We start from the raw sequence: 144,179 nt of genomic DNA on the forward strand, positions 1-144,179 counted from the left end.
TCAGAAAACAAATGTGTTGTCGAGTTCAGGGAATAAATCTATGGCTTTACAGTTAAAGACAGTTGGTAGGGCGTAGGAGATGGAAATTATGGAACGAATTTGTATCATATGGTTTATTTTCTGTGAATACCTAATTTCGAGTTGACCCTTGGTAAAATGCAAAATGTATATTTGTGCTGCTGGACATAAATGAACTGCCTCAAGAAAGAGCTGGATGGTCCAAGACAGAACCTCACATTATTAATGAACCTATTTCACATCATTCATGGACAGAGGTTACCCGCTCTGTCCATGAGTCTTCTCCTCATTACCCTTTGAGGAGTTGGTAGATCAGTAGCATACTATAAAACATTAAGAAATAACTTTATATTAACAGAAAATCACCATAGAAATGTTCAAAAAGGCCATAAAGAAACAATGTTTCTAACTTTTATATAAGTAGCCTACATTTTTGAATGCACAAGTTTTAATTAGCTATTTTCATATTGTAATCAGCTTATTGCATATACCTTTTATTTATATACTGACCAAAATATAGAAAATGATCCAATTGTTGTCTGAAATACAGAATATTACCTTTAAAGGTAAAACTCTGGGAGTGGGGACAGACAGAAAGGCAAGCACACAGCACACAGAGAAGAATTTTAATGAAACGAACACAGAGAAGGGAAGCTACAGTTACACCATTTCTACCACCTTATAACAAATGTGAGAGACAAGCAATTTCAGCAGCCAACTTAAATAGAACATGGAAAATAGGAAATCCAGAGGGCAAACAAAAAATATATTAATATTTTTAAACTAATCACAGTTTATTTGGGGGAGATTTTAAACCAAAATAAATTCTTAAAAGTGAGTCAATCTTTTTTCTTATATTTTGTCAAATATAAATACATTGGTTAACGCTCATAATTAATAAGGCTGAAGTTTAAAATAATGAAATCAATGTGGATACAAGTACACCCTGAAGCCACACTGCTTCACAAACAAGGGTAACCACTGCAAACAAAGCCTCCATATTTCACTGATAAAAGCTACTTTGGGCTTTCCCCTATTTATAAAGTGTCATCTGATATGTAAAGAGGAAAATTGCTCCAGGATGTTTAAAAGTCTGGGATTTTTTGTTGTTGTTGTTGTTGTTTCTAAAGTTCAACATTCCTTTGATCTCTCTTCTTTTTTCCCCCTTTTTTTGGCCTGTCCTGTTTGGCTCTTTTGCCATCAGAATTATTGTCTAAAGGCGAAGAAAGATGCCCAACGGATTTACTTTACCAAATCAACCAACCCAGCCTTGCCGTATTGGTCTATTTGATTCACCTTTTATTGTTTATTTTAACCTGCTAAATACGGGACAGACTTGACTGGGGAAAAGAAAGGGGAGGAAGAAAGAGGGAAAGAAAAACAGCGGGTAAGAGGAATGGTGATAAAGGGCAAAAAAACAAAAACCAACAAAATAAGCAGACAAAAAATACATATATCAATCACCTGGATCACCTGTTGAGAAAGAAAAAAGAGAAAAAAAACAAATGATCTCAGCTGTCAGGCAAGTCAGCGTCAAGTCAGTTTAAATTCCAATTACGTTAGTAGTTAGTTAGGCATAGTCTCTTCCTCTAGCACAGTGAAAACTCAGAGCAGCTCCTCGGGTAACAAGGTGACCAGGCTCCTGGGCTGGTTCGCCACCTGCTTCGTCATTAAGAATAGCAAAGCAATTTAGATAAGAAAATGAGCTTCAATGGAAATGCCACGACAAAGGAAGCCGCCTTTAAATCTGGTCACCTCCTTACTGTGAGGAGCTGCTCTGAGTTTTCATTGTGCTGGACAAGGAGACCCTCCCTGCTTTGTTCATTTCAGCTGAGTTTAATTCAGGAGCACTAAACCAGACTGAACACTGACTTGTTTCACTAAAGCCAGCTATAATAAGTCGTTATAAAACCTCCACTAACACACTCACAAAAAAAAGCTGATTTTGTAATCTGGATAGGTATAAATGTGCATCTAAAGACATTGTTGAACCATTAACAGCTCATAAATAAAAATGTGCAATTTATATAATATTTTATCAAGAAATTGTTAAATTATAAAAAATACTGACATTAAAATGTAATATAAAAAGCAATAACAAACTATGTTTATATCCATTTATATCCATGTTTCCATGTTTATAACTGACATACTGAGAAGGAGTCATGCTTTATAAATGATGAAGTATTACTAATACCTTATTAATGATTGTAGTTATCATAAAATGTTACCAACTTCTCCCATCGTGAAGTTTTCTGCCAAAGCATCTTCTGCTACGAGTCATCAACATTGTCCTGCTTTAGCAAATGTTTCTAAAAATACAGATTCTTGCAAACTGTGCATTTTCAGCCTGGATGGATCCACGGGGAGATGAACTCTGGCACAGTGAATCGCTTGCAAGTAAAGGCAGAGTAGAAAACAACATGCCAGAGCTGAGTATGATTTTAGAGATTTGTATTTATGACTGTTAAAGATGAAATGTTGTTGGATGTCACAAGCATTCTTAGCAGAACTTGTGATATAATCATAGCTGGACAGCACGTCCTCTCTGCCAGACTGAAAATGTAATCTAATCATTCCCTCTTAGTTCATTTGTCCTTCATAAGGGACACAGTGTACCTGGATCCGTTTACTTTTAAAAATGATTTATAACAAATACCCAATTCTGAAACAAACTGTTTGCTTCTGTGAATCTGAATATGCTGTGTGAGTGTCATTGTTCTTTACTGTGCACAGAGCAAAGTTTGGCTGAAATTCCAAAACTGTCTGGGAAGTTGCTCCTGTATGGGCACGTTTCTCAGTGAGCCTGAGCCCTTGTCATGCCAGCTTCACCAAAACATTGACCTGCTCGGGGATGTTCTTGGAAACTCAGGGGGTGTTGGAGTTTCCCACAAACTCCAACACCCCCTTGCTCTAAGAACTTACTTAATACTTTCCTGTTTTTATAGGCTCCGACACTAGTTTTTAGTGCTACGGGATGCAACATGATACCTATTTTTTAAATTGTGGTCCTTTTTAGGACAAACAATGATTGTAAAATTTACTTTGTGATTGAGAATCAATCAGAATTGAATTCAAAATCCTGCTCCTCACATACAAGGTCTTAAATAATCAGGCCCCATCTTATCTTAATGACCTTGTAGTACCATATCACCCTATTAGAGCACTTCGCTCTCGCTCTGCAGGCCTACTTGTTGTTCCTAGAGTATTTAAAAGTAGAATGGGAGGCAGAGCCTTCAGTTTTCAGGCCCCTCTTCTGTGGAACCAGCTTCCAGTTTGGATTCGGGAGACAGACACTATCTCTACTTTTAAGATTAGGCTTAAAACTTTCCTTTTTGCTAAAGCATATAGTTAGGGCTGGACCAGGTGACCCTGAATCCTCCCTTAGTTATGTTGCAATAGACATAGGCTGCCGGGGATTCCCATGATGCATTAAGTTTTTCCTTTCCAGTCACCTTTCTCACTCACTATGTATTAACAGACCTCTCTGCATTGAATCATATCTGTTATTAACCTCTGTCTCTCTTCCACAGCATGTCTTTATCCTGTCTTCCTTCTCTCACCCCAACCGGTCGCAGCAGATGGCCCCGCCCCTCCCTGAGCCTGGTTCTGCCGGAGGTTTCTTCCTGTTAAAAGGGAGTTTTTCCTTCCCACTGTCGCCAAAGTGCTTGCTCATAGGGGGTCATATGATTGTTGGGTTTTTCTCTGTATCTATGAAGCGCCTTGAGGCAACTTTTGTTGTGATTTGGCGCTATATAAATAAAATTGAATTGAATTGAATAGAAAAAATCAGTAAATGTGCTGTGACTTTCAGTTTAGATCCAAGCTTATCTTTTTACATCATTTAAAAACCTTTAAATGGTTTTCATGGCAGAGATGAAAACGCTCGGTTTAAGGATCACAATGGAACATTTCAGCAGGTTACATCACTGTGTCTACCTCCATCTTTTGGTATTGCTTACAGTGAGTGTATTTTTTCTCTTAACCCCTTACATACATTTAGACTTCTGGTTGTAGCTGTCATACTCAACTGCTGCCAATTATCAATTCAGGCCTACTGAATTCATAAATGACACTTGCCTCAGTTTTTTTTGACTTATTTTGTCTCCTATTGTTGTTTTCCTTGTGTTGTCATGTTCCTAGTGGTTGCTGTTTTCTTTCTGCCTGCCTCTAAGCCTGAATTTAGCGTAGCACGACTTTTCCTGCCTCCCGGCTGTGCATGCATTAGACCATACTTTCAGCTCTCAAAACATGACAGTTTTTAGCTTGATTTTATAATTGGGTTATAAAACACTGTTAGAGACTGCAAACATGCTCAGTAAAAATATTGGGTGTGTAACAGACTCTTATTACAGCACACGTTCTGACACGTCAGAGCAGAAAAAGGATAATCAACAAAATGAAACTAGAATTATGCAATTTAAGACTGCTGGTTACTTGTGGTTCCAAAGGCATTTAAAGATAGAATGGGAGGCAGAGCCTTCAGGCTAAAGGTTATTCAGCAAGAAACACACCCTTCCTGATTTTGTTTGTTTTTTGCATATTTGTCACATTTAAATCACCAGAAGTTGCATATTACACAAAGATAATCTGAATAAATACAAAATAAAGGGAATAATTTACAAAGGGAAAGACTATACAAACCATCCTGGCCCTATCTGAAAAAGTAATGGTAATGGACTGACTCTTATAGAACATGCCAAATTCACCCAGTCTAACTTTCTTAGTGCTTCCTAACTACCATTCATACTCCGATGAATGCATCGGAGAGCAATTTGGGGTTAGTATCTTGCCCAAGGATACTTGGCATGCAGAGGAGCCAGGGATTGAACCACTGCTCTACCTTCTAAACTACAGCCACCTCAATTGCCCACTCTTTCTAAATAATGAATTAACTCTGATTAACCTCTGTTTTTTTTTTAAAGTTGAGTTCATTTTAATTGCCACAGCAAGGCCTCATTATTCCCAGAACTGTTGAAGACATCGCTTAAATAAAGCGTGTCTGGAAAAATTCTGTAAAGGGTTAATCAAAGAATTTCAAAGGCTAAAACCTGGAACAGAAGTGAACCTTTCCAGGAACCTACCAAATTAGTTCAGTCCAGGAGGTCACAAAAAACCCTTGTAGATGACTGTAAAGAGCTGCAGGCCTCACGTTCCACAGTCAAGCTCAGAGTTTATGATTCAAGAATGAGAAAGTGACTGTGCAAACATGGGATCCATAGGAATCTATAGATGCCTGGATATAAAGTTCCAAACACTTCTAACCAAAAGGAACGCAAAGGCTCTTGACATCTTGATGATCCCCAAGGAAGGTTTTCACAAAGGCCAAGATAGAATTGAAAAGCTTTTTTCCCCTTTAATAAATGAAATGATAATTTAAAGAACTACATTTTGCATTTACATGAATATCTTGTCTAATATGAACATTTGTTTGATGATCTGAAAACATGTAAATGTGACAAATATCCAAATAAATAAATAAATCAGGAAGGGGGCAAATACTTTTCAAAATCACTTTGACTGCATTGGCACAGGGTCATAAAACTAACACCAATCCAAATTTTACAATCAGTTTTAAGAAATCCTTCTGACATCTCTTGTCTGATTATATTATTACAATTAAAATGATATTTTATAATAATAAGCTAATGTTCAGTGCTGCACAGACCCTAATGGCTCTACAGGCTCACTACATACAGAGGGAATTTTCATTTACCTTTATTTCTTACAGAAAGGCTTACGGTGTGTAATTATGTGCTTCCTGATAATTTAGAGGATGTTATCCATAACCAAACCAAAAAAAAGGAAACTTATGTCAGAAAAACCTGGAAAAAAACCCACAAAAAATACAGGGAAGTCCTGACGTTTTGGTAAGAGTAACAGTAATCCAATCATATGTGTTCACACATCTACAGTATGGATTCATTACATGTAACATTCATTACATTGGAGTTGCTAAAAATAAAATGTTGTACGTTTAACAGCAATATGACATCAGAAGGGCTCAAATATAGGGCTCAGAAAAAACAGCAGTACCTGCCTAAAGATACATGAACAGCATGTTAACATGGATTTATTGTCTTTCCAGGTTCATATATATGTTTTGTATATGTTTTTGTTAAAATGTCTGCATCTAACACATAAATGTACTGAATTTCACACTTTGCTGATAAAGTGCATGGAAAGAGAGGCAGAACCTTCACAGATGAAGATGAATAGGTCGATTTATTATTGTTGTTCAGGGGATTCAGAATCATTGAGCAGGGTTGGTAAACTTGAAATCACACCACTTAATCCCCTATAGCCAAATTTCTTGCATGAATGTGGTCTCGCTATTTTATTTAATTACATTTCTGTATCCACTGAATCTTTTACAAGTTAATATTAATTATATTTAGTTTCTTTGACCCTGTTGGTTGTATGCTACGACTCTTCCTCTCTCTGGAGTCACACATTTGCACTTCCCTTTTTGGCACAATGCCTCTTATGCAAAGCTCAACTTTAAAACTCTAGCCTTAACCTAAACCTGATCCTTAGACTCAATTTGAACTCTCACCCAGCTTTTTGATCCTCTGTCCGCAAGCGAGGACCGGGATGTTCTCGTTTTCCAAAAATATCCTCCGCCTCATGCTCAGAAACTCAAATCGGTCCTCACAAAGATGGACACACAAGTACACACACATACCATATGCCACAATTCTGGCATCATCCTTGGTAATAAACGGGACTAAATGGAGGCAAGGTTGAAGCGTAGGAGGGCTGGCTGAAGTGTGTCTTTGTGTATATATATGTGCATGTCTCCTAGCAACCGGTACCCTTCACTCTCAGTCTGCAGTGAGCCAACAGAACATTATCAAGCTGCAGATGCAACAGGTGCACTGTAAAACATGCTGCTGGAATGAGGTAGAGAAGACTTTATTTATTGTCATGATTAATTTCAAGTTAACACAAATTGAATCCTTTAGTTTTAAAATTAAAATGAGCATATCTTCCTATTTTCTCTGAACCAGTCAGTCTCTGTCATCTATTTTCAAAATGTCACAAAATAATTCCTACTGGATCAATTACTGAATGTCATTCGGTAATTGAGCTGTTAGGAGCATCATTACCTGGATTTGCTACAAATTCAAGTAAAATTCCCAACGATACCTGGCAAAGTTAAGATGTCATGCTGCGTCACATCCTCTGCCCACCAGTCCAACACAGTGCTTTACTGTAAAGTGACCCCAGTCCAACAAGCTCACCTGTTTGTTCTGCACTAATATGTTGAGAGCTTGAATAACACAAAGTTAGTATACTTATCTTTGTTTTGCAGTGAGCAGTACTGAGCTGAACATTATGCTCACTTCTCTTCTGTAATGCTAGCTAGATGCTGAAGCACCGCAACCACAGCCTATGGACATCTTCACCAAAAATACTTGGCTCATTCCAGCCCAGTTAAACCCCTGAGCATAGAGCTATGAATGATGTATAAATTATATGGTTTTGCCTCTTTCATCACTTTACATTTGATAAGCCACCATGATGGATATGCCATCCCATCATTTAGGCTCAGTTTGATGTTCAAAGACATGCAGCGCTCTGAAATAAAAATATCCTTCAAATGTATTAAACCTGAAATAAAGAGCCTGTTTGGGAAATGTAAGGAGTTGAAAGTACTGATATTTAAAAATAAAAATAAATACTGGAGTAAAGTGCAGATATCTGAAAATTTTATTTCAGTACAGTACTAAAGTATTTGTACTTCCTTAATTCCCACCTCTGTATTCCAGCATGTGCATATTTAGTAGATCAGCTACTACTCACCACCTGATCCTGTTGTAATTTACCTCGAACTGTAATGTTTGTTTAACCCTGAACAAGTGATTTTGATGCCTAAGTAAGACTCACACACCACTCTACAACTCCGACCTCTCTGTCATGGTTGAGGTAAGTAACTCCACAGTAGGACATTTACAATATTATTCATAGTCTAACAAGCATAGACACTACGGTGGTTCTGTCCCCAGTCTGTTCTCAGACCTATTGTTTATTCAACTACTGGAAGTCCCACTTTCTATAGCTCATAAAATAAAAACAGGGGAAAAAGGTGACTAAAATGATCAAATTCATTTTTCACCTCATTTTCTTAGGTTCTGTTAATATTTTACAAATTCCTATTAAATACCATGTTTTTATGTTAATATTTTAGGTTTTTAAGCAGGAGGGTATCTCGCATTTTTATTAAATAGAGAAGTAAGAGTCTGTCAAAATTCAATAAAAAAAAAATTATTTAGTCAGTCCATCCATCCATTCTTCCATTCTCTTCCACTTACTCTTTTTTTTTTTTTTTTTTTTTTTTGGGGGGGGGGGGGGGGGGTGTCTTAAGGCAAGAGGCAGGGTCCACCCTGGACAGGTCGCCAGTCTGTCACAGGGCTTTTAGTCATTTAAATTCAGTTTTCTTTATATGGCATGAAATCACACTAACCATCACACTTTATATTGTAAGCTAAAGACCCCACGATAACACAAAGAAAATGAATGCATCCTTACTTTGTTCTTCACCAAGTCTATTTTTTTATTGTATTCTATTTATTCCCTTCTGTCTGCGGAGACTGCAATCCATTAGATTTAGGTGGACAAAATTAAATTGTTTCCAGTGGCAATAATCTCTGTCTTGATTAAAGAAAATCACAGACAAAATTATGTTACATGAAAACAGATTAACTTTATTACAAATTCCTGGTACAGTCTGCCTATGCTTTTCTGCACTGCAAACCAAAAAAGAGGCTGCATACAAGAAGCAAAATTACCTTTAAATAAAGAATCTGCTCCTGAGTTCACTGCTTGACCCACGTTTGCAACCACATTAAACATCCTACATAATTAATCTAATCGTAAAAAGCCATCTCAACATTACTGGGAATTAATGGCTCTACGGCAAAAAGGCAAGCCCAGACAATAACCTGATTGCCCGACACTTACCCGAATCAAACCAAAGTGGGGAGAGTTTCAACCTGTGTTTCGCCTCCTCTGCACTTTACTAAAGTCACCCTAACCCCCCACCCCCACCCCATATATCCATATTAGGGTAACAAATGCCATGTCAGCAAAAGACAAACTCAAGAGGTAATATTTCACTAGTTTTAGATTAGTATATCCAAAAATCAATTTCTCAACCATAACTGCATATATCGTTAAGAAATTAGTAGTTGAACACAGTAATAATTACTGGGACAGTAGATGAAGAGAAGATAGACGGACTAGAGACAGAATTTGGGGTTTTGAAAATCTGCAAATATCTGGATTTACATATGTGAACAGAACGCACAGTCTCATCAGCTTCTGAAGTCTAAACCTCTCCATTCATCCATCATTCATCCACCATCCCTCAGTCCAGGACATTTCCCTCTCTCCTCTCCTTTCCTTTACTCCCCTCCTCCTCCTCTCCAGCCACTGTTGACGTCCATGGCTCTGTCACCCGCATCACCGGTTTCCACGCTGCTCTCTGGTCCAGTCATGTAGTCATTATGGCTCTTCTAATTGCCTCTGTGTTCACACCCGCGCTGTTTGTCTTCTCGCGGCTCCCTTTCTTTTTTTAGTTAGTTTTATTTTAGTTAATCAGTCGTCTTTTTTGTCGGAAACTCTTTTTATCCTCTTGCACTTTTCTGACGCTTTGGGGAGTTCCGTGCGTCCGAGCCTCTCGCACCTCTCCACGGTTTAAATCCCTCCTCTGGCTGCTCCACCTGGACGTGTCGCTAATTTCCCTATTAATTCACCCGTGCGGTCGTTTCACGTCGTCGTGACTCCTAATTGTTTCTTGGCAGAGTTAGAAACCGGTGGTGAAAAGGCTCATATGAGTGCGCCTCCGCTGATCCGTGCGCCCAGCCCTCTCCCGTTCTCAGGGGGCACAAACAACACCAACACCGGCACCGGGGGAGGGGGTGGTGGTGGTGTAGGAGGAGGAGGAGGAGGAGGTGGTGGTGTGATCTCCTTCCACATCCAGATCGGTCTGAGCCGGGAGCCCGTGCTGCTGGATGCCGCGGAGTTCAGCCTCAGTCAGGTCCGGGAGGTGGCGTGCTCCATCGTGGACCAAAAGGTAACTAAAGAGTTTAAACCAAGTTCTAAAGTCAAGTTCTAAAATCCTCTAAGTCCTGACAGAGTAATCATAATGTAAAGAAGTTACATTGGCGACATAAATCTTTCACCGGTTTAAAATTCATTATAGACCATAAACACAGATATTTTCATTTCACGCTTTTCGTCTCTCTGATCTACTTTAAACTTGCCAAGTGTTTTGTTGAGGACCAAAGGAAGTGCAATAAGGAGTTTGGATTTTTCAGTGGATTTCTTATTTGGGGGTTTCGTGACCTCACAGATGATGTCACAGTCCTCTCTGTCCCGGTATATATTTTAGTTTTTTTTTTTTTTTTTAAAAAAAGGGAAGTTGACACTGCACTACAGTATTTAAAACCAATGTGATCTACAGATCATAATTTTTTTCTTGAATTTTTAAACACTTTCTGGTTTGGTTTTCTTCCTTCAATAAAACAAACAAACAAAAACATTTGAAGGTTAATGTTGTAGGTTATTGTTTGTTTTAGTTTATTTTTTAATTGGGGGTGTCAGACATATATTAATCAAATTGACCCGCAACTGTATCATGCTGCTGAGTGACTGCTGCTCGTCAAACACATTTCATTGCAGTGTTGACCCTGTGCTAACTTGCATATGACAAATAAAACTGAAAACTGAAAACTGGGTACAAACCAGCCACTGGATTACTTTGAAAAATAGGAAGTCATCAATAGTGGGAAGACATCCATTTCTTAAATCAAATGCATTGCTATTCTTGGCACAGTGGTGCCAGCTTTCAGAACTACATAGAGGTCAGACTCAAAAGAGAGATTTATCTCACATGTGTCAGATTTAAAAGGATTATTGAACAAGTTGTTGAATAGTTCTGGGAACTGGAGAGTAGTTCAGAAAGGGATACTGGTTATCAGAACACAAGTGGAGAATCTGTACAAGAGGAAAGAGAGTGTTATTTCTGGCCAATCTTAATATCAGAAGAATCTTGTGAAGCAATGGAATTGCCTTACTTGTGGATTATCTGGACATGAATCATAGAGGAGGTTATAAGTTACAGGCAAGTATCCAGCAAGAAGAGACAAGTGGTGGTGGAGAGTGGGAAGGCAGGTCAGTGGGGTTGGAGGCTTGAGTGGAACTCACTGGGAATACAGGTAAGTCAGAAATCACATCCACAGAGTGAGACTGTGGGTGGTGTAACAATCTGTTGTCCTTCCTGGATGATGAGGAAATTCAGAACAGGTGTAGAAGGCAGAGAGAGTCATGGCCAAGGGTAGACCAAGGGAAACATTTACTCATCAATCCTGTATCAAGAAAAAGGATTAAAAAGTGAGTGAGATGAGCAGGGAAGGGCATTAATAAGAATTTACCAACTCCGATTCTGTTATAGATATCACTTACTGATTTAATTCTTTTACTGATTCTCATTAGGTTCTCTTTGGCTTTTAGACTCACCACCATCGCTAAGCAGCATGTCAAAGGCATTACAGTCATGCAGATTAATCGCGTGCTGTGTAGTCAAATGTTTGTGCATGTTGGAGGTATTTCTCGTCTTTGTTGTGGTCAGTGTTGGGCTCATTATTCAACAAAGTAATGTGTTACACATGACACAGACAGAGCATTCACATTCCCAACGCTTAACATACCGACGATTTGTCACGGCCCAAGGCGTGTCAGAGTAACGCGAAAGCTACCCCTCCGTGTCCTTATGAAACGCTCCAGATTCCTAATTGAAGTGAATAGAAAGCTGCTTCGTGGCTTTCTATTTGCTTCCTTTTTATTCTCTTGCCAGCTTTCTATTGCAACCCCAACCCTAACCATAATCTTAAATTTATAGATTTATTCCAACCTGCTCTCATGCCTCAGAACGCACAACATGCTGATGATTTGTCACATAGCGTCTGTATGTTACGTGTTGAGTGAAAACGTGTTGACACAGAACAGTTTTCCTAAAAGTAATTCAAAATATTAATTAATTCCAGGAGAACGTTGTTACACTACTGGTTACATTGAAATGAACTAAAACACATTGTCTCATAATTACAATTAAACATAGTCTACAGGACCACATATCAGCACAAATCTCTGTCCTAACAAGGACACACATACATGATTTTTCTCTTAGTATTTAGGTATGAAAACAAAACCAACAGCACAAAGCAAACATGAAAACCAGCACAAAGATACTTTAAAACAATCGCCATGGTGACTCTATATTAGAAACAAGAACAGGTAGAAATGGAGGCAGCAGTCTGACTGCTCATCACTTCTTGTTCTTTCTTTTTTTCCTGTAGAAGTTCAGGGTCTGGCTGCTGAGTTGCCTTTCACTCAGCTTCAACATAGCTCTTGGCTAGTTTAACAATACAGTAGCACGTTGTTTATGCTTGCAAAGAGCCAAAGTTATGTTAACGGCATAATGCAATTGTGTCTGTCCTCAATGTAAAAATAAAAGTAATGTTCATATGCAGGTGTTTCACCTCACTGTTTTTGCACTTTTTGTAAAATAACTTTTTGAAACTGAGAACTCAGTTTTACCCTTTGAAAATACCTTCAAAACTTATAGATGATGGTGCAACTGTGAAGGGCTTGAGAGAGTCAGAAAAAAATACAATGTCATCATAAAAAATCTTACTCTGTACCAGTTATTCAGCAGCATAGACCAGAACCTTAAATCTTACCTAATGAGACTGAATCAAGCAAATACCAAAAGACTGAATATTGAAAAGGCAATCTCTAAATGATGGAACAGGGATTTTAATTTGAGAATAGAAGTTGGAATTCTTGAACTGAGGATCAATTAGAAGAAATCCTCCAAGAGGTAACTTTATTCAATGCAATCCATCAGAGAGCTTCAAAGACTAGGTTGAAAATGACTTCTTTTACACCTGAACATTAAAGTAACAGCAAAGTAACATTTTGAATTCCAAAAGGATGCCACTGAGCCCAAGGAGCAAAACTGGCTGAGTGGAAGAGACCAAAGGTGAGTGTACGCAGTTTGGGTTCTCCATCACTTGAAGGTGAAAGTCGACGGCATTTAGAAAAGGCATAACTGTGTCACATTCGTGTTGCTGGTAGATGGCCAAGGATCCGAGCTTCACGGAATTTTATGCTTTTCCTGTGGAAGGGGAGGTGATGCAGCAGACTTCCTGGTTCTATTTTGCTTGCACGTAATTGTTTTAGAAGGAGCAGAAACAGCAGGAATGGGGGTTTGTTGAGGAGGTGGACTGACTTGCAGTCCAGACTGAGTCATGTCTAATGCAGCAGCAAGCTCTCATATTTTCTCATGCACTAAGATCGGGCAAGAAGATGCAGAGAAGAGTACTTCTGATGGGACACAATACAGGAGCTCCCTCTACTAGAATTTCACACAGACGAGGATTCAAATGGCTCTGGCTGATCTTGTTCAGGAATCGGTTCGAGGATGTCACTAACAGAGGGACACATGATTAAAAATGTGATAGCATGACAAAAGAAACATCATAAACACCACTGCATGTATGAAAGGCAGAATGACAGAAGTGGTTTGTGTGAGTCTGATTGGCTCAGTCGAGGAAGAAGATGATTGGACTGGAACAATGATGTCAGTGTTGAGTTTGACAGTGTGGGAGAGCGGTAGTGATGTAAAGAAGCTGAACACCTAGGGAAGTGGGCAGATGATTGCAGAGCTTAATACTGAACTAACACATAGGCTTAGAATAGTTGAAAGGGGAATACTGTTGCTATGTCACTTTCCACACCTTCACAAATCAGTTTTTATACACTATACAGGTTTGTTTCCAGTACAGCAACTTTACCTCAGGAATGCCGACTAGTTGTGACAAAGCTTATATTATGATATATGCCAACAATAATAAGGATGGTGCTTTCCATTTGATTTTTTTCACCAGCAGATGAAACAAAATTTGGCACAAAAGAATTTAGTATATCACCGAGGGTAATTTGTTTAAGTTAATTGCTGTTAAAAAAAAGATTTATTGTTGACAAACAGTTTCATGAATTGTTTGTTTTAAAATAACTGTATTTACAATGTATCAGATGCTCAAATAAGGCATTCAAATGTATCCATCCTCTCAAACATGGCTGCATTTTTAGGCTTTTGATACAGTGTTTTTTATTTATTACATGCAGCAGGAGATTTGAGGTGCAGCAGCAAGCCTTTGCTGCTGAACAGACTAACACATGAACACATAACATTTCTCTGATGGCATGCAGTGTGTTTAGCAGTTTTTCGCTCTATGTGTAAAGCCTACAGTATGTGAGTCTGGAAAGGAGTGTTAGTCAGTTGGTGACTCACTCTGAGGCTTGTTTCTCATTGGAAACATGATTAATTCTGCCTTTGTTCACTCGCTCTGCAGGGGTTTTTCTGTTTTCCTGGCTTTTGCTTTATGAACTGAATTGAACTGCAAAGCTGTTACCGAGCACTCATAATTAAACCACGCTGACACACACACAGACAGTGTCGATGTCCTTATGAATGTGATAGATGTCCTATTTCTCACATAGGCAAGCAGAGAGAAATCTCAGAGGAGTTTATGAATGCAGGCGTGTTTTTATTCTCTTATTTCCACAAATAATAATGTTGTTGTAAATTACTTTTTCTCTTTCTCCAACACCTAATCAAACCAACGTCCACTCCAAAAGCTACAATGTAAAACATCAAGCCCTTCAGTATCAATATAATTGCAATTAATGTCTATTATTTTATCTTAATTTTCATTTTATAAATGGGACTGGGTAATATATACCAGTGGCCCCTTAGCTGTTGTGCGTGTAGTGCTTTCCAAAGTGTCGTGTATTGTAATCACATCACATTTTTTCAGCAATGCAGCACAAAGTTAAGTAATTACATTACGGTTAATTGTAACTGTTGACAAAAAAATTGTAATTGTTGACAGAAAGTTACAAAGTTTTTTCTTCCTGTGCACTGGGTTGTATGAGCTGAGCTACAGTTTTTGGGGAGTAGAGATACAGAAAGTACTTTTATTTTTATTGCACAAAAGAACAAGAATGCAATGGTAAAGTGCAAACTGCCTCTAGGACAAAAACAATTGCATTGTGTTCCTAATACAATTCTTTGCAAACATCTGCACAGATAGCATGCTAACAAAAAGCTAGTGAAAAACCTACAGGGATGTTATAGCTGAATGTATGCTGGCCCCAGCACAGCAGCCAGGGCAAATCGAGTAATAAACACAGTGATGAACAGTCAGGCTTGCAGCTTTGTAGCCTCCATTTCTACCAGTAGAATCACTGTGGGATGATTTTTAACTGTGCATTTTGTTGTCAGTTTTGTGTTCATAGATAAGAAAAACTAATAGAAAGATCATAAATATGTCCTCATTATTAATTATGTGACAATGGGTTGCAGGTCATTTTATAGAGTACTGTGGAAGTAATGTAACAGTAATAGACTTACTTTCACCAGTGAGACCCCAACACTCTGATCATTAGTAATATACGTCCATAATATGACAGTAATATGCCATGCACAATGACATTCTGTTGTGATAAAAATATGACTTGTGATAGAAGAACTAGTTGAATTTTGTGTTTTATTTCTATAGTGCATTTCATCATTTCAGCAGCAGAGTCACTTTATCAATTCAGTATTTACCAGGAATAATGTTAAAGTGGGAATACAATAATGGTCATTTTATGTCTTAGCTTGATGTTAGAGTAAATAATATTTGTGGTGACTCAGGTCAAACGATTGCTTTTCTCTATTTTTAAGCTTGTTGAATGTGTGTTTTTAAGCACTCAGTTTATTTCAACTGATTAACAAAATGTTTAAGATGCTTAAGATGTGTAAGAAAAGTTAGGTTGCATTTTGCCATAGTTTTGGAGTGTAGTAGATGTTACCTTCCAGGTGTCTTAGAATGTACTTATGCCTTACAATTACATTACATTATATGTTCTGGCTATGTTAAATAGTAAAAATTCCGTAATAATTGACAGTGAAGATCTGATTTGTCTGCCAGCGCTTATTCAGATGAGTTCAGAAAGGGAAAGAGAATGTTGCTAGAACTAGGATCGGGATCAGAAAGGGAATAACACAGGTAGATCCTGACAGAATGATTAAAGAATCAACCAAGGAAAATTACAGAAACTGGGACACAATCTTGATGGAACTGGAATAGCGTCAGGATAGGTTTAGAAATTTTACCATTTCATGAAAAATATTAGCAGAAACCCCAATGGATTGAACAATTTAGAGCTTATTAGGTTAATTGGCAACTTCTGGTTTCTTAGAAGTAAACCTGGTCAGACATTCACAAATCTGCAAAAAAAAAATATAATAAAATAAAAAAATTGTGGGACAATAGATATGCAGAAATGTACGCAGAATGTTCCTCAATGTAAAACTGTAAAGACTTTGATAACCTCGTAATCAAAGTGTATAATATCATCAAAAGATTCCAAGAATCTGGAAAAATCTTTGTGTGCAAGCCTTAAAGAAAGAAAATCAAGATATAATGCCTGTGATCTTTGGGCCACTGCATTAAAAAACAGGCATAATTCTGTCATGGAAATCACTGCATGCACTCACAGTTCATTTTGCTAGCCACAAAAATCTACTTTAAAATGGACTAAGACAGACCTTTCACCAACTGAAAACATTTGGTTTATCATGAAATTAAAAATATGAGAAAACACCTAGGACTGTTGAGCAGCTCTCTCAAAAGTCCAGCAACTGGTGTCAGATCCCAGACATCTATGTCCCACATAGCAAGTAGGTCTGACCCGGATCTGGTAGCAAGCCGGCACTGCTGGCTGACGTCTGGCATGGTAAGACGTATGTCATCCAGATATGGGCCAGGCCTGGCATAGATGGCACTGTCTATGTGATGGCATGCCATATCTGGCTTGATTGTGGCTTGGGTTATGTGGCCCAGTCTCATAGAAAACAGGTCTGGCCCAGATCTGGCATTAAGCTGGAAGATCTGACTGACTCGTGTCATGGCATGGTGTATGTCAGCCAGATTTGGGCCAGGTCTGGCAATGATGCCACTGTTTATGCAATGGCATGCTATATCTGGCCCGATTATGGTTTAGTTTATGTGGCCCAGTATCATAGAAAACAGGTCTGGCCCGGATCTGGCATCAAGCTGGCACTTCTGACTGACTGGTGTCATGGCAGGGTGTATGTCAACCAGATGTGGGCCAGGTCTGGCAATGATCGCACTATTTATGTTCCTATTTTCCCTTTTTAGTTAGAAGACCCAAATTCCATGTTGCAATACTATACAGCAATTGTAGCCAACGTTTCAAATGCAGATTTAACAGGTTTGTGAGTGTACACTTTATCCAAAACGTAGTGACAGTTTACCCATCTCTGCCAGTGGGTGGCTGTAACTCAAGAGGTCACCTACTGATCGGAAGGTTAGTGGTTTGATCCCTGGCTCCTCCAGTCTGCATGTGTATGAATGTAGTTAGGAAGCACTCAGTTTAGAGAGATTGGGTGAATGTGGCATGTTGTATAGAGCACGTTGAGTAATCCAAGAGAGCAGAAAAGCGCTTTAAAAGAATCAGTCCATTCCCTGTCTGAACAGAGTTTTGTCATGTTACTTTTGCACTGTTATGTTCCGGCACATTGTTATTACATGGCTTGATTAAGGTACACATTAGGCTGATATCTGGGCCAGCACAGGGCCAGCAGTGTGTCTGCAACTGGCCCGTGGCTGCACACAACTTACACATGGCCCACATACCGCAAAGAATGACGGCCCTTTGGTGGCCCAAATCAGGTTTGCCAGAGGTAGTCCACACATGGGCCAGCACAGGATCACCCGTGTGTCTGCAACTGGCCTTGTGCTGGCCCATGTGTAGGCCACCTCTGGTAAACCAGTTCTGGGCCACCAAAGGGCCCTCATTCTTTGCGGTATGTGGGCCATGTATAAGCACATTGTGTGGGCCAGATCTGGGCCATACCAGTTTTGCTATGTGGGATTTTATACAGCATCCTAACTGGTTTGGAGTTATAGCTATAGTGATCAAAGCTGCCAGCATTTTATTTCTTGGCTGAAATGTGTGTAATTAATAAAAAGAAGTGGATTTGTTTTTTGTCACTTCTGCATCGGCTTTAATTTTCTGTCCCGGTTGTTGCTGCTTGGTTTGATGATATAAATCACTAACTAGCAACTACATTTTGCTCTATTCAGCGAGTAAGAAGAATGCTATTCTACATGTTCTAGACTCCGAAGGTTGATCAGAGCTACATTAATATTTTTTTTCGCATTCCTTGATACAAACACCCTTCCTTTTACATGATACAAATAAAAACACGCAATATATACACCTCATCATTCTGGCATTGAACATGTAGATGAAAGATGTGTTTTATTTGAACACATCCGTCCCAAATGTCTCACTAAGATATATAAATAATAATATAATAGATAATAATTATAGTATAAGGCATTTCTTTTAGTCATATGGGACATTCTTACCTTCTCAGCTTTATTATGTTATCATAATTTCTTCTTTTTTCACAATAATTGTCAAACTACTCCAAAATGGTATTTCAGTCTTTTCATCAGCTTTGGATTTCAGTAGGGATGCAGCTATGGATTTGCACATTTCTTTTTAGCCACATTTGACAATTGTAACAATGCTAATCCTTTTATGTGTATCAGCTATACTGTATAGTCTCAACTATACAAAATCTGTGTAGTTTGTGGCTTTTTGTTTCTGGCAAATTTCTTCACTATCCAAAGCACTGGTAGCAAAAGATGGACTAACCAGTAGTTGACTTCCACTAGATAAAAGCCAGATTTAAAGACAATCTGTCCCCTGCAAAAATGTGGCATATCATCCCAATATATTGGAAGGTACCAAATGAAATGTGACACCTGAGTGTGACGGCTAAGATGAAACATTCCTAAATTGGAAAGTCTGTTGATGACATAACCCACATAGCAACACTGGTATGGTCCAGATCTGGCCCACACAATGTGCTTACACATGGCCCACATACCGCAAAGAATGACGGCCCTTTGGGGGCCCAGATCTGGTTTGCGAAAGGTGGCCCACAGAAGGCCAGTTGCAGACACACTGGTGGCCCTGTGCTGGCCCATGTGTGGATTACCTCTGTCAAACCTGGTCATTCTTTGCGGTATGTGGGCCATGTGTAAGTTGTGTGCAACCACGGACCAGTTGCAGACACACTGGTGGTCCTGTGCTGGCCCAGAACAGTTTCAGCTCTGGCCCCAAATGTCAGCCTAATGTGTACCTTAATTAAGCCATGTAATAACAACGTGCGTAATAGTGCAAAAGTAACATGACGAAACTCTGTTCAGACAGTGAATGGACTGATTCTTATATAGCATTTTTCGAGTCTCCCAGATTACTCAAAGTGCTCTATACAACATACCACATTCACCCAACCACACACTTTCTCTTAACTGAGTGATTCCTATCTACATTTACACTCACGACATGCAGACTGGAGAAGCCAGGGATCGAACCACCAACCTTCCGATCAGTAGGTGACCTGCTCTACCTCCTGAGTTACAGCCACCCACTGGCAAAGATGAGTAAACCCTCACTAGGTTTTGGATAAAGTGTACACTCACAAACCTGTCAAACCTGCATTTGAAACGTTGGCTACCATAGCAGTATAGTATTGCAAAATGGCATTTGGGTCTTCTAACTAAAATAGGAAAATAGGAACATAAATAGTGCATCATTGCCAGACCTGGCCCACATCTGGGCATACACCCTGCCATGACACCAGTCGGTCAGAAGTGCCAGCTTGATGCCAGATCCGGGCCAGAGCTGTTTTCTATGAGCCTGGGCCACATAAACCAAACCATAATCGGGCCAGATATGGCATGCGATCGCATAAACAGTGGCATCATTGCCAGACCTGGCCCACATCTGGCTGACATACGTCTTACCATGCCAGACGTCAGCCAGCAGTGCCTGCTTGATACCAGATCCGGGCCAGACCTACTTGCTATGTGGGAAGTTGTTATATTAGCATCAGCATAGCACCACAGTCTTCACAGTTTAAAAGTGATGTTGGTGTGAACGTTTTTTTCAGTCTTGTTCAAAAACATACCATGCACTGTGGTCAATGGAAATGTAATGAACAGCTCTATGAACGTTATGATATAGCATGTCAGAAAGACTTTGGGTTTCACCAAGGATTGGTTTTCTTACTATATACCACAGACACACACACATGCACACACACACAATGCACACACACACACGCGCCTCTGCCACTCTGTAACAATAATAATGAAGCCGAGTGTGCTGTGTTTCTGTCGGTAGTGGTTTCTCCTTGTTGCCTGGCAACTGATGATGATTGCAGCTGTGAAGTGTCCTTCTGAGGGCCATTATGAGACACACACACCTTGAATGAGACAGAAGATGAACAGATGTATGTGTGTTTTCTGTCCATGTCATTGTCCTCGCTCTTGCTCTCTTTTCATCTCCTTACTTTTTATTTATCCATTCATGCCTCTTTATTCTTCCTTCTTCTCTTCATCTCATTTTCTCTTCCATTATTTTAAAAAATGTCTTTTTTTCACATTTGTAACCGATCGTTCTTGTGTTTTGTAAAATTTAATTTTCACTATCAAGTTGGAATTTTTTAAAAAGCTGTTGGCCAAAGTTTAACCTGATAATGTGCATATGCACACTGCCATGGGTCTGGTCTGATGCCCTTTTATAAAAAATAAATATTTTGTTTTTTGTTTTGTTTTTTTAAATGAAAATCATGCAGTGATGCATAATCTGATTAACATAGTCATATTATTTATAGGCACGTAAGCAACCAAATTACACGTTAGACTATTTAGATGTCTTATACTTATTTGCTATAAAGTTTCAACTTTAAATTGTTTACAAAATTTACAAATAGTAATGCATTTAGACTGAGACTTTAAATCATTTTTGATAGCAGTCCTGTTGTGTTGTTAAGGAGCTGATTGTAGATTTTACTCACCTTTGCAGGCACATTCATTTTTATAAATACCACACATGTAGTTTTCTGCATTGGGTCGACTTTGAAGTCGAGTTCTACATATTCAAGTTCAGGTTCCTACAAGTAAAACAAGTGCATGCACATTTGAAGATTATTTCATGTTCTGTTTTTATAGTGACAGCCTACTCTTGTCCTCATTATGTTATAAGGATGGATTGCTGTGTTTATGTTCAAATGTAACAGCATCCATGGGCTCTTTTAACACCCCTTGTTCCTTAGCAGCACCATCAAAAATAATATAACTAAATAATATCAGTGATGGCTCAGTGACAGCAGGTCCTTAGAATTAGCTAACAGGATTCAGTTGGTATTAATGTCAGGGTTAGGGGTTAATGCTGGACTAAAGGGTTTGCCCCTTTCTGGTACGGCTTTTTAAGCCCGTCTGCCTAATCATAAAATCTTTACAGCACAGAGGCAAGGTGGTTAGCACTGTTGCCTCACAGCAAGTAAATCCTGAGTTTGACTTCACCGTGTGACTGGGATCTTTCTCTGTGGAGTGTGCATGTTCTTCCCATACTCTGACTTCCTCCCACAGTCCAAAGAGCTGCAGTAAGTGGGGATAGGTAATTGTTGATTCTACATTGTCCATAGGTGTGATTGTGAGTGTGAATGGTGTCTGTGTTATCCCTGGGTCACACTGGCTACCTGTTTAGGATATACCCTGCCTCTTGCCTTATGGGCTTATGTCAATAACCCTGATGAGGATAAACTGAAGAGAATGGATGGGTTAACTGACCTCAGTTAAAATAAGTAGACATTATATATTGATATATTGATTAGACAAGATGCACACAGTTTCCATTAAAAAAAAAAAAGATCTATCCATGAGTCCATGGATCGGATCCATGAGTTATTGTTTTTTAACCACTTATCCAATTTAGTCATGAGGGTCCTGGGCCCTTTTTCTGCTGTCATAGGGAAAAAGGTGGGGTACATCCTGGGTCGGTAACCAGCTTATCATGGGGCATAGCTGAACCTAACTTACTAAAGTACTACATTCAGTATTTGTAGATTAATCTTTGACAACTCTAAAACCTGTGCTTGTTTCACAACAAACTGTAGATGATGAAGTAAGATGTTAAGAGGATCAGTGTTTAAGGTAAAGCAAATTAAAAATTAATGTTTGTGTTTCAAGGAAAGGTCTGGTGAGATTGGATCTCTCTAGTTAAAGAAATGTTATCAAGGTATATTAACAACATATATAAAGAATACAAAGAATAATGAAGTGCCAAGCAATTGAGCGCTTGGTGAGAAATGTTGGCCTATTGATTGATAAAACTTTTTGGTTTGGTTTAATTTTTCCTTTTTTGTTTAAACAGTTGAACCTACAACAGCTGTGAAAAACATGTCAGTTGCTGAAAAAGAACAGGTAGCACACTGCAGTGTTTGTTCCTCAAACACACCCAGCCTTTGTTTATAAAGTTATGAATGCAGTTGGGTTATTCAGGGTTACTGCTGCCAATGTGGACCAAGCCATGGGGTTGTATAGGGACTGAATGGATTGTAACAACAACCAAGACATCTGATTGTCCTGAAGTATCTCTCACAGGATCCCCTGAGAGATGCAGTCATATGTCCACAAAACACATGCGGATTGGTTGGGCAAACGCCCACAAATACTCGAGAGGACACAGAGCTGGATCAGCATTTGACAGCCAGGATAAAAGTTGTATTGCTCTTCCTGAGTTCAAGGTTCAGCTAAGAGATGGACTCTCCTTTCCGGTACTATGACATACACCTTCTTGAGGCTGAGTAGTGCGGTTTGGCAGAGCACACCCTCCAGTCCCTCTTCTTAAAAATGGGAACCATGACCTCAGTCTGCCAATCCAGAGGCACTGCCCCAGATCTCCATGTGATATCACAAAGGGGTATCAACCAAGAAAACCCTAAAACATCCAGGACCTTTATGAACTCTTTAGAGTGAGCCTTATCCACCCAAGGGGTTCTGCTACCAAGGAGTTAACGATTTCAGTGACCTCACCTCCAGTGATGGGCAAATCACCCACCTCATCTCCAGACTCCGCCTCTGCTACAGAAGAATTGAGGAGATCCTCAAAGTATCCCTTTGACCTTCCTGAGTTGAAGTTAACAGCACCCTGCACACATTATATACTGTGTGATTAGAGAACTGTATTCCCCTTCGGAATAACCTGATAATTTCCCTGAATTGCTTGGAGACCAGGGGAACACGCTGCTGTGGTGGTTAGCACTGTTGCCTCACACAAAGAAGGCCCTAGTTTTAAATCAATCATCTTGCTGGGCTTTTCTGTTTCCTCTTGGTACTCTGATCTCATCATATGGGCATAGGTTAATTGGTGATTCTAAATACCCCATAGGTGTGAATGTGAGTGAAAATGGTTGTCTGTCTCTCTGCGTTAGCCCTGTGACAGACTAGCGACCTGTCCAGGGTGTACCCTGCCTTTCACCCTATGGCATCTGCGATAGGCTCCAGCCCCCCACCAACTCTGAATTTGATAAGTAAAAGAGAATGGATGGATGGGTGCTTCAAGATTGACCGAAAGTCTTGTTCCACGGCCTCACTGAACCCCTACTATTTTTGAGCTTGTGATTCGGGTACTGTAAGAGCTGCACACTGCTTGGTTGAATATCTTTTCTTTGAGTACCACACCAAAGACACCAAATTTAGCTTGACGGCTACCTTCACTTCTGTTGTCTGCCTACTGGTTTGACAATTACTACGCGGGCGCCAGCAAGAATGTCTGCAGCCTTTCACTGACGGAAAATTCAGACTAGAACAAAGTCCAGCCCCTCCTCTAGGAGACTGGTTCTAAAACCCATGCTGTGTGTTGAGGTAAATCCAACTCTTAACCTCACACACTACCTAAGACTCCTTCCTTCTCAGCTGGGGATTGTATTGCCAAAGTTTGACCCTCAATGGCTGCAACCAAACACTGCACCCAACCCTCCTCCTGCAGGTGGTGAGCCCATATCATGTAAAACCAAAATATTGAATCATTTTTTCATTCATAAAAATATATATTTTTTGCTAAGTTTAATTCACTGTCAAATTAGCACTTTTCAGTATATACAAACACTAACTTCTACTTCAGAATCTGATAGTGAGGAGTACTTTAACCCCAATACATCAGTAGTCCTAAACATTGGAACAATGATTCAGGGAATGGTCTGGAGTAAAGAGATTAGAAAAATGAGAATACATGCCTTAAAAATTTGGGGAAATAAAATAAGCTCATGGGGAAAATTATAGAGGAAGTGACATCAGGACCTTTATCACATGTTCTTAATTTAAGAAATGTTATTTTGCTTTAGAAATATTTGTTGGGCAACAAGATGTTAAGAGAACGGTCAGTCAGGCTCCAGCATCCACGATGCTGTAGTTCAACATATTCAGCACAGGAAGTCTTGAACTGAGCTGAATTGGATAAAGAGAGCTGGAGGAGATGGAAAGGAATCGGCCCTGAATTCCTGTTGCCATGACAACAACGGCGACACCGCTGCTATGGTGACACCACACACACATAATGATGCAAGCGTGCTGATCGAAAGGAAGGTTCAGGGCAGTATGATAAAGCGTCTCCACTTTTTTGTTCTATTATGTTCTTGCTCTTATGTACCTCATTTTCAACTTCTTTCCTCTCTGTTTCCTCTCCTCACCCTTCTCTCTCCTACAGCTGTCCTTGAAATTCATCATTTAGGGCGACAGAAACTGCTAATTCTTGTATTTCAGCTTCAAGGAGTGATGCTAATGTGGGCAAAATATCTTGTTGATGGCAGAAGTCAAACAATAATGACTAGAATGTTAACAGTGATTCAGGTACAAGGGACACTAAAGATGGACTACTATAGAAGAAGAACACACTCGGCCAAGAAGAAGATACTGAGGGCAGTGGCTCATCAAAACTGGATAATTTGGTGTAAATGATATGAATGCAGGGAATCCTCCCCACCTTTATTCATTCTGACCGCTGCTGCTGCTGTAATGGTGCGCCGATATTGTTTTGACCCACTCTGAGTCACTCTATAGACTGAGGCTCATGTTAACAGCAGCGCCTGAGCGCATGACCAGGTCCATATCAGAGTGTTTTTCTGGGAATGACAGTAACTTCTCTGTACTCCCATAGCCTCCACCATAGGTGGAAATTTCAGAGTAAAATCAGGGGGACACCACTTTCCAGTATTTTTAGTAACTGTATTGGTCCCAAGCATAGAGCTTATTTAGAAAAAATAAAAACTAACATTGCTTACCAAGGTAATAGTGCCGCTGTGTGACTTTATTTTCACTCCCCAAATGTAAATATGGATAATGAGTTCATACCATTGCCAAATCCTTACTGTCACTGCTACTCAAAATCTAGTGCACAAAAAACACACAAATATTTGCTCACACACACAAGTTTCTGATCATGAAGGAGCCAGAAAGAAAAGGCAGAAAAATAGCTGTAGCTGCAGTGACCAACACGTTCTCACTCCCAAAGCGTAACATTTTACGCTAGGTGACAAATCGTCTACATATTACGTTTTCGGCTACCCACCACGTTCCTGAATGACGACCTCGGAAAAATGAGGAAATATGAGAACCCTATGGACTCAATCTATACATGTTCGCTCTTTTTCTTCAAATTGCTTACAAACACGCTATTTAACATAATTAAAGTCTTGGTTAAGGTCAGGAAAAAGGTTAGGTTTAGGGCTGGAATACAGGGCTGGAACGTCTATTACCGCGGGAGCGTCATTGCACTGGATTTCAGCCATAACCTGCCGCGTACCATAAGAACGCCGAAGGTCTCCTTTCGCGTTCCTCAGGAACGCCGCGGGACATGACAAAACGTCGGCATGTTACGCCTCGGGAGTGAGAACGGGCTCCAGTGACACACTAACTGTAGGTTACTCCAATAAAACTTCCATGTCGTACATCAAATATTCAGTTTTCTGACTACCAGACAGATCCAAGAGTAGAAGATAATGAATACTACAAGGTGTATGGCACTTGTGGGGAATTCTTATACATATGCTGAATTTATAATTTTATAATTTATAAGGAGAAAGAAAGAAAACAATGACTTCCTAACCACATAACTGGGAAAAATGGATGCTTTCAATCACATTTCAGTGCTGTGGTATCTTAAAAAAATGTGATTTGGTCTGGCCACATATAGCAATGGAAGTGACGTATGTAAAAAAAAATAGAAGTTTGATATAAATCTTTGTTTTCATGTATGTTATGGTGTGTGTGTCTTCTTCTACCGTGGAAGAGTGTTTGTGTGTTTTTGTGGTCGATAACAATCTCAGTGGTGTTCTACACTTGGTGTATGTGTTGCTCCTTTCAGCAGTGCCTCATCGATCTTCAACATAACAGCGAACTGCACCTTTAACTTCCTGTGGTTACACTCGGCTGCGTTTGTGCGTTTGCTCACATACACCTGTCTATGTGGGGACTAGTTTGAGCAATTAATCTTCTGTTTGTGTTTTTAAAGTGACAACTCCATGTAGAGTCGAGGCTTGAAGTCTTACTGATTTTAACACCTTTTAGCACTTTGGCAACTCCAACACTTTTAGCGATTTAAGTGAAACATCTGAAACTTCTCCTGCAGTGTTATCGTCTTCTGTATCCAGTGAGTATGAGACAGATAGTCCCTGGGCACAGACCTGTGAATTGCCCCCCACCCACCAGAGAGGAACCAAAGACTGAAATAGAAAGAACAGCTACAGATTCTAGAGTTGGGTTTCATATCTATTCCACTTTGTTGTGTGTTTCTCTGTGGTTACTTTGCATCTCTTACTCATACCTTTGTGCCCCTAGTCTCTCGTTGCTTTGGTTTTTCTTATTATTTTGTTTATTTGGTATTTCTTTGATTTGGTTTCCATCTCATAAACCTTTTTATTTATTTTATTATTAATTTTTTTTTTTTTTTTTTTTTTTTTTCAATTTCATGGCCTGCATGGTTTCCAGCAGAACTGGTAGCAGTACAGTTAGTGGGAATAGCACTTTAAGGCAGTACAGTTGGAATTTGATCTGACAATGGAAACAGCCAAATGCCATCCATCACTACCGCAACGTCACATGATATGTAAAAGATAGTTAGCAGAAACTAAACTTTCAAAATAAAAGTAACATCGTTGTCCAGTAATAGATGATGTTGATATAATATAATATATGCAGCTTTAATACAGTTTTTGTATTCCTGAAATGGAAGCATGTCAAAAATGTAGCAGTTTGAATTAAAAGTAGTAGATTTGAATCAAATTTACTGTCAGATAGTAGGAAGACTATCAGGCTGCTGTTTGTTATTATATCATCATAACACAATTAGGAACATGAATATCTTTGATAGAGTTCTGTCTCTGCAAATTTACAACATCATTGTATTTGTGTTAATTTATTTGGTGAGATCGGTCTGTCCATCTCCTTCTGATGATAATCTCAGTCTATTATTAATCTGTTGATAGAGATCAAAGCTCGTCTCTTTCTCTGCGTCACTACTCTTCATTTTTTTTGTCTCTTTTCATCAGCTCATCTCAAATTTGAATTTACTTTGACGTGATCACAGTAGAAAGGCAGGCTCATGTTATTTTAAAAGTCTGTGTGTAAAATGTTTTTATTTTCAGAGCAGTCAACTGATGACATTGTTCTGATTCACAGCTTTGTGCAGGAACTGGTTGTGCACAGATAAAAAGCTCGTACAGAGACATAAAATACCCACATGAAATGACCATAAGGAGAAAATAACAGAAAACTGTCATAAAGAGAAAAAGTGGACACACTAGACCAAATGCAGATATGCAATGACTACAAAGTTACTCAAAACGATGATAAAGAATGGTTATACAATCAACAAATCCCCATATTAGCAATTATAAAAAAGACGTAGTTACAACTAACATAACTTTTTTTGAAATACAGATTTTGCTGAGACAATATGCCTTTCTGTCTCTGTTAGTTACCAGAGTGCGGCTTCTATGGGATGTACGAGAAGATCCTCCTATTCCGTCATGATCCTACATCAGACAACGTGCTGCAGCTACTGCGCTCTGCTTCTCAGATCCAGGAGGGTGACTTGGTGGAAGCCATACTGTCAGGTAAAAGCAAGGAGGGGTACCCATGTCAGACCGTTGATGCTCTGTATTTGTTTCCTTCGTAGCTTTAGTTTTTCTCCAGCCCTAAAGTCTTCTCTTATTGTTCCAGAAAACATGTTTTTTATCATTATAAAATTATAAGTGTGAAGGAGCTTAAGAGTCATGTGAGCACGGTAACAATGAGCTTAGGACAGACAGATAAATGATTGTACCCCTGGGAATTTTGTCCCATGTAACCGTCACTCTGTATTATATGATGGCAATATTTAGGTCATGAGGTAAGGAACAAGACCACTGGCTGTTTTCTGAGCACATCCAACTAGAAGCTCATGGCCCAAACCTTGAAGGGTTACCACAAATCAACACAAATTTTAATCAGCTTTATGCTATAATGAAATGTTTCTAGAATTTATGTAACACAGTGCTTCTACCATCACACAAGAGTTGGAGAATCAAATCAAATTCAGCCAAGTCCACACTAGTCCGGATAAATTTGAAAACAGCGTTTTTGTCTCCACATTATCGTTTTAGTCAGTTTTACAGAGTTCACATTGAAACAGCCGAAAACGCTTACATTCCAGTACTGCGCATGCGTGAAGAGCAAGACGATTCGACCTGCCTCATTTCTGTCTGCTGTTTATTTACTTTCTGGCTCTTTGAAACGTCGCTGCAAAACTTTGAGGAAAAGCACAGAGTTTTTTAAATGGACTAAAAACGAAGTGGAGTTGTTGCTGCGAGTAACACAAAAGTACAAAGTTGCAAAAGCGAGTGAGATTAAATAATTTGAAGAAAAGCTATCTGCAGCATGTACAGACTAATATTAATCTTTAATAGAGCTGTCAAAATTGAGAGCAAACAAACCAACTGCTGTATAATGCCCTCCGCTATCTTAGTTTAATTGGTCACATGAGTGCATCACATGACTAAAATGCATCATTGTTTTCGAAAAGGCTCCGGGGGTTGCTGTCCACACTGCAACACGAAAACGGCGTTTTCAAATGTATCCGCTTCGGGGAGCGTTTTCAATGTGCTGCATTTTCCTTGACCGAAAACGCCGTCTGTGTGGACGGAAGGCCAAAACGTAGAGAAAAAGATGCGTTTTCAAACAAAAACATATTAGACATGCGTGGACATGCCTTCTTTACTTATATACTACAGAAGAAACTCCAACAATCAGACAATCAATTCTGAGCAAGCACTTGGTGACAGTGGGAAGGAAAAACTCCCCTTTAACAAGAAGAAACCTCTGACACAACCAGGGAGGGGCAGCCATCTACCGGCATGGTGGGGGTGAGGGGAGGAAGATGGGACAAAAGACACACGGTGGAAAAGAGCCAGAGATTCACAATAACTCATGTCATATTAAAGCTGCCTTCAATCATTCTCTTCTAACCTAGATGTCACCATGCTGTAACTGTAATCTTAACTGAAAGCTATTCTAACCTGCTCATAACCTAAAGCTACATGTGTCCTTAAGTTTTCCCAACTTCTTTTACTGTGTAACTTAGTCTCTCTTTGGGGAAATGTTTGTGTGCCCCACAGGGAAACTGACATCCCATAGTGTACCTGTGGAAACATATGTATTGTACTATGTCTCCAAAATAATGTATCACACACACACACACACACACACACACACACACACACACACACACACACACATATTTGCCTTATTAAAAACAACAACAGCAAAAAATAAAAAATAAAAACATCTTGTTTTTTAATCACAAAACAAATTAAAAAAATGCAAGCTCCATGTTCATTGGACAACAGCATGTACTGTTAGTGTAATCTGGTTGCCTGAAATGAATTAAAAAATGTCCAGATGTGTGTAATGATGATCTCATTTTGGAGAACTCTTTATTAGGCTTGTCTTTCTGGCTGCCATCCAGCTCAGGACTCAGGTGTTCACACGATGCTATGCTAATGGCCCGACAGATGCTTCTCCCTAATTTCCTGCCTTTCTTTCACTATCAACTGTATGTGTGAACATTTGCATATTGTTTGTCTACATTTGTGTGTGTTTGCTTTAATTAATGTGTTTACATTTTTCTCTTTGTCTACAATTTTAGCTTCTCTTTAACATTTGAATAAATTTTAATGGTGATAACAAATTATATATTGTGTACTATAACACTGTACTTAGCATACTATATGTGCACAAACTTTTGAAGATAAAAAACCCCCAAAAAGCCAAAGAAGTGCAAAACAGGTGTTAGCAACATTGTTAAAAGTAATAGAGGAAATGTATGCACTGAAAAAATGGCATCCAAAGTTAAACAAGACAAACATAGAGAAAGTAACAGAGAAAGAAAAGGAATCAAATCTACGCTGTAAAAAATGAATGCAAATCTATGACTGGCACCACAATCTGTTAACAGTTGGGAGCAGGTTCAAATAGTTTTTGGTTATCAAGGAAAGATTGGCGACCAGCTCCCTACTGGAAGTTAGGGCTGCACGATTAATCGTTAGAAAATTGCGATCTCAATTCATACTTATGTGTGATCTCATTTCCAAATGACAACGATTTAAAAAAAAAAAAAAAAAGACGACGATTGTACCGCATTTTGATCCGGGGCGTAATCTGCATGAAAACAAGTGCTCACTCTTCCTGCTCAACAAATGACAAGGGCGGAGCCTTATACCACGTGATACAGAAGCTGGCTGCTAAAATTAGCAGGGAAAAAACAACGGAGAGCACGTCAGGGATCCGTCCCGGTCAACCACCCAAACATCAATAACGGGAACCTTATACAGCGCTTCCCTATACCCGTCGAACTCCCGCAGGCAAAAAGAAATTACGGAGGCTGTTACTTATCACCTGACCAAAGATATGGCTCCATCAACACTGTGCAAAACGAGGGATTTAGGAAAATGATCAACACCCTAGACAAACGCTACACAGTGCCGTCCCGCAACTATTTTTCTATTGTTGCACTACCTGCTCTATACATGCCCGAACCACCTCAGCTGGCTCCTTTCGATGTGGAGCAGCAGCGGCTCTACTCTGAGCCCCTCCCGGATGGCCGAACTTCTCAACCTATCTCTAAGGGAGAGGCCAGCCACCCTTCGGAGGAAGCTCCTTTCTGCCGCTTGTATCCGCGATCTCGTCCTTTCGGTCACTACCCACAGCTCGTGGCTATAGGTGAGGGTAGGGACGTAGATCGACCGGTAAATTGAGAGCTTCGCTTTTACACTCAGCTCCCTCTTCACCACGACGGACCGGTGCAGCGTCTGCATCACTGCAGCTGCAGCACCAATCCGTCTGTTGATCTCCGGCTCCCTTCTCCCATCACTCGCGAACAAGACCCCGAGATACTTGAACTCCTCTCAATTCTAAGCAAAAAAATCGTGATTCTCATTTTATGCAAAATCGTGCAGCCCTACTGGAAGTGTTTTCCCCCTTTCCGATTTTTCATCCATGGTTGTGATTTATCTTGAAGGAACATCTATAAAAAAAATGTAATAAGTAAATAAATATGCTCTCCACTGTCACATAGGTTTTTTTTTTCTTATATTATCAATCAAAGTCGGAAAATGCTGGTTTTTAGGTGGGAGTCCGCATGTTATTCCTCCTGGGTACATTCTCGTTGAGGGTTTAGGTATCCTACCGGAAGGAAACCCTGAGGTAGACCCAGGATTCACTAGAGAGATTAGATCTCTTAGCTGGGAATGTGTCACCATTTCCCCAGATAACCTGGAGATGTGTAGGAGGAAGGAAGTCTCAGCTTCTCTGATTAGCCTGCTGTTGTCATGACTGGTAAGTGGGGGGAAAAAAGAAATGGATGGGATGGATGGGAATTTTTAAAAAAAAACTTATTCTGTGGAAAAGTATTCCCCATCAGTCTTAGTATCAGTATTCTGAGTATTTTAAGATTAGGTTTTAAGTTTCCTTTTTGATAAAGATACATTATTAAGTTACGTTGCAATAGGTGTAGGCTGCGGAGGCTTCCCAAGAGTGTTTCTCTCTTACCTTTTTCACTCAATATGTGTTTTTACACCACTCTACATTTAATCATTAATTCATCTCAAGCTCTCTTCCACACTGTCTTTGTTCTGTCTTCCTCCCATGAACCCCAACCTTTGGCAGCAGATTGCCCCAAATGGCCTGGTTCTGCCGGAGCTTCTTCCTGTTCCCCTGGAGTTCTTCCTTCCTACAGTCACCAAAGCTTGCTTATAGGGTGTCATATGATTGTTGACTGTTTTTGTCTGTATTATTGTAGGGCCTTTACCTTACAGCATAAATCACCTGCAGGCAACAGTCATGTCATTTAGGGTCAGTCTTTTTAAAGGGGCATGGACAAGAAGGAAATCAAACATGCTTCCAAGGATAATATCCTACCCTGGGAAATATATGGAAGCAGTTTAAAGGATGGATGCAAAGTGAGAAAATATATTTGTCCGAGAAGCGATCTCTATATATATATATAGTTAGTGGCCAGCTGATTGTGCCACTGGGATCTGTGGTCGGTCTGGTGAACTACAAATGCATCTGACTTAAACAGGCTCCTCTTCACACAGTACTTGTGGCTAACAGGTAGATTGTGCCATTTCAATGCTGCTAGCCAACAATGAAGAATCACTTACTGTTTAAGGGACAGCGTGAAGGTGGACAGTATGGCATTGTTTTTAATATAAAACTCATTGCAGCACGGGTAAGACAGTTTTTCAGAGTAGGGCTTGTGTAAATTAGCTTTAATACTTGTAGTGTAGTGTGATATCCATTTCAATGGTAAATTATTGTGTTATAATTGTACCAGATTGAAAGGACTGACACAAAGGAACTGCTTGCTGAAACAGAAGCAATGAAAGAACTTTAGGTGCTGAAAGTGTCAATTACAACAAAAGCTCTAAAGCTTGGTGACATGCAGTTCAGCTGAAAATAATAAATTGGAACTGGAAAAGGTCCTAAAGTGTAACAAATACATACACGCAACAGATGACTTTCAAGCATTTAAAGACACGGAAGCGCCGAAAGTTGTGCTCAGTGGCTAGAGGTGCCAGCTGAATTAAGCACTAATGATGTGAAATAATCATTTTCTTTTTGTATCTTTTAGCATTCACGCCTGGTATTTTCCATCTTGTTTACAACACCCTACATGTTTGACTAATCCTTCGTACCTTCCCCTTCTCTGACTCAGTCCTCTTTAACTTGTCTCTCTCTCCTCCTCCGTCAGGATGCTGCCACTCAGTTAAAAACACATTTGTTAACAGCTCCGTGCCAGTCTCAGCAACAGCTGAAAATGTGGTGGAAACAAACAGGAAATTAACACAAAACAGAGATGCAAACTCCAACAGAATGCATGTCCTGTCATATAGTAAGCAGGGGTGGACTAAAACAATAATAAAGGCTCGGGTGGTACACGAAGCGAAGCAAAAAACCTTAAATGACCTCACATCTAACCCAAAATTAGCCTCCAGTCGTGCCATAGTTCAAGCCTAAGGAACTGTGTTTCATACCAGGTCACAGAACAGGGAGTAACAGTTCTTTTAATGTAATGGTACCATTATGTTTAATGGTACCATTAATGGTTTATTAATCTACAGTAAACAAAAGCTCGGTGAGCAAGATCTCCATAGTTGTCCACCCAGACACTTAAGCTTATTGTCCAGCATTTAGCTGCATTTGTGGTAAAGCTGTTTCACATTTTTTAAATTATTTTCTTAACTTGCCAAGTCATGGTACATTCAAGGACCTATAATACTGTAAGTCATTACATTTTTTTCTGATTTCAATCTGGCTCATCTTTCATTCCACATCAGCTTCTCATGGACATCTGGACCATTTTCAGTATAGCTGCTATTAATAGATCACTTCATGGAAATCCTGTTATGTCCCCTTGTAATTGCGCATCTGTAATATGTGCTGGATTTTTTCCAGTGTGTGAAAACTGTAATCTTTCCACTTGATTAATTTTTGGTATGTTTACAAAGTGGCATGGAGCCAAGTGTGGAAAGAAAATGAATGAAAATGCTCACTGTGCTATCACATGCTGGCACGTATAACAGTTCAGACATTTCTGCTGACCTGTAGGAGCCGGCATTTCCAGTCTCTAATCCTTGAACAGTTGCAACAATCATGAGCCCGGTTTTCTGCCTTACCCGGAGCCTGCCGGCCTTTCAGGTTTTGAAACTGTGAAAAGCAGCTCTTATTGCTACACATAAGAGCAGTTTTTTAGCTACTTGCTAATTAATATCTTGTCATGTTGACTCTTAGCAGGCAAAACATTCCTGGGTCATTTTCATGACATATTTCTTCTGTGAGCAGTAACAGCATCAAAAGTAGAACACAGCACCAGCAAAAGTTATTGAATGAAATGTCTCTACATCTTTTTATTTATTTATTTGTTTTATTTGCTAAAATGTTTATTTTCCTGTACATACAGCCTATTTTGACATATGAAAGCAAACACATAAAAGTAAACTTAACACACCGCACCTGCTTATGCCACCGCCGCTGGTCTACACTTTCTTCCCCTGCAGTGTTTGTTTTCTAGTTGTAGGATAACAAGTTAGCAACGAGCACTCCTAATTCCACCACACAGCCATAAACATAGGCATTTATATCCAAACAAGGGCTACCTAGGAAACCTCACTCAAACACACAAACACATGCGCACACATGCACATAAGTCATTTTCTGAAGCATATAATAACAGTTTGGGAGCTTGTTCACACATCCAAACGTATGTTGGCCCTCCAAACAAAAGCCATAAACAATAATTTGAATAAATGGAGGTAATTTCCTACAGCAGAATGTCTAATCAGAGCTGTATTCTACTGGAGGACCGCGACACAGGCCGAGTGCGCGCGCGTGTGTGCGGGGTTGTGTGTGTTAATGTGTGTGTATGTAAACGAAAACGAAAAGGCGATAGAGAATCGGAAATACATGCAGAGAGAGAGAGAGAGAAAGAAAGAAAATGACCGAAAACTGTGTACCATAAACTACCCATCCTGCCTTGCCAAGCCTGCTGGCCAACTTAAAAGACATTCAGTCCATCTGTGCCCACTGAGAGCCTCTCCTACCTCCAAAACATTTACAAAATACCCACTAACAACCCATTCATTAGTCTTTGTCTCTGTTGTTCTGTTTATCTCCCTCCCTTCTTCTCTCTTCCTCTATCTCCGGCTAGTTGAATATATTCTGTAGTTTTCCTTTTTTTCCAACAAATCCCATGTGGCGCTCCAAGTATCTACTAACAAATGTGTGTGTGTATCAGAACCTGATACTGACTCTTCCTTTTAGCTCCACCGTTATCCCGAAAAATCTCAGTGAGCAACACAGTTCCTTTAACTACTCCTACTAGCAAAAGTTTGCATTACAGCAGTTATGATTTTCATCAAGGTGAAATAATTTGGGAGAAAAGAGTAAGCTCTGACATCCAAGTATTTTTGGCAATTACGCCAAGGAGAAGCAACATTATGGAGACACCATAGTAAGTGGGCCCCCTCCCCCGACACTAAACGTTGGTGGCAGTGTAGCAGAGTAAGCAGATGGTTCATCGAGAGTTTGGATGAGATGTTCTAGACAACATGGATGAGGAGGAGCTGGTGTAAAGGAGCGACAGATCACAATGAATTCGAAACAGCATGGAGTGGAAACCAACTGGCTCTGGGAACCCAGGAAGGTTGATTATTGGACAATTGTAGCGACGCTGAAATGTTGAACGATGTAAATTTAACAGCATGGGGGAAAGGAAGTGATCAGAGAACAGATCTTTGGTGAAATTGTTAATTGACAACTTACTTCTTGATCAGACTGCAGGCAAAGGTGGCTTAACTCAAAATGTGTTAGAAAACCGTGTGAAAACCACGAGTCACCTTTTCCATTTAGATTTGGTTCACTTCCATCCGTAGTCTTAGGTCTGACAGATCTGACTGTCTTGCAGTACAAACAGGTTGAACACTCACATCGGTAATAATGCTACTCCATCTATATCTGTATAATCAGCACCTGTCGCCAGCCATTACAAGCCAGTTCAGTTCCTACACACTTTCTCTGGGAGATGGATCACCTTGGCAGACTGTCTTTCCAGGAAAGTCCTTTGAAGAGGTGCTGACAGATGTATGTGGTTAAGTGTCCTGTCATATTTTGGAATTTTGAACAAAATCTGCTTCAGTCAGGCCATTCAAGTCAGGATCCCAACACCCTTGTCTCCAACTCTACATCCACCCACACCCCTATACAGGAGAAGCATCTAATGCTCTACAAAATGTGCCTTCTTCCTCTATGTATTCGTCATCATGTAATCAATTAGGTGTGTTTGATGCACTTCATCTTTACAAGCATCCTCCGTGTTTACTCCTTTCTCAAATTCACAACATTTTTAAAAAGAATTCAGGCAGAAAAAAAGCAAATCAATTAATAAACAATAAGTAAGGTTATTACATATAACATATATGTGGCACATTTCAACAATAATTTTCTTACAGAATTACATCTGACTGAATCAGTCTCAGCAGACAGAATACACGATATATCCAAACCCATGCACTGGCAGTATTGAAAATCTGTATGCAGTGTGTTAATAATGTAGAAAAAAAAGATAATTTCATAAGTGGTTCTTATTTGCTGCCAACTTACACTGATAGTATTAAAACTAATAGACAACAGATTAGAAAATAGATTATTGGAGTTTACTATGATAACACCATAATACCTATTATCTCATCAACTTAAAGTAGGAATTTGTTGAATTTGGTTTGTACAAACATTGAGAAAGTCAAGCAAGAAGACACAATTAAGTTGGCTACGTTTTTTCATCTTTTACCACAGCCCCCTATATATTTACTTATGGCTCCTGTTATATCATGTTTTGCTACACTATCAGGGGTGCATGTTAAACCCAGCATTTTACATGGATTTCTATCAGGGTCGCATTGACTGTCTCAGTGTTTCTAGGTTTAAATGTATTCTTTTTTTCCCCAGTCAGTGTGGCAAATGCAACGCTATTATTATCATATTAATTTGACACATCTAGAATAAATAAATATCTATTTTATCAACTATGTTGTTTACAGGAAAATTTTATTTTCTTAGTTGGGAATCTGACTTGTATAATAAGTTTCAAAAATATGTGTTAACTTTTTGTAAAATACAATCTAATACGAAAATGTCAAAGTTCCCATACTCTTTGAGCCAACAGGCGTTAATAATCTAAATAACAATAAACATATTTCCACCCTAACAGGTGTAATGGGAAATGTTAATCAAGCACAGGCTTTACACACCCACTCAATCCTTAAAAAAAGGTTTAATGTGAAGATATGTGAATAAGGAGCATGAAACAAGCTTTAGAAATTTGGCTTGTCTTGTTCTTAAATGTATAAGAACACTAAAAGTAAAACTTTGTACATGCTCCAAAATCAAAAAATATCAGCTGTCAAAAGAAATCAAAGAAACAAGAAATTTAATGGAGTCTAAACTATAAGTAACTATTAATCCCAGTTCATGGGTAATCTCAGTTACCCATGAAGCTTTGACAGAAGTACAAAAGTAAAATAAAATAAAATCTGAGTGGTAAATGTTTCTGGTTTATCTTTTTTCAGTATTTCTTTTTTCTTTATTTCTGACATTTTCCTTTCACATTTCTCACCCACATATTTAATCTAATAAATAGGCAAAAACAAGTTGTAAATATTACAATTACATTTTTCTAGTTCTTATGTTGAGCTGATTGGGCAAAGTTGGCTGTTTGTAGATTCAGCAGCTACTGACCAAAGTTTTCATTCCTTAAATTGCGCTCTGTTTTAAAATTTTTTTTTTGAATTACTACCAATCTTCTTTGGAGCTACACATGCCAGTTCTAAGTCTGAATCAGTAGTTTGGTGCCAATGACTGTAGTACAAAGTAAGCTTTAATGCTTTCTATTTAAAAACTTTAAATGTAAAGCTGCAGAGTCAGTAGCTGTTTCTACCAGAAATCCCATTCACTTTGCCCCGTTTTCATTGTCTTTATTTTGTTTTGTTTTTGCGATATTATAAAAACAGCAAAAACTGATTCTTTTTTGACATTACGAGTGTCACAGCAGGGGTTACCGGCACTGCCTGTACACCCAACTGGGTTTTTGTCAAAACAGCTGGAGGATATTTGGGCTCAGATGGCTGCTGTGGCCAAGAGCCCAGTCACCCCAGATAAGCAGCTGCTCATCTCTGAAATAAAATTAAAAGCATGGAGAAACACTGGAAAATGTGGAGGAAAATATGGTGCCACAGATTGGTTTGTCAGCAGTGATTAAAAGTCTAACATTCTGGATTGCTATTATGCTGGAATGTTCTTATTTTTCACTTTCAGTTTTCCTTGATTTGAATGTTGCTATCCTTTAAGTGGGAAAATTGCTCGTAACTTTATGGAGTGTTCTCAAGTCGGAAAAACAAATGTTTTGGTGACAGTTCAGATGCACTGCAACACCATCAAATAGAAATGCTGTAGAAGGACATTAAAGAAAAGGGAAGTTGAATAAAATCATTGGAAATAAGAAAAAAACACAAAAGACAACAGATATAGAAAAAAAACACCATAAAAAACCCTTAAAAAACACAACAGTGTTTTAGGTGAGACAATAACATGACGAAACAGTTGTGGAAATGACAAGCTAATACTAAACAGCTTCTTACAACACTGATGAAGCTTCTGCTTTTCTTAACCATGTATCAGTGCAATCCTTTCGTCACTTTCTTTAAGTTGTGTTTTGTGAGATTTTGCTTAAAGTTACTTTTATTGGTCCAACTTTTTGATTCAACTTTTGTTGTGATTTGTGTGCTTTTGCAGCATTTTTCTATTTGCTGGTGTTTTCCTAAGTTGCAGTGCATTTGAACTCTCAAGTACACCCTAGAGCAATGTGTATAAAAAGGGTTTCATCTGTTTATTGAAATGTGGAATGACTCATATGTATAATGTCAGAAATGGAGTTTCAAAATGTACTGTAACTGCTCCCAGTCCTTACACTAAACCACTGAACATAGTTACGGTACAATACAGTAGTAAGTTAATCGCTAAAATTCATCACTAAATACTGCAACATGTTTGTTAAAGAACAGTACACTTTTTCATTTCATGCAACACTTCAGCTGCTTTCACTGCTGATATGTCTAATGACACTTCAGCAGACAACATCACATTTAGTGTGTGTATAATGTATAATGTCCACTTACACTGACTCAGGTACATCTCAGGTCGTTATCGTAGAAATCCCTTTAAAAAATGATGCTTATCCTTCATTTGAAGTGACACTTTCTCTTCAACTGCAAACTTCATAGCTGACATATGAAAATGGATTTCAGGTGATGTAACAGCATACAGTTTCACATTTCAGCTTCTTATGATTAAACCTCATTAATTTCAGTGCATTCACACACCATTTGTCTTCACTTTTCCACATCTCCAAGTTTTACATTTTTTGTTGTGTTATATGTTTTCAAGTGACTCTTAACCCATGTTTTAATGAATCTCCAGGTTTATCTGCAGTTCTTTTTTTAACTGCCACTTTTACATCCTTAGTTAATACACAAAGAAGTAAACAATGTTTAAGAAAGAATATATTTATTCTTTCTTTTAACCTTTATTTTTAACTGAAACAGTTCAACACAAATATGAAAGTACAGTGTGTACTGACATTTCAGTTTCTTAAGCACTTACATTTCATGTAATTTTTTTGTTTTGCAAATATTTGAAAAACTTTTGTAATATGATTTCTGACGCATATGTACAGCCATTCATTAGTGTGTAATGTGTTACCCTCACAACAAGTGCAATTTGAGGTTCTACTTGCCTGAGGACAATTTGATGTGTGCACTGTAAGAGTCAGGGACTAAAACCACCGATCTTCTGAATAGTGAACAACTTTTGCCACCTCCTGAGCACCAGCTGCCGTAAAGTTTTTGTCTTTACACTTTACTAGTGATGTGCCAGTGGTGAACGAAACAGCTCTTAGAGCCGACACTTTGACGTGAACGACGCGAACCGACTCTTTATTGGGAGCCGTGGGTTTTTTTCTCTCACCCTCTCTCTCTCACACTTTTTTCCTGCTTCACTCCGCACGCCAGCCTTGTGCTTTGCGCTGGGCGGGCGGGCGGGCGGGGGGGGGGGGAGGGAGGGAGGAGGGAGGGGCGGTAGTTGCACTCGCAGTAGCACAGGAACAGAGCGGGAGGGAGAGAGAGAGAGAGAAAGAGAGCCAGGGACAACAACATCACATTAGAAAGGTAAAGTAATCATCCACAACTATTTTCAGTTGCAGATGATAAAGGATTCACAAAGTTTATTCATGCAGGCCCATATGACAGAGAATGTGCATCTTCTTTTTGTTTTCATATTTTTTCATATTTATATTTAATTGTGTTGTGGTTTGCAGTGTTTTGTGTTGTTTCACTTTAAATTTGTTTAAAAGGAAAAAGCTGAAAATTTAAATAGTTAAAGTTGAAATGTGAATAGTTCTTTTTGTTTTATATGATTTATTTATTACATTTTATGTGGAGTGAATAAATAAAAGTATATTTACGGTGGCCCCTAGAGACAAAGCACGTACAAACTTCAAAACACGTAAAAACTCCGAAGCACGTACAAACCCCAAAACACAACAGAAGTGCTCCAGGATGCTTCAGCTTTTGTTACCTAGTGGCTACACAAGCCAGCAAGTACCAACGACCGGATTTGGTGTGTGGTAGTAACAAAAATTAACTTTTTTTTTTTAATTATTTGAATATATATGAGTGCTTGTGTATAAATACACAAACAATACACACATGCTTTCAATTGTGTAATTTAAGTGATCTAGGTAGCTCTGTTTTGGAAGTTCAGTTAACGCTAGAAATGTGTTTTGGAGTTTGTAAGTGTTTTGTCTCTGGGGGCCACCGTATATATTCATATATAAACATATATAAATAAAACCACTTTATTTTATATTAGTAATTTCTTTTGTGCATAATTTTATATTGTTGTTAATAATAAATTAATTAAAGCAACAAAACAACCTGAAGAGCCGGTTGGGAGCCGAAAGAGCCGGCTCTCTAAAAAGAGCCGGAAATCTCAGGTGTGAAATGTATGGTTTACAGTGTTATTTTGTTATCGTTTTTATCGTTAAATCGGTTTTCCTGGGTCTTTTCACGTGTGTTATGAATAAATCTTCTTTTATTTGGTACCGGTACTAGTTTTATTTTGTTGTATTTATCCGCAACACCTTAACCCTTTAAAACCGGTCAGAGCGGGCACGCTCCGTTTTGCGCAACTACTTTTAAATCCCTATAAAACTGCAACCGCGTAAGCTAGCGCAATAATTTTTTTTGCATATGAAACCGGAGGAGTTGTACTTACATCTTATGCCATCAGCTTGTCCTAGGTCAGCGGTCCCCAACCTTTTTTGCGCCACAGACCGGTTTATGCCCGACAATATTTTCATGGACCAGCCTTTAAGGTGTCGCGGATAAATACAACAAAATAAAACTAGTACCGGTACCGAAAAAAAAGAAGATTTATTCATAACACACGTGAAAAGACCAAGGAAAAGCGAGTAAACAATAAAAACGATAACAAAATAACGCTGAAAACCGATAAAAAGCCTGAAAACTATACATTTCACACTTGAGCCTCAACTATCACGGCCCGGTACCAAACGACTCACGGACCGGTACCGGTCCGAGGCCCAGGGGTTGGGGACCGCTGTCCTAGGTCACAGTTTCCTTCCACATATAGCTTTGCAAAAACTGCATAAAAAGCGCTTGCAGCAACAAAAACATAATATTCCAGAAACAGCCGATCCGATCAGCTGTTTGTAACACTTCCTACGTTGGACTAGACGTCAGCGCGAACTATTGCATGTCCGCCATAACCTGCCCGAAACCGGAAGTGACGTCATTTTCGCGGAAATGTAGTTTTTTTTATCATCAGGGCCTCATGAGCCTATACTGGTGTTTTTAAAAGTTATCTTTGACTTTATGACTTTCTGTGTGGTTTCTGGGATGCTTAGGACTCATATTGCACTGCTAGAAATAGTTTATTTTGATGCATATGCTGCTTTTTTGCAAATTTGCATCATAATATTTATTTTCGTTTTTCCTGCAGTGTATAAAAATTGGTGTATTTCAAAAATAAAACTATGAAGACACTCAAAATAAATTTCCTGTGCTGGGAAACTATTTTGTGCAATTTTTTTATATTTACAGTTTTGAGGGATAAGCCTCTTAAATTTCTCTAACTAGAAATATATGTTAAAAAAACAAAAAGATTTTCAATTTTTTTGCAATTTATGTAATTACTATGCACTTAATGCATACATATTATTAAAATTTGGGCTATAATGGTTGTATTGATGTATAGCAACTTGAAATGCTCCCAAAAATGGCTCCACAGCATGTAAAAATATAATATAAGCTCTGGCGGACTTGTTCTATGGTAGGTCTTAAAGGGTTAAAGGCCGGTCCGTGAAAATATTATCGGGCATAAACCGGTCCGTGGCGCAAAAAAGGTTGGGGACCGCTGCCCTAGTACACATATAAGCTTACTTGACAGACACAAAAACTTGTAGTTGGAATTCATTTATATCTTATAATTTTCTACAGCTTCAGCCACAGTAGAGGACTTCCAGATTCGTCCACACTGCCTGTTTGTCCATTCGTACCGAGCTCCAGCCTTCTGCGACCACTGTGGGGAAATGCTGTGGGGACTTGTACGCCAAGGACTTAAATGTGAAGGTAAAATATCCTACTCCCATAAGATGAAATCATGAGAACATTATGGCTGAGGTAAAATTTTAAAAAGAGACACTATCCTTTTCTCCAGGTTGTGGTCTGAATTACCACAAGCGCTGTGCCTTTAAGATCCCCAACAACTGCAGCGGGGTGAGGAGGCGTCGTCCCTCCAATGTCTCATTGACAGGCGGGATAATCAACATCGGGCGTCCGCTCTCTGCTGAGCCTTCACCTCCCCACTACAGTGATGATGCTTTATTGGTCAGTACAAAAGCACAGACCTGTGGAACACAGCTTTTCAGAAATGTTGAAGTAACTTTTTTTGTTCTTTTTTTTGTTGTCCAGTCTCCAGTCAGTCCTAGCATGGAGGTAAGTCCTCCCATCTTTTTACATAGAAATACTTCTCTAGGGTCACTTTTACCTATTGCATAATAGTGAACAGGCAGCCAAGTTAAATTCTACTGTGCAATTCATTCTCCCATCTGTTAGTCTATTTATCATATAGTTCTTGCAGGCAACGGTAACCCCAGAGCTAAGAAACCAAACTCTAACTAAATCTGCTGCCATAAAAAATCATTTTTAAGTGTGACTTATCATGGAAAACAGGTCCACAGGCAAAAACTAGAAACTCATGAAAAACTTTGAAATGCTCTGCTTGTTTCTCCCAACAGCAGAAGAACCAGTTAGATTACTTTCCTGGTAGAGAGCGGCGATCCAGCTCACAATCATATGTTGGCCGTCCCATTGAGCTTGACAAGATCTTACTGTCAAAAGTCAAAGTTCCCCACACATTCCTGATTCACTCTTACACCCGGCCTACTGTCTGCCAGCACTGCAAGAAGCTGCTCAAAGGCCTCTTCAGGCAGGGCCTGCAGTGCAAAGGTGAGCTGTTGTTCTGAAAACCTGCTGTGGATGTTTTTCAAAGCTCTAGATGTCAAACTTAAAACTGTCTCTGCTTGTAGCACAGCTTGTCCAGTGTCCAAAACATTTTGCATTAAGATGCTTAAAGAAAACCTTGTCCTTTCAGAATCATTGAGACATTTCTTTAGCTCAACCATGTAAAAACTACCAGTATGTTTACTGTTTACTTGTTAATGTAACCAGTAGATACTGTAATACAGTATAATACAGAATAATGGGATCGATGATTCGCCATGGTGCTGCTACATGTAATGTTGCTGTAAAAAGACTAGTAGAGAGACTGAATACTGAATGTGTGAAAACATTACCTGGATAAATAAAGACTCTATTGATTGTACTATTAAAATATAGAGTTTAGATAATGTAGGTAGATTATTTTAAGTACCTGGGATAAATTCCAGGCAACAGAAGCAGTGTTGAGGAGAGGTGAAGAAGAGTGTGCAAATGGGGGGAGCTGTTAGAGACAAATGTCAGGGCTGATTTGTGACAGAAGGATAGTGAATGGGAAGTTTATGAGATGTTAGCGAGACTTGCTATGTATGGTTAAGACACGGTGACAAACAGATAGGAGGCCAAGCTGGTACTAGTAGAGTAATGAAGATGTTAAGATTTTCATTGGGACTGACCAGGACAGACAAAATTAGAAATTACTCAATTCTAGGGACAGCTCAGGTTGAGTGGTTTGTAGACAAAGTGACACAGTGCAAAGGAGAAATAGGAGATATATTCCACAATCAGTGATGGGAAGGTTACTTTTACAATGTATTCCATTACTGATTACAGAATACATGCCCCAAACTGTATTTTGTAACCTATTCCGTTACGTTACTCAATTAGAGTAGAGTAACGTATTCTGAATAATTTGGATTGCACTTTTTGCAGCAATCTCATATAGAAAACTATTCCGCGCATATATTTTCAGGTCCGCGGCTCCGAACTGTAGTAAAGGGACCTCTGGCTAATACGTCGGGTTCTGTGTCGGGCTCGTAACCGAAAAATAGCTTTACTTTGTCGTCTGGGTCAACTTTGCTAGCGAGAGACAGAGAGAGGCGTTAAAAGGCTGCTCCAACGGAACTTATTGTTTCGGAGGAAAACACGAACACGGTGTACAGTCGAGTCTTAACAGCTTACTTACAACTAGGCTACACTGCCCATGAGGCAACATTCTCCAGGGCTATGTGTCATGGTCCTGGGTCCTTTTGACCCAGCGTTTTGTGTTTTCTATTTGTGTGATTATTGGTTTTGTTCTTCCTGTTTAGTGTTTACTCTGTTCTGCCCGTGTGTTCCTGTATCTAGTCCGCGTTTCTTAATTTGTGTCCTTTCATGTGTAAGTTCCTGTTTTATTGTGAAAGTCTGTGTCTTATGTCAGTGTGTTCTGTTTACGTTTCCCCTGCCTCGTCAGCTGTGATGTCTTCCAGGTGTGTTCCCCTCCTGTTTCCCATCCCCTGATTCCTGCCGTGTGTATTTATAGGGTGTGTTACCTCGTCCTCGTGCTGGTTCGTCTGTGTTGTTTCCCCTCGGTCTCCCTGCGTCTCTCCGTATGTATTTCCCCGAACCTCCCTGCATCTACGTTTCTGGTTTGTTTTGTTAGTTTGCCCAGTTTAGGTTTTCTGTTACACCTTCACCCGCGCCATTGCTGTTGTATTTTCTCTTGTAAATAAATACTCATCTGCACCAGAGCTGCCGCCTTTTGGATCCTATCTCCTATTCCACACGTCTGCCACATCGGACGTGACACTGTGCCTGTAACACTCTGCTCATATTGCCTTCATAATAAATAATTTGTTGAAAAATAATTTTTAAAAATATTTCTTCACATCATTATGCGGGCGCAAGTACAGGTAACATGGGCCACGAGATTGAGACACATGCATTAGAGCCTCTTATTGTGTGTTTTGTTTGAGTTTCCACCGGCGAGGAATTACCAGAAATAGAGAGGGCATAGCCTAACATATGAAACAGGAAAAGACCGCCGTGTAATCCCTTTAATTCAACAAACTATTCTGAATACCACCTTTTTAAATGGTAACTATAACGGAATACAGTTACTCATATTTTGTATTTTAAATACGTAACGTCGGTACATGTATTCCGTTACTCCCCAACTTTGTGATGTTGACTGGCTCTTGCTGGGAGGTTACTTAGCATTGGTGTTGTGTGACACATCATTTTCCCAGATGTTCTTCCAATATTGCTCAGTTTCAGCTCTGGGTAGGTCTGCTCCTGTGCTATTTTTCTCTTGTAGCTTAGAGCAGCGGTCCCCAACCTTTTTTGCACCACGGACCGGTTTATGCTCGACAATATTTTCACGGACCGGCCTGTAAGGTGTCGCGGATAAATACAACAAAATAAAACTAGTACCGGTACCGAAAAAAAGAAGATTTTTCATAGAACACGTGAAAAGACCCAGGAAAACTGAGTTAATGATAAAAACGATAACAAAATAACGTTGAAAACCGATAAAAAGCCTGAAAACCATACATTTCACACCTGAGCCTCAACTCTCGCGGCCTGGTACCAAATGACTCACGGACTGGTACCGGTCCGAGGCCTGGGGGTTGGGGACCACTGGCTTAGAGTACACCCTGGATGGATCTTTGGAGAAAATCCATCCTAGTCACCAGAGCTTTGTTTAACAGTTTCTAGAACCTTGGTTATAGACATCATGTTGTACGTCCTTTCATTTAAGACGTATGATGATGCAGTTCTATATCTCCCTGTTCCAACATAATTGCACACCAGTGCACAAATCAAGTACCATAAAGACATGGACAGTCCTGACCTCAACATGATAGAACACCTTCAGTATAAATGAGTTGGGACTGTGAGCCAAGGTGTAAGGTTGCAAAGGTTGGGCCAACATTAAACCCTATGGATTAAGAATAGGATGTCCCTCAAGTTCATAAAGGCATACGAGGAAATGCTTTTAGCAATATAGTGTAACCTGGCCGTTTTGGAGTTTTAACTGCATCATGTCTTCATCTGTATTAAGATTTTGAACAGTTACTGTGGAGCTGATGTCAAAGCCTCTTCCTGAACCTTGTGTTCCTCTTTCTTGTTTCTCTCTCAGACTGTAAATTTAATTGTCATAAACGATGTGCGCAAAAAGTGCCAAACAACTGCCTGGGAGAAGTATCAAAAAATGGAGGTACCTACCAACACACAAACACATTTCTTTGTTTTTGTACTATATAAACACAGAGCGTTACTTTAGCCACCGCTACATCCATAAACCCCATCATAACTTAAAATTTTATTTTAAAATCAGGCTTGAGACTGAATAAAAATGATGCTTTAATTTTGAATGATTTAAAGTCATGTCAAAACATCTGATGAAAACTTGGAACAGTCGTGAACTTTCCCAAAAGTGGCTGGCCTACCAAAATTCTTCTAAGACTGCATCAATGATTCATGTAAGAGGTGCCAGAAGAACCCAAGATATCTAAAGAACTGCAGACATAGAAAGAATCTTCCACTGTTTTCAGCTGCTTCCTTCAGGGGTTCTCCCAGTGTTTCATCTGGCTCAGTCTCTTGCTATCCCTAGTATCCTTCTCACAACCAACCCTCTGTATATGCACTTTCACTACATTCATGTATCTTTTCTGTGCTTATCCTATTTCCCTCCTGCCTCCATGTTCAACACCCTTTGCGCAATGTAGTCACTATCCCACCACTGCACACGTCTAACATGTCTAAACCTTGCCTCTCTAGCTTTGTCTCCAAACAACTCAACCTAAGCTATCACTCTGTTGCATTATTAATTCTTATTCCTAATTTTGTCCATTCTGTCCATTCAACCCTGACACTCATCTCCACCAACACCTTTGTGCACTGACCAATGCTTTGGATGATTGATCCCTGGTAATGGACCAGTCATGTACTTCAACTCCCTTTGCCCCGGTTTCACTGTTACTCCTACCTGTCTCTCATTCACACATGTATTCAGTGTAAAGGGGCCAGAGCAAGAAGTGGCTCTAGACAAAATACTTTCTTGGCAGTTTCCCTAACCACTTCAGCTGTACTTTTCCCAGTCATCTGGCAGTTCTTCCCTACAACCCAGAGTCTGCCTTAACTCCTTCCTAAATGCTGCGTAACATTCTTCCTTCAACTTCCATAACTTGGTCCTTTCCTCATTCCCTTACTCTTTCTGAGTTCCAAAGTCATCCTGCAGACTACCATCCAATGCTGCCTAGCTAGTTTTCTGATACTACCTTGCAGTCTCCAATCTTTGTCATGGTCCTTCACCGGTCTGTTTGCTGTTTTGGGTTTATGCTGGGTTGAGCAGATCTTGGTATGACCAGATCCAGGGTTCACTCTCCACCAGATTTTATGACTCCTTTAACTGGTAATCTGGCTCCTCCGTGTCTCCTGTGGTGACACAAGCTTTCAAGTGTAACACCTTCATTGCCATGTGTCCCAGTGGTCCCCTGCTCCACCTCCAGTGTCCCCTAACTGTCTCTGTCAAACTGGTCTTCTCCTCCTGATTATCCAAGGCTAACTCTCTCAGTGACTCAGTGACAGGTCCTCCTACCTGCTTTGTTTTGTCAGGAATCCGTGTGTTTACCTCCCCTTTCAACTTCTCACTTACTTTAACTCAATAAACCTGTTGAACTTTAGACTTATCAGTGTTGGGTCCTCTTTTACAGCCTTGTTAGCTGTATTGCCAATTCAGCATATGACGCCTTCTACAAAAATCAACCTCTGTGCACCTTTCTCCACTCTTATACGTCACCTTTTGTTTTGTTTTTTCTTAAAGCATGTGTTCACCACTACTACCTGCTCTTCTGCAATCCCTTACATCATACTTTCCCAACACCTCATCAGCTCTCTACTCTTCACATACATTTCTACTGAGGTCTAATCACTACTGTCTCATCTCTGGGATACTCTCTACAGGTTGTTGAATATATTCTAAAATTTCAATGATAACATTCAACGTCAATCCTTCGATCTAGTTTCAAACTCATGATAGTGTCTGACACTCTTGACCTCCACAACACCACTTGTGGGCAGACAAGACAGCTGAACATTTTGGAAAGTTTGTGTCTCGTTACTTCTGGCATGAAAGTAAAACAGGAAGCCATAAAAAGACCAACAGTCAAAATTCTGAAGGAGAATTTCTGGCCATCATTTCCTGTCCTGAAGCTAAGCACACTCGGATTATGTATCAATACAAGGGTTTGAAACACATTAGCATAACACATAAGTCCACCTCTGAATGGTTTAGAAACACAAAATGAAGGTCCTGAATTCTATTGTTGAATAGAACTTCTGAGCCCAGGTGCAGAATCGGATGCCCTCATGGTGGAGGGTTGCCTTGATGACCATGATATTGACAGAAGGGGTAGCCTCTTGGATGACATGGATGAAGCGCTGGCCTCAGAGAGTGGCTTGCTGCTAGAGGCAGGACCCAGCGATCTCTGTGACATGCACGACCCTGACCTAGATGAGTCCAACCGAGCCATCAGGTACTCACATAACAATTACACACATAGAAAAATATATAGTACTGAGATGTTTCTGAGGCTGTTTTTTCGTGCCCCTTAAAGCCCCTCCACCAGCAACAACATTCCGTTGATGCGAGTCGTCCAGTCTGTCAAACACACAAAGAGGAAGAGCAGCAATGTGATGAAAGAGGGCTGGATGGTCCACTACACCAGCAAGGACACTCTGGTACATCTTTCTTTTTATGTTTAACAGTCTATTTACCTCACCACATTCGTGTTGTGGATGTTGTCTTACATGAAGCAAACAGCTAGCGCCCTCAGGGTTTTTTGTTTGTTTTGTTTTCGTTCTGTTCACTGGTTCGGAAGTTATCAGGCTTTGCCTCAGTCTTAGCTTTGTCATCTACTCCTTTAATTTCACCGATTCCTCTGTCTTTGTGACACAAACAGTGGCTTCTCAGTCTAATGATTAGTCAATCAGCACCCTGGGGAGCATTCGTGTAATTGTTAAATTTTTCCCAATTATTTAAACATGGTACACTTTAGAATTATAATTTAATTCATAATTAAATTATAAAAAAAGACCTGAACCATGTGGAAAAACACAGTTTATTCTCATTATCATTTCAAGAACAAGCAAAGAATCCAGTTGTGATGCTGTTTCTGAGTCTTTGAGTGAAGGATAAGAGGACTCAGAAACAGGACAGAACGCGTTGCAGATATTTCACTATTGTAATCAAAGTGCTGCTTCCAACTTTGTTTGACACATTATTATAAATATACACTTTGAATCGTACAAAGATTGTCTTAAGTGTTTGTGCTTCTTCCTATTCAAATAACGGAGATGGTAGGAAATATCGAAGAAACAAATAGTGAGAAATAATAAATGTTAAACTCATTCCTTTTTCTGAGAAAACTGCCACTTGTGGTTTGAGGATGTGTTGCTCTTCTGAAATTCTTCAGCTGCGTGAGTGTTAAAAACAAGTCGAGAGGAATTTACAGGTTGTCATTGTTTGTCTGCTTCATACTTATTTGCTCTCTTTTCTTTCCTCAGTTGTTTTGCTCTTTAATGTCACTCTTTTTTCTTGGTGGTATTCCCTTATTTTACTTCCTCTTCTCTCTTGCAATGTTTCAGAGGAAAAGACATTACTGGAGGCTAGACAGTAAATGCATTACGCTGTTTCAGAACGACACAGGAAGTAAATATTACAAGGTAAGACCACTACCTTCCAGCAGTTTATTTGTTGCTGCAAAGTCATCACTGCAGGTGTATCTGTCTTTTAAAGACTAACTGCTAAGTTTACAGTAGTAGTCTTTTTTGAACTCGAGTCTGCTGAGAGAGGCCTGATATTCCTGTTCTACTTTCTAAACTCAGCAGTCTGAGAGCAATGTGATCTACTGGTATGAGATATATGTTAATTCATATTTCCCTACCCAGCTCTAGTGTCTGAAAGTTTTTATTATCTTAAAAGACATAAAACAACAAAGTGACAGTCTTATGGGTTTGCACAATAGACAGAAAGCATCTGTCCAACCAGAGCCATGAATGTAAATTACTTGCAACACAGCACACCCCTCAACTACAGATTCAGGAGGTACATCATGTATGGTGTACTGGTGCTGATACTGTAAACTGTATTCCACCCAGACCCCTTTACTTCATCCTCTCTGCAGGAAATCCCTCTGTCTGAAATCTTGTCTCTGGAGCCTGCTCAGAATTTTTCTCTGCTTCCTGATGGAGCCAATCCTCATTGCTTTGAGATCGCCACGGCATCAGTGGTTTATTATGTTGGAGAGAACCTGCAGAGACCTGAATCATCTGTGACAGGCAGCAGCATTCTGGTGAGATGCAGATTTAATGTGATATGATGCAAGATAGGTTCTCTAAGATCATAATAATCATAACCATTCGATATTATTGATAGATTTGATATCATCCTTAATGTGCTTACATGATATCATGCAAACACTTTAAGGAGAAATATTTTTCAACAAAGTCTTAAATCAGATACGTCAGAGTTGGCAAAATAAAGACATTTGTCACATTTGTTTTTCAAAATTTTGAAAAACTCACATTTACATGAAAGATTTAAATTCACAGTTTAGCAAATGTCACTGAGTAGTCCTTACTAAAATCTCTCTTTCTCCAACCCTGTTCTTTCTTACATCTTTCTTCATTCAGTTCAGTTCAAATGTGATGATTATTTGCAGCTAGCAGGTTGTAGCCATCAGCAGTGTTGGGGAGTAACGGAATACATGTACCGCCGTTACGTATTTAAAATACAAAATATGAGTAACTGTATTCCGTTACAGTTACCGTTTAAAAAGGTGGTATTTAGAATACAGTTACTTTGTTGAAATAAATGGATTACACGGCGGTACTTCCCTGTTTCATATTGTGGCGGGTCAGGACTGTTTGGGTTTTGTTTGACAGCTACGTTCTGTTGTTCCAGGCGGCAGCGTTACGGTTGCCATGGTTACACGGTGACGCTCTCTCTCTGCGTGTTTCCTGGGTGAGAGAGCGCCTGTTGTTGTTGTTGTTGTGCTAAGCTAATAGGCAGAATGCTAGCGGTATAGCTCTAAAGAATGTAGCATCATGGGCAGTGTAGTCCGTGCTGCAGGGAGAATGGATGCCATACCCGTTACGTGTCTGTGAGCGAGGGAGGGAGAAAAAGGAAAAATAGGAGCTGTCATCGAGCAAAAACGGGAGCTGGAAGCATGTAAATATAATAATAACCACTGCAGCCAAGAAGAGAGCCTGACAGCCCAGCTGTAAGTAAGCTATTAAGACTCGACTGTACACCGTGTTCGAGTTTTCCTCAAAAAACAAGAAGTTCCGTTGGAGCAGCCTTTCAACGCCTCTCTCTGTCTCTCGCTGGCAAAGTTGACCCAGACAACAAAGTAAAGCTAGTTTTCGGCTACGAGCCCAACACAGAACCCAACTTATTAGCCAGAGGTCCCTTTACTACGGTTCGGAGCCGCGGACCTTCAGTAACAGTAATAAATCACAGCAATAGTACATTCATGTAGTTGTAAACAGCATGATAATATATTAAGTAATCCAAAGTATTCAGAATATGTTACTCTCATTGAGTAACGTAACGGAATACGTTACAGAATACATTTTGGGGCATGTAATCTGTATTCTGTAATGGAATACATTTTAAAAGTAACCTTCCCAACACTGGCCATCAGTAATAGTAATAAATCACACAGCAATAGTACATCGAAGATACTGAAGTGGGACATAACTACCATAGCTATGGTAGCTACCATAACTCAAACAAGGTAGTTGCAGTAGGCTAATGTTAGTTAAATAAAGAACTTACTTCCAGATGTTTCTTTCAGTTGGAGTCTTTTGATGCTGAGAGCAGCTTGGTTGCTGGCAAACAAAGTTTGCATTGCACGGTCAGATTTTGCCCATCCCATTCTTCTCATGAAGTGGTGTCAGAATTTCCAAGTAAGAAATGCATTCCTGCCCGTTCACTGCTGGCTCTGTTGTGCTGGCTCTGGGTTCATTGTGTAGCTGGCACCACCAACATTAACTGGACGCTCACATTAGAGCCTCTTATTGTGTGTTTTGTTTGGGTTTCCGGCGTGGAGACCAAAATTAGAGAGGGGATAGCGTAACATATGAAACAGGAAAAGATCGCCATGTAATCCATTTATTTCAACAAAGTAACTGTATTCTAATTATCACCTATGGGGTAACAGAATACAGTTGCTCATATTTTGTATTTTAAATACGTAACGCCGGTACATGTATTCGGTTACTCCCCAACACTGGTGACATGAAATAATAACACCCCTCAAATGCAATCATGTTAAGAAAGATATTTGAGAGATTTTTGTGTAAAAATTAAGGGGGTGAAAGTTTAAAAAATGTCAGCTATAAAAATATTAAACTAAAAGACAGAAATCGAAAAAGTGACGTTTCCCCTCTGTGGTACATGGATTACAGTCTTCTTCTACCGTTCATACTGAGTTATTTCTGCAATAAGAAATACTTTTAAGTTAAAATTTTACATAACTTACTTTAAAAAAAATCTAAAACTACTGATATTTTTAAAGTTTGTTTAAAGTGATGAATTGCGATTTTAAAAAATCTTTTCAGATAAAATTAGATCAAAGTACAGTACTAATAATTCCTATGTGTCTCATTCAGGATTCAGACTGCTCTAAAGACTTGTTTTTTAAACTCTTTGCATTTGTGAATTTATGTTTTTCTGATAGGAACTAAATAACTAAATATTTAAAATAATAATATTAATGGATTGGATTTATATAGTGCTTTTCAAGGCACCCAAAGTGCTTTACAATGCCACTATTCATTCACTCTCGCATTCAAACACTGGTGGAGGCAAGTTACGGTTGTAGCCACAGCTGCCCTGGGGCAGACTGACAGAAGCGAGGCAAGGTAAAGTGTCTTGCCCAAGGACACAACGACCAGGACAGAGAGCCCGGGGATTGAACCGGCAACCTTCCGGTTACAGATACGCTTCCCAACCCCCTGAGCCACGGTCGCCCCGAAAATAAATATATAAAAACAAAAGACAAAATAAAAGCACGAATTCTCCAATCAATTAGCCATGAGGGCTCCCCCGTCTTCCTCTGTGGCCGAGGACAAGCCCCTTAACCCCAGACCTGGGCCCACTGAAGGTTGCCAAGTCCACTTGCATCTGCAAGTGGACTTGGATCCCACAGAAATCGTAGCACCTACTCTGCGACCAGACCTCGTCCTTTGGTCTAACTCCCAAAAACTTGTGTATGTCATTGAGGAAGCATTTGAGCGTAAGAAGCTGTGGTATGCCAACTTGGCAGCTGAGGCAGAGGACAGAGGCTGGAAGATCAAGGTGCGCCCGGTGGAAGTGGGGTGCAGGGGCTTTGTTGCCAGAACAACAGCAAAACTGCTTAGAGAGATTGGGATCAGAGGACAGGCGCAATGGCAGGCTATAAGAGAATTGGCTAACACTGCTGAGAGGACCAGTCACTGGCTATGGCTAAAAAGGGCTGCCTTGGGCAGCTAAGGCAGTCAGCTAACCACGAGACACAAGCCCAGGACTGATCAACCTGTGGTGGGCCTACCTCAACAGGGGGCGTCAAAAGGGTAAAATATAACATTCGAAATTTTGCTGGTTGACTGATTCAGCTGTCTCAGGGCCTCCTGGGGACTGTGCAGTTAACCTCATGGTAGTGAAACCAAAAGGAGGAAGAAAAGAAAAGAAAAGAAAAGAAAAATATTCCACTCTTCTCCCCTCTGCTCTTTTTCCCAGTGGGGAGGTAAAGTTTCAGTGATGAGATAGAAGAAAATAAACTGTAGAAAACTAAACAGAAGAAAGAAGAAGAGAAATATCAATGTTAACATAAACCAGTGACACACTCCGGAGCCTGATCAACCCTGGCAGGGCCTCCTTAGATGAGGGTGTCTAGTGATAAGGGCCGAAACACCCGATGAATCTAAGGTCCACTATTGACGATGTGTCCCAGATTTTAATATGATAATTTAGATCAGATCCCTAATCCCCAAACCTAACCAAGGAAGAAAAAATGGCAGATCAGCCTGGGTAAAAGACTGAAAGCTCAGGCACACAACACTGTATGCCGCTGATGAAGTTTCTGGGCTGCCTTTCCTCATAACAGCCATCCTTCAAAATTTTCTCCATTTGAAGCAATGCATTATCAGGGATTGTAACATCTAGTCCTTTTACTGAATCAAATTGTGAGTACCAGAATTGTGATTTCAGGTCAGCGGTGTTGGGCAGGATGTGGCTCGAATGTGGGAAATGGCCATCCAGCATGCTCTGATGCCAGCGGTTTCTACAGGAATTTGCCACAGTTCCCACCGCAGTGGACACAGTACGTTGTTGTAATATTATTGGCCTGTTAATATTACATGTATAAGTTAGCATTTTTTGAAGATTTTTTCTTTCTATCTTTTTAACAAAAAGCTTAAAGGGAGTTCAAATAAAAATTTGCTTGCATAGCTGTTACAACCACTTGATTTCAACAAATTAAGTGATGAACTAGTAGCAGACAATCTCAGCCACTCATTGAAAAAATGAGTTGAAGTCTCAAAGCTGTATACATGTACAGGGTCACACCTATCTCAACCACATTAAAGTATTTCCAGCACAGTTTTCACTTTGTCTCCAGCCAGAGACTATTTGGAACAGATAAATCACAAATTCAATGTATGTTTTCTTTTAACTCAGGTATTTGTATTCATGTTGCTTCTGAATTCTCCCAGAAAGTCTCAGATCCATTCAGGGCCAACAACACCCACACAAAACCCATCAGAGATATTTCAGGCATTTCACTGACGTCAAACCATCATGACTAACACTTCAGTGTGGTCGTAGTACCTTTTATGACTAAAGAATGTGTCTCAACTAGCAGATTGCTAACTGGTTCACATTTATCACATATTTATTTCTAACGCACACCAAAAGTGTGGCTTAGAGTAAACAAGTTAATATCCTTTTACAGATGCCCTGTTTTTATTGTTTTTGCTTCACAGAGAGATGTGCATCCGCTGAAATCTGTCCTTCTGATGTTGATGAAAAAAAAATCTCATTACAACTGAAAGACTGTGTTTCACAATGTATATTATCTCAGATGCTTTTTTAATCATACAAAATCACAACAACAGTCAACTTCACATTGATAGGTAAAGACCCCAGAATAACAGGAGGATGCTAATTCACTGTTTTTTGTCATCCTGTTTTTTTTTATTCTAATCTTGCTTGTGTCTCTCATTAACAGAGGAGATTTCAATCAGTATTTCAGTTTCCAACTGCCAGATCCAGGAGAATGTGGTAAGAGAAAAAATACAAACACACACACACACACACACATTTTTGGATTGCTTTTGCATAAAGTCTGTGGCTCCATAATGTAGTGGATAACATATTTGCTTGTTAAGCCAAAGCTTTGTGGTTTGAGTCCAGCTGGAAAGCCAGATCAGGAAGTAAGGCCATCCATTGCAGTGGTGACCCCTTGTAACAAGGGTGTAACTTAAGGAAGCTTCTTCTTCGTGCACCATATTACAAGGTTTAATTCTCTTGTAAAGTGTTTTCTGGCATTTGAGGACAAAATGAAATCTCTATGCAAATAAAACTGTTCAGTGGAATTTCTTAAAATTTGGTTCAGACATTCATGCACCCATGACATCGACGACATCAGAATACCAAGAGCCTCTAAAACTACTGACATGGCCGTCTATCTCCATGTCACCCGCTGGTTAGTAAAGTCCTTATGTTATATCATGAAGCCTTGTGCTGAGCATTTTCACCTTTGCTGTCTTGGTGTTTTGAGACTTGAGGGTAATGACTTTTGTCTGACAATTTCTTAACCAATGAGGATTCCTTAACTAATCTCAAACTAGCCTATAAAACCATCAGGAAAGTGATGTCACAAAGTAAGGGAGCCAACCAATTTTTATTTGAGATCAAAGTAATAAAGCTGAGAAACACTGAATTGCAGAATGTCACTGGCAAATAAACCTCCTTGCAGATACCTGCTTTGTAAATAAGAGTTAAAGAAAGTGACAGTGTTCTTTCAAGATCTGCAAGTCACAATCTTCATCAGGCAAGAGTGCATATTGTGTTTTTCACTCATTTTAAATGAGACACTGACTTGCTTTGACTGAACATTTCAGATTTTCAGGTAGACATTTTTGCACCGAGGTTTCACCCGACCTTCCACTAACAGTCAGTCAGTTAAGTCATGTGGTAGGATGTGTCCCCCTAGACATGATGATATTGGACAGCTAATGTTTTACATGGATGACCCAAACCTGGATTAGATGTTACATCAGCACCATGCTTTCATTCATGCTTTGTTTCCTGGCACTCCAACTGACACTGCACTCAAACCAGCATCAGGACATGTTGTTTGTATACCCACACTTATAAACAGAGTCCCCATCTTCAACCTCTGACAGACAACACAACATCCTGTTCATACTCAAATCACCTCCATCCAGTTCTTTTTTTTTCCTGCTTTCTGTCACTTTCTTCTTAATTTGCATTTGAAGACTTCTGGGTCATGTTGCAGAGATTCCCAGAGCGTGTCACTATGCTTGAAACACTACATTTACATCAAAAAGATTTACATCAGGCTCCAATATCTGCAAATTCTATTCATTTTTCTATTCATTGCATTGCATGTAAATGCAACTGCAGAGAACATCAAGTCCCATTTCTATGCAGACGTGCACCTCGCCGTCTCCAAGGTGAGCACGTCTTCAAACACCTCAAATGGAGATTACTGTGATTACTCACTCAGCCAAACGGTTTCCATGGTGACGATGGTAATTACGCAGTGAGCTCGGGGAAGGGGGAGGAAGTTTATAATATTGTATTTCTGTTCTCTTTGCTTGAGGTGTGATATTAGGCTGTCAGCTAACAGGGGAGAAAAAGGAGACGTAATTACAGACAAATGAAGGAGAAAATATTTTGCAGCTTTGGTGTCAAAGCTGTGGAGGATCACTGACGTTGTGTAGTTACACTGAGAGAGGTGCACAGTAGGCTTTCTCTACCAAAAAAATAATTCCGGAAATCTTCTCTCCCAGGTGATGAATTGGTGCATTCACTTTTTTTTGTTGAACCCACTTTCTGTGAGCCTCCCTTTGCTTTCCTTCATTGCAGTTTTCCATTCAAGGAACTTAACCATGACCTGAAGCTTTAATTACAGAAACCTGCAGTTTCAGTCTATTTTAAACCTGAGAAAGGTATGTTTTATGGCCCAGAGTGCATAAGAATGTTTTACAACTTGTTGTCATAGACTTTATGTAAAAAAGGACCTACAGTGTCTCCTGTGTGTGAAAATGTGAGTCAAGTCAAGTTAATGTTTATTTCTGTAGCACATGTAAAACAAAAAACTTAATAGAGCAAAGTACTATACAAGCTATACAAATGATGACTAAATTAGCAACAAATATGTGCTAAAGTACACAGTCTCAGTAAGACATAATCAAAACAACAAACAGGGTTTACACAGTAAAAGCTATGATATACAGCTCAGCTAGAGCTGAAAGCCAGAGAGAATACGTAGGCTTTTAACTGCATTTTACAAATTACAGAGTGACTGGGTTAGCTCTTACGTGCAATGGTAGGTGGTTCCAAAGATTAGAGGCTGACACCAAAAACGCTCTGTCACCTCTATTTAAGCCTGGCTCAGAGAACATTCAACTTAGTTGGTCTGTAGACCTAAGTGCTGTGGTCGGAGTGTAGGGCTATAAATGTTTAGTTAAGTTGGGTGGGACCAGTTCATTGAGACTGAGACATTGTTTCTTTCCCAGCAGGTGGGGGGGAAACTTCTCGATTTTAAAATGAGTTGTATTGGCACTTAATTTGATCTATGACCTCAGGAAACAATGAGGAGAATGAGGTTATGGTCTCAATCAGTAGTTTCAAGATTTTTATTTTTTATTATCCTTTTTATTATTAGTCTTTTGTAGGTTGTTGTCCCCGTTATAGTCAAACAGAATCCCAAAGAAGGTCGTGCTTCAGGATGGACCTATTCTGTATTCCAAAAAGTCACTTGTGATGTTAACACCAGAGCACCTCAGTAAAAGCACCAATGGGTGACGTCATAGGGGACGGTGTTTGCTCTGCTAACTTGAGTAAAGGTTTTTTTTTAGTTCCTATCCTCTCATTTTGGATCTGCATATGTTATGCTTGGTTTCAAAACATCTGCCATCGCCCAACAAGCATTTCCTAATGCGTCCATTTGTAAAAAGAGTGAGGACAAAATATTAAACTTAAGTTGCATCCTCAGGGTGGCATGCCCCTGCAACCAGCTCTTTTATCTCCACGGGCTGATAGATTTGGACACCCTGAACTTCAGCCTCTCCCTGCATCCATTATCCTTTGGCAGGGGGTTTAGGCTTCGCTACACTGGTCTCACTCATTTATTTCACTTTCATTTGACCCTTTTCTTGGACCCCATCTGATGATTTATGAATTGCTACTCAGACTGTGTTTTGTGTTTTCCAGGACATCAACTCAGTGTATCAAATCTTCCCAGACGAGGTTCTTGGCTCAGGACAGTTTGGCATTGTGTACGGAGGTAAAACCTGAATTTGAGACACGCTGTCATTGCACCAAATGCATAATGTTTTCTTTTTCAGAAGAAGATTCATTTTTCAAAAAAATGAATCTTCTATTTCCAATACATGTAAATGTATTTTTTAAATTTCTGTGACTTTATTCTCCCGTGGAACACATTCTTCGTCTGTGAGACTCTGCACAGCTAAAAACACAAGAAATATTACTTGGTTTTAACTTAGAGAGAGATGGGCAACATGAAACTTAATCACACTTCGTTTCTGTTGTTTGTCATTAATAAGTAATAAAATAAATTACATCCCTATTTTCACGAAAGCGAGGAAATGTAAATAGAAATAATAATTTCAAAATCATGTATTTAATTCATTTTACGTAGTTGAAACAGTGAAAAATATCAGCACATTTTGAAATTGATGCCAGCAACACATTTCAGAAAAAGGTTTTGTAAAACGTGCCACAAAGAGCCCGATTCATTAAGATCAAATGTAACCTCTGTGAAACACAGTGCAGGAAAAAGTTCAGTGATTTTGTTTGTCGACATAAAACTGCAAAAGAAATTGGAAATTTCATCTGTGGTGCCCGATGTTTAAAAAGTTTAATAATCCTGAGAAATATCTTTAAGCATGGGATAAGATCAGGGAGTAATTGTGATCGCCAGGTCCACATGCAACAAAAAGACACGATTCTGTAGGAGAAATCACTGCAGCTTCATCTCAGGGCACCAGCTTCACTTACTACAGTTATTTAATTCTGCTCTCTTCTTCCAATCCAGTATCACAGAAAAATTATACGCACACACACAAGCACACAAGCTCAAAACTCCTTAGCTGAGGCTTGGCTGTTGTTGTGTTTGCCAACACCATACCCATATCACAGATATGTGGTTAGATTTTGAGGATACTAAAAGTAAGACCATAAGGATGTAGAACACAGTAGTGCTTAAACACATATGTTAATAATGATTATGTTGGTAAAGAAAAGCTCCCATTAAAAGGGGATCCTGGAGGACATAAGGTAAGATAAACTTTGGAAACATTCTTCAGATGTCAAAGTTTATCTAACCAACGCTTCAGAAATCGAGAATATTGAAGAATATTACATTTACAGTGTTTAAACCCATGAAAACCAATTCTCACATTCAGGTTCTTCAACTTGTTGCTTTGATTACATTCTGGAACAGCTGAGTGTGTTTGTGACTCAGATTGGGGTTTTATTCCACGCAGGTAAGCACAGGAAGTCCGGCCGAGACGTTGCCATCAAAATCATCGACAAACTCCGCTTCCCCACCAAACAGGAGAGTCAGCTGCGCAATGAGGTGGCCATCCTGCAGGTAAACACACACACACACACACACATCACACACATCCATGCTGCTCAGGATACTGTTGGCAGGGAGTAAAATTCCCTGTTGTGAACGACTTCATTACCGTGGCAACACTGTAGGGGTGTGACATCTGAAAATATTCCTGCTCTGCCGCCGCCGCTGCTACACACACCTGCACATAAAACACACTTGAGTTCACCTCAGCTGATATCTGTTCTGCTTGGCTGCTCAGCAGACTGGAGCTGTTTGGGAAATGGCTTCCTGCTACCTTTGGGGTCCATATCAGCTTTTTTGGCATTTTATTTGAATGATTGTTGTAGCCGTTAGGGAAATGGGTGAGGATGCTTTCAGATCTTTGAATCTTTAATCATTAATACCGTTTCTATAAGAGGCAAAGTACAGTGGATACAATTTTACATTCTTCATATTAGAGAGAGAGTTGTGGTCAGTGTACACTGGCACATTTACTTCAGCTTATTGTATAAAGTCATATCATGTTCACCCAAAACAGATTTATCCTCGCTGAAGTGACATAAAGTAATGTCTATGAGCTCTTCACAGATTGGCTGGATGGGATCGTTGAACCAAACAAGCACGCTCATTTATACAACTGCAGCGTCTACATAAACCACCCACACATATTACAGTATGACAGTGTTTTTTTCAAAATATAAGCCGTGGCATTCCTTTATATAAACACTCTCAGAACTGCGTGTTTCATGCCTTTCACTTAGCAAAGTCATGCCAGCACTGCTTAAGTTCAACATCCTGGCGCTATACCCATCCTGCTCTCTCTTCTTCATCTTATGAGCGTCATGTTTTTGCTTTGGTTTGCTAAATATAAATTATAATGTGAGCCAGGACAGGAAGTACAAGTAAAGAAGTAATATATTTGCCACCGTACCTCCAGGGAGAGAAGCAGGCGCACTTGTTCTTGATCAAATACATCTATGATAACTTAATATTATGCTCTCTGTTTCCCAAAAATGACAACATAAAAGCCATAATAATTTAAATATTAGTTTACTGAAAGTGAAAATAGCAAAAACAGCACTATCCATCCTCCGAGGCCATTAAAAATACTCACAAGTGCCATCGTGATTGTTAATATTCCATATCAGTGGCTTATTGCCATTCAAAGCAATGGTGGGAAACCTTGCATCCGTGGGATTAGGGACTTCGACGTGTATTTCCCACGTTTGAAGCACAATGTCCCTGTTTCGCAGTCATCTATTGCAGAGCAGAAGTTGCATCTCTTTCCCTTCTGTCTCCTTGTGTTGGCTTCTTGTGTGACGTGTTGATCGGGGCCAGGCTCAGATTGCTGTGCTGCCATTGCCACTGCTGCTAAAGCTCCCACGCAGGGAAGATGGTGTCATTTTTGCATGCAAAGAGTCATGAGGGCCTTTGACATAAATGTTTTCTTTGCTGCCTCAGAGCTATCTTCATCTTTCATCTTGTAAGATTAGGTGAAGCGTTTCTTGAACAGAAAATCTTGATGTTATAACTTTCCCACTCTTAAATTCACAGCTCAGATTAATTTATTTTATACTAATATTTACTTATATGTAAAACCCCTCATTAGATCTCTGTTTTAATCTCAGATTAGAATAAAAGACTGTAACGTGTTAGATTATTTTGTTACATATTGTGTTTGTGTCATGGCCGTCTCTGACGTCTGACTTCTGTTCCTCATGTGCATCATATGTGATCAGTCCTGTGCTGTTTTACTATTTCACTGTTTTGAGACTCACCCATAACACTTCAAAGACCTTTAGGTGCCTGTCATTGGAACCTAGACACATGCAGTGAGAACACAGACAGTTCTTGTGACAGTGTCAAGATAACTCTTGAACTCTGTTATCACTGTCCCTTAAAAATGTTACAAAGACATGGCATGTACAGTTTTCAGAGTTTCAAGAATCCTCAAACTCGTTGATTTTCGTTCAGTCAAACTGAAGCAGCCTCAGTGTACAAATATTTTTACCACCTTTAAAACTGTATAAAATTTTTTATTAATATCATATTTGAGTTTTAAGCCATCAAATTTCAGAATAAAAGAAGTACACCTAGTTCTTCTGGTGTCAAAAAACAAAACAGGTCCAATTTGTCCCAAAAAGCATGCAAAGGTTAAAATGAAGAAGGCGCTTGTGTTGTTAAATTTAGATGTGGTCATAACTCTATTCACAATTCATCTTAATCTGTATTCCAGTTTAATTAAACCATCACTGCATACAAATAACATAAATGCTAAAAAGTATGCAATTCATAGTAAATACTTAGGATTAAAGCATTTTTATTACCAAATATGGCAGGTTCACCTGAAGAAATCCAATTTAAAAAATCTTTAACTGAAAAAAACGAAAAAACTCCCACCCAGAAGATTGTAAACTGTTCTTAAACTGTCTAAACTGATCTATCTTGTCCTTTCAGAGCCTGCATCATCCAGGGGTGGTCAACCTGGACTGTATGTTTGAGACACCAGAGCGAGTGTTCGTGGTCATGGAGAAGCTTCATGGAGACATGTTGGAGATGATCCTGTCCAGTGAGAAAGGCCGACTTCCTGAGAGGATCACAAAGTTCCTGGTGACACAGGTGATACTTTGCCTCAATTATAACATAACATCACCCTGTCTGACCCTAACTGTAAAAACAAAGTCACAAAGGTTTGGGTCCATAAATTTAGCCTTTGTTAAGAAAAATCCAGTGACAAATGGTAAAAAGACTGATTCTTATATAGCACTTTTCTACTCTCCCGGAGTACTCAAAGCACTCTGTACAACGCCTTTGATGCTTGTTCCCTCCTGGGAACATGGCGGGTCTGAGCCCGCGCTGGAATGGTAGCGCTGGGCAGGATGGCTGCTGTGTTTGCTTCGGATTACTCCTCACCCCCCACCCGACCCTGTGACCCTCTTTTTTTCCTCTTGTACTTTCCCATTGTAGTGTATATTTCTGTAACGCTACCGATCTCCGACCTGTATCCCCATGTGACGTCTCTGTTGTGTGTGTAAGGTCGGGGGGGGGGGGGGGGGGCTTGATCGATTGATTGATTGATTGATTGATTGATTGATTGATTGATTGACCCAATCACACCCATTCTCACCAGCACTTTCTCTGAACTTTCTCAGTAAATTTACACACATTCATACTCCGATGGATGCATCGGAGAACAACTTGAGGTTAGTATCTTGCCCAAGGATACTTGACATGCAGATTGGAGGAGCCAAGGATCGAACCATCAACCTTCCCATCAGTAGGTGACCGGCTCTACTTCCTGAGCTACAGCCACCCCCAAATAGCACTAGTGTTTAATAATCATGTTACTGCTGCTAGGAATTACTGGAAAAATTCTGATTGTATAGGTCTATAATCTCTGCTCACATTCAGCCAAATGATGCAAAACTGATCAGACACTTCACTGTGCACATGAACAATGGGTAAGAAAATGAATAGAACATAACTGAAGGCAGAGACTCGCAACCCAGCAGTAACTAAAGATGGATTCAGTAAAGGCCTGGCAGAGCATCTCAAAGGGAGAGACACATCATTGGGTTGTAAAGTTCAGACAGTAAGTGAGTCTCATTTATGTTATGTTGCATTGTGCTTTTGTCAGTTATGTTTGTACTTTTGACTGGGGACTAAAATTGAAATTAAAACTGAATTGAATTGAATTGAATTATGGCCTGATCATAGTATTTTAGTGTTCCCCTTGCATAGATTTACCGCCTGACCGGTGTTTGACAAGAGGTCCAACATCATTATAGCAAATGCAATCTGTGTTTTTCTGTCTCACTGTCAGATCTTGGTGGCGTTGCGTCATCTCCACTTCAAGAACATTGTCCACTGTGATCTGAAACCTGAAAATGTCCTGCTGGCTTCTGCAGACTCTTTCCCCCAGGTAGTATGTTTATGTGTTTATTTGTTACGCTTGGACAGTACCTGTTTTTCAAATGGAGATGTGTATCCACCCTAAGTGGAGGAGTTTAAGTATCTCGGGGTCTTGTTCACGAGTGAGGGAAATGGGAGATCAGCAGACAGATTGGGGCTGCGGCTGCAGTGATGTGGGTGTTGTAACAGTGCATCGTGGTGAAGGGAGAGCTGAGAGTATAAACTCTGGATTTACCCGTTGATCTACGTTCTCACCCTCAACTATGCACACGAACTCTGGGTAATGACCAGAACAACAAGATCATGGATACAAGCTGCCTCTCCCTTAAGGAGCTTCGCAATCAGCGATTGGGGTTAGAGTAGACTCGCTACTCCTCTACATCGAAAGGAGCCAGTTGATTAAAGTGTTTGTGACGAAGTTTTCAGTGGAAAAATACAAGCGCTTGCAAAATAAGTCAGTTGATTGGATGGGCTATTTGTCAGTTATCCTAGGTAAACCTCAAACAATCAGATCAACAGAGCAAGCATGTTCTGAACCTGAACTTGCTGAAGCCAGTTGGGAAAGCAAGGCACAAAACTTATCTTTCAGGCATTGTATGGTGGACTGAAATGGAGTATTGCTATCTTAATGTTTTAAACATTAAACCGAATATCCTCATCAGTACTCACTGTTTTTCTCAATTCAGCTGCTGGTGTGTTGCTGCAGGTGCTCTATCATGATTCAGCCTTGGTTCTGCATATTATTCATGACAATATGTAATAGTAATAGAACTGCTCTGTCAAGTAGATGTTTTTGCTAAGGCTGAAGATGATATTTGTGAGACTGTTAAATAGATGTTGTGTTTCCACCCAGGTCCTGCACCGTTTAGATAATATTGACTACCTTTATTCAGTCTTATGCAAATAATCTGTTAAAGGTTTCAAATTCTCAGCTATTAATATCTTGTAACTTTTAGTATAGCTGTTTAAAAGTTATGTCAGAATTCTTTTAATTTCTAATTTTATCTGAATTATCTACAGAAAAATTTGCATGTCTTGACAACATTGGCAAACAACAGTAGTAAAAAAGATGATGTGTGTTGAGTTCTGAGCTGCAGAAAGAGTGAAGTTATGCAGTGATAGAAACAGAAAATACAAAACACGCACACGTATTAGTATTTGTGGATGCAAGCAATAAAAGTTGGACATAGACACTCCATTAGCTGTCAGTGTAACTATTAGCAGCTTCCTTCAGTGTTCGGTCTTTAGAAATAGCTGTTAGTGTCAGACAGACTAACTGTTAACTCTAGTGATGCATCATTTAGCTGTTTGGCTCATAATTCCTCACATGATACTTACTGTGTATCATCTGCACAGCCTGTTCCTCTGAAATATCATGAAACAAACAAAATGCAAATATCTAGCTCCGTTTGGAAGAGATGTGTTAACGTTCGCGTGTCAGCCGGTTGCCATAAACAAGTGAAATCAATAATTTTAAAGAATAATATGACATTTATCAAAATCCTCTTTTTTATCTTTCTCTGAATCAGTTGAGGTAATTGGCATCAGATCTCTGTCTGTGTCAGTAAACTAGTTTAATACGACTGGGAGAAAGAGAGATATTGTTGGCATAGCTGAATAAAACTGTTAGTTACAGTTCTGTTTAGTCTATATAACTAATGTACACAGTTAGTTTGTGCTGCAGGTAGCAAGAAAGCTAACAATATATTTAGCATATTTTAAGAAAGAAGGTTTGATATTTTGAAATCATATAGAGAGAAAACACATTCCTAGCCTGACAATGGAAAAATACTCACTCAGCTTTATTGTTATGACACAACATTTATGTGACAAATGAATACTATAGGAACTTCTCTGGTTCTACACTATAAAAGTGCAAGTCAGCAAATGTCAAAATGAAAGATTTACGTGTCTATGTAGCGCTTACCTTTATTTGAACGCTGAACAATTTCTTGTTCCACATGGCGGCATAATTTACTTATCCAGAAAAATACACAAAGAATATTTAAAAATACATGTAATTGTCTGTACTTTGAAATAAAGTCGCTTGGGGGGGTATGGATCACAAGTCTGCAAAATTCATAGTTTCTCTGTATATTATTGTTTTTCCTCCACGGATAGATGATCCAAGACCTCCCAAAACATTTTTGTCCAGTTTTGTCTGTCATAATGGAGTAAATTTTTGTCAGCTAGAGAATAATAGTCAATTCAGTCAATAATGTTACTGAAAACTATGAACATATGATATTTCTTATTTGGGGGGAAGTACTATAAGGTCATAAAACACGGTAAAATCACATTATTTATAGTTTGAAAAGCTCTAAAAATGAGGTAAACTACTACTAGAAGATCTGCTAGATCACTGTGGCTCTGTGACTACTGAGCTCTACTATGCTAAAAGTTATAAGTTAAGTTTTAATGTGTTATATTTAATATAGAAATAAATTAAAAACACAAGTATGACTGTAAACATACACGGCAGACCCAGTGGCATTTCGACACTTTATTGACTCACACGGTTGCTGTCCACAATACTCACAGAGCTGCAGCTCTCCCGCTGCCCGCTCAACATTATCACAACAACAACCACCACCACAGGACCCAGTACAATATTTAAGTCAGCGGGGCGTGATTGCGGATGCCGTACAGGTGCGCCCGCCTCCTCTGCACGGCACCGCAGGCCACGCCCTGCCACAATGACTTAGTTGATGCATCTGATGTATGCCTAAAAAGAATTTGTATCACTTGAGATAGTTTCAGGTGACTAGAGCACCTCAGATTTCCAGGCATCAAATTTAATTTTTAGAAACCAAAACCAAGCAATGCATATGTCAACATTTAGTATAACTATTCACTCATATAATGTGCCAGTTTCATCAGCCTACCATTTTTAGTTATGACCACAGGTGTGGGAATAGGTCAGGGTGAAAAACTGAATTTCCTGAATTCTGGAAGAACACTAAAGTTTGAAAATGCTCTGCCCAGATGCTGATTGATGAGATGCAACAATGTCATTACCTGACATTACCTGACATAACCTGATAAATCCATGTGGTTCTACAACCTTACAGAGAGACAATTTTGATATCTATTGAAACCACCTTGTGTGGTTCATTGCTCGATAAAGAGTTATTGATTTTTCCTACATTAAGACTCCAAAACTAAGTCTCCGTATTTGAGTATCAGGATGGAGAGACAGCCCGTGAAATAACTCGAAATACATTTAGACAACGATGTGAGATTGCATGTTTAGGTCTGCAAAAGAGAAATGATTCATCACAACCTTGAAAAGAGCCAACATATCCATAATAATTTCCATCTTCCTCCTGAGTGTGAGTGAATCATCCAGCAAGCTAACAGCCAACAGTTTTTTTTTCTTTTAGTAGCTTCATTACACTTAGAATCAATCCACATGTCCATTTAAATACTAACACCAGGTTCTGGCTACATGATATTTCTTTCTGGCTAGATGGTTACTATGTTAGATCAGGTGGTTAAAGAGTAATAAATCCCTGTCCAAGACACTGATAAGCCTCACATTATAAAGACAAATGAATGTCAAATGTGTCACACTACACATAAAAATTAACTGTTTTAGACATTTTTTGTGACAAACCCCATGTTTTTATTACATATCACTGCTATACTCTAGTATTACCAGTCTGACAGTTGTGTAGGTTAAGACCATAGATATAATGCTGTGAAATGACCAGCCAGCTTTTACATTGTTTTACTTTTACCTCCACTACTAACAGCTTTAGTAATTTATATTGCTCCTGCTGCAGGTGAAGCTGTGTGATTTTGGGTTTGCTCGAATCATTGGTGAGAAGTCATTCAGGCGTTCAGTGGTCGGAACACCAGCATATCTTGCTCCTGAAGTTCTGAGAAATAAAGGCTACAACCGCTCTCTGGACATGTGGTCAGTTGGAGTCATCATCTATGTCAGGTAGGCTGAGACCTTTACTGATAAACATGATAGTCTGAGTAGATTTTGGTTTAAAATCTTATTCTTTTTTCTGCTTGTTTTTCCTTTATCTCATCCTTCTCCTTTTTTAGTTGTGTTTCTGTAAACACACTGTAACATCTATAGGATACTATCTATACTTTAATGAATTTCTATTATTATGAAATGATTAGTGATAAATGTGCAAAAACTAAAAGTATTTATGTTTTTGCAGTCTCAGTGGGACGTTCCCTTTCAATGAAGATGAAGATATTAATGATCAGATCCAGAATGCAGCCTTCATGTACCCCCCTCATCCCTGGAAAAAAGTCTCCCAAGAAGGTGTGGCATGTTGCTGAGCCTCTCAACCAGAAGTCTACAAGACCTAAAACTAACCCACAGAAAACCTACCTCATTCAAAAAAGATCTGACATGATGAGTAACATCTATTTGTGACATAATTGGAATATATATCTCTCCACAAAAATGTCCAAACTATCCTGGACGAGCCCCCATTTATGTTTTACGGCCTGGCTCAAGCCCTGTTTTTTCTTCTGCTTGTTACTGGTCCATCTGTGTTACCTCTGCGTGTCTTCCCTATGTTGCCTCAGCGTTATCTCTGTCAGCTTTCCCTGTGTTTCCCAGTTCCTCATCCCCCAGTTCTGCTCCACCCTCAGGTTACATGTTATGCTTAGTTTTCCCAAGTTTAGGTGTTGTTAGTTTTCTCTGTTCCACCGGTTTGCAGTATTGTTCAGCCGAAGCCTCGCTGTCCGTTCAAAACATTCTCCTGCATCCATGTCTGCATTTGGGTCCTCATTCTTCTATCATTCCACATGTTTGTTGCCGCAGCCACACCTGACTAGGTGTGGTCAATTAGCAACAGCTGAACACTCCTTCACTGCCACTGCAAAGAGATTAGGGGCTGCAGAGGGGCGCAACAAGCTAGGTTAATACATGCATCACTAATAAAGAAGTAGAGCCTTCAACCTATTCTTTCAGCCAGCAGAGGATAGCTTCCCTGGTTTCAAAGATGAGCTGAACATTGCTAGTGTCAGTTTCTTCTAAAGCATTTTTACTGGAATTATCTGAGAAAAATAGTTGCAAGGTCAAAGAAATCAGTGGTCTAGTTTTGGTATTTTATTAGCCTGTCATTAGCTTGTATGTTATGGACACTAGTTGCTAACAGAGCTTGCTAGCCTTAGCTTATGACATGGCACTCTGGAATCTTATCCAAATATAGTCACTTCTGACAGTAAAACTAACAAAACAGCAGCCAAAGCATTAATACCAAAGCTTCAAAATTTAGAGACCAATACCTGTTTATTTCTATGTCTGGATTTTTAAATTAGAATATATTAAACAGGCAGATTCATGTCTGCGAGACTGACTGAAATGTTGAATGTGTGATCAAAGATGAATTGCTTGTTTCATCTTTCTGTATGACACCATGTATGGCAGCATACAAGCACAGGTAATTATGTTTTATGTTGCAGTATAATAACTCCAACATTTCCTTGAAATCAGTTCTCTGCTGCTGTATGACTCATGTTGTTGCCGTCATTGTCTCTAAATGTGTCTGCCGTGTGTGTTGGCTGGAATTGTCCTGTTGACTATGAGACAGATTTAAATTCGCCTGACTCACTCACTCCTAAACCGGATCCCCGAAGTGCTCTTAACCTTCCCTCCACCTCCTCATGCTGCCAGAATGACTTGAGCTGTGCTTCAAAATAAATACAAGCCATTTCTGTTGGCCACAGGAGGATTAAATGTCAGAGAATAAACTCTAAGTGCGCCAAGAAATGTGCGTTTGCAAAGATCAGTTTTAAATAAGACCCTTTTGCCTACAAGCATACACAACTCAAGTTTTTAAATGGAGGTGAAATAAAGTTTTGAAAGTCTACCACATTTATGATCATGCAGAGGTAGTCTTCCTCCCCCAGGAAAAAAGTATTTTGTTTTACCTTTAAAGGTAAAATGGCACATCACTATGCCATTATATACCAGGCAGTACCTTAGTGGTACCCTCTAAGGCAGGGGTGTCAAACTCAAACACACAGTGGGCCAAAATTCAAAACTGGAACAAAGTCGCGGGCTAACATTAATATTTATTGAAAAAAGAATCTTCCACCAGATATGAGAATGAATCTTTTCTTATGGACTCAAACAAGTTTTGCTGAAAAACTGAATATGGAACAAGCAAAGCTTAATACTAAACAATATATATATTAGCTGTATAATACCAGTAGGCCAGCTCTAACAGTAATTTGGTATGGCTCTGCGGGCCAAATGTAATTAAGCTGCGGGCCAAATTTGGCCCGCGGGCCAGAGTTTGACACCTATACTCTAAGGTATTGCCATTGAGCCCTTTATGGGGAAAAACCTTTGTATGCTTCTTTTTTGTAGCTGGTGGCGCAGTCATGAAACTCTGACTACAATTCTGCATCTTAATAAATGGGACACATGGTACCCATTCATTGATGAAGGTGCTACTCTTTAACTGCCATGACCTGAGACTCAATAAGATTGCATTAGCCAACCTTCTTGCACATCCCAAATAATACAAGTTGTTTTTAAAGCAGGCTTCAGATGATATTATACTAGTACATTTATAAAATATAATTGATATAAAAATTTTATACAGCATTGTGACAAAGAAGCAGCCAAAATTAACAGAAGTATACACTAATAACCTTTTTAATATCTGCAGCTTTTAATGATGATGCGATCCTCATTTCTAAATTGTAAATTGCAAAGAGAAAAGTAGCAGGTCTATTTGTGATAAATGGAAAAGAAAGACCAAAGACAGAGCACTGTGTTCACACATTAGTGCAAGGATATTTTGTACACTGCTCAAAAAAAGTTAAGGGAACACTTGACAATTACAATATAGCACAAAGTCTGGTAACTTCAGGTATATCCATCTACCCAGTTAGAAGGCATAATCTATTGTGAACCTAGTTCACTTCCTTTGATCCAAATAAAAGTGATAATGGATTCCTTGGAGAGGCAACAACAGGGAAAATATTAATTAAAGTGGATTTAATTATTGACAATGATTTAAATTGTTTGCATTTTACAATTCATTCATTTGTTTTTAAAAAAAAGTTTAATTCCTACATATGCATATCACACTACATGTTGTATAATTTATCATTTACAGTTATATACAGTTCATATCCTCTCTTTCACTGGGATTGCACTACTTCATATTTAGGTTTATTTAGGACCATAAATATTTGACACAGATTTTGTTATTCTCTGCACATCACCATAGAGTGCAGCTTTTAAATATTTAATTTAAGGAATTTAACAAAATGTTGCAAATATTATTTCAGGGATTATAGTTATTTTTATTTTAGCTATTTTATAGGGCTCAAAATGACAATCTAAGATAGATTTAAACATGAGAATTGTTTTTGATACTGTGATGAAAAGCCTTTGCGGTCAGTCAACAAATGTTGTTGCTTTTCCAGAGTATCGGCCTTAACACTTCAGAAGTCATTCTGCTACTTTTATCAGCAGTAATAGGATTAACAAATACTAATGACCTAGTTTCAATGGCAGTCATACATGACCATGACATAGCATTGGCTCCATCATGTTTGTTTTGCTTTGTTTGTTTTGGGGGTGTTTTTTCAGTTAATAATGCCCTTCTGACTTCTTTACGTTTTGTGGAAAAAAGTCCAGTTGCTTTCTTTCCAACCTCCTTAGATATAACCATAACCTGGATGACTGAGAACTTTATAGATGTTTTTCCAAATGTCACCAAGAAATTCACACATCCATGCTCTTCTCTTCCCCACTGCCCTCTCCACTCTTCTCTGAACCCCTTGTCAACACAGGAATCAAATATTCTATATCTACATGACAGAATTTTCTGAAATCTACACTTTAGGTGGATTTGGCTTAAAAGTAAGGAAACAACTACATTTCAAAATAGGGTATGACTAGGGTATAAAAGGCGTCCATCAACAAAATTTTACTTTTATACCCCTGGGATGTCGATCTGGTCAAGTAATAACAATAAACTATTTCTCATTATTTATTCACAGTTGTGTGTATGTCTTTAAATCAGGTTTCTTGTGAGACTAAACACTGCAGTTCAATAACTGTTTAGAATGACTGTAAACTAACATTGTCATTCTTTGGCCTTTGGTTTGGATTATCCAAAGTATGAGGTCATGAGGCAGGTCTGGGAAACAGGAGAGAGCCAGTGCTGCTGAGGAGTTAAGGAGAGGTGAATGTATGTGGTAAAGAAACTTGAAGAACTAGGAGAGTCCATCAGTTTGTGGAATGAGGATCTTAGGTTTGTAGGGGGGGTGGGTTCATACGGTAGTCCATTCATGTGCATAATACCAAGTGATGGAGGCCTCTGTAGACCTGAGGGGCCTTGGGGTCCCAGAGCTGTTCAGACCACTGACCCCTAAAGAGAGGTTAACATCATGTTAGCTTTGCTCATTAGCCCTGACTGGCCCCTGACCATGGGTGGGCCTCAACCCCAAATTCTCCTCCTACTAATACTCTGCTCTTCCATTCTCCCCCTGTGTTCCCTATGTTCTTTCTTTCTTACATTCTTGTATTCCTCCATGCAGCGATTGACCTGATCAACAACTTGCTGCAAGTGAAGATGAGAAAGAGATATAGCGTTGACAAGACACTAAGCCATCCCTGGTTGCAGGTAGGAAATCAGTCATTTGAATAACTCCATTAAAATCAATTTGGAGCATTTTTCCAGTTCAATACAAATCTGTAACATAACAATCAAGAATCAGTCAATAATACATTTCAGATTAATATAGCATCATCCAAATCATATAAAGGGTTCACTTTATATGATTACTGTTTCAGTTAACATTTAGAGCTTTCATTAACCCCATATGTGTAGCATGTAAAACATTTTGGAGTTTTGGGAATTTTTTTCTTTTTGTTTATTTAACATTAGCAACATTAATCCATCTTGTTTAAATAAACTTTAGCAAAGTAAGTGGGGCCACATTAACGTCACAGCTTCTGCAGTAATCAGGAAATGCTGTATTGTGTAACACTGCTAGCAGGCTGAACTGAAAAGGATTTCATTCTGGTATAGCACCCGACTAGACTTCTGACACACATCAAGTTCCAAACTGAATTAACTGAATGAGTTGAGAACATGTAATCTCACATTCTTTGAATGACATGTAGTGAATAAGAATTAAACATCTAGTTGTTGAATCACAATGCATTTCACTTTGGTATGGGATAAAAACCAGAGGCACAATTCCACAATAATGCTAATGTTGCATTCTATTTGCTATCTGTTAGATTTATATCTTATGTTGATGATAATCAGAAAATATACAGCCATATGTTTACAGACAGTTTTGCCCCCCCACTGAGCCAGAAAATCTGTTCATGTAGTTATGGACCAGTTTAGGCGTGAAGTTGTAGTGCTACAACCTCAGAAGCGTGGTCACCTCGGAGACCTAGGAGATCCTGATCTGAAGATTGGAGAGGTATGATGATTGGAGAAGATTGGAGAAGTATGATAAAAACTATTTTAAAGGAGTGCCGGATATACCAAACTAATTCCACAATCTGTCAGTGAAAATGGTATGATTAGTGGTGTTGAAGACCGCAGATAAGTCAAGTAGTACTAAATTCAAAGACATCTAATGATATTCATATGCGCGTCATCGAAGTGCATAAGAATCCATCTATCCGTCTTCTTCCACTTATCTGAGGTCAAGTTGTGGGGGCAGCAGCCTAAGCAGAGAAGCCCAGATCTCCCTCTCCCTGGCCACCTACTCCAGCTTGTCTGGGGGAACACCAAGGAGAGATATAATCTCCTAATAAACCTAATAAAACCTAATAAAACAATTTTGCAGTATTAACATATCTGGTGGCATGCAAAGCGATTTGAATACTCCGTAAGGAATTCAGTATGGGATTTAGGAGGTCACTAGATAACAATATATCCATCCATTCATTCTCTTCCAACTATCACAGGATCACAGGACCCTGAACAGGTCGCCAGGCTGTTGCAGGGCTAACACAGAGAAACAGACAACTTTTCACATGCAAATCCAAATACAGGCATTTTGGAACAAACAGTTAACCTGACCTTACTAACTGCCTATGGCCTGTTTGAGGAAACTGAAGTACCTGGAGCAAACCTGGGCAACCATTAGGAGAACATGGAAGCTCTATAGAGGAAGTCCCTGGTTAGATGGTGGATTTGAACCCAAAACCTTGCTGCAAGGCAAAAGTGCTAACCACTGTCCCAACTGAAAGTACACTTGCTTTGTACACTTATAAATGATAGTACTTTGAATAACACTAATCAGAAGTAAATGGAACACAATTATCTATATATTATGTCTTTGTCACCACAACCAAAGTTTGTGGTTTTTCAGACTTTCACCACAAAGTTTTCAGACAATGAGAAAATACGACGAGCCACCCATTATCTGATTTCAAAAATGTTTGCTATTTGTGTTTTTTGTAAAAGACAAAAGACAAGATAGTGGTGTTATTAAATTATTTAGGCTATGGGTGTGTTCATTTTCTCCGCCAGGACTACCAGATGTGGCTGGATCTAAGAAACCTTGAGTCTCGGATAAACGAGCGCTATATCACCCATGAGAGTGATGACCTACGATGGCATCATCACGCCCAGCTCAGTGGCCTAGACTACCCCATGCACCTAACCAACAGCCCCTGTGGTGAAGTTGGACAGGGGATGAAGCGTTACAAGGAAGAGGAAGAGCTGGAGACCCTCAGTGAGAGGGTGAGTGAACTATGAGGAAGTAAGAAGACTTATTTTCCAAACAACATGAGAAACAATGACTATCACAAAATGAAAAAAGCACAAAATGAAAACTTACAAAAAATTAGATCCTTATTTTACTTCCATAAATCATAACGAATCTTATTCTAATTAATCTAATGTTTCGTATTTGCAAGATAAGGCTCTTAGAACTGCTTACATCTGTAATGCTAGAGTCACTGCATAATTAGGAGCTAACAATTTTGTATTTAATTATAAGGTCCTTGTGTTATTTGTCCCATAGTCTTTTTCAATAGGGTTGTAAAGCTCAAACTATTTATTACCTTTACAAGGCACAGAACTATTATTGTTATATGTAAGGATCTTGTAATTATTTTTATGTAATTATGAGTCTTTTGTTTCCTAATTTCAAAGAATTATTCTCACAATTTACAAATGCAACATTTGCTCATTTTAAATGTCCTAGATGAATAAGCACCTTGATAAACTCACCCTATCCCAGAATACTAAAACAAACATCCTATGTTAAGGCAATATTGATTATTGATTAAGAGGTGGGAATTTTTCAAATGACTTCTTAATTTTGACTTTAAAAAAGTTAACGTCATGCAAGATAGTATAATTACGAAATATACAGTGGAGACATATATGATCCACTGTTGTAATTACTGGATCATTATTTCATGCAATTTTTTTTCCTTTTTTAATCTTTATCCTTATTAAATGTAGTAAAATAAATTTAAAACAACATAATCGTTCCATCCTTACTTTGTTGCTATGAAACAAAAATGTCATTTCTCCATGAAGAGCTACAAATTACAGTACTGGGCAGAAATCTTGAGACATCTCTCGTTTCTTTATGTTTTGCTTGGCAGATCCGTGCAGTGATTTATAGAACAGAATTCTGTTCCCATTGTAAACAGAATGTAAGGTAAAAACACCTGTGCGCACACTGCTTCAGTAATGTTGAGGTCTGGGTTGTGGCTAGGCCAATTCATGGCAGGTGGGGCTTTTTCTACCAAAGTATGCTTCACTATACTGACCATGTGTTTAGGATCATTGTCGTCCTGGATGATGACGCCACTGGCAAGTATAATGCATGGTGCATCGAAATCTGATGCAACCATATTTTCATAAATGTTGGTAAGATCCCAAAAACCACAGGATGGACAGCAGCCCAAAATCAGCTTGTTTCACAGATGACCTCTCTCTTGACTACGTTTTGAAGCAAAACATTTAAATTGGGATTTTGCTTCCCACTGTTGCCAACTGCTTGCTCATAGAGGGTCATCTGACTGACTGATCTTTTACTATTTCTTAATGACATGACTTTCATATACTGTTGATCTGCTGTAGATAGTTTTTAGGTCTGCCACTTCTTCTTTTGTACACTACACGTCCTGTTTCCTCCAATTTCTTAAGGGAACACTGAACACTGTATGCCAAGATTTTCCAAGTTTTCTGTGAATTTTTCTTCCCGAATCGCCTCGTTGGTGCACAAGTACTGTTTTATGCCTGCAAGCCTGTGCGATCTTTGCCATTTTCATAGAACAAACTAATGACATAGGGAAAATGACTACAAAGTGCTCAGGATAAAGTGTAAAATTGGTTCTGTACTAAGTTGTGTTTAATGAGAAGATACAACACCGGTTCATGTGTTACGGTCTATGCCTTTTCTGTGATTTGTGGGTCATTGTTAAATGGCTCATCAAACAAAAGAATGAAAATGATCTGGACTGGACTGAAAATGAGTGAACAAGCAGCCATTGTCCAAAGAAAAACTTTGAAAGGCCTTCAGAAATCCTGGAGAAATACAAAAGACCAATTACAATCAAGTTTGGGTCCTTGGAAGCAATATATAAAGAAATGAGGGGTGGCTCAGGAAATTTGCACAGTAGCGTATACGAGTTATACTTAGAAAATAAAAAGATGAATGTGAATTGTTAGGAACCACTACATTTTTTTCACCATAAATCATAGTAAATCACTGAAAATGACACATCAGAAAGTGTGTCAGGCAATCATAAACTTATATTTAATTTATACTGTACAAACATGAAACTTGCTATTTAGGGCTTGTCACATATTCACGAGTTTCCTGCAGCTTGCACAAGATTTTGCAGATGTGGAAATAAGCCATGGCTTCCTTCACAACAAATCCAAAACAAAACACAGAGCTCATTCACTATCAAAACTTACCAAGTGCTTACACTCATATCGTCAGATTAAAGTAAAGCAGTATTCACTTTGGATCTTGTGTAGATTAAATCCTTACAATTCTTTAAAACTGTATATACATTATTCATTATAAAAAAAAAAAAAGGAAACCGCATTTTTCTTCAACCTTGACAAAAGTCTTTTCTTTTGCTCGTCATGTAAAATTATTTAAGGTAACGTGTGTCTTCTGTTTGATAAACACAAAGTAGAAGGACAGTTGATCTTCACAACTGAAACATAATTCCTAATTTTCCTTTGTAGCAATGAAAAGTCACGAGTTCGGGTTTCATTCCAAAAAGAGATATCCAAGGTACTGTCATTAAGTCATTTACAGATAAAGTGACTGCTCAGTGAAAAGTAATTTACTATGATTTGAGACGTTTTTACTTTCCCCATGTTTTCCAAAAATGGATATGTAGCATTTTGGAATGAAAATCCTCAGTTGCTAAAAACACATTGCCAGTGACATACCAAAAACAACAAGATAAATGTTTTAATGTGTCAGTATTTTTTAAACAGTGGAGCCACAAATATCTAATTCAAATGGGAATATATGATTACTTTGATACATTTGCATTGCTGTGGTTTGTGATGTGTCTGGTTTACTTTGACAGGAAGTTCACTTGAATGCTATGTTTTGCCTTCTGTAAACAGTATAAATGTTAGTGTCTCAGCACAATCTAGGACCCAAATACATGCTCTTTTGATTTTGTAAGGGACAACATCAAGGCCATGTTTTCACCTAAGCTTTTCAGGAAATGCTCCATCTTTAGCTCAACATTTACTTAACCTTCTGAATCTTTTTGAAACATTCATAGAAAATAACACACAAACTAGTTTTCATCTCCCTGTTTATGGTCTTGACTGTCCACCTCTGCCTTGCTTACTAGTAAACATATGAAAATAAAATAATATTTAAAATTTTGGAATTTGAATAAAGCTTTGATCAGCAGGTTTCATGTCTTCTTTCTATACAGTTGAGAGACTGGAGCTGATGCATTCCTGGTGATATGCTGTATGTTAATACTTAGCAAATACCAATTTATCCAAAAATACTTGTATGTGGAAACTTTTTTAAGACTGAGGATTAAAGGCTTATACCATCTTTTGGACAAAAGATAAGCCAGTCCCAGTGTCAAGATTCCATTTCCTGTCTCTGTTTATTAACTAAATTACTAGCAGAGGATAAGACATGTGCGGAGCATACTTTGAATCAGGTGCGAAAGATATTGTGTATCTTCCAGAGGCCAAGGACAAGATTTTGTTGACAATGTGTCAGAGATCCTGTTCATACGATGACCTTTTTGAAGTACCAGTGTGTTGTACTTCTCATTCAAAATTTCTCTCAATGGACCCCCCACAGTCATTAAAGCAGTTTTGTCACCAGTTTGCTTAACTCAGGCATCCAGTTCGACCTCAATCCTCGTATCTCCTCTCCTAGCCACCTCCACTTCCCATTTCAGTTCTTCCTAGTAGAAAGTCAAGCCAAAGGAATCAAAAAGCTACCTTTGTGCACTAGCACAAACAACTAACCTCTTCTCAATTGATTAACCATTAATTTGGGGACTTTGAATGAGTAAAATAATCAAATCAAGAAAAGTTATTAATTTATCAGACCCACAAAATATACTAAATTTTTGAAACTGGCTAATAATAAAATTTAAAATTACATTTAAAGTTATATCTGAATAGTCAGTAACGATAAGGGATTTGAGAATTGTGTATACCAGCCGTGGTCAACATCCTCCTATACAACATTAATTACACCAGGATATGTATTAATGAGAATTTATTTACAAAAGTAATGACTGCAAACATGCAAAGATCTACCTAAGGACTAAGACTAAGAGAACAAAGTATATGTGTGTTTGGGGGACACAGACAGAGGGTTTGTTGACTATGTCCCTGCAGTTCTGTAAGGTGGTTGAACATGTGGTCAAAGCCAAATAAAAGGTGTGATCCTGCCTACATGTGTTGCTGTTGTTGCCCGTGGTAAAATTAGCTGCTGTGGCTAACTTGAACCTTTTTTTTAACTTGGTTATGGTGGATACCAGCTAACCTTCTGGAGGACATGCATCGCTGCAGTCAGAAGACTGTTTGCAGAGCATATGATAGAGAGGTTGTGGGAGTGAAGCAAAGCTCTCAGGTCCACACATACACCCATGGCAATCTTTTCCATAATCGATAATTAATGATGACAATTCCTTTTTTTAAGCTTGGTTTTGTTTTGCTTTGCTTTGTTGTTTTCTTTGTTTTTCTCCCCCGCAGAAAAAATAGTGGCCAGCAATTACTGCAAGTTGATTTTAGAAGGTTATAGTTTATCGGCCTGAGTTCTGCCCAGACAATAAATAATAGTTTAGGAGAGGGCTCCTACCAGGCTCTGCAAGATACTTTTTACTGATAAGCAAGGCAAAGTTGAACACCGGTTATTTTAACCTGTCCCATACAGAAACATAGGAGAACAGTATGCATTGTTTTTTTTTTTATATCATGATACTGCCATTGATCTTAAACATAAGGGCTGTTTCTCTCAAGACTCTATGGCATCATCTTCTTTGTGCCTCTTTCATACAGATCAAACTTCTGTACACTCCAAAATTGGCATTCCAGCTTTAACTGGAATTGAAATGTTAAGTGTCTTGTCTCTGTAAAGGGTTGACTTATAAAGCATTCAATTAAGTATTTTGTTTATAACATGCTTAAACCATTGTACATGTTTTATTGTGAAGAATCTGTAGATGACTGCAAGCAGACGTAGAGCTCTAGGTTATGTACACTTTTTAACTAAGCGAAAGTTTGATACAGAAAGCAAAGACTGTTAAACCTGATGATTTTCTTACAGGTATTAAGCCTTTCTCAGAAATTAGATATTAGATATTTGTACTTGTGTCTCTGGGAATTTCAGAAGTTTAACTTGGTTTAAAAAATAAAACTGTTAGTTTTCATGTTACAGAATCCAAAAATCTTTTATTGCTAGTGTTTTCAGTGCTTGAACAAATTAAAGAAACACTTAAATCAGTGATCACATGGATCTTAATTACTGATTCTTACTATCAGTAAGATAGATTGAGAACAACGGGAAAATCATAGGAAACCAAAATCATCAACGCATTTAGGGCTGGATTTAAAATAACACCAAAAATCCAAGTTTAAAATTGAAATCATTTACTGATCCGACTTGCATTGTAATATGGCTTAATAGTGTTTATGGCCCCTGTGGCCCTTTCCAGCTCTAGTGTTGCAGTAGATGTGTCATTTCACAAACTTAAGACTGTGCTGGGAGACACAGAAATACCTGTATGGGCTGCAGGTACTGTCTCATGGTACCGGCAGTGACAAGGACACTAGAAAAAAGCAAAACAGGAGAAAAATCAGTCAGGAGGGATAAGAAGATGTGAATGGTGTACGGCCGCCATCTGCAAAACAATTCCCCTTTTGGGGGTTGTCTTGTTGTTGGCTCTGCAGAGCACCTGTTAACACTTTTATTTGCACCAGATCAGGTGAAACCAGTTTATGCTTCCTAATTGGACAGACTGATATATCTGTAGTTAATATTACCACATATAATGCTTGAAAAAAACAAAGACAAATTCATGTTTTTACACTGTAGTATTTTTGTGGATTTAAAAAAATGTATATGATGTGAGAATTCATTGTTTTGTTTTTTCAACCATTCCACAAAGATATGCTAGCTGTTTGCTCCTGCGTTCTGCTAAGCTAAGTTAGTCATTGCTGTGCTTCAGCTTTGTATTACAGACCGAAATAAGATCCCTATCCATTATTATCTAACTCAGTGAGAACAAACACGAGTATATACTTTACCTGACTTTACATAAACTGTCTACTTTTAGTACAATCTACTTAACTAGCTTATTTTCATTTTATGAACAATCACTGAAGATTTTGATATTCACCAGCAGTGGATATTGGATGAAGTGTAGTTATATTAAAATATAATGACGAACTATTGCCTGGCCTGTTGGTCAGAAAACATGAAATGTATTAGTAGAAGAAGAATAAGGTTTTCTCTGAATGTGTTTCGCTTTGAGCTGTTGAAGTGTCTGTCAATGTGCAGAGCGTCCAGCTGTTTCCTGATGCTGTATGGCTTCATCCCTTTGCTGTCTGCGCTCTGAACAGCCTGCCTGAAGTGCTCACAAAGCATTTGCTATCTACAGAAACTTTAAAGATGTATTTTTTCGGACCATGTTCAAATAAAGATATTTTAAAATCTTCTTGGTAGTGTGTTGAGTTTTTTTTTTTTCATTAACTCAAATCCAAATATATTCAGCTTCAGATACCCAACTAACATTTCTACAAGTCAATCATTGGATGAGATTTTTATGACCAGTACGTAAGGATGGCAAATGCCATAATGTATGAGTTTGTACAAATGGAAATTTAAGGTTAAATACAAAGGCAATTGGATTTTATGTGTATATTAGGTTCCATTTAGTTTCTAGGATTACCTAAATCTCACATTTCATCATCATTAGTGGTTTCTACTACGTTATGCAATGAACCCAAGGTCCGGCACATGGCAGCAGGATCTCAGTTGCAAGCTGTAAAAGCATAAACTGAGAGTTACAACCAAGTGGTTAGGATCCTGTATGAGAACATCTTTGCCGCATATGAGTTAGAAGTCCCCAGTTCTTGATGGGAGATACAGCCAAATATGGCTGGAACAACAGGGCTATGGCCTTGAGGGATTCACCAACCAACCAGACATAGTGGTTGTCATCAAGCAGAAAACCACAGTTATGGGAGATGTGATGTTGCCAGAAAACTTGCGTAGCTCAGGAGGTGGAGCAGGTCATCTACTGATCAGCAGATTAGTGGTTTGATCCCTGGCTCCCCCAGTCTGCATGCCAAATATCCCAAGTTGTTCTTTGATGCATCCATGGGAGTAGGAATGGTAAGCAGTTAAAAGCATAGAAGTTCAATTTAATTCAATTCAATTCAATTTTATTGATAAAGCGCCAAATCACAACAAAAGTTGCCTCAAGGCAAATTAATGCTTGTGTGAATGTGGCCTGTTGTATAGAGCGCTGCTACTAGGTTTAAGGAAGTGATTCATGTGCTGTTTAATCACAGTGGAGGGCAGCTACCTAAACTCTTCTCACACAGAGGCAGATGTTAAAAAAGATGTTGTGGCTCCTCTGAAAGTATTTGATAAAACACATTGATAAAAATCTAAATTCTATTTTCCAGACTGACTGGAAAACAATCAGTCATAGTTGTGTAGCAACAAACTTGTAGAGTTGCAGAAATAATTTCCAAAGCTAGGAGCTTCCTCCTACTTCCAGCTGTTCTGCTGAGCATATAGATGCTAAGTACTAACTACTCTTTATATAACTTTTCACAACATTGTTTTTATTTTTGATTATGATTAGACAATGCTCAAATATTCCTTATTTTGCCTTTTCCACACTTATGCTGGACGAAGCACAAGAGGCTGCCGAACTAGAGCGCCCTGTCAGCAGACGTTTTGAAGCCTCCTGGTTTTTTTCCCTGTTTTCTGAGTTTGATGGTAATGGCTGGTGGCAGAAATGAGGCCTCGGGGAGGCATAAGGGGTACGAGGAGGAAACAGCTTTTTAGAGAGACAAGTTGAGAGGGTCAACAACACTGACACCAAGTAATCCCTCTGTCTGACACAGAGAGGAGAAACCAGAAGTCAAGAGTACTGACAGGATTGTGGCATGAAAATCCATTTTAATTTGTAACGTACATTTTCAAATAGAAATAAAAAACATTAAATCTATTTTATTCTGCCTGAAGTAGAAACACAGTGTAAATGTAGAATAGAGCAGCAGCAAGAGTAGTCCTGCTGCTGCCACTGCTGCTGTTGGGAACTGTTTTACTTGCTGATGGTGCCAAACCAGTCAAACGATGCTATTGCTAAATATGCCAGAGACAAATAATAACATAACAAGGTAACCCAGTACCTACAGTAGTACTGTTGTAGAGTACTTTAAAAGTGATTTGAAAGCGTCCTGTTAATATTGTCCCATTACAGCTATTGTAACTACCATGGTGCAAATACACTGTACTGTACGTGCTGTTGACACCCTTACTGCAACATCTATTAGTAGTAACAGGCACTAATAAAATACTCTAAATGCTAGTATTAGTACGATATGTACTTCTACAAATGCCAGTAATTTATTACATTAAAACACAGTATTACTTATTTTTGTGGATGCTATTGCTGAATGCAGTAAGACAATCATCTGATGTGAAGGTCAAGGGGCAGAAGATCTCATTTGGTGCCCAGACAGTGAAGCACCGATTGGATTTGTGGTTGGACCTGACTTTGTGAAGCCTTTTTTCTTCTGATGCTCTATGTCTTTGTGTAAGTTCTCAGACAGATACATAAGAAAAACATTCCTTAGATGAATTCACACGCTTCACAATTAAAGCTGATTTTAATATGACAATTTGAATGCCTCAAATGCATGTATGCAACATACATGCAAAGAACCAAGAAAATACGCTTAGACATACTTTAAAGATGCTTAGACACAACAGTCCAGCAGCACAGAAGCACACAATAGTTTCATAGTGGGAACATATTCAGTGTCTGAGCATGTAAGAAGGATATTCACAGAGATGTGAAAGTGATATAAAATGTGAAGTGCATGCTCTTTATGATACAAAATGTGTGATCTTTGAACTTTTGGAAATAATAGGTCGTTATAATTTAATCCTATTACACATTTGCATGGCTTTTTGTCACAATTTATACATGAATTATTGAGTTATCTGCAATGAAATTACTGTCCCTTGTGAACACCAAATTATGACTGGTTTATCCACAAGTCCATGGGAGCATTTTTGCTGTTTGGAGAAAATTTGCTAATGATGCTACTGAGTTAGTGTCTTTAGAGGAATGGGACAGTGAAAAACCCACAAACATAAAGCCTTATCTACATACATGTTACATGTTAAACACTGGTTTAACACTGATTAATGGATATATTTCTATTTGTAACTGACTTTCAATCCTTTGTCTACCAGCTGAATGTATATATATGAGAAGTAGTGTGTCTATCTTTATGTACACAAAGTTTGTACATGTTTTACAATGAAAACGTGTAAAATATGTTATTTTACATATCACTGTTACAAATGAAACTTTAATCTTACTCAGTTTAAAACTGTCTTACAAACAGACAAAGCACACAACTCCCTGTCTTACTTTAGCTATGCTGCAATACTCTGAAAGAAGCAATACATAAATGCAAAAACACATAACAAAACTAACTAGTAACACATGTCATAAATAATGATATTTTTCTGAGACAATGTTTACAGCAATAACATCATGAATTAATTTAGTTTGCAGCTTCAAAAATATGAAATTGTATTTTTCTTTGTCAAATATCTGCATAAAGTGTTTAATTTGAGGATTTTTAAATGTCAAATGTTTTTCAAAAAAAATTAAAACAATTCTCATATATAAAGATTTATCCAATAGTGTGTTGTATTCAATAATCTTTATGTGTTACAAAATGTATCAGAATCCTTCTAACGATTAAAGTTTGAATTTCTTCTCCTTTTTGTATTTTCAAAGTGGCACATTTGCATTTTCACAAAAAGCCTTTCTACAAGTGTCTGTTGGTTCTTCCATCGCCACAAGATGGCGCCCCATGAGAGGCAACAGAAGTGTGTGCGTTTGTGTGTGTGTGTGTGCGTGTCACTGTCTCCATTTACTGTTTATGTGTTTTTCAGTGTTTCTGTGAGGATGTGCACATTTGTGTGTGTTTGTGTGTTTTATGCTTTCGTGTGTTTTAACAGGTTTTTGTGTCTGAGCGGTGTGTGTCTGTCTATGTCTGTGTGTTTGTTATGTATTTTTGCTGTGTGTATTCCTGCGTGTGTTTTCTGTGTTGTTTTGTTGTTGCCGCCGAAAGCGCCTCCCAACACCTACCGCGGTGCTTGTTGGGACACTGGGGGCCACATGAACACGAACACACACATTTAAGAAACAGCAGACAACAAAAACAAACAAGCCTCCCTATATGCCAATTAAAAAAACACAGGGACAGAGAGAGAGAGTGGGAGAGAGGGAGGCGTGTTTAAGACAAAAAACTGAATTATTTTTGAGAGTCTGTGAGCAATTAAAGAAAAACGACCGTCATCAGGCTGAAATCCGCCAACTCTGAAAGTTTACTTGAAAATGACCAACAAGCAAACCTTGAGACGTGTGGATTTTAGCTTGAGAGTGAAGCCCAAACAGCCCACATGTGGTTCCGTTTGGTTTCTGTTTTTTAGGGTTTTGTGACTTTGTTTTTTATTTTTAATGCAGCAAAACACCCGTTGATAGCTAGGCTTCATGTTTCTACTCTCTCGCTCTCTCTCCCTGCACGCACACACACATACACACACACACACACACTGAAAGCTGTCACATGTGTGTCAATGAGGCGAGTAAAAGCAGCTGCAGAAAAACAGAACTGAATTCCTTACTTGATGTCTGAATCCTCTTTGTCTTCAGACAGAGTGTGTGTGTGCGCGCGTGTGTGTCTGTGTTTGGATTTCATTCTCAAAATCTCAAAGTAAAGTCCAGTAGTAGTTAGTATTAATTTCCAACACTGAACCATATTAAATCACATCTTGTGTAACAAACATAGATTTTCTAAGCCAAACAAGTCAATCAGGTTGAACTTCAGTTCACTTTGTTTATAAAAATATATATGTGTGTGTGTGTGTGTGTGTGTGTGTGTAAACTTTTTTTTTATTGATTGTGTGGTTTGAGATGATTCGAACTGCCTTGCATTAGTGAATTTACTTAAAACTCTTTTTTCCTGATTATGTTTGTCATGTTGTCTGCTTCTAGGTTTATATCTATTAAGTGTTTTTTATTTAAAAGATTCATATTATATATATTTATAAGCTACTAAATTTATATAAATATATCTCACTATATATGTAAACTGTTTAACAACGAAAATGTTTTTTTATTCTAAAAGAAATGTCAAAAAAATAAGTGTGATCGCATAATGATGTTAAAAGAAGTGGTTTGTATCATTCTATTTTCACATGTTGTTTTTTAGGGACTAATTTGATTTTTTTTAAGCTTTTTTAGTTTGTTTATTTAATTTAAATAAAAAAGAAATCAAGGTATCAGACTCTATATCCACCATAGTCACACAGTGTTGTAGGATTGGTTGTTCTTAAATCTCAAAGTAAATAAATAAAAACTGGATGATGAAAAACTATGAAAAACATCAGACAGTTGAAAAAATAATTACATCCAACCCGTTAATATTGTGATCAGCAAGACCAATTATATTAGGAAATCAAATGGACCTGTATGATCACACGGTGTGTTATAAGTGTTACTAAATTCACTGAAATCGTCTTTACACTGAACTGAATTTCTCTGTCCTTCTCTTGCTCGTTCAGTCCCTTCTGCTTCTGTTTTCTGTCTGCCGATTTATTTCTTGCAGCAGAACGAACCTTCAGTCCGTTCTCCACATTCTTTGTGCTGTGGCTCTCTGTGTTAAATATTTGCCTGCTGAGATGGCAACCAAATCAGAAACAAAGCTACATGTAGCTTGTCATCGATGATTCTATATGTACAGTCCATTACAGGGAATTCAAAAACTCAGGAAGATTTAAACAAGGAATAAAATTTTGTTAATCAAAAGAAAAATGCATGTTTATTATTTATTATTGTTTTATTATGAAAGAAAGGTTTAAATTATTTACAATGGTGAAATAGAAAATATATTTTAGGAATAATTATTATTTGTGTGAAAGTTTATTTGTGTGTGTTTTCTTAAATCTTATTTTATTAATATTGTATTTAATTTAGCAGAGACTGGTACACACCACATTTATAATTAATTTGCAAAATATATATGTATATAAATATATAAAAATGATAAAATATTTGCTTCTTTTTAAGAAATCGTATAGATAAAAACCATATATCTGTATTTATTTGCAACATGTTTTAATAGATAATTATTTCTTAGATTATTATTTAACAGATTATGCTTTTTTAGGTTCTTTTTCTTTTTGTCTTTATTTTAAGATTTTGTTACAAAGCTGCTTACAAGGATAAACTTACATTTTGGAAGAAATGCAGCACATTATTTAATGATGATGATAATAATAAATATTTAATAAATTATTACTTTAAGTATTTAAAGTGATAATATTGTAACCCACTGAATTGAACTGAACTGTATTTATTTGACTTCTCTACAGTTTGAGCTTTAAAAATGTCCTGTAAATTCTTTTTTTCCTGTAAATTATTCAAAGTTCATATTTCAGAGTACATTTCTGAATAAAAATAACCTTGCTTTCTGTACAAGTGTTTTTTACATTTTTATTTTATTCTAGCCTTTATTTATAATTGAATCTAATTCGTATGTTTTCTTTTATATTCCTTTCCTTCTTCATTTAACTGACATTACATTCTGCACACACAGCCTTGCACGTACATTCGCTTTCTGCTCTTTCATCTCCATTTGCTGCTGCTGCTGCTTTTAGTTTGGCGCTCCTGCCTCGTTCTATTGTCTCTACCTTTTCTTTCTATTTTTACATGTTGTGTTCTCATGTTATTCGGAGCGGTGAGGCGAGCTGTCAGCTCAACGCCGCCAGGCAGAAAAGTCTGCAAACCACAAGCCACCATATGTCTCTTCCTCGCTCTCTGTCGTTTTCTCGCTTCATTACTCTCTTTTCGTTCCCTTCAATCGTTCATGCTCTTACCTCTTTATTATTTTAGATCTCTCTTCATAGAAAACAGAACAAGACAAACACTTTGCTGTACATTTAAATGCACTAATAATAAAACAATACATGGATATTATTATTCTGCTGTGGTTTAATTTTTTTTGTCAGCTAATCAGCGATATAAACCCGACTGACTGTCAGCATGACGGTATCTGCTGTTTCTGCATACACCTCACTAAAACAACAACTGTGGATCGGTCCGCTGCTCAAAATAGTCCCCTTTAATCTAGTACTATTCAGTCATTACTTTATGATAATTTGCACTCCACATATTTATTAAGTAAAATATAAACTAAACTAATAAAGCTCTTCAAATCTGATTCTGATGGAAGATCACTAGGTGAACTAATAATGCAGGACCCCCCTTGTTAATATAATACTTAAGAGATGCAAATTCCCCAGTAAGTTTGCAATTAATCAAATTACCAAAACTAACTGACAAGCAGTGAACCCGGAGCTTCTAGGACCCCAGGGAGTCTCACACAGTTGCCCACTTTGTTTAATATCAGGCTCTGTATACACAACCATGCTGTGGTGTGACTTTAAATTTTTAAAAAAAAAATTAAATAAATAAATAAATGACAACCTCCTATTAAACATCTTGAGTTGAGCACTTTGATGTTGTAAACACATCTAATGTGATGAAAAAGTGCACACACAACATGAGACAATTTGTCCACATTTTCATTTTTTAAAACATAAGGTGACTGTTGACTGCAGATTATTTGTGGTTAAATGTCAGCCATATTGTGGATAATTTACAGTCATGTTTCATTATATAATAGCTCGATTTTGTTTTAAAAAAGAAACATTTGAATATTTAATGGGAAGAAAAAGATGCACACTTCCCAAATCTCAACAATGCCTAGTGCACACTTACAAGTGTCAAACACAGAGGAACAGCTAGGTGGCTATGGTCACCTGTACAGTATACTTTTAATTTATGTGTATGTTTGACAACCACACACTCATGTCCTGAGACTTACTACACCAGTTGTCTGAGCAAATTCCACCTCACACCAACCCCCCCCCCCCCAAAAAAAAAAAATGCAACGTGTCCAAAAAGAAACTGTGCAATGAAATGGTGCATAATGTTTTCAATCACTTACACATATACAGAAAATCACTCCTACTAAAGTAATTCCCACAAATACCAAACTGTAGAAAAATGCATTTACATTTACAATTCTGCATTATTGATTATTCCCTTTTTTAGATTTACAGATATCAAGTTGTGAATTGTGCTTCCAAATACTTCAGATGCTTCAGGGTGGCCTCATATACTATAGCTAAATACTGAAATAGTTTTGATGTTTCATTCGTTTCAGTTAGATCTGCAATATTAACTCAAGGCTTGAATGTTTATTGTCAGAGTTTACCTGGCTGGTCACCCTGACTCGAAGCTTTGTGGAGGTCACTAAATTATGCTACTTAAATCCAAGACATCTTATTTTTTTTAAATTAGAATTGTAAAATTTCAGTATCTTCAATAGATCTGTGTGTTTTTGTAAAGCATGAATAATCCATGAATTAAAACACTTTTTAAATGTAGCTGCAATAGCACTTTTATTGTTTTCTTGCCTCTTTTTTCCTTGCAAAATATGTAACAAACATTTGCAATACAAAGGAAGAGAGAAACAGGAGAGAACTGTTCTCTCTCTGGCTCTTTATCTCAGTTTTCAGCACCTTTCAGCCTCTTCATTTCTCTGTTTTTTATTCTGCTACTGTCTCGCACAATTTTTCTCTTCCACTATCTCTTTGTCTTCATCTTTCACTCTTTTATTCACTCCCTCCTCTTCATCTGATCACCGTCTTTCACTTTTCTTTCTCTCGCTCTCTGACTCTCCAGCTCCTTGCATTTGTCTATTCTCTCTTCATCTCTCTCTCTCTCGATCTGGCAGACAGAGGGATGATGGGTTTGTTGCCGTAGTAACTCCTTCATTCAGCCTCTCTCTGTTGGCACCAGCAGCATCACCCAGTGACGACATACAAATACAACAGTTTTCCCACGTCAAATTGATTTAGTTGTGTCTGTTAGGAAACAAAATGAGACTAGACAACATGAACACCCCTCCCTCACTCTATCCATCCCTCCATCTTTCCCTCATCCATCCATCTGTCCGCTATACTCGCTCACATGTTGATTACACACAGCACAAGCAAAGACAACAGAAGAATAAAAACAAATGAACTGAGCCTCACAATTATCACCCCACCATCGACTCATTTTTCCTCTCAGAGTGCCTGCTTCTCCTCTCAGATGTTTATTGTTTCATCGAGATGAGATGAGATGAGACATTATTGACTGATACGCAGAGACAAAGAAAATTACCTGATGCACATACAGAAAATAAACAGGAACAAGGCATGATACGACACGCTGAAAGGCAAACTCTTCCCCCAACACATGGACACATAATAAAGTGAGACAGTGCTTATTTTTTTTCCATATATGTTTTTATTTCTGGTTAATGATTCCAGACAATCTTCAGCACAAGTACACAACAGATAATATTTTGAGATGACAGATGCATGATAATCTTTGCTATTTATTTCATCTATGTATCCATCCAGCCGTTTTCTTCATGCATTTTAACAACATTCAAATTTCAAACAATAAAAAAAAAAAATACAGAAACATGAGAAATCCAACACCCTGTTAAGGCAGTGGCAACATGTCACAATTTTGACCTTAGTTTATGATATTTTCCTGAAACTATCGAGATTATATGCCCCATTTTATAAACATTAACATATGTGATATATTAAAGATTTCTTCACAAATGTCTTGGATCCAGATGTGGCAACAGAAAGACTCCCACCAACATCCCACCATTTTCTTCTACATTTGAAACTTAGGGTGCGTGTAGGATGCAAACTCAGGACCTTCTTGCTATAAGGCAACAATGCATCACCACCATGTTATCCATCCATGCATCCATTCTTTTCCGCTTATCCTTGTCAGGGGCGCGGTGGAGCTGGAGCCTATCCCAGCTGCCATAGGGTGAAAGGTGGGGTACACTCTAAACAGATCGCCATCTTGACGCAGGGCTAACACACACAGACAACCATTCACACTCACATTCAGACCTATGAGCAATTCAGATTCACCAGTTAAACTAACCCAGCCAGCTGTCTGTCTTTGGACTGTAGGAGGAACCTATGGAATCTCCTTGGTTTAGATTCGTTGGGGTTAAGCATACTGGGACAGTTCTAGAAGAAGGCAAGCTGGGACTGAAGAGACGATTACTCTGACTGTCCAGTGCACTGCCATTAGCTTCTCAGTTCAACTGTCTAATTGATGGGGAATGTGGATTAATTAAATTAAGTCTATTTTACACAGTCTTTTCATTTCTAGATAGTTTAGTTATGGATCTCGTCACTACCAAAGATCGTCCAACTGTTGGTCAAAGCATTTACATAAATGCCCATAGAAAAGCCTAAGATTTCAAACTTAGTTTCCAGATCTCCTTGACACCAACTATGTGAAATAAAAAAAAAACAATTAAGATATTAGAAAAACACAATATATGCACTAAAAACCAAATGTGTCAAAAAAATACCTACTGAAGACAAAAAACGGAGAATAGACACCCCTATTACGTCAGTTTAATCAAACTACAGGATATACAACCATGATTTCAATCTATCAATGTCAGGAACATCCTGATCATGCCTAGAATATCTTCCACCAAATAAATACCCCAAGATAGATGTTATGGAAGGAGATGTCCTCCACTGAAAACAGGAATCATGAGTCAGTGAAAAAACACCACACATGAGGAGCATAGATTTCCAGTCCTGAATAGACAAAGTCTTCTTAAAAGCATGAGGAAAGTTTTGATATAAATTACAGAGTAGTTATGCATTTCACTACCTTGAAGAAATACACAAAAGAAATATAAAAATACTTCTGTGACTGAGCCAAGAACCTCTGAATAAAACACCCCAGGGAAACACGGGATCTGCAAAATAACTTGTTGGAATAAAGTTAATAATAAATACTTTAAATATATTTCTAAATCCTAACAAAAACTAAAAAGCAACCACCTCTCATTCCATGACCAAATAATGGGCCCCACTCTACAATTAGCTACATGCAGCATTAAATATAGGAGCAACACTAGACCGAGACCAGTATGCACTGCAGCTGTTTGTTTATGACTGTGGCTAAAAATGAAGCCTAAAGTGGCCTTAACTTCCTCTCTGTGCGATCCAGTGGATGTTAGAACACTTCTTTTTCGCTTCACGTTTTTTCTTCAGTACAAGCTATCCCTCAGCACATTATTTGTGCTTTCTAGAAAAAATTCCTGAGTCAGACTGACATGTGGCCTCTCACTCTCAGCCAGACTCTTTCATGTTCTGTCAGCCGGATCGATTTTGTGTCAGTGCTGTTGTTATGCTCCCAGGGGAGGTTTAGAAAGGAGTTTGCTAGTTTTGAATACACACCAGCTGACCGTTTACAGTGTTTGCTGGCCACAACAACTGAAAACCTAAAGATCTGTGTTTGTAAGAATATGTGTGTGTGTGTGTGTGTGTGTGTGTGTGTGTGTGTGTGTGTGTGTGTGTGAGAGAGAGAGAGAGGGAAGACAGCGAAACACAACAATGATGGCAAAACAACAGCCTGATAAAGTAATAAAATGAGCAAAATCATTAGTGGTTAAGGATGAATGTGACTCAACTCAATCACAACAACCTCGAGTGTTTCTGGATAAAAAATTACAGCGACTGACATGAATTATTGTTGCACTCTATCTAAGAAGCTGGGTTACTGTTGCCATTGTTATGCTTTGTTTATAGTTTGAGTTCACAGTGAAACTTTTCATTGTTCTACATTGGATTTGCAGACATTAACTAACTCTTTACTCTCTCAGATTCACTGCTTGTAATGGCAATGTAAGTAGATTCTGACCAACTCTATTTTAATTGCATTATCACAAACAAGTTTGGCTGGAAAAAAACAAATGTCACATCCATAACTATCATCTGTCAACTTAACTTGTGAACTCATCACAAAATGCGTTGTTTGTTTGGCATCATCAGTATTAAACTAGTTAAATGAAGATGTCTAAATATAATCAAACAATGGATAAAAATGAAATGATAGACAGAGACACAAACTCATGACCACCTTAAAGACCAAACCAAACAAATACTTTTAGGAGTTATATTAAACTGCGCCTCACAAACCTTGTTAACCTTGTAAATTAATGTTTTAAATATGCAGCATTTTGTGTAATGTTTTCATGCTTGGCTAACCTTAGCTAGCAACAGTTGACTTGGTTACTTCAGTGTTAGCATTCACATTTTCCAATTATTTTTATGACACAGCTGACATACAGCCACTCATCTTTTTTTAGTAACGTGTGTAAGACCTATGCTAGTTAGCATGGATATCATCTGTTTATTTTTTTCCACTTACAACTCATCACAGAACGGGTCAGCTCCAAAATAACAGACTGTATATCAACGATGCACTACCTTTTGTTATCTATTTATAATTCCTGATTAAAAGGCTAGCAGGTAGATTTTGCGCTACACAGTTAGTTTATCTAGGCATAACCCATAACCAATGAATAGCTTGAAAGGTAAGTACACATTTCAGTCATCCAAAATTATCTTAGATGAAAAAGGATAAAACACATATTGAACTCAACAAATTTTCCATAGAGATCACAAAAAGTATCATTATTATTAAGTGTATAAAGTACACATTTGATGCAGAATTGGCTGATATATTAATGCAGCAACATCTCTATCTGTCTATTATGTGTTGTTGAAAGGTAACTCCACATACTTGTTCACTGAACACTTTAAACTTCATTTAAACCTTACAATATAAAGCATTTTGAGGGGATTTGGTCTTGTATAAATAAATATTGAATTGAACTGAACCAGAAATAGTGATTTATAAAAACCAATGGGAACTGCATCTGAGACTGATTTGGGGAGATGACCAGCAGGAAAAGCAGAATGCAAAATTGTGCTTTATGAATTAAAATGTCACTTTTGTTTATTCTTAAGAAAGTATCCATATAGGGAGAAATCAAATAGAAAAAGTCTTGTTCAGTGGGAGAATAATATTTCCGACCTTGGCCTTTTCTCTCCTCTCTCGCTCAGTTTAAAACAAAGCATTGGCTGCTGTCAATCACATGGTAATAGCCAGCGTGGAGAGGCAGCAAGGTCGTTATGACTTCATGAGGCGTCTGCTCACGAGCTGATTGGTGAATTAGTGACCGTAATCGTTAGCGGCCATGCTTCAGACAGACTCTTAATGTCTTTGTATTAGCACTAATGGAATGCAATTTCAGTTCTCCCTCTGCTCTCTATCACCCTGCCCGGCCATGATCCCAGGAGCACTGCTGGACTGTCGTCTAGGTAACTGTAATCACCGTGCCGACGCCCGGTCCCCATTCCTCCTCCTCTTCCTCCTCCTCCTCACATGAACCCCTCAGTGAGACAGAGAGAAAATTAGAGATGGCTCTTAATAAGGATCCTGGTGCTAAAAGAAAATGACCAATACTCTTCGTCAGGCAGGGAAATGATTTGAGCTGCAGCCAGTTTTGTGAAAGAGCAGCAGGGGAGATTAGCTCGATTAAGGCCAAATCAGACCTGCTTCCAATTTGATGAGAGAAGGGAAGATAATAGCTCTCAGATTGGTTTCTCATGCAGCTCCGGCGTTCACTAAGGGAATTAAACCAGTCTTTGTCTCTCTGGCTCTCAGGGTGACTCCGCTCCCCCTACCAATCAGATGTGAATTAGAAGGCTAATGTAACCTTTTCTCCCGAGAATTACCTTCATATGCAACTAGTTTTCATTGGCTAAATAATTTTTGTGGATTATTTTTTTCGACTTGTACTTATGGCTGCAGAAAATAGTTATTTCCGACTTTGGTTGACAGGCTTCTATTATCTTCAGAACTCCTGAAGTACAGTTCTGTTGAATTTACATCACTCTAGACGAGTAATATATACAGTGTCACCAGGGCTGGACTGGGACAAAAAATCGGCCCGGGCATTTTGACTAGAGACCGGCCCACCAAAAATGTGACGTCATTCAGGGGTAAAACCGCAAAGGATTCTGGGAACTTGTGGCAAGCGGTACTAGCGCATGCAGGCTTTCAATTGAACTCAGTTACACAGCGATAAAAAGAAACACAAAAAATGGCAAGAAACTGTTGTATTATTAACTGCAATAGTCGGTGTTGTGCCAAAAACTGATTTCCGGTATTTGCCAAAAACTGATTGCTCGTATTTAAATTGCTATAAGTAACTTGTTGGGCTATAATATGTGAAACATATGTCAAATGCATCCCTCATGGATGACATAAAGTCATATTGAGCTACAAACAACATTAGTGTAACAAGGTAGAAGCCGCAATCAGTCTTTGGCAGTGACTTTTATATAACCTTTATTTATACCGTTAAAAAAAAAGTCTAATTAACATTAAAAATGTCTTTTGTAAGAAGTAGTTGGACAGCAGAAATGGCTCAAATATTACAATAGTTCTGTAAAAATATTTAAAGTGGGGATAAAGGACCGGATTGGTTATAATGTAAGTACAATAACACAGAGTTGTAAATATACTTGAAAAAACAGATAATTTTTTAATTCCATATATAGCCCCTTTGTAAACGCTGTTCACCGAAGTCTATTTACCAACATAGATATTACACATAAAAAATACACGCAAACATTGGAAATCAGTTTTTGGCAGGCAATCACTTTTTGGCACAACAACTGTTGCACGACAGCCACGGGAAGCCGACGGGTAAAGAGATCGGTTGTTATCGGATTACGTCGTGGAAATTGTTTAAGCCATGTTTCCGAAGTAACAAAGAGCCGATGGATGGCCTATAAGATTGCTAAACAAGGGGGAGGGTGCATCCGACCTTCCGGCTGTAATTGGTCCAGCCCAGAGTTGATCATGGCCAATTGGCCAATCCAACACCTTTCATTATTTATACCCTTCCAAAAATAAAAAAAAATAAAAAATCGATCGGCCCAAAAAAACAAAAAATCGCCAGCGGCCCACCGGGCAAATGCCCGGTATGCCCGATGGCCAGTCCAGCTATGAGTGTCACCCTGCAGGTACATAATACAACAGTACTAATGCTTCACTTTCTGTTATCCCTGCCACACATAGATTGTAGGTTTGTATATGCTGACTTTGTATTCTGTCACTTTGGTTGAAAAATAATTTCCACTGTTGTGCCTATAAGGTTACTGTTGCTGTCTGCTCACCTTAAATGGCAGATGGATAGCCTTCATGGACTTTCTAGCAAGGTGATGTTTGTGTACAGCTCTCATCCTCATATCAATTAGAAATGACACTGAAGGATAAAAACTTGCTGTGACAGAGACACAAACTGATGACCACTTGGTCTGCAGATACTGACCTCTACTGAGTTAACAGATCAACAGTGTGATCACTGATAATACTCATAATTAATAACTGTCATGAATGTTTGTGTTTTTAAAGCATATGGTGATGGTAGTTTTATATATTATGTGGCTGATAACTTATATCATTTGCTAATGAAAAATCTAATTATGTATCATTTGCTTACTTTATTTTAAGGTCTATTCACTGACTGGACCACTGTGGTACGTGGAAAGAGTGTTACCAGTTTTTGCCATTGTACTGTAACCAGATTTCACTGGCATTAAAATGTTACTTTTTCAACTTTGTTGGCTGGGACATGTTCACTTTGAATCATTCTATTAAAAACTTATGTTGAAAAAAAAAATCACACATTGATTTAACTCTCAGTTCTATATCATAAAAGTACTTGAAGGTGATATGAAATCATCTATCAAAAAGGTAAAGCAAAACTGAAAATCAACCTTTCAACACCACAATACTCCTTAACATAATAACAAATAAAAAATGCACTAGGAAACGAGGGACTATTAAAACACGGTCAAACACCATATACAGTGGCTTGCAAAAGTATTCGGCCCCCTTGAACTTTCCCACATTTTGTCACATTACAGCCACAAACATGAATCAATTTTATTGGAATTCCACGTGAAAGACCAACACAAAGTGGTGCACAAGTGAGAAGTGGGACGACAATCATACATGATTCCAAACATTTTTTACAAATAAATAACTGAAAAGTGGGGTGTGCGTAATTATTCAGCCCCCTGAGTCAATACTTTGTCGAACCACCTTTTGCTGCAATTACAGCTGCCAGTCTTTTAGGGTTCGTCTCTACCAGCTTTGCACATCTAGAGACTGAAATCTTTGCCCATTCTTCTTTGCAAAACAGCTCCAGCTCAGTCAGATTAGATGGACAGCGTTTGTGAACAGCAGTTTTCAGATCTTGCCACAGATTCTCGATTGGATTTAGATCTGGACTTTGACTGGGCCATTCTAACACATGGATATGTTTTGTTTTAAACCATCCCATTGTTGCCCTGGCTTTATGTTCAGGGTCGTTGTCCTGCTGGAAGGTGAACCTCCGCCCCAGTCTCAAGTCTTTTGCAGACTCCAAGAGGTTTTCTTCCAAGATTGTCCTGTATTTGGCTCCATCCATCTTCCCATCAACTCTGACCAGCTTCCCTGTCCCTGCTGAAGAGAAGCCCCCCCAGAGCATGATGCTGCCACCACCATATTTGACAGTGGGGATGGTGTGTTCAGAGTGATGTGCAGTGTTAGTTTTCCGCCACACACAGCATTTTGCATTTTGGCCAAAAAGTTCCATGTTGGTCTCATCTGACCAGAGCACCTTCTTCCACATGTTTGCTGTGTCCCCCACATGGCTTGTGGCAAACTGCAAACAGGACTTCTTATGGTTTTCTGTTAACAATGGCTTTCTTCTTGCCACTCTTCCATAAAGGCCAACTTTGTGCAGTGCACGACTAATACCTGAGCTGTAGATCTCTGCAGCTTGTCCAGAGTCACCTTGGCTGCATTTCTGATCAGCGCTCTCCTTGTTCGGCCTGTGAGTTTAGGTGGACGGCCTTGTCTTGGTAGGTTTACAGTTGTGCCACACTCCTTCCATTCCTGAATGATCGCTTGAACAGTGCTCCGTGGGATGTTCAAGGCTTGGGAAATCTTTGTGTAGCCTAATCCTGCTTTAAATTTCTTTAACTTTATCCCTGACCTGTCTGGTGTTCTTTGGACTTCATGGTGTTGTTGCTCCCAATATTCTCTTAGACAACCTCTGAGGCCGTCACAGAGCAGCTGTACTTGTACTGACATTAGATTACAGACAGGTGCACTCTATTTAGTCATTAGCACTCATCAGGCATGTCTATGGGCAACTGACTGCACTCAGACCAAAGGGGGCTGAATAATTACGCACACCCCACTTTGCAGTTATTTATTTGTAAAAAATGTTTGGAATCATGTATGATTTTCGTTCCACTTCTCACGTGTACACCACTTTGTGTTGGTCTTTCACCTGGAATTCAAATAAAATTGATTCATGTTTGTGGCTGTAATGTGACAAAATGTGGGAAAGTTCAAGGGGGACGAATACTTTTGCAAACCACTGTATGAATCCATGACATGTGATTAGAGGCTTTGAAAGAAAACCTTCAAGCATCTTCCTGCTGAAGAAAATTGACATTGAACAGTGGTCAAAAATCTCAGCTAAGTCGATGATGAGGAAAAGTCAATATGTTCTCCATAGAGCAATATCACCTTTGTGTTGATTTTTGTTTCACTTGTGCAAAATTGTATGTATAGATTTATTCATTATACAGGTGGAATGTATTTATTATTTGGATAGAAAAGGAGTAAAATATGGACATTGTTTAAAGCACGCATGTACTTCTTAGGGAGCTTGTGTAAAAAAAATAATAATAATTTAGGAGAGGGTGAAACTTCTAGATGTGACCTTTGCAGAGATAATCAGAAAATGGAGATGAGGATGTGATCTGAGAGAACTGCCAACCGAGTGGAGGAGAATAAACAAGATCATCTGTCTACAGCCACGACGCACTTGGCTGCTCTTTTGTATACATCATAGTGTGTGTGTTGAAAATGACTGCAGAGTATTTGATCCCAGCTGTATATAGAGCAGTGATTTTTGTTGCCAGTAAGAAATCGTGCAGGGTCAGCTCATATCTTTGTTTCTATAGCGATCTGGAATGTATGTAATCTGTGGAGGGAAAGAATCTTATAAACCATCTTAACACTAAATGTTGACATTTAAATACCACTGCGTTTGTGACATTGAAATATTAAGATTCATATAAATGGTTTCTGAAGAATGCACTTTAGATCCTCATCTTCTGACTCAACTCATGGAGAGATTGTGGGACGATAAACACCTGAACTTTCTGGTGACTTTTCTGAGATGAGTTAGTAAGATCTCCTACCTCAATACATACACACATCACATACACATCAATATCCTGTAAGACTATAGGCCCTGGATATGTTATATATAGCAATGATGAGAAAAGGGACCACAAATAAGTGTGTGGTACGTATCCCGTGTCTTATATTGGACACTTTGTTTTTTGTTTGTTTGTTTGTTTTTGTTTTTTGAGCTACCACGCAAATTAATTGTATTATTAACGATCAAGCTGCTGAGCAATATATACGGTGGAGGAAATAATTATTTGATCCTTTACAAAGAAATGAACAGTCTCTATTTTTATGGTAAATTCATTTTAATGGAGACTATCAACAAAAGAAATTACATAAAAGTTTTAAATTGATATGCATGTCATAAAGTGACATAAGTATTTGTTCCATAAGCAAAGCACGACTTAGTCATCGTGCAGAAACCCAGTTTGGCAAGCACAGCGGTAAAATGCTTTTTGTAGTTAGTCACCAGGTTTCCACACGTCTCAGGAGTGATTTTACCCTCTTCTCTTTACAGAAACTCTAAATCCTTTAGGTTTCTTGCTGCTGCTTGGCAACTAATAGCTTCATCTCACTCCACATATTTTCTATATGCTTTAGGTCTGCAGACTGGCTTGGCCGCTCCATAACCGTAATGTATTTTTCTTTAGCTACTCCTTAGTTGTCTTGGCAGTATGTTTTGGGTTATTGTCATCCAAGAAGACCCATCCATCCATATTTAGCGTTCTGGCTAAGGGGAGGAACGTCTCAATCAAGATTTTAGGGTACTTGGCCCCATCCATTGGCCCTTCAATGCAGTAAAGTCCTCCTGCATTATTAGGAAAAACAGCTCCAAAACACAATGTTTCCACCTCCGTGCTCGGCTATATATACCTTTGGGTTATACTCACCATTTCTCTTCCTCCAGACTCAGCAGAGGAATACAAGTTGACGCAGGTGAACTCTGTTTTGGTGTGTCTGACCACATTTTCACTTTCTCCTTCTCATCAAGCTTCTTGCATATGTCGTGATGCATGCTCAATTGTGCAGGTAAGTAAATCCCAAAAAGGGTGAACAGAATCAACCTTTTGGGGCTTCTTGCTCACAGACTTGAAGCCCATTCCAGCCTTGTCCCTGACCCCCTTTGACAGCTCCTTGGTCTTGCCCATGGTGGTGGAAAGGTTGGAATGAAAGAAATTAATTTTATATACAGGTGTGCTTCATATAGGAGTTGAGATCAGAAGTATCTATAATTAAGATTGTAATCTGTTTGCCATATCTGTGGGAGCTAGGATTATTGCTGAGTTTTAGGGGATCGAATGTGTGTGTGTGTGTGTGTGTGTGTGTGTGTGTGTGTGTGTGTGTGTGTGTGTGTGTGTGTGTGTGTGTGTGTGTGTGTGTGTTTAGTTGATACTTGATTGACCCTCTGTGACAAAATGGCTTCCCTTGCAGATAATAGTTCTGCTATTCTCTTACATGCTGTAGATACATCTTGGATTGATTATTGTAACTCTGTCTTTTCTGGATTACCACACAAACTTCTCCATAGACTTCAACTGGTTCAAAATGCAGCTGATTGTGTCATTACCAGAACTCCTTACACAGAACATGTTACTCCTGTTCTTCAACAACTTCTTTGGCACCCAGTAAAAAAGTGCATTAATTAAAGGGACCTGCTTCTTCCTTGTTATACTTCTTAATTCAAGTCTCTCCGTAGTCTCAGACTTCCGTATCCCTTTAATCTTCCCATACCCAGAGATCCTCCTTCTCTGTCTCATAGGTTTTAGAGCTTGCAGCCTAAAACCTGAGCTGAACCCTCAACTTTGGGACTCTATCTTTAAAGCTGTTCATAAAGCACATCTTTTTAATTGTACAAATTTTCAAACTGTTATTTATTTTCAGAATACAGCAGTTTTGGTATTTAATGACTTGTAAATGTCTTTGAGTGTCCTAAAAGACGCATGGAAATTAAATGTATTTTTATTATTTTTTGGTCAACTTCATTAACTAACTAACTACAATAAAAATTTGCAACATTTTCATTTCATTTCATCATTTCTTTGTAATTTAGAAAACTTTGAATTTCAGCAGGGGATCAAATTATTATTTTCCCAACAGAAATACAATGATATATATATATATATATATATATATATATATATATATATATATATGAAGGTAAAACATAAGCTGGGCGAAAAGCATCAGATGTGTTGCATCAAAAGCCCAGGAAGAAAGGTGGCAAAAGAAAAGATAATCATTTTATTAACATCACTGCTCCATCACTAAAGTGTGAGTAGATCTGATATAAATGTAAGTTCATAGTCCTCAAAATTAAAACCACATTACGATGTGCTTTACACATGGCAACAACTTCCTGGCAAGAATAGGCATAATGTTTTGAATTTGATGAATGTTTATAACATGTTTTTCTTTGTTTTTTGTTTTTTTTAATCAATTTATGGCATAAGATGGACCACTTTTAAATTCTTTTAAATATTATATATGATGGTTTAGTGTATCCTCTACTGCAGGAGATAAAAAAGGAAACACTAAAGCCCATTGTCTTAGTTCTTAGAGAATGTGACCAGCTTCTTGTGCCTTCCATGCCGATACTTCACTCAGGAAACTGCACATCGTGTATGCTATATTGTGGTACTTTGTTTTTGTTTTCACATTACAAATAACAGTAAACTTTACAGCCATGTGACAGCAGGGTAAAATCTGAACAAATTCTAAAGTCTGAACAAAGCAAACAGATTCAGAACAAACAAAATAAGGGCATATAATGTGTCAATATTGTTACACGTAGCCAATATATCTGCTTTTATTTAGTTTGGTTCCTGCAGTTGTAATTAGAAAAACACACTGTTGTACCATTGCAACAGTATAAAAAAAACACAGAGGTTTAAAGTGCCAAATCTCTTCCCTCTTAGAATAATTTAAATGCATATGCACTGAGTTCAGTGAAAATGTGTTGTCAAGATGTTTTTCAAGTTTTTGTTCTATTTTAGGGACAAGCTGATGAGACAATGATCTCTGGGGGAGCTGGAATCAAAGCTGATGTCAGGGTGTTTCAGTGTTTCTCGGTTTAATTGAAAGTTATGTTAGAAAAAGTAATTTCAGCAGCAAATTTAGACTTTGAAAAGTGTTTGAAGAAAAACAAGTCATTAAAACTGTACCAGCCTCCTATTCTCACTCAATTATAATGTGTTTGGTGGAAATAAGAATGTAATTACACCAAGAATCTGCTGCCATCAATATTTTCTAAATCCCAGAAGCAATAGTATACATTTATTTGTTACCATTTGTATGTACTACGGAGTATCAGTCATTCTGAAAATAATTAAACGTGAAGTTGGTAATGCGTTTTACAGGAGCTTGGAAAGAAAAGCGTCTGGACTTCTTTAGGTTGCTTGAAGACGTTTCACCTCTCCTCCGAGAAGCTTCTTCAGTTCTAAAGTCAAATGGTGGAGAGTCCCAGATTTAAACCCACGGGAGTATCCCCCCAAAGAGGGACAAAAGGACCCCTGATGATCCTCTACCTAATCACATGAGCCAAGGTGTGAAAATGGGTGTGGTTCACAATCAGCCAGGGTTTCGGGTGAGCTCATTGTGCAACCTAGCCCCACCCTATCATGTGATTTCTTGAGGTCAAAGCAAATTGCTTCCCTGAGCAAAGACCATAACATCACTATATTACCAGCTGACAAGGGAAGGTGCACCGTGGTCGTAAACACTACGGATTACCACACAAAGATCACTACTCTCCTCAGTGACAACAATACCTACGAAGCCTTAAAGCGAGACCCCACAAGCAGCTACAAAAAGAAAGTTATAGTTTGCCTTCAAGACCTTGAAAAGGACAAAATCACTGACCGCCTTACATATCATCGCCTTTACCCACGGAATACCATACCCTGCATTTACGGACTTCCTAAGATCCACAAAGAAGCTGTCCCACTCAGACCCATTGTCAGTAGCATAAACTCAGCTACCTACAACATTTTGAAACACCTTGCTACCATCCTTGCACCACTTGTGGGGAACACCCCACACCACATCAAGAACTCCACCGACTTCACTGACAAGGTCCAGAAATTTCCCCTGGATCCAGATGAAACCATGGTGTCCTTTGATGTAGTCTTTCTCTTCACTTGCATACCCACCACGGAGGCAGTGGAGACTGTCAGAAAACGACTACAAGAAGACAACTCCTTGGAGGACAGGACCAACTTCACACCCGATCAGATTTGCACACTGTTAGACCTCTGCCTCACCACTACATATTTCAAATACAACGAAGGCTATTACAGACAAAAACATGGCTGTGCCATGGGCTCCCCCGTGTCACCTATTGTAGCCAACCTTTACATGGAGGAAGTGGAAAGGAAGGCTCTTGGCTCTTTCAAAGGAAGAGTACCCAGCCACTGGTACAGATATGTAGATGACACCCGGGTCAAAATCAAAACACAAGAAGGGGAATCCTTCACTGCGCACATTAATGCTGTGGATAAAAACATCAAGTTCACCAGGGAAGACACAAAGGACGACTGTTTGCCTTTCCTGGACTGCGCTGTGCACATTGAAGAGAATGGCAACCTCAACATTGAAGTTTAGACTCCCATCACCCTCTGGAACACAAACTTGGAGTAATTAGGACCCTACACCACCGGGCAGAACATGTTCCCTCTAAGCTCGGGAAAAAGAAGGGACACACACATGTAAAGGAAGCACTTGAAACATGCGGTTATCCTAATTGGGCGTTACTAAAGTCAGCAAAGATGCACAGAAAAGAAGATCAGACACCAGCGAGGGAGGATAAGAAAGACAGATGCAACAACATTGTCATCCCCTATGTAGCCGGTGTATCAGAAAAACTCAGAAGAGTTTTCTCCAAGCACGACATCCCAAACACTCAGACAAAAACTGGTTCACCCGAAGGACAAAGCTCCAAAACACAAATTTAACAATGTGGTGTATGCTGTACAGTGTAGCGAGGAATGCCCAGACCTCTACATCAGATAGACCAAACAGCCACTTCACAAGCGCATGGCACAACACAGAAGAGCCACCTCCACGGGACAAGACTCAGCAGTTCATCTGCATCTAAAGGACAAAGGACACTCTTTCAAGGATGCCAACGTTCACATTTTGGACAGAGAGGACAGATGGTTTGAAAGAGGAGTGAAAGAAGCCATTTACGTCCACTGTGGGCGACCATCTTTGAACAGAGGCGGTGGTTTACGACACCAACTGTCTGCCATCTATAATCCAGTTTTGAGATCTCTTCCCAGACGCCTTAATGCCATCTGACCTCAGGAAATCACATGATAGGGTGGGGCTAGGTTGCACAATGAGCTCACCCGAAACTGGCTGATTGTGACCCACACCCACTTTCACACCTTGGCTCTGGTGATTAGGTAGAGGATCATCAGGGGGTCATTTTGTCCCTCTTTGGGGGGAAACTCCCACAGGGTTTAAATCTGGGACTCTCCACCATTTGACCTTAGAACTGAAGAGGCTTCTCGGATGAGAGGTGAAACGTCTTCAAGCAACCAAAAGAAGTCCAGACGCTTTTCTTTCCAAGCTCCTTAGACTACTATGACCTGGATGACTGAGAACCTTCACAGACACAATGCGTTTTACGTTATTTGGCTGTATCTATCTCTATATAAATAAACAAATCATAGACAAAGCATACATGAAAATGAATGCAAATGAGCTTAAATGCCATTTATGCTTAAAATCAATGGTTGTTTAGTGTCTGGCTCCTGTCAGTAAAGATGAAGCATCAACACAGAACAACAAATTACGTTAATTTATTCATATTTTGACTGGCAGTTTAACAGTTAGCCAGTAGCTTAAAGAATACACACACACACACACACACACACACACACACACATTTTCTGTATTTGGTACAAAAGAACCAATAAAGGTCTAAAGCTAAATATAGTAGTGTTCCAGCCACATTTGAGTATTAGTATTCACATTATTAGTAATAGTATTAGTAGTAGTATTTTTTTGTCATTTAGTGGCAAATGAGGTGTGGCGTGGTGGTGCAGTTGTTTAAACTATTGCTCTGAGTTTGAACCTTTTGGTCAGCTGCAGTCTTTCTGTGTGGAATTTTCATGTGGGTACTCCCACAGTCCAGAGGCATGAGTGCTGCATTAGTTGGTGAATCTCAGTTATCTGAGTCTGAAGGATTTTCTGTCTCTCTGTGTTAAGCCTGTGATGTACTGGTGACTCGTCTAGGGTGTACCCACTTCTCCCCAAGAGTCTGCTGGGATGCCTATACAGACAAACAGAAACTAAACCTTGACCATGAGCTTGAAGCTTGTTTTGTTCCAGCCTGAGCCTCAGTTTTTTGCTGTATTTATTTCTTTTAAACCATTTTCACTCCTGTGGAAACAGTTTTCTAAAGGCTTTTAAGCTTCCTCTTTGAACACCTTGAGCAATTGTTTCAGTTTCTTGGATTTGGATTTTGTGGTTTAGTGATGCAGGCTTCTCAGTCAGCTTCACCAGTTTTTTACAACACCTCAAGACAATTGTGTTTTCTTATATGGAGGTCTGCAGACTGCCAAGAGTGAGTTGAGACATGTAATTTAGAATTATTAAGATTCACTAGCTTCTTCTGTAAGGTAAGAACGTCTTTGGACCAGGGAAGGGGGAAGGAAGGAAATATAAACAAAATGAAAACAGAACTCTGGGAGTAGACCTGACCTCTACTTTTTCTCCGCCCTGTTCACATGAAACATTCCTTTTCCCGTCTCATGCTGTCTGCTTCTTTCCAGTCTTTTTCTCTCTCTTTTTTTTTTCCCCTCTTGGTCAGATTAAACAGTCTTGTGACACTTAGATAGGCCTCTGGTTGCAGCAGGTGGAGCTATAAGCGCTGTCACATGTCAGTGGTGGGAGCAGCAGCTGATTGGTCAGTGCAGTAAGCCAAGGCAGCTTTACTGTCATGTTTCCCCACTTCAAACACCTTTTGAACCAGCTGCTTTGACAACCATCAGGCAGCAGCTGATTGGAGCTGACTGAGGCAGGTTCAGACTGGGCCTCCACTCGTCCTCACACTGGACTGCTTTGGTCTAAACAGTAAACATGCTGATGAGGTGACTTTCTCCCTCTCTAAAAATACTAACTGTAGAAAATGTTTTATGTTGAGTTCACTGGAATTAAAACAAATCAAATAAAAGCAACTTTAATATGGAAGTGGCTCTCACATCTTGAGCCTAAACCCTCTCACCATTAGTTACTGTAACTAAATGCCCATTCAGATGGTCTTAATATTACAGGGAAGTGCTAGATGGAATGTTCCCTGGGGTCCTTTGAAATTCAGTGGAACAAGTCAAAGTAACATCAATAAACATGATGTTTTCACTGTTTAAAAAGTTCAGAAGTTCACTGACAATAATTATATTTTATTTTTACTTTTTGCAACATCAAATTAATCTGGCAAAATGTATTTGTGCTTTCACAGATAGAATTAAAACAGGACCTAATACTAGCCTTTTCGACTGCTCTCAGAATGACATATACACGGGGAGAAATATGAGGCTAAAGAACTGATTCTTCTGGTTGAGAAATTAACAACACGAGTGACTAAAATTCATATATTTAGATTAAGATACAAAGATTCATTTTAAAGGGAACTTAAACCTGTTTTTCCCCAAAAGTGGGGAAAAAAAATATTACATTCATATTGTGATGGATTTGAAATTTGAAATGTTTAATCATTCCTTGCAGATCTCTTTAAAAAGACTTTAAAACACTAAAGTACGGTAGGTAGTAGGTACAATATATTTAGTTAGTTATTATATGCATCATAATAAAGTGGTCACAGAGCAGATGTAGCAGATATCCATTTTGGCCTACATTTGTAAGGTATCTCTGGAAGGAAATGGATCAATAAAATGCATACACTACATGTACAGTTCTTTCATCATAATGTAAATTAATTTTAGTATGTAGGCTAAACCCACTTGTTTGGATGTTGTTCTGACATCCAAACAATTGTACAAATGTGAAATTACCATGTAGGGATCCACATTATCCACAGCAAGTTTCTGACAAAAACATTGGTTTCCTGGAACAATGTGATTTTAAATTGTTTAATATAATTTGTATCTGCTTATTGATAGCAGGTGACTGCTTCGACAAGGAGTAAGGTTGCTGTAGCACAACTAGAACTAAAACAGCACTTGATTTTTATTCTCAGTTGTGTTTGGGTATCCATACCATTTGTTTCCCTCGGCACCTGTGGGCCAACCAGCAAGTTTGATTTCATAGTTTATTTTTTTATTGGTTTTATTTTTTATGACATTCTTTAGAACCAGTTTGTCAACATTTGCTTGTTTACATTTTTTTCAGTGATAGCAAACTAAAATAATAATAATAATAATAATGATAATAATAATAATAATAATAATAATAATAATAATAATAATAATAATAATAATAATAATAATAATTAAAAAAAATAAAAAATAAAGTACAACTTTACTTTATAATCAATTTTGACCTTTTGGCTAATGCATTTTGCCATCATTCTGACTCATGCTCATGGAGTTTGATGCAAGCACACATAAAGAAGTGTAATTAAATTAGTTTTTCATGTAAATTATTAAAATAATTTATTATATTATTATTTATTTTTAACTGATCAGTAAGTTTAGTAAATGAGAAGATAGGGATTTGTAATGATATCCGTTTCTAGGTTAAATACTTATGCTATGTGATTACAGTAATTGCATAAAATCAGTAAATTACTTAAAATAGACAAAACAGTCTAAGGAATTTAAAAAGGAAAACAGAAAATCTGTATAAAAACAGTGATGAAAAATATATTTTCTTAACGTTAAAAATTTTAACGTTAAAAATTTTAACGTTAAAAATATTTTGATTTTTTGTGCCAAACAAAAGTAACACTGTGTCTGTATTGCAAGTATTGCTTGTCAGTGACAATAAGAAAAAACATCTGACACATTTCTGGCTCCTTTCAAACACTTTTGTTAGACTGAAAAAAAGCAAAAAGACTAGTTGCTAATTAAAATGAAAACTTACCATTTCATATTCCTCCACCACAACCACCCTTAACAGTAACCTCACCTCCACCTCCTTGGTCTTCTTCATGAATAAAAAAGATCATTAATCAGTATCTACGGGAGTCAAAATAATGGCAAGATAAATGTTTTAATTTATTTTTCATTTTGTTGTTAAAGTTGCTGAAATAATCTCAACGAGCACTACATCAACGAGAACTACACGAGGGACAAGAAGAAGTGCCCATTTTTTAGAAGGTATTTAAAATCAATTGCATGTCTGTCATGTAACACTGATGGAGGCTTTCTGCCAAAACATGCAGATTATTCTGCACCAAAAAAGTATTTTTAGATCATCATCATCAGGCTACAGGAGCCAGGATAAATTGATTCTCCCCCTCCTGAGAGGTGAGGCAGCCACACTTTGATTTTTCTTGATCAGATGTCTTTTCCATCATCTCCATCACCGACCTGCAGCCAGCTCTCGGTGTCCCTGATTTGCACTTTGATTCAAGCACCACTGGGTAAAGCAAATTTCATCAAAGTTGTTTCCTGAATAAAAAATGAAGGCATTTATTTCGCTCTGCAGAGCGTGGCGCCCACAGCTGATGGAGAGGCTCAGGCTGAACCCATGTGAGCAGAAAATGTCACAAACACCAACAAAACCAGCACTGGTTTCATCCAACCATCCAACCAGCAGGTTTATGGGAATCTGAAATTTGAGAAGAGGATGAAGATCAGCAAATGAATCAACATACAGTACCTAAGAGTGCAGCAGATTCATCCTTTTTTTTTGGATATTTGTGCTTGATTCCATCTCTTTTCACCATGCTGTTTAAGACCGAAGAGGAACAGACATCAGCAAAGACAAAATATGAATCTTATAGGAACATGTCCCTGTACGTGTATAAATAGTTTTGTTAAAGTGAAGACTTATAGTCCTCACTTTAGAGTCACACTCTCAGAAACAAGGTTTCAGGTACAGGTAAAATCCTTATAAATGTACAAACTCAGGCTAATTACTGGTTGTCAGACTGTGTGGACAACTGTGTGCCAACACAGTTGACAAATATTAAATGGTGATTCTACATTAGTCATACAGTAGGTGTAGATATTAGTGGTAAATGACAACGTTACACAAGTACTAGTCCATTCCCAAGTAACAAATCCATATTTATTCCTAGAAAGATGCATTTTGCTACCTTCAGATTCCTCCACTGGTGTAGTGGTTAACACATTTGTTTGGAAAGTGAGCAGGCTCTTTTAGGATTGTGTCAGGAAGGACCTGCTGTAAAATCAAACATGTGGAGCTACCTGCTGTGGCAAGTAAAAGCGGCTTTATTGTCACCAGAAGGCCATTAAGTTACAAAACAGAAGAGTTCAAATAAGTAATCCCAGTAAAGGGTACAATGGAGGTACCTTACAGGGTTTCAACATTCCAAGCTCTTAATTTGTCAGTTTTTTAGTGATGATGATGATGTTCTGGAAAAACATTACTGTTGCTGAAAAGTGAACATGTTGTTTCGAAACTGAATGTTTTGGTTCTCATTTTGACTCCAGGAGATTGATATTTAATCTGGCTCTCACTTATCTCAGGTTAAGATTAAGGTCGTGGTTTATAAAGTGTATGAATGTGTGTCTGTTCTATCTTTGTATTGGCAGGTTCAAATCTGCTTGTTTTTGCCTTTAATATGAAAAAAGTGCACAAATCAAAAATATGTTGCCACAAAACATACTCAGCACAAATATACCTGTGATTCGCTTTCTTCTTCTGTGGTGTCCGGGCCGTCTGCAGTATTTACACTACATTGGAAATGAAATTATCCCTTCTGAAACAGAGCTTGATTAAAAGAAGGTGAGATTTAAAAAAAAAAAAGAAAAGAAAAAGAAAAGAAAAAGAAAAGAAAAGAAAAGGGGCAAAAACAGAATGATGAGTATTTTCAGGTTGGGCTGATCTTTGCCGATCTAAATACTCTCAGCTTCGTGTTTGCGATGTGCAGATTTAAGGCGTGTATTCCCTCAGAAGCATGCATTGCCTTTATTCCCCGTCTGTCAGTCTTCGTCACTTTTATTAACAGATTAGTTAAGAAAAGAAAAACACAGTGATTTTACAGCAGGATCTCCAGGAAGCGAGCAGCGGGCTGATTGCGGTGCTGCCCCTCACCGCTGACGGCCCTCGTCGCCTGAATGCCAGTAATCATTTGTCTGATTTGATATGAAGAAGAATGAACCAAGCCGTGTTGATTAATGCTGATTTGGATGGATGGAGGGATAGCTGGACCCCCTTCTCCCCACCACACCATACCCACCACACCAACACCAGTATCTCCAGCGCTGACGACGACTTGCTGGAATATTATTACACACTGACGCCCTCCAATCAGCTAATGGCTGGTTAGCAGAAAGGAAGGAGGAGGATTGTCAGATATCTGAACTCTGCTGCAGGAACAAAGGCTGTAACCTGAGCACACAGCCAGCCCTGTTTAGATCCAAACAGCCAGAAAACGACAGGAACCAAGAGAAAACTCAGCTGCTGCTCTCTGACAGCCTGCACAGAGCAGTGGTTACAGTCATACAATCTGTGAGTGTACACATTTATTTTAACTCCTGCATGCGTACGCTACAGTCCTGGAAAAGGGGGTCATGACTTTTGTAGTCAGCTGCAACACAGATGCCTGATTTGGTTAGAAAAAAAATGTATGACCAGTAGAGGGTATTTAGGGTTGGTCCCAGAGTCTGCACGTCAAACCATTATCATTTATTTAGTGTTCAAGACACATTTCTAGAAAGTGATAAAATGTCATATTTTAAAGTTAAGTCATCTCCAGCTGCTGTGAGAATAATGCATGAAATTTGCGCTACAGTGTCACTAACTGGTAAAGTAAATAATAGAGCTTTCTACTGTGTATTTAATGTTGTAAAATGTTCTATTTTAACCGAAACCAGAACACTTTCCTTTGCATAAGCAATGAAACTGTTTCATTTACAGTAAGTGGTTATTACAGTTACAGTTATTATATGTGTTTGATCTGACTGCAGAAACCAGACTCACTTTTTTCCCTATCACTTTAAAATCTCTCCAAGCAGTAGCATTGTGAAGGTGAAAGCTAACACCAGGTAGCTCACCTGAGTAAACACAAGATGGTGAAGATGAATGTCTGAAGGCTTTCTGTTAAAGGAACTATGAAGATGAAAGAGGGAAAAGAGTATATAAGAATACAATTGAGTAACAGAGTAACTAAATTCTTGTATGTATATGTTTATGTATGTATATATGTATACATACATAAACATAATGTATGTACTGAAAAAAAATCTATGTTCTGAGGTTAATGATTAGTGATATTAACGACACAAAATTAAGATTGCATCTTTAAGAGAAGTTGTGTTTTTTGTCTTTCTATTAAAGTAGTCTAATCTTTTTAGGAACACCAACACAGAGAAGTTCCCAGTTTGTAGTAGCATTGCTTGTGAACATTACCTAAAATATTCAACATGTTCCATAAACAGGTTGGTTATTTGTAACCACAACTTCATTCTCTAATCTTTGGATGACAGAGTGGTAATCAACTACTCATGCGAGCAAAGTTGTTCAGCAAAGGACACTGCTCATTACTGCTAAACAATGAACAAAGAAAAATACACAAAAATAATCAACAGTGAGGTACAAACTTCTTGGACACGCTGTACCTCACAGCAGGTCATATTATTTGTCAGGTAATTCTGTTGAAATTGCTCTACAAAGCACCAACAGATGCCACTTTGCCCAGGTGAGGTGTAGTATACGACTTTGGTTATAGCTGTCTATCCGACATGTGACAATTAACTCCAATGTCAGGATGGATGAAATATAAAGAAAATCTTTAGCACTTGCTTTAAATGTCGGACCTAATCATAGAGGCCAAAAGCATTTTGTATAACAGGCTTTAAAAATGCTTTTTAAAACTATAATTTTAGAGATTTTGATACAAGTCTATGCAAACTGACTCACTTTGGGTTGGACTCAAATATGAAGGCAAATATGTTGCAAAACACGAGCATCGTGTGAGAATTTATAAAGTGCAAAAATATTTCAAATAAAATCCCACAGTGCATGTCATATTTACACACAGACTGAATGTGTAGCCACAGAATACAAAACAAGAGCTTGTAGAAAAAAATCTAACTTTTGAAACGTTTACTTTACTTTTCTTCTGAATATGTTCACAAATGTGTAGACTGATTTACCCAAAACAAAAAAACCCACACATCCTAATGAGCCCTGCAAACCTGTAATTCAAATTTTCTTTCTTTCGTTTTTTTTTTTTAACTATTTGCACAACTCTTTGATTTCAACCTCTCAAATCAGTGACTCCAAATACCAGTGAGAGATGTGTTGCAAAACTCATACTTATAGTTGAAATGTGAGTGATTATTGAGAGGAGAGTGGCCAGGGGCACATGTCAGCCAATCAGAATGCTAAGGTAGGCTTATTTTAAAGCTGATAGGAAAATGGGAATTAGGTGCAGAGAGTAATTGAAGCAGATGCAAGCATATGTGGAAATTAAGTATGTACAACCAAAACAGTTTTTCCAGTTCTGATGAACTTGAAAGTCAGTATTTGGTATGACCACAATTACTCTTTACCACAGCCTGAATTGTCTTAGAGCTTTTTGGCAGCCTTTTTAATCTATAAAGTTCAAATTTAGATTAATTATTCCATAAGACCTGTTGCCACTGACATTCAGTCTTATGTAATTTTGGGCCAATTTTGGGCTAGCCTATATGGAGCCCACTTGGGTTTTCTGTAGGCAAGCCAACTATGGGTTTGCCCATTAAAAAAAATGAAAGTCCCTGATGCATCACCTGTTTCTCCAGGTTTCACTCCTATTGTTTTGCTGTTTTCCCCAAGGATGTGCTTTGGTTTTTTTTCCTCATGCTACCGCAACAGTCACCGGTTCTATAATCCCTGCAGGACTCGGAGCTCTGAGAAAACCAGTGACAGGATTCTCCCAGACAGACCAAGCTGTTATTAAATAACTGATCTGATCATTAGCGCCAGGAAACTTCTGCAAAAGTGCATCTGAGCTTCAAACAGGCACAAGGTGATTGGCCTAACCACATTTGTTAAATCTAAGGATTGCTGGGGTGTGCCGGAGGATGAGAATGGAGGAGGGGGAACGATGTCTACGGGGAGTTCCGCGTGGCTCGGCCTGGCATTGGGAATGTTTGCCTTTACATGGCCAAGGAGGCACAAGCCCAGGTGAGAACAGATTGTGTTACAAGATAATTGAAGGGTCAGTGGATTAAATGTGTGTTAGAGCATCAACAAACAGCCCCAAGTGTTCAGCCACAGCACTTTCACACAGGCACTGGATCCGTTCATCAGCTGTTTGGGTGCAGCTGTGTTGTAACACATGAGAATCAGGTAAACGGTTGGTCATTTGTACAGTTTTACTTTCCTCAAAGGTATTTTTGTAAGCAAAAAGAGTAACACAAGCGCTTCTTATATGACAGAGATGATTATTTGCAGAGACAGAAAATTCGGCAAACACTTCAGGGCATGTTGTGTGTTCAGTGTTTATGTTGTGTTATCATCCTACAAGATATTTATTTATTTCTAAATAAAATATTATATTAAGTACAAACAAGTTATTTAGGAGCTGTTTATGGTCCATGGTCTGATGAACCATTAATAATAGTGACTAAATACACCATTAAATGTGTGTACATAGAATGAACTGTTTGTTTGTGAGTACGTTAATAGGGGTTTTACTTTCATTTCATCACTCATGGCTAATTCAGGCAGTTCTGAGTTATCAGTTAAGTATTTTGTGTGAGAACCATCTATACCTCACAAAGCAATTATAAATGAAATTAAAAGGTCAAGTTTCATCTTCAATACAGAAAAAGCACAAAGTGACACAAAACATGCAAATATTTATTAGAAGATGCAAACACAACTCACTGACATTTTGCAAAAAACTGAAATGTTTGTTGACTAGAGTCTGAGAATGTTGGAGGGGTCTAAGAGAGAAAGAGAAACACTTTGCAGCTGGAGTCACACAGTACTGTAGCCTAAATGTACTAAAGCTTCTTGAAATAAATAAAATAAAATATTTTTTTCACAAAGCAATGAGGAATATTCCACAGAATTTCACAAACAAGTGCAAACATCCCAAAAAACGATATTAATCTGGCATTCCAAGAAAAAAATGTCCAGAAAATGGATATTTAGAATTTCTTTAAGAATTCCTCAAGTTTAGTTTGCTGTGGTTTTGGAGAATCCCAAAGCAAATAGCAGTTCCATAAATTTCAAAACTCCAGCCTGTATAGAACAGGGATGATATTCCATAAAAGAAATATCAATATTGGCCACAATAAATATACAATTTCTCAAAATACTACTCTTACACAGTAGGAAATCCATAACTGCTATTTTTATTTTTTTGAGCTGTTATGTAATCATTAATCAAGATCATAAAGCCTGAGCAATATATTATTTAAAGATTAAATGTGTGTTTAGCATATCCCTGTATGCTTTGTGTGTTTTTTTTAGATGTTTGAGTTCAAAATGTAAATGCTTTGTAAGATATAAGTATTCCTCACTTTGCCTAAAAAAACATGAATTACATTTAAATATATATAAAACCCAGATTAACATACAAATAGCTTATTTTGCAGTTTGCATATGTAGAAATGTACATCTAAATATTTCATTAATCATTTACTTGGGCTTTGTGAATGATACCATAAACCGTTCACAGCTCCTAAGTAACATCTCAGTACTTAATACTTTATTTAGAAATTGTTCATCCATCATTTATAAATCACATTAATTCATTAATTCATTGTTTACTTATCTTTATTAGTGTATAGTTGTTATAAAGTGTTACCCAATTGTTCAAATACTGAAATGCTGAGCCAAAACGAGGCCTTTGAAAGCATCTACTTGAACTCCAGGTGACTGCACATGTGTTATAGAGCAGAGGCAGCCGATGTGTAACACCGGTTGAGTTATCAGAGGAGCGGGGCATCTTCAGGTCAGTGAAACTTGATTAAACTCTCTGTGCTCATCTGTATCATTTGGGGTCGAGCCACAGAGGCACAACGTAAACAATCCCACGACCTCATTTGGACCCTGAGTTGTATTTCTAGAAGGTTTTGGCCCTTGGGGGACAGCGGTGGCCGCATCAGGGGCCAGCGATACCTGTTGGCCCCTCCCCTCTCTTCCTGATTGACAGATGGCCGCTCCGTTAGATGAGAATGATAACTGGCTCTCTGTCCACAGAAGGGATTTCCTCTTGACCCCTGACTCCCAACCCTGACTCTTGACCCCTCTCAGGGGTTGACCAGCCCTTCCCTCCCCTCCTCTCTCTCTCCTTCTCTTCAGCTCTCAGCCCTCCACAGGTGCAGGTCAAGGATACGTGATGAGGAGAGAAGCTTTTTTTATCTAAAGGAGAAAAGGCGAGAGGTGTAGAGATATAGATAGTTTGTTTCTTGTTGTTTCTGATGTCATAGAGAGGAGGAGAAGGAGAGGGAGGAAAAAATAACCGAAATCTTTGTGTTTTTTAACTCTACAGTCACATTGTAATCCCACCTCCAGGAAATTATGTTTCCATATAGCAATCATAGGACCTTACCATCCATCCACCCAACCATTTTCTTCTGTTTTTTATATTCGGGGTTGTGAGGGGGTCTTGTGCCTGTCCCAGCTGCTACCCCTGGACAGAGTGGTGGCCTGTACAGGGCTAACCCAGCTACACAGAAAATCTTTCACACTCACATTCACACTCACAGCCAATTTAACCAGTTAACCTAATTACCTGATTAGGTTAATTGGTGATTACCAGTTAACCTAATCCTACTAAGTGCAGGTTTTGGACTGTGGAAAGAAGCTGAGATACCCAGAGAGAACCCATACAGATGGGGTAGAACAGCGGTCCCCAACCTTTTTTGCGCCACGGACCGGTTTATGCCCGACAATATTTTCATGGACCGGCCTTTAAGGTGTCGCGGATAAATACAACAAAATAAAACTAGTACCGGTACTGAAAAAAAGAGAATTTATTCATAACACACGTGAAAAGACCAAGTAAGCAATAAAAGCGATAACAAAATAACGCTGAAAACCGATAAAAAGCCTGAAAACTATACATTTCACACCTGAGTCTCAACTCTCGCGGCCCGGTACCAAACGACTCACGGACCGGTACCGGTCCGAGGCCCGGGGGTTGGGGACCACTGGGGTAGAACATTCAAACTACGCAGAAAAGCCCCAACCCTAAATAGGATTTACTTTTGTTTTTTGTTAATGTATTTGATATTATTATTAGTGTTGCATCTCATTTTTAGATGATTATTGATGTTAAGGTCACCTGTAAATTGTTTACACATATGGTTGATTAGTTGGGGAATTGCTCGAAGATGTACATTTGCTTTTGCCAGTTGTGTTTTGGCCAAATCACAGGTGTAAAATCTTATTGTTACCTATTTTACATATGACCCAGATATTTTTTTCTTTGTTCCACATGGAGGCTCCCTCTCAGGGTGAATGTGTCCATATATTGCTTATTTTTGATTTTTCTCTGTTTTGTTTTGTTTTTCTGCCTCTGCAACTGAGGCAGGCTTGTGGCCAGCCTCTCTAAACCTGGTCCTGTTATGCTGTTTGATTTTTCCTGTTGCTTCTATCCCACCTCTCTCTGCTCTCCAGAGGGGGCAAAAGTACAGACTTTCTTAACTTAAGTAGAAGTACAGATATCTGGGTTAAAAATAATCCAGGAGAATTTGAAGTACTGAAAGTGAAAAGGTACAGTCTCTAAAAATGTTTTGAAGGACAATTCTACTTACAGTTTTTTTTCACAAAAGTAATTGAACCTTGTGCTATGTTAATTATATATTATTAAAATAATATTAGTACACGAGAATAGAAAAATTATTCAAATTTTAATTCTATTTCTAATAAATGGATAACTAATAAATTATAACTATTTTTTGTTGCATGCATTGTAGAGGGTGACTTCGCCTCCCCTAAACAGTGAAATATGTACATAAAGTTGGAATTCAGTGAATGAATCTAAGGACCATCAGCTTAAATACAAATTAATCTCTGATAGACTTGATGTAGTTTAAATCTGAGCACCACAGCCACCACATTAATGCAAGCTAACCTGTTTATCCTGCCCACTATTTTCATGTAACATTTGAATAACGCAAAGTTAGTATACTTAGTTTGTTTTGCTGGATGTTTCACAAAATGAAAATACATTATTTATCTGCATGTATCATATATATATATTAGGGGTGCAACGATACACAAAATTCACGGTTCGGTTCGGTTCGATACTCTGGTGTCACGGTTCGATATTTTTTCGAAACAAAAAAATGTTCATGCTTTTTTTAATTTGTCATTTATTAAAATTATAAATATATATTTTAACTCAAAAGTACAGTTTTTAAATTTAATGTTGCTGAAACAACAAAGTAATAAAAAAATAAATCTATCTGATGGAGAAATCACTCATCTTTGGAAAAGAGAGTTTATTACAGAGAAATGTCTCTTTCCAAAATAAAAGCTATACTATACGCTTCTTCTGGGCTATATTCTCAGCAGCATATTAAACATATCAGGTCCCCATAAGGAGAATCATGTGCTAACGGCTGTCTAAATGACTCGGCTAAAGTTTGTAGCATGCGTGCTTGTTGTTTTTGTCTGCTTCCACTTGTCTTCGCACGAGGATGATGTCGGTGTAAATGTGCAGTCATATTCGTTGTGTTCCCACTAGTGCTGTCAGCGTTAATCTGAAATTACGTTAACGCCACAACACGGCAAATCTCCGTTAACGAGTAACCGCGGATCGCCCCGTGCGTGGGGCTGGACGGTCAACACGTTAACGAGCTAACTGCGCTAACGCACTAGTTCCCACCCATGTAATTGAGCATTGCGTGGCACATCCGACACACTGTTTTACTTTTGTCCATGCTTACCCTGCTTACCTTCAGGGTCATACGTCACATGAAAACCAAAATAGTTCCAAACGCCAGATCTGAATGAGGGTGCGGGAGGTTCAATTTGCCATGTTGCAACGAGCTTAGCTTCTGTCTCGCTAGCTTGTGCTGCGATCAGTGGATCTGCGCTCGACAGTGCAGCCTAGGCGGAGTAGTCGAGCGCAGATCCACTGAGCGCTCAACACAGACAGCATCGTCAGAAGAAAAGTTGATAAAATAAATTAAAAATTGTGTATTGTTCGATACATATGCGTACCGAACCGAAAGCACTGTATCAAACGGTTCAATATTGATACGAGTATCGTTGCACCCCTAATAAATACAACATGTGATTAAAATTATGACATCACATGTAAAATTTGGATCTGCTGATTATCAAGTTTTACTGAGCAGTCCTTACCTTTAAATCTAACCTCCCTTCTTGTCCTGTCTTTATTATTTTTCTCCATCTCTGAGTGAAGTTAGCTCTTTCTTGTTTTTTGTCCCACTGTGAAATTCAGCTGCTGGACCTTTAGCTGTCAACAAACTGTGACACAGTTTGTGTGTTTGCTGATGTTTGCTGGGATGACAGATATGTTGAATTTGAAATGACTGGCCACTTAAACCACTGCCTTTTTAAGACATGGTGTAAGCTTTAGGTTCAGATCCACTTCTTTATATGTAATTTGTCCAATTTTTCACATCTCCAAATAAAAACTTCATACCTCGTAGCTTTTAGGGTGAAATTACACTAATTTGAATTTGAAATTCAAAATCTTCTCCTTTTTGAAGCTAGATTTGTTTAGCCTGTGGCTTAGACTGTGATCTAGTAGATGTTAAGAGGTGGCTCACCACGTGCCACTAAAACAGTTTCAAGACCTTATCATTTGTTCTCCAAGTCTCTGAACCTCTTCTGGACACATGAGTACCATCCAGCCAATTCAACCAGTCTGAGCTGTCTAGAATGCCAGCTCAACATCTCCAGTGGGTGTTTAATTGGATTGACATTTTAGACCGTTCCTGAAGGGGACAAGTGGACCCAAATCATTATGCTGTTATGCTGTGGTGGCAAATGCCGCCCACAGCATAACAGAGCCGCCACAACGTCTCATAACTAATGGGTTTTTTATGTTGCAGCATGTATGTATAAATGACTCACTTGAAATATTGGTATTGAAATGGTGACCTGACATCTATAGAGTCAATAGCACCAAGTCATAAACCAATGAAACAGGAAACTATACAGTTCGGGTTCGTTTAATGGTACATTTGAAAGTAGATTGTCACTATTATTTTGTTTTTACAATATGCTGCTTCTCTGAAAAGTCTTTGAGATTTTGGCAAGTATTGTTTTACCTGCATTGACCTAGTAGATCTTACTGAGCGTAAGCCAGTGGCATACTTAGTTTTGGGTGACTTGATTTGTTAAACGAAGTGGTTGTTATAGAGCATGTTTCTACTCTTTCTGAGCAGTCTAGTATTCACACACTCGTTAAAGCATTTTATGCTCTATGCTTAAGCACTAGCTAACATTCACACTTCAATGGATTCGTCAGAGAGAAACTTGGGATGAGTATCTTGCCCAAGGATCTTTGGAACGCAGACTGGAGCAGCCAGGGATCGAACTCCCTTCAAATTAGTAGATGACCGGCTCTACCTCCTGATCATCTTCATTGTGAATTTCAGGTGTCATTGTACACAGTATTATACTTTATATACTATATCACAGTGTCGCTCAGTTTCTCAGCTGCATTCACCTTCACCTCTGGTTTCCAAACACTAAGGTGTGAATGGCTAAAAGAAATTCAGCTTGAAACATCTTTCATCCTTTTATTTTCTTCTAACTTTTGTTTTGTATTGTTAGTTGAACTGAGATAACTCAGTTCTCTGATGCTGGAATTATACATGTTCTGTGATTATTATGATTATTTTACTCAAACTGTCCAGTTAATTGTTCTAGTTTTGTAAGTTGATGTCACGGAGTGAACCATACAGGAGACACAGAGTTTCCTGTTGAGTCGACAAGCTTGTTGGCTGGAGAGAAACTCTTTCACCTACGTTGTTATTATTACTGTAATTATTTTTATTATTATAATTATTCTGTGATTTTGAAGAAGCCTGAGTACTCTCATAACAGGCCAACTCCTCGGTCTTGGAATCCAAATTTAAAGCTCCAGCGGCGGTTGTAAATAGGCTCAGGTCCTCCAGCCGGCCCAGTCCGCCGCTTTGGACTCACCTAATAATTATAATAATTCAGGTTGGTGTGTTGTTCTCTCTCTCTTCACACTTTAAAGTGTTTACGGTAATAGTAGCTCTGCCAGGAGTGGACTGACTCTCTCTCTGTATTAATAAGCGCTGCAGTACTCAGCACAGCGCGTGGTAAAGCTTCGCCATGATTACAGTACGCCATCAAGAAAATTAGTTGTTTCCCACACACAGCAAAGCACAGCGAGGGGTTTGCAACATAACAAGTTGCTTTTGTTTACAACGGCTCGCTAGCTGTTTTCATTATGCCGAGACAAGCCCATAGACTCAGAGCCAGCTGCCACAAATCACACGTTCAATTATTCTGCTTTGCTTATGAGCATCCAAATATTTAGTCCACTTACCGTGAACAAAAACAGTAGTAAAGTGATTACAGCCGTGGAGGAGTCGAGTTCTCCTCCGACAGGGAAACAGGAGCAAGAAAGAAAGAGAGGAGTCAGGGATGAAGCAGGAGGAGGAAGAGAGAACCTGGAAGCTGCTGATTTTTCTTTTTTGGATTTATGTGAATGCGGAGGCTTCAGAGTAAAAGTGACAAAACTACAATATACAAATCCTCCAGAAGGAACGGGACTCTCCCAGGAAGTGGAAATCATGCACACCATCAGCATGGAGGGAGGATACAGGTGGAAAAGTAAGAAACAGCAAAGTAGCAAAGAAGAAGTCTGAAAAGAAGGAACGGGTGTGAGGAAAGGAACATAAAAGAGTCACAAAAGTTACAAATGAGTGAGGAGGGTTAAAAGTAGAGGAGAGACAGGAAAGTACAGAGGGGAAACAGAAAAGGGGAAGTTTAAGGACAGCAAAAGGAGTTCAGACAGTAAAGGCACATACTGAGAAAAACAAAGGAAACAAAGGAAAAAAAGGAAAGAAAAAAAAACAAAGGAAAGAAGAATTAGGTGGAAAAAGAGAGAAAAAAGTCTGGGATCTCATGAGAATAAGGAATAAAAATAAAGGACAGAGGAACAGAAGAGGAAGGTGAAATTAAAGTAAGAAAGATAAAATGAATTTAGAAAAAAGAAATGAAAGTAAAAAAAAATGTAGTGTAAAAAAGCAAGTACTGAAATAAGTAATAAAGGAATGAGGGACAACAAATTTAAAGAAAAACTTTTTAAAGGTTAACAAAGGAAGGATATAAAGAGTGAAAAGAAAAATGAAGAGGAAAATGGCAAATAAAAGCAGAAAAAAAGATGGAAAAGTGCTTTTACAAGAAGGAAGGATGACCAAGAAGGGGGAAGAAACTTAATGAAGCAAAGACCAAAAGTCAACACAAAATAACTACAAGAAAAAGAAGAAAAAAGAAGGCAATGAAGGAAAATGAGCAGAAACGTGAACAAATAAAAAGAAACAAGTAAGAAATGAAACAAAAAAAATAAGTAACAAACTAAAGTAAGAAAAAGGAAAACAAACAATTTCTTTGAGATGTGAACATCAGCTGACGGGATGAGGTGCTGGAGTCGAAGTGGTAGTTTGATGATTCTGGCAAAGGTTAGAAGTCATGACCTTTGGATCATCCCAAGGCTTTGAAGAGAAAGACGAGCTGGCTGAAGCTGAAAGATGTTCAGATCTTCAGCAGAGTTCAGACTCCCAGTAGGCCTGTGGGAGAGGATTACACACTTTGATAGAAAGACTTTAAATATAAGGTGGACTAATCCTTTAAAGGCTTTAAACTCTGTACTAAGACTTCCTCTGAATCCACTGTGTGGGCCAAGCAAGGGACAGATACCAACCCAGTTTTAGATTCAATTCCCATTCATTAGGAACAAGTGTTTCCTACAGTTATCAAGTCGTGTTTCCAATAAGATCTTGTTTCACCACAAGGCTCGAAAACACCATTCGTCACTGGAACTTCGGAGAAGTTTCATACGTTTCCTTAACTCAAACTTCTTCAAAGAAATTTAGAGCCTGCATTGGCTGGCCTTTGGAAAAGCACATGAAAACTGGCTTTGACACACAGTAGAGATTTAATGACTGAAAAGAAAGAATATATGTTTGTTCACTATGCAAATGTTACGGCTCAGTCATGCTAAAGATAAAATAAGACTGCATCTCCAATTTTTGCAAATACGGGACTTGACTCAGCTGATAGCTAACTGGTATAAAAGTACGGCAACTGAGTGCAAGTTAAATTACCATCTGCAGCAAACATGTCACTATTTGCTGAGGAATTCAAACTTCAACTGATTGGTCCTTATCTTCAAAGGAACCATTTCTAAGGAAATGAAATCACAAGTTCATGGTGACAATAATTATGTACAGTCTCCAGTCACTGTGTGAGACTGTACCATTACGAAGAAAACTTTGTCATGTTGAGCCATCCTAAGGCTTATTACATAGATGTCAAACTCTGGCCCGTGGGCCAAATTTGGCCCGCAGCCTAATTACATTTGGCCCGCGAAGTCATACCAAATTACTATTAGAGCTGGCCTACTGGTATTATACAGCTAATATATATATTGTATATATATAGTATTAAGCTTTGCTTGTTCCATATTCAGTTTTTCAGCAAAACGTGTTTGAGTCCATAAGAAAAGATTCATTCTTATATCTGGAGGAATAAATATATTTCAATAAATATTAACGTTAGCCCGCAACTTTGTTCCAGTTTTGAATTTTTTTCCCACTGTGTATTTGAGTTTGACACCCCTGGCTTATTAGAAGCTTTCTCCCAAATAAGGTAACAAATATATATTTCCAATAATTGGTTCTCTCAGCATGGTACTGTTCGAAACCTCTTCTACTCTGGCTGTAATCCAGATTTAAAGCTCCAGCAGTGGCAGTACGTAGACTCAGGTCGTCATAACTATATATATTGAGTCTCATTCTTTCTAACAACTTTCTTTCTAGTAGGGTGATGTTATCATAATTCATCATCCCAGTTTATGGATGCAGCTTGCTAATTAAAGTTGCGAGCATTAGCTGTTAGCTTAGCACTCTGTTATCTCAAAAAGCCATCCAGGGCAAACTTTTAGCATATTCCTGGTGCATGCGACATGGTTAGCATGTAAATACATTTATACACTTATTTAAGTGGTGATAATATGAACTTTCTTATTTGGTAGGACCCAGCTGTTACTAAAGAACACAGAGAGTGTGAACATAACTTTGCACTATGCTATTATAGGACAGCTTAGTATAATTTCAAAATTATGTCTCTAGATGTGTGTTGCAATGAACTTATCACAGTAAATCCACAAAGCCAAAAGAAAAGAAAGAAAAAAACGTATCCAATATATTTGAACTAAACTAAAATCTTTGTTTGTTTAAGACTGAATTAACTTTTCAAGATAAGAGATAAACTGATGAGAAACAATAGAATGGTTGTCTGTCCTTGTGTGTTGGCCCTGCGACAGACTGGCGACCTGTCCAGGGTGTACCCCGCCTCTCGCCCTGTGACAGCTGGGATTGGCTCCAGCACCCCCCGCGACCCTGAAAAGGATAAGCGGTAGCGAATGGATGGATGGGATGGAGCTTTGGATTTTTATATATACTGCAACCAAAAACCATACAGAATGAGGGTTGGCAGTTCGTTCTGCCAGGGGTGGCAAAACCAGTTAGTATGTATACGTATAACAGAGCTGATGTTGTGTACAGCAACAGCTCACTTCAAATGCCCTGCAAGACACACTGATGAACTTACTGAAGCAGACAAGATAAGATGGAGATACAAGGTACAATTCCTCTAGTTAGAGCTATTTGCATTTATAAATTGTTAGAGCTATTTGCATTTATTAGAGCTGCTTTGTTATATTTTGTATTATATTGTAATATATAACTTAGTTTAATTAGTTGCTGTTCTTACTGTCTTGGAGAAACTGTGAACACATCATTTCCTCTGGGATTAAAAAATAATTCTGGTTTTGATTCTGATGAAAATATGTTCAGCTCAACAGTAACACTACCTGCATATATATAGGATGACACAATGTCTTGACACTGACAGTTAGTTTATTAGATTTGTGTGATTTTATATATATAAAAATAATAATTTAAACAACTGCTGTAGAGAAAATGATTTTTTCTTACTTGCTTAAAACATGAGAAGATAATATAAATGTGTGTTTTTGCAGGGACACTCACAAAACAAACAACAAAAATGAGAAATAGTGTTTGTAACCTCTGAAAAGGCTCACACCTCCACCCACACAAACACACATCAGAAGACACAACAAAAACCTGTTTACCAGATTATGTTCAGAGTGAGCCACCATGATGGACCTGCAGAAAACCCCTGCACATGACTCATCCAGCCATATCCACAGATGCTGCATTCATGGGACTGACAGCATCATTTAGGAGTGAAAACAGAAAAGGAGAAGAGGTGACAGAGAGGAAGACAAAATAATATTAAAAAGAATATATCAAAAAGTGTTTGGTGGGAGATGGAAAAGCCAAAAAGTGAAGTGAAATCCCCAGAGATGCCACACAGACAGGAGAATAGAAATCTATGAGAGGTTACTGAATTTGAGACAATTTAATTTGCAGTCTAAGACATGTTAATAATCTCGTCTGTCCTTCTGCTCCGGAGGTTAACTCACTTTAACTCACTTTATAGCCTTGAATCGTCAAACCAGCAACGAAGGTATCTTATGTGTAGAAAAGCTTAATATATCTTACTCTTATGTGTCACTGTTTTATTTTCTATTGAAAATATATCAGTGAACCAGATTGTTTTTCAAAAACAACATGTAGTCTCTCAAAAATGGGAGTAAAACTGGCGTATATTTATAGAAAAAGACCCTTTTGTTCATCTCCTGTCTGGAATTATTAGAGTTTTTCAACGTTTCCTGCTTTTATTCAGTGTTCTGTTATGTTTTGTGATAGGACACAAACAAATTCAGGAGAAAAAAATATTTTTGAGCACGATTATTTTTAGGAGAAGCTTTTAATTTTGACTCACATGAAGCCTTGTCACGCATAACAATTTCTGGAGAATGAGGGTGCCACACTTGTAGAAATGGTCAGTAACCACTAACCACTGAAATAAATTAAAGTTACTTTAGATGACATTTGAAAATTACAACTCAAATAAGTGCTCAGAGACATTACAAGATGGCTGCCAAGTGGTAAGACTTGCTTCTAGTGGGACTTTCTTCCTTCTTCGCACTAATTTGCTGAGGAAACTGCAGCACCAGTTTTGCAAAATTAATGAGCATTAAAAATAACACATTTATTTCTTTTTTTCTTCCATAGTGAAAGAACGAGAAAACTTGAATATCACTAACTTTGACCTTTATTTTTGGATTTTAATTTGTTGTCTGTTATATTGTTATCTAAATGATCATATATTATAATAAAATGATGTATGTAATGTTATATTGACATAAACTTAATGCTTCGTGTCTCTTGCACATTCTATGTGGTTTGAAATGTTTTTGATTGGTTGCTTGTTTTGCACTAGTGCCTACATATTTTATTTATTTTTATGTTTCTCGTAGCTGGCTGCCATTCAGCATTTCCATTGCTTTTGCTGATTGGGAATGTTTTACACCTCTTTGAAGACAATACAAAGTGTTAACAGTTACATTAAACTTTGTGGAGAGCTGTGGCTTCTCTAACCCCTTTGGTCCCTTGGCATGCATCTGGTAGGTCAGTAATCCTTTCATAGCTGTCCTGTCAGGTTCTGACTATAGTCTGAGTGTCGGTTGTGCAACTTTTAGTCCCCTTTCTAAATTGTTTGGTACTCGACAAATAATAGCTATAGTTCTGGGACTTTTTAGGAAAATGCATTTTGTGTATTTATGGACAATCAGATAGTGCTGCAAGATGCTTTTAGCTTCAGGGAACTTGCAGAGCAATGTGAAGCTTTAAGTAAAAATGGTCCCCCTAAAAAGTTATGTGAGCATCTTACTGTGATGGCAGCAGCAGTCACCCGTCACCCCCTCCAATCCATCCAACCTTCCCCGTGACCCTCACCCCCCATCCTTCTTCCACCGTCTCCCTCCCACCCTTCCCCATTAGCCGCAGCTATTACAACCTCTGAGAGAGAGAGTCATTACCGCTCCCATCCATGATGATGAAGCTCTCAGCTCGAAACACCGGCAACTTGCTCAGGCTGTGCTTGATTGGCAGGATACAGGGGATGAGGAGGAGGAGGAGCAGTGGAGGTTTGGTATAGGGGGTTTGTGTGATGGGAACTCCACTTGAGATGTGAATTGGCTTTGCCACTCCAATCAGGCCGCTGGATGACAAATGAAGTGTGTCTCTTTCACTCCCTCTCTCTCTCACCCTTCTTCTTCTTCATTCTACCCCCCCCCCCCCCCCTTCACACTTCTCCTCTCTGTCCGGGTGGAGAAAGAAAAGGGGAGTTCATGTGGGAGCGCTTGACAGCAACACAATCACATTTCTATTCAGCTCCCCCGCCTGCCTATTTTACCTTCTCGGCAGCCCGGCATGCCATGCACGCTAACACATAGTCCAGCCAGCCAATTAGAACGCGGCGCAAAGAATCTGTGAAAGACACAAAAGGTCTTTAGAGGTTTGGACAGGTGTCTCATTTGGCCGCGGGACATAGTTTAGAGGCTTTTTCTATGTCTTTGGTCGATTTTGTGGGCAGAAAGCGAGGAAGGTTATTTGTCGCGCTGTCATTTTTTCCCTCCTTTTTTTGATGCCAGGCTCGTTGTCTGTCTGTTGATCCTTGCAGCCCCCTCCATGGGAATGACGGACAAATCTAAACTGAGGAGAGAAGGGTGTGTGCGTTTGAGGGTCGGAGGTGATTTTGCTCCACGAGTTCAGCTGTGGAAAAAAACCAAAAACAAAAAGAAAATCAAATCTGATTATTTTTCAGGATTTATGTTGGGTCACTTCAGCTTTCTTTGCCGGTGAAAACAAACTCCTCTTTCTTCTGCATACAGTAATTACAGTGGGCTTGGAAAAACAAGAGCGGAGATAATTGGTTTGTTGGTTTGTTTAGCAGGGTTATTATCCAGCAGCTCCATTATGGCTGGCAGCACAGAAATTCCTCATTAGCATACACAAATATATACAGAGAAGATGTGGGAAGAGAGAAAAATGCCCCAGTGTTTAGTACCAAATGCTCAGTCTCTTGCACTCGTTCGCAACACACACATGGAATGCACAAAAACATGCAAATAAAATCCATAAAAGAGTGGCGCTGACACTGCCTCCAGCTGTGAGGAGATGCAGGGAGGTGTCAGAGGGGGTAAAGAGGAGAGACAGAGGAGGGGTGCTGTGGCGTGAACTATTTGTTCAGCACACAACGAAGAAACTAGAGGAGAAAGAGGAAAAAAAAGAAAGACAGATGTAGCGGTAATTAGCGCAGGGCCCGGCGGCGGTTGCCAGTGGTGGAGATGACAGGAGAGTAACAGCGGAGGCTGACGGTGGCTTTCACCCTCCGCCATCATCATCTTCACCTTCATCATCATCATCAGGGCCTACACAAACCAACAATCGCTGTCAGTCTGTGTCAGAGCGGCATGTCGTCGCAGCACAATGGCTGCTGTCAGTTAGCTCGAGTTCATCTGGATCAACTCAGCTTACTTTGTTTGTTTGGAAGAAGATGAATGTGTTTGTTTGTTGTCATGTGGTTTAGTTTGTCAAAAGTTTGGTTGGTTCTTGTGTTTTTTAGTTCTCTTGAGGATTGTCACCAGACTGGTCCTATTGGGACCAGTTTAATCTGTTTCCAACTGCTTTCGATTGGTTTGGATTGGTCTGGGGTTAACCTGTTCTGGCTTGTTGTAATCTGAACATTACTGGTCTAGTTTCTTATTATCTGGCAAGTTACTGATGCAAAATAACCAACTATGGTTGAAAAGGAGTTTAAATAGTTAAATACCTTGTGCATTTTCTCCGTGTCCTACATGCAGGTCCCAAGAATGAACTTGCCAGGCTTTTTTACAACCCACTATATCTGACATCACCTACTAACTTGTGAAGCTTTGTTGTCTTTGCCTTTTTGATTCTGGTTGATTCTTTGATACAGATGTGTACAAAATGTTAAAACAAACACAAAAAAACAAAACTGTTTGGGTACATCCCACAGGCAGATCTATCATGTCATCTAAATAAAATATGGCCACCAACCGAGCACTTCTTGAGAAGGCTGCACCAAGTGGCCTGCTTTATGATATATATAAAAAAAGAATGATGTTATTTTGAGCTAAGAGTGAAAATATGTTAAAATGTGTAAAAAGTTAAAATATGTGCCTCAAAAATATTAAACCTGCACAGTGAAATGCAATACTTATTCATTGTGTATGTGACGTTACCTATATCCCGTAAGTGACACAAAAGCACATCCATGAGATGACAAAATTCCATTTCTTGATTACTTGTTTATGTTTGGTTTGGGTTGGTCTTGTCTAGATTTTGCCTGTCCAGTCTGGTTTGAGTTGTTTGGTCTGAACCATGCTGGTTTGTTTTAGATGGGTGATTTGATCTTGACTGTTCTGCTTGTTTGAATTAGTTGGTGTCTTGGTTGTAGAAAGTTTTGAAATGGAAGAGATCCATCTGATCAAGTAATAATGGGCCAGATTAAATTCTGTTCCTGCTTTAATCTGGTTTTAATTGCACTGGATTATTTTGTTTGTTTGTTTTTGTGTTTGTTTGCTGGTTTTTGTTTTGTTTTTTATAATCTGGTGTGCATGGGTGTGGTAATGAGGCAAAAATCGAACCATCTTGGGAACCTTGTAAGCTTGGAATAAAAATGTTGTTTTTGTTTGCATTTTCTATTTCTAGGTAATTTGTGTCATAATTAAATTGTCTGAATAATTTTGCTGGGTGAATGAACTTTGACTTTTGAAAAATAATGGAGGCCCTCTGATGGCACTGTCACCACTTACAAATGATAGAAAATTATTCAGTCCAACCCTACTCGGAGCCTTTACACCGGCTAATTTCTTCTCTCTAGGTGACTCCTAACATGTCATGTCTTCCCCCAGGAAAGCAAAATTGAGGTATCACAAAAGAAAAAAGTAAAAGGAGAGGGAGAAAAAGCAAACTGAGCAAAGTCTCTTTCAAATAGGAAAGGTGAGCAGAGCACAACAGGTTTAAAGTTTTTTTTAGCTATCAGGTATAATTAAAGACATGGAGCCAATGTCAGATGTGACAGCATGTCTCTCAAAATTAAACTGGTTTTAGCACAACTTAAAACCACAGCAGGCCCCTCTCCAAAAAAATAATGCATCACAATGTGGTTTGATGTAGAGGCAACTAAAGGTTATTCCAAGCAATAAATTGTATCAACAATTTCAGCTTAAAGCTTTATAAATGTTTGCATACATGACAATAGTAAGGTTGCATTTTTCAACCAGAGGAATTGTAACATTTTTAAACGCCTTATGGTAACTGTTGTTTTTAAGAAAATGAAGAAAATAATTCACTTTTATACAACCAGAAATTTTAGAAAATCATATATTGAAATTGTGAGGAGATCTCAAACTTTGCAAACTTATCAACATATTATGAAATGTGGTATATGAACAGTTAATTATGGGCTACCTTAATGACCTCTACAGATAACTCAATTCCAAAAAAGTTGTGTAGTAAACAAAAATAATGCAAATTAAAATGCTTGAACTGAGAAAATTAACTTTTTTTCAATTAGAAAGTGTCTCAAAAAAGCAACAAAAGGCTGGAAAAGTTCTAATAAGTTCTAATAATAATGTCTGTAAATCTGTCACCAACTACAATATAATATCATCAAAAAATCTGAGAATCTTAAGAAATATTTGCTCATAAGGGACAAGGCCCCAAATATGGATGGTGATGGTGAGCATCACCATCCACAGATGCAGGTTAAAACTCCACCATATAAAGAAGGAGCCAAATATGAATGGAAGTCCCACCAGCACCAAGTGGAAAAAAGGACATTTTTCCTTCTTTTTGGAAACATGGATGCCACATCCTCCCAACTAAGAAGCAAATGTGCCTTCCAGCTTATTATTGGGTTTATGAGATTTGCGAGTCATTACATTATGTTTTTATTTACACTTTACAGAGCATCTCTACTTTTTTGAAAGATCATATGGATTACAGTCTAGGTTTACACATTTTTCCATGTGTCTCAAACTTATGTCAATAAGTTTGTCCGCACTATGTTTCATAGATGATGTTGTATCCGTTTGATCATGAGCTGTTTCTGTCTTTCTCCACACTTTGTCTTCCTCATTCTACGAAGTTCATTTTGGCTGTGGAATAAATTTTGCATCCATCATTCTGTTACAAATTAATTTTTCTTTCATCCATTTATTTGTTTGTCTGTTTTTGGGAAAATTGGGAGAATTCTTTTACACGTTTTCTGGCAATTCTGATTATACTCTTTGTGAGTACAATCCTGTGAGTAAACACCTTGTTTACCCCCCCCCCCTTCCATTAATGAAGGCCTCTGTTGCTCATAAACTTTGACAATAATTTGAATTTATTTATTTAAAAGTGACAGTGCATTTGAACATAGTTCAAGTGCAAGACATGAAACTGATGTACCGCACACAGGTTTATAGCTACTGCTAATTTACAACAATTGTCCCTTGTTGGGCTTACAATCTAAACAGATACATTTTACAATAAAACATACATTTTCATAAAACCAAATTACATCATAAATACAATTACAATTAATAGACAATAATTTAAAATACAATTAAAATCATTAGTTAAAAGTACTACATCTTTGATTTCCCTTTAACCACACTTTAACCTTCAATGTAAAGGATCTAATGTCTGTAATCAATTTGATATCAGTTGGAAGTGTGTTCCACAGATGGCAGGCCTTTATAGAAAAAGCTGACTGACCGAATGTAGATCTGCGATATAATATCTTGCAGTTGCCGTTCACCTTACTCCTAGTAATACGAATACTATGTTGTCTCTGGATCTATTGAGACACTCTGGGGCCATCCTATTTATACATTTAAAAACTAATTTAAGAAAACACAAATGATTAAAACTCTTAAAACTAAGTAGATTATATTTCTTTAAAATGTGACAGTGATGCCACCGAACAGATTTTTTATCCATTATTTTTAAAGATTGGTTATATAAGGACACCACAGGCTGAATTGTAGATGGTGCTGCTTGGGTCCAAACTGTCATACAGTATGAAAAATGAGAGAATATCATAGAATGCATAAATAACTGAGCTGTTGAAGTGGGTATATAGGGCCGAATTAACTTAAAACAATTCAACAACTCTGGGGTTATTCCTACTAACCCCAGAGTGGTCTTGACTTTGCTCTTTGCAAAGTCAAGACAAGACAAGATTGTGCAATCATCAGTGGTCTTCCAGGCTTTTTAGTGTTGGGACCAGTGCATTTGTTTTTTTGTTTTTTTTACAAATCTCTCAGATTGTTGATTTGGTCACTCCTAAAGTTTTTGTTGTCTCTCTGATAGGCTGGTTTTGGTTTGTCAGTCTAATGACCTCCCTCTTACATTGGCATTTCTTTGGGTCTCATATTCAGACTTCCTGTGAACAGCTACCAAATCCAAGTTAAATACTTGGAATGATCTTCACATCTGCATCTCCTTAATTTATCATGGAATAACAAGAAAGAAGTCTCAGCTGGCAGCTGTTTGTCCATTACAATTGTCTAAATACTCTACTCTAGCATTATTAGTATTATTTTTAAACATATAGCAGTGAAGTGTGTTTTTGTTGTCAGTACAGATGATATTTTATTTATTTCATTATGCCATTAATCTTAAATTTAAAATGGAAAATTAAAGGAGACCTGGTATAATCTTTTCCATTTTCATGCCCTTATTGTTCACAGTTGAGTTATTTTATACTGACCCTTTATGGAGCTTCTTGGTTCATTCTTAAGCAGTTTTGGGACCTTTCTCTGTTTCTTTAAACTAACTTTCTTCTGATTGGTTGCCCCTCTTAAACCAAAGGTTTGAGTAAGAGATGGGTGAAGTCTTTGTGGTGACAGGAAGGGCTGTTTTATTAACAATATTAGGGATATATTTATTCATGACATACAAATCCAGGAGTAGTATGAACTGTTTGAAAGCAGCCTTTTATATTAGCCTGGAGCCTGAATGTTTTGCTCACTGGGATTATTTGCACATACACTGACCTCGGGGTATCCAACTTTGATCAAGTTCAATATGAGCATCCATGAACAGTCTAAACATAACATAAGGTAGGAAAAGGAACAATAGCCCCCCTTTAAAGTTTTACTGGAAACCAGCAGAACTCCAATTATGAATCATTTCTGTTTCTTGTTTTTTGGCTGTTTTCTCTGTGCCATTGAAAATCAACAGTTTTTTTGGTAGGAAGTAGTTCCTGTGAAATTGGCCTCTGGTGTGTTTTGTGGATTATCCAGGTAAATGAAGTCACAGTTTGTAAAAACAAATTCTTTTTATTTATTTTTTTATGTGTTTTTTGTCAATACTGAAAAGCACACGTTAAACTCACTGCTCTGCTTTCTGATATGCTGCAATGAATTGGTGAATGTCAGAAACAGATACCTTAAAAACTTTGAAAATTCCTCCAAGAATATCAGAAAACAATCCAGCACTAGTTCCCAGACTGGGCACTGAAGGGGTTACAAGACAGTTTTAAAAGGTTATGAGAAGCAAGCATGTTGAGTATTTCTAATCTTCAATCCTATTATGAAATGTCCTTCAAGTCTGTAAATTCAATAAATGCATCAGAATGTATGAATAGAGATGTATTCCACAAAAAGTATATGATTTTATGCTATTTGTTATCTTACTATATTAGTTTTTATTGTGCTACATTGCAAACTTTTTAATATATTTGTATTTTATTTCCTCTCCTATTTGTTAAGATTGCTGTTTTGTTTTATCTAAAAAGCATGGATATTAAAAGAACTACTAAAAATAATTATTGTAGCATAATACTAACCATGAGTGACTCCCATTGAGTAATCTTTTCTACCTTAAAAAAACAAAATTCAGTACAGGACTTGAGACTACAGAACAGAAATGGATTTTTTTACTGAAGTAAAAGTTCAGAGTAACGTGAGAAAATATTTGTCATAACTTAAGTGAACTGAACTTTAATGTGGCTGGTCTTGATTTGTTTAGTTTCTTGTTGTTTAGCCCTAATAGCACAATTTAATCAGGTCGGTGTGGGAGCTGTGAGAGCCTACAAGGCCAACCAGAGGGGGAAGGAAGGGTGGAGGTTGTGGTGTGGAGGGATCGGAGGAGGGTAAAAAAAGGTAATGTGAGAAAGCTGGAGGTGACAGCTATTGTAGGAAGGTGTGAACGACAGAGAGAGAAGAGAAAGATGCGGGGAAGACTGAAAAGTGCTCCCTGTCCTTTGAGGAAGAAGGACCTTTTGATGAGGACCTTCACCTCCTTCTTTCTGCCACCTCCAACCCCACCACCCTTCCTCCTCTCCCCAATCCCCCCAATTAGACAAATATTAACATCAATTAAGGGCCCTCACAGGAACACAGGCTCTATATAATTACCTTAATGGGCGGACGCTTTCTCTCCATCCCTCTCTCTTTCTGTCTCTTTCTTTAGACACTCAATCTCTTAAACAAACTTAGAGGGCCTCAGTGGGAGAGGAGGGGGGAGGGCGTGTTGATGGGCAGTTGGGTAAGGTTGGGGGGATGGAGTGGAGGGGCGTCATTTCCCGTTAGCTTTTGTGGTGCTGGTCTTTCTGAAAAGGCCCCAGCTGAATTGGACCTATTGGCCAACAAACAGAGGAGCTGTTCCCACAGAGCACCAAGAGGGGACAATACAGACCCCCAACCAGGAGGAGGAGAGAACAGGAGGCAGGGGGAGACCGGCATAATTTAGGGAGGACAAGCAGGAGATGACAGAAATAGGAGACCATAAAAGAGGAGAGAAACAGCAAACATGTGGAACTGGTGAAAAGTGGACAAAAGATGAGGAAACAGAAGAGAGGGAAAAGAGGAATGTAGGAAGGAAACACGGAGGGCCAAAGAGTAGGGGAGGGCGAAGAAGGAAATAAGGAGGAAAAAACACGAGGTGAAAGGTGGGAAGTGAAAAAGAAATGAGAATCAGAGGAGGTTCAATAAGGCTACAAGGAAGTGAGGAAGAAACCTTAAAAGAGGCTATGGGGGAGAAGCAAAGAGACAATGAAAGAGGAAAAGAAGAGAACACAGGGAAAGGAAGGAGGGAATGAGGGACAAGGAAAAACACAAAAAAGGAGAGTAAAAAGGACAGAAAAGAAGGTGTGTAAGAGGAGACATGATTAAAGGTAAAGGATGTGAAAGGAGATCTAAATGGTGTCAGCTCGAGACTCCTATCAAATGGAGAGACCTCCACTTTCTTATTCTCATTCTCTTCCTGTCCTCATTTCAGAGCTCTCCATCTCTCATTCCTTGAATCCTTCTTCTACTCATACTCACTTTGTGTCCATTTTTATCATCTTTCATCAGTCCTCCACTTTTTCGCATTTTTAAGTAGTTTAAAATGCCTTTTTTTTTTTTAGTGGGATATTTCATAACTTTGTTTTGAAACTTTTTTACTCACTTCTTCCAACAGACATTAGTAAGCTGATTCCTACCAGTAAGGAACAAAAGGTGCTGGACTCCTGCCTGGTCACCCCATGGCTCATCATCCTCTAGAGGGTGGCAGGTGTTCGGGACTATAGTGAAGGCCTAAGGCCCTTGCTGAGTTGCTGGTTGTCAAACTGAAGATCTACAGATGCTTCCTCTGTGAGTGTTGATGGAAAGTTGTGTAAGAGACCAGTAAAATGGTTTACTTATTATTCAGACAAAAGACCCTTTCAGACACAGAGAGCTGGAGAAACTATGACTGAGTACTCATTCCTGTAATATTCCTGCACTCAGGGTGCATTCATAGTTAGGGTAATGTAATCTAAATTCTCAGCAGATCATAAAAAACAGCCAGGTGCACCGATGTCCGCTCACTGACTTATGATGAAATTTACATGACTTTTCAAGAGGTCTTTAGTTGACCAGCAGATAGTAAAATCGAGGCTTTAATTTTGCATGTTTCAATTTAACAAATATGGTTTGGGGTCGATCCATCCATCTCTTCTAGGTCAACATTGATGATGACCCCCAACCCCACCCCAGAACATCAACCCTACCTTTTGTAATTAATGAAAAAAGTACATTTTTTGGATAAAATGTTGATAGTTTTTGATGTGTGTCAGTTCAAATTGTAAAAAATAGAATAAAATAAAAAGTTACATATCCTGATATATAATATTCTGATTTTTGATACAGTAACCATTAACGTCGCCTCTGACAATGGCTTAGACCTCATGGGGTTACTACTTATCCAAGTAGAAAAAAATCGAATAGAAAGACGCCTCAAGTCAAGAACACACTAAAGGAGATAGGAATGTGGTTATTAAAGTCTGCAATCAAGAGATGTTGTTGTTAATAGAAATACAGTGGGGTTTTAGCAAGTTGAATATTAGCGGTTCCACACAAGATTACACTTGCAAGAGAACATATAAAAGAGTCTGTTCAGTTTTTGAGGAAAAAAAATCTTTGGATGGATGAAAGCTAGATTAACTTGTACCAGAATGACAGGAAGACAAAAGTCTGAAGAATGCTAAAAAAAAACAGATTAGACAGTGCATCACAGTGCAAAGGTTTGATGATCTCAAACCAAGAGACCCATGTTTTCATCTACGTTTAGCTGACAAAACTGCAGGAAGAGAAAACCACAAACAAGCAGCAACTGAAGACAGCTGCAGTAAAGGCCTGGCAGAACATCTCAAGGGAGGAAATGCAACATTTGGTGTTATTCATGGATTCTAGGCTGCCATTGACTACAAAGGATTTTTGAGCCTCTGAATACAGGGAACATAAAATGTCTCTTATTCCTATTCAGTGAATGCAATACTTTTGTTAAACCCTTTCAATTAAAGTTGGAAGCCTACACTTTCCTCACATCGTCATTGTTTGATTTCATTCTTTGGGATGATATAGAGGATTTTGTTTTCAAAAGTGTCATTGTCCAGAAACTTATTGACCTTATTGTCTTATTATTCCATATTTGAAGTTATTTTACTTATGTTTTTTTATTATTATTATTTCAAAATCATGTCCTTTCACATTTAATGATTTTTGATGGTTTTACATGCCAGAAAAGGGTTTTTTTCCCCAAGTTTTGGATCTAAAATTTATATAATTATAATGGTTGTAAGAGTTTGATAGACTGTTTACAACATGGCTACATGCTCCATGACATTGCCCATTAGTTTGTGAAGTCTCGTTATGAATCCTTGAGCTTTATATTTTCACCAGCAAGCCAGTGTTCTCCTACCTAAAGATGGTTAGATCTGGAGAGTTGTGTCAGAAAGGGCATTCAGCATCAAGTCTTTGCCAAATCAAACATGTGCACCATAAATCCTGATGGATCCAGCATTGAAATCTCAGTCTTTAGACTGAGACGTCAATGCTGGATCCATCAGGGCCCGGGTTAACATTGACCACCTCCAGTGCTATTGGCCATCAGGGTGCCAGTGGAAACTGTGCTACTGTTGGGTAGGTGCGTTAGGAGGCAGCAAGGAAGAAGGAACGGCCGGAGAGTAGAGGTATAGGAACTCTAAATGTAGGGATTATGACTACTGAAGGAAGAAAACTGGTTGATATGATGGAGAGAAGGAAAGTAGATATATTGTGTGTGCAGGAGACCAAGTTAGAAGGGAAACATGATCAGGAGCACTGGAGATGGATTCAAGCTGTTCTACTTCAGTGTAGATAGGAAGAGAAATAGAGTAAGGGTAGTCTTGAAGGAAGAATACTGAATAGTTGAGTCGGGGCGATGAAGAGAGAGTGAGCCAGGATTATGGGTTTGAAGCTAGGTATCGAGAGAGAGGAGAGCAGATGAATGAAGAAAATGAAGGAGAGGAGGACAGATGGGTGACAGTTAGTGAGTCAGGAAATGCAAATTAGGAGGAAGCAAGGGCAGATGTGAAGAGGTTAAAAGTCACCCAGATGCCATACCTGTGGAGGTATGGAGATTTATAGACATTCCAGTAGACTTTGACCAGAGTGTTTAACACAGCTCTCGAGAGTAGGAGAGGATGCTTGGGAAATGGTGAATCACACTGGTACAGATTTTGAAGAACATGGGTGATGTGCAGAACTGACTGCAAAATCCCTTAAAGAGGTATAGCATGACGTTATGTGAAAGAGTCCTACAGGAAACAGGATTTAGGACAATGTACTTTAATGTAAAATATCTGCATTTATATGTCACAGCTCTCTCAAATTGAGATTTTTTTCTTAATAACAATTAAAAACATTAAAAAAGGATGCTGCTGTCTTTCATTTAACAACTGGGTGCCACAGTTAACAATAAATGCACAAGTTTTCTTTCAAAATATCGTATGGTATTCTCTTGCAAGGAAAAGTAACAAATGAGCCGATGTCAGCAGATCTAATTAATCGAACTGGTCTCATGCAGCAGAAGCAGAATGATTTGAAGAGGTTGATGTTCACCAATTTAGCATTTATCCTTCAAAGGTAAAAACAGGGGCATGCTGAACCAGCACTTGTTACATTTTACACTGGCAGTTAAATTCTCAGCTTTAAAATCACAAAAGAAAAGTGCAGAAGGAGGTAATTTTAAAAAGAAAAGTTTTTCTATATATAGTGTAAAGTAAATTGTCAAAAGAAATTGACATTAGCCAGAGAAGTTTGGCTTTTTCTTCTCCCAATCATACCACTGTTTCTCCCCTCATCCCTTTTTGGGGAGATGTAACAACTGTAATCATTGGTTCAGTACAAAAACTCTTTTACTGTGATGAATGTCAAATTTTGCCAGATATAAATAAAGTATTGTTGCAGTCTTAAAACGTTCCAGTTTGTAAAGTGAAAAATTCCCAATGAGTTGAGCGTCACAGAGCCAACAATGCATGATTTAGACACCAGGTGGAAGAAGGAAAATCATCACCTTCAACAACATTTTGGAAACTGGCATTGTATATATACTGGTACGTTATCATTATAACACATTTAATATGTGTTGCTACGTTACAAACCTTAGTTATCTTGGCTTGTAGCTACATGGCAAAATAGCTGGAATCAAAGCACGATTTTGTGCTTTAGCTTGTGAAAAAACAGCTTTTGAAATGTAACATTGTGATCCTGACTGGGTGACACTGTTGCACTTCAGGCACATATCTAATTGTTACATAGTTACATAGGTAATGCAAACAGCAACTTTATTCGTTTGTTTTAGGTAAACCAGCTTTTGGAACGCGACAGTGTGATCCTGACTGGGTACCATCGTAATACCTTGGATACGCAGAAGTCTTTGTGGCTGCGGTTAATGGAAAACAAAGAGAATACGAGCTTCTGCATCTGCTGCTGCACTATAACACAAATTCTTGTAATGAGATATTATTTCATATTAAATGACAAAACTATTGCTAAACTACGCAGTTTAGCGCAACTATAAGGTGGAACATGTAGTATATTATTAAAATGCTACATTTAATATCAAGTAAAGTTTATGCATTACAAGGTTGTCCAGAATGATATGAGATCGAAATAAATAATTCAAAAAGGCAGAAATATTACAATACAGTATGAAAGAGTTAAAATAAAGTGTTTAGAGATTTTATTGCAAAAAATGCTCGTATGTATGTATGTATCACAGAGTCATGGCTCTGTGTCTGACACATGTAAATGTGACCTTGAGCTTGTAAGACATTTGTATTCTCACCATAAATGGTTTTTAAGAAAATGTCATGGAACTCAAGCATCGGCAGCTCCTAAAAATAAAGTGACCATTCTTTGTGTTCATATGGATCAGCCCTTCGTAGTAATACTAGGCTTGTTGTTTACATAGCTTTTTTTTCTGTATCGTGACATTCTGTTGATCTTCTCAGGGGTCATTTGGGTGCTTTTTCAGTTAATGTGTTCTCTTCCTTATCACCTATTAGTCTATCTTTGATTTGGATTTGTGTGAACAAAGACATGGCGACGACTAGCCAAAATGGATTGCGATTCCCGAACTCAGTGGACAAAAACATTTCATCCCCATTAGTCACAGTCTTTAAAAGTCAGTCAGCCCTTTATCTGGTAATTTTGTGTTTGTTCATGGTGATTTGGCACATTTTGTGTTCATTTTGTATATCTTCCTGGTCTGTTTCTGTTTCTTTATGCTGATTTTGTACCTCTTATCGATATCCTACATTTTTTGTTCCCTCGTGGACATTTTGTACTCTTTCTGAGGTCATCTTGTGTTCTAGTTTGTTTTTATTTTGCAACTCTTTCTGGTTACTTTTTCTCTTTGTTGGAAATTTTGAATCCCATTTTGTGTTGCAAATCAGTTCAGATTGTGTCCCCTTGAGCTTTTGCATTTGGCCAGTACACCTGTTTAGCAATCTATCAATCTCCTCTGCAAAAACTTTAATGGGAATCTCGACTTTGACTTAATTCACACACAAGTTTTGCAAAGAAGTAAACACGTTTCGGCTTTCAGCATGTTGCCGCACTGCACTGAAATAAATGGACTTCACTAGCAGGTTGGAAGGTAACTGAAAGAAAGATTTTCAATCTAAAAAGCTTTGGATAATGGTGCAAAAATAAACACTGAGATGGTCCTTTAAAGAACAAAGCTAGCTATTGCTGCAGTGTGGCAATTCAAAACTGCAAAATGACAGTGAGAGCCCCCAGAAGAGAAATAGTATGAGTGTGCAGCTGAAAACAAGGTGACATTTGTTAGAGATCGTCTGATTGACGGCAACGAGTTTATTGTTGAGCAGCCAGTTGGACACACGGCTCTCACTAAAAACTTGGCTCACACAGAGACAGCTGTATTGGAAAATGCAGCTTGTGCCAACTGTGTTAATATCTGTGTTCTCTGTGGAGTTTCATTGAAGACGTGTTTGTGTGAATTTGTGCCCTACACCCCCGTCTGTAGGCGCACTCTGAGCCTTTCTGCTCCAAACAGCATCCAAACTCGCAGGCGGCTCGCTGCTGCTGAGGTGTAACACTGAGAACCAGAATAATCACGTCAACTGTTTCCTTTTATTGTAGCTGTTCAGAGTCTCCGTGTTGAAATGTGTGGTGCAGAAACAGAGCCAGCAACTCCAAAAAATCCCTTTGTAGAGATTTGGGAAAACAAGGAGTCACACAAAACCAGCCTCTATCAGCTTTCCAGCATGTCGGATTTTTTACTTCTTTTAATTTAATTGAATTTTTTTAATACGTGAAACATTCTAAAAATTTGTTCTCAATATGAGTGAAAGCAAACACAGGCAACCTGGAAGGACTATTCTGTGGCAGACACTGCAGAACACGCCAGTAATATACACGGCTTTATTAAACACTTAAATCATTTTAAAAAAGACTCAACAATTAGTCTCTCTCAGAGGTCAAAGTTAAATTAGCAAGCTGCTTCATAAAAGTCTTTAAAATAGTGTTCAGATAAAACACAACATTTTGATGGGACACTGTTATTTTGAGTCTTTTCATTCAAAGTTAAGCAGGAGCCCCCCTCTTTCAATAAAAAGGAAAAATCCTTTTACTTTTTTTAAATTTAAATGTTATTTTGGAATTCCAGATGTGTTTTATTTTATCATATGTCACCATTTTATTTCCACACTCATGTTATTATTCCATATTTATGGAATTGCCTATCCCACAGTGTGTACAATACAATACTTTGATCACCTTTGTTTTTTGTGTTTATTCTTTGTTTGCTTGTTTCCTTTAAACATATTATATAAATACATTTCATATAGGAATGTTTCATAGATATATGTGTGAATTTTTAAGTTTGTCCTGGCTGCTTTCTTCAACTAGTCCAACTGTCAGTGGATTGTACGTTAACATTAACATAGTCCATAGATTTATTTGATTGTATTACTGATATTACCTGAAACATAGTCAATAAATATTATTGGTAAGAAAATTAGTCAAAATCAGGTCTTTGTGATTGTGCACCTATTTACAATGATTTAGCTGTTTACTGGGCTGTGTATGCACACACTGTTGCTCAAACTATGTGTGTGATTGCTTCACACACAAAGCCAGGTTTGAATATTCTTTTTTACCTCAAGTTATTTTTACCCCTTTCAGAACTATACACAGAAAGGACAAAAGCTCACACACACACACACACACACACACGAGAAGAAGAAGAAGAAGAAGAAGAAGAAGAAGAAGAAGAAGAAGAAGAAGATAAAACAATAATGGTGATTTTTCATTATTTACAGGGTTCCAACGATGGAAAGATAAAATACAACAGAAAACAAAAAGGTTCCAAAAAATGTGCATACAATAGTGACCACACCTTTATAGCTCAGTTATTTCTAAAATCACTTAATTATTTATATTATTAATTATAATGATTATTGTTATCTTATTAATATTAAGAGAAATTCACACTGGCATACTGGATGTTATGCTTGCACTGTTTTCTTGGTATGTGTTAATTATAAATTCTGATCTTGCACCGAGAAATCAGGTCATTTTGTTCACAAAGTAAGAAGATTCAGTTCAGATTAGTTGGTCTCCACACGACCATAGTAGAATAGAATTAGAATAGAATAGAATTCAACTTTATTGTCATTGCACATGCACAGGTACAGGGCAACGAAATGCAGTTTGCATCCATCAAGAAGTGCTTTAGCCGTGATATAGATATATTACAATATATATTAGCAATAATATGCAGTGGACTTTGACTCAAACCTTCAATGCCACTGAAGTACACTTTAAGCTTGAACTAAAATGGTTTAACAAAAGTATTTCTTGTTTAGAAATTGTACATTTTTTTCTATATAGCCCCATATCCGAAGGGGGCTCAAAAAGGGTCAAAATTAACTGGAATATTCACTTACAAGCAGTTTAATGACAAGGTGAGGACTTTCTCCTCATTAGTCTGAGACAAATTAAGCAGATAAAAGATTTGTAGCTGATATCAAGGGTTGAACCTGGTTTTGGTTTTTCACTGTAACTCTCAATATGAGATAAAAAGAGATACAAGTGAGGTGGACCATTATTAGGAAGAAAAAACTGAACAAAAACTTTAGTGGCCAAATCGACAATCTGGTTCAAGAATAGTCTCAAGAAGACAGACTGTCTACAATTGAGAGGCACTTTCATTAGTGTAAAAGCAGAGAGTTTACAAAAAGGTGCAAACTGCAAGACTCAGCAACAGGAACAGATTAGACTTTCAAAATAATCTAACAGAGCTTGCACACTTTGGTCAAAATGTTTTGTGGACAGATGACACCAACATCAACTTGAACAAAAATGATTGAAAGAGATTATGGAAAAGAAAAAGAAACATCCAGTATAGCACATTTTATGGCATGGCATGAATGACTGCCAATGAAGCTGGTTTAGAAGTGTTTATTGATGATACGACTGTTGATAGAAGAAGTAGGACATATTATGAGGTGTATGTGGAAATGCACTCTGCTCAGATTCAGCCCGGTGCTGTAAATCTGACGAGACAGCGTTTCACACCGCAAATGGAAAAGAACCAAAGTATGCCAAAGATTTTCTGAAGGCAGAGCATCCTTTTCAGTTATTGAAACTAAAGGCACAGAGACCTACAAACAGCAACATAAAGCTGCTGCAGTAAAACAACATTTGATTAATTCAGTGGGTTCCAGACTTCAGGCAGTTACTGATTTCAAATGCTACTTTTTACATTAAAGTAACATTTTCCTTAAAAAAAAAAAAAAAAAAGAGCATTCTATACTTTGGCTTTCACATCATTTAATGTAACAACCCAAAGAAAAGATGTAGATTTGCTACCTGCTACTCAACTAAAATCCCACTGGAGAAAAAAAATAAAAACAGACTAAAACTTGACTAAAACTGAAAACACGTTCACAGACTCCGATCAAATTGGTGCAATGGAATAATCTCCTTATGCATCAATTATGTTGTGTTTCTAAGGTGACTGCATCATGCTATAACAGCTGGGTGGTTTTCGAATGCATTTTCATTATGGTTGAAGAGAAAGAAATCTTTCCTACTTCCTCTCTGACACTTTAAATGCCTGAATGGTTATTATTTATGAGACAGGCGACTGCACGAATGTTAAACTCTAGTCAGCGAGGTTAGGTGAGCTTGGGTTATGCACTCGTGCAACCTGCTGATACCCACAATTCAAAAAAGCCAAATTACTCCGGTGTTACACTGTAAATCTCGGCAGCAAATTTGCGCCTTTTATTTTTCCGCCACCGAAGGTGATGATTTAAGCTGTCATGTTGCCGAGCAGTTTAACAATGGTTTTATAATAATATTTCAGAAAACTCAAAAAACATCCTGGACTGGACCTGTAAAGTGCCTCAGTGTTTGTGCCTTTTGTGTGTGGCTCAGTAAAGGTAATGATTTAATCTGACATATTTCGGAGCAGCAGAATAATAATATTTCAGCATGGTCTTTCTTAATAGTGGGGGAGAACAAAAGGCTGCAGGCCATTCATCCAGTTGATGGCTTACTTTGACACCGGCTGCTCCTGACTCGGCAGGGCTCCGTAGAAAGAATCGGAGGGTTTAGATGTGCTGGTGCACAAATGTACTGACAGGGAAATACAAGCTGGTCCAGGTGCTTGTTAAGGTC

At 38.5% G+C, this 144,179-nt stretch overlaps 1 protein-coding gene across 2 annotated transcripts; it reads left to right on the forward strand.

Annotated features, from left to right (window-relative positions):
* The first annotated feature begins 9,225 nt into the window (after window positions 1–9,225).
* prkd1 (protein kinase D1) lies at window positions 9,226–84,714 on the forward strand. Of its 2 annotated transcripts, XR_014871182.1 has the most exons (22): window positions 9,226–10,096; window positions 27,997–28,135; window positions 42,686–42,817; window positions 42,906–43,075; window positions 43,160–43,183; window positions 43,486–43,696; window positions 46,806–46,883; window positions 49,002–49,203; window positions 49,285–49,408; window positions 50,315–50,392; window positions 50,854–51,021; window positions 54,924–55,035; window positions 55,942–55,994; window positions 59,178–59,250; window positions 60,473–60,579; window positions 63,004–63,165; window positions 64,370–64,468; window positions 68,244–68,404; window positions 68,637–68,743; window positions 72,994–73,079; window positions 74,955–80,031; window positions 80,065–84,714. XR_014871182.1 is itself a non-coding variant. In XM_085143303.1 (21 exons), the coding sequence occupies exons 1-21, from the start codon at window positions 9,854–9,856 to the stop codon at window positions 75,180–75,182; spliced, it is 2,757 nt and encodes a 918-aa protein (XP_084999429.1). In that variant the 5' UTR covers window positions 9,226–9,853; the 3' UTR covers window positions 75,183–84,714. The 2 variants fall into 2 exon arrangements, 1 of the variants encoding a protein (XP_084999429.1); XM_085143303.1 differs by having other exon boundaries at window positions 74,955–84,714.
* Window positions 84,715–144,179: the final 59,465 nt, after the last annotated feature.

This window comes from Neolamprologus multifasciatus, chromosome 19, assembly GCF_963576455.1.
Source record: "Neolamprologus multifasciatus chromosome 19, fNeoMul1.2, whole genome shotgun sequence".
Taxonomy (NCBI): Eukaryota; Metazoa; Chordata; class Actinopteri; order Cichliformes; family Cichlidae; genus Neolamprologus; species Neolamprologus multifasciatus.

Coding starts and splice junctions, on each gene's coding strand:
- prkd1 (XM_085143303.1), top strand. CDS start 9,854: ATGAGTGCGCCTCCGCTGATCCGTGCGCCCAGCCCTCTCCCGTTCTCA. Junction 55,995..59,177: donor GCCAGATCCAGGAGAATGTG/GTAAGAGAAAAA, acceptor TGTGTTTTCCAG/GACATCAACTCAGTGTATCA. Junction 59,251..60,472: donor GTTTGGCATTGTGTACGGAG/GTAAAACCTGAA, acceptor TATTCCACGCAG/GTAAGCACAGGAAGTCCGGC.